This window comes from Telopea speciosissima, chromosome 2, assembly GCF_018873765.1.
Source record: "Telopea speciosissima isolate NSW1024214 ecotype Mountain lineage chromosome 2, Tspe_v1, whole genome shotgun sequence".
In the NCBI taxonomy this organism is placed as follows: Eukaryota; Viridiplantae; Streptophyta; class Magnoliopsida; order Proteales; family Proteaceae; genus Telopea; species Telopea speciosissima.
In genome coordinates, this window is record NC_057917.1 from 74,618,727 (window position 1) to 74,761,745 (window position 143,019).

Below are 143,019 nucleotides of genomic sequence, written 5' to 3' on the forward strand. Positions count from 1 at the left end.
AATCCTATAGACCAAAGTATAAAACCCAACAGTACCAGAAGAGAGTTGGATCTCATAATGGTGTATGAGAGGGTTCCCTCACGTGATTTGAGAAAAGACAACACACAAGTGGTTGAACTGAATGAAACGCCAATATCAGACACCTCAGTTGAACAAATTTATTATCTCTCTCTTTATTTCTGCTCTTCTCAATGGATTCATCCTTATTAGATACTTTAGCTAGTGCCTAGTGGGTCAAAAAGTAAGAGGGTTGTGCCCTTGTTTGTCTAAAGACTCCAAAGTGATGGGTTGTGAAGCTGAACCTGGATTTAAATCATGTAAGGGGAAATCTAGTATTTGATTACTAGGACCTACAAGTAAAGATTTCAATTCTTTGTGATCTTTAGAGGGTTAGAGTGTGAATTTCATGGGTCCCATTCAGGTGTCCATTTGAGCCTGAATCGATCAAGAACAAAAACAAAAAAGATTACTGATATGTACAAACACTAGAATTTGAAGTTCAAGTTGGATTGGGCAGGCTAGCCCAAGGGTACATAGCTTTATGTCTTCAACCCTAACCTTGCTTCAGCCCAACAAACCAAAATTCCAAAATTGGGTCAGATTGGCTTGGGTTAAACAGAATCATATTATGCTTCCGAAAGGGGTTGTCAAAAAATGAGACCGGAACCGACCGAATTCAGTAATGGTTATGATTTTTAGAAACCGTTTAAAGACCAAACCGATTGGACCAATTGTTTGGAACAAAACCCAGAAGACCGATAAAATTCAATATGGTTTTTACACTTTGTTCTTTTTTCATTTTTTTTCTTTCTCCGAGTGAGGAGACACTGAGTCTATGGTTACTTTACATGTGAAAAGGAAAAAAAAGGGCTAACATTGAAGACAACGAATAAAATTTCTAGAGTTTTGTTTAATTGTAGACAAACTTATGGTCTATGAATAATGTAAAAACTCAGGCAAAAACACAAAGTCAATGAAAACTTAGATTGATTCGGATCTGGTCTGGTCATATTTCTTAAATGTGAGTGAGTCTTCATTACTGCTAAGTCCTAACCAAGCTTCATATTTTTTTATTCGACTCAGGTGAATCACCCGAGTCATTACCTGTTTTTCCAACAATGCTATCAACTATTATGAACTTTATTTTTCATAGATTATATATTTGCACTAGATTATATTGATATTATACGTTGCCTATATGAAGACTCGTTATTTAATGTTAAATTTGGGACTGGATAGGCTGAACATGATCCAGCCCAAGTTGAGATGTTGGGCCTTATAGCTCTTTGGTCCTTTCAAATCCAAAATCTTTCACGCTTTAGGTTACTTATATCTAAGGTAAACAAGCCCAACCCAAGCACAGAACAGCTGGGCTGAGCCCCAACTCTAGCACAGCCTTGGAATCCAATTTCCAAAAGTTGGGCTTGGCTGGGTAAGGATAACCCAAATGCAATTCAAATAATTCATTTTCTCCTTTGCCTTCTTCATCCTTTTTTTTCTTTTTTTTTGGTTAGAGCCTTCTTCATCCTTGAGGCTCCCTTTGTTTTAACATAATATATGTTACAGGAATTGCTACAAAACAAAAGGAAGTTGTATTGGTGTAGAAATAATTTTACTTAAATAATGTAATAAATATCGGTCGGGAAAGAATCTTCGCAAAGTGTGGGTAAGGCTGCATAAATTATGACCCTTCTTTAGTCTCTGTTGTAGCGGGAGCCTCGTGCACTGGATACACCCTTATTACAGTAACAAAACTTAGAGGGGTTTTCTATTTTAAATTTGGGAAAAAGAACGCTAACTGGTCGCGTAGTTCCTACGCCCAAACATAGGATTGTGTGAATTTACCACTTAACCCCCAATGAAAAAAAAATATGTCACTCAGACAAATCCCCCTATGCGGCTATGCATGCTCTCATTGACTCCCACACTAGTGCAGTGCTACACGACTAGATAGCAATTCTCTTGCCCTTTAAAATTTGTGGATGGAATTTTCTAGTGCCAAAAGCCCATTGTACACCTATGATGCAATTTAAATAATTAATTTTCTCCTTTGCCTTCTTCATCCTTGAGGCTCCCTGTTTTTTAACATAATATATGTTACAAGAATCGCTACAAAACAAAAGGAAGTTGTTTGTTTTTTTTTTTTTTGAAAACAAAAGGAAATAATTTTACTTAAATAATGTAACAAATATTGGTCGGGAAAGAATCTTCACGAGTTGTGGGTAAAGCTGCATAAATTATGATCCTTCTTAGTCCCTGCTGTGGCGGGAGCATTGGGCATTGGAGACACCCTTATTATAGTAACAAATCTTGAAGGGGTTTTCTATTTTAAATTTGGGAAGAAGAATACTAATTGGTCATGTGGTTTTTGCGCCCAAACACATGGCCACGTGAATTTACCGCTCAGCCCTGAATGAAATTTGATTTTATAAATTAAATTGATTCCCAATATGACAATTAGGAACTCGACAATCAGGCAATTTCTCCACACCCACATTGAATAGAGAATCGCTTGCCTAAGGGTTTCTATGTCCTAAGATGAGTATCGGGGAAACAATGATAAAAAATATTTTATAATTTCAAATAGTTGGAGGCAAAGTAATAATGACCTTGGGTGGGTGAACCCTACTCCACAAGTTGGGATTCTTTCCCACACACTCTCTCTCTCTCCTTATGACCTTGTGGGCCTCCAATTAACGAAACTGATTCCCACATGTTGATAATTGGTGTGGCCAATGTCGGAAATCAACCCTTGCTCCCTTTAAGAAATAAATTAAGGGAGAATGTTCTCTGTGCCACAGTGCAGGCTACGCCTAGGCATATGGGCCTGCCATTCAGGGGGCAGGATGGTCATTGCGCCCACCCCCATGTGTCTAGGCATAGCCTGTGTTGTGGCATAGAGAACAGCACCCCATGAATTAATTACATCATAGCCAATAAGCAAGGAACAGGGCTTTGAACTTTGAAATGCAAGGTTTGTATTTCTATGAATACAGTAAAAATAGTATGGATGGGTGGGCAATCCCACGTTGGGATCACTATTTCTCACTTCGTTAGGGGCACGTCACATTTTGATTCTCTCTAGTGTTACATAAATAGAATTACAAATGATAGTTATTAATTTATTTATGAGTTTGTGGTTGTGGAGCTCTACTATGTTTAATGAAAGAATAAATTTAAAAAAGCATTCTTCATGATTGACCTGTAAATAAGTGACCACTAATGCTATTTAAATTCTTAGTTCTGAATCATGCATGGGCTTCACAAGTTTTATACAAGGTAGTGAAATTTGGGTTTCTCAAATATAATTATGGGAGAGGGTTCTTTACAATGTCAATGTGGGGAATCTCCAATGTCACACCAATGGCTGCACAGAAATTAGTATTATCGATATGGATCTACATGATCGAAGTAGAAGGAAAAAAAACCTCATATGTGAGAGAGCGAAAATACATTGGTATAATGGGAAGAAAAAAAAAGAATTAACGTAAAAGATATGAACAAAATAGGTTGGCTATAAAAATAGCGAAGAAACAATATCAAACAGATACCACCAAATTTGACACATGGCTAATCTAAATTGACCCCGACCTATCCATATGGTTGTCACTTTCTATATCATGTCCCACATGGCTCCAATTAGGTGGATCAATGTTGCATAGTACAACATGTATGCCACTTAATAAGAAATTTTTTTTTTGGTAAAAATTATGACTTAACATTATGAAACTAAATGATACCAGCCATGGTGTTCTTGGATTTCCCACCTATCCAAACTTTCCTTATCACACGGCATGTTAGTAGGTGTGTCACGGGTGGCTTTTCATCCCCCCCTTCCCCCCAAAAAAATAAAACGTGTGGATCAATTTTTTTGGTTTTGGTGTGAGTTTTAGGGAAAACGAAACCAAATCAATAATGACTTTTTAGTTTTGGTTCTGGCTGGACTCAGGTTTGATTCAGTTTGTGCTATTGATTTCAATTTGGTTTGTTTCGATTTGAAAACTGCGTATAAAATATTATTGGTAGGAATTGGATAGGATTTCTTAAACGAAATGGTGCTCTAACTTATAAACCGAAGTTGAACCTATAAGACACCGATTTAGGTCGGGCCGATTTGACCGGTTTGTTTTAGATTTTTGATACCCTTACATGTTAGATGGACCCAAATTTTCAAATATGACTAACAGATGGATAAGTAGAAATCAAAGAAAGATATATTGCGGTTATAATTAGATTGTGTTCGAAAATTTGATTCATTGCAAACTAGACCAAACTTAATCTATCCAAAGGTTGGAATTGATACATCAATTCAGTATCTTATAGCCAACCAACAACTGCCTAGCTCAATTGGTGAGTTGTTGTGCGTTTCATGCCCATGCTCACCAGGAGGTCTCGAGTTCGAGTCTCCTGGCTGGTACCTTAACCCCTCCCCGGTTCGATCTCACCCTCTATACAATATATATATATAAAGCTCCCAATTGGTAAAACGACCAAAATGACCTTATTTGAGAAAAAAAAAAAAAAAAAAAAAACCTGCAACTCATCTTTGAGTTCTTGAATCTGAAATGGAACAATTTCCTGCAAACAAATAGAAGATAATGGAGGGGGGCTAAAAAAAATTAAAAATTTGGGACTATTAGAACTCAGATTTGAAGCAATCAAACGGCATGAGAGTGTTGCAAGTGCAAGATATATTTTATAAATTCAAAATTCAAAATTCAAGCCATACATGTTTCCTCTAATCTGATCATCATCTAGGAATGGTGATTGCTTGAATCAGGTCGTTCTTTCCCCCCCTTGATGATGTTGATTAGAACCACTTGCCTGAGGGTCAGAAGTACCACCGCCGCCGCCGGACAAAGGGCGATACGCATTGCATGAAGCAAGCATTTCCAAGTGGCCGGCCCTCCGACGTGCCACCACTCCCACCAATGCTTGAACCAAACTGCTGGCTAGGCAAGAGAGCCATAGGGGTTGGGAAATTCATGAAATATAGTCCACTGGACATAGATCCTCTATACGTATTAGTGTTACTCATAGAAGGGAATGTCCATATGGGATCACCAGCATTCATTCCTTGGTTGTTAGGGTTAGTAACCATCCAAGTTGTTTCTGTAGATTGAAAAGGCCTCCAGATGCTGCAAATCCCCAAACCCAGAAGGGAGTTCTCCTGTGAAATAGTTTTCATATAATTGGAAGACCACCAAATTCTTCAGATTACCGATCTCAGCAGGAATTTCTCCAGACATCTGGTTCTTAGAAATGTCAAATTCACGCAAAAGTGTGAGCTTTGCAAGCTCAGGTGGGATATCTCCAGTGAAATTGTTCATAAAGAGTTCGATCTTATTGAGACGCTGCAAATTTGAAATCACTGTTGGGATCTCACTGAGAGACTGTTGGTAGACAAATCTAACGTTTCAAGGGCTTTAAGTCCAAAAATGGACAGTGGAATCACCCCCCTCAAATTAACCCCAGCCAAATAAAGCCATGTCAAGTGCTTCAAATTTCCCAAACTTCTACGAATTTCACCCTCATCGAAGTCATTCTGACCAAGGCCCAGCGAAACCAAGTTGGTTAATTTCCCAACCCAATTTGGGAATCCACCAGAAAAATAGTTAAAAGACAAATCAAGAATCTCCAAGCTTCTCAATGCTGAAAGATCTGGTGGGGTACCCTTCAGATTATTTCCTGTGAGATTGAGAACTCGAAGATTGGTGCAGTTAATCAACTCAAAAGGAAGTTCGCCAGAAATCGAATTTGATGGAAGAACAAGGGAATTCAGACTTTGGATGGAGGAGCCATTCGATGGTTTCACCGTCGGATTTGTGACCGAGCTCTCGAGTGAGTTGAAAAACACGAGCGGCGCAAGTTGCCGGCATGCGAATGCGACGTCCTCGGCCGTCGACCTTAGTGTGTCGATCCTTGATTTCTGATTCAAGAACTCATCTTCCCCAAACCCTAAACGATTTGGGGAAGATCAGTTGCAGGTTTTTTTTTTTTTTTTTTTTTTCAAGGTAAGGTCATATTGGTCGTTTTACCTTATCTAGGGGCAGAATAGTCCATCGAAGTTCAAAAACTAGGATCCGTTATCTTATAACGTCTCTGTCTAACGGCAGGGACTATAGTGGTACTTACTTTGGAAAGCAGAGGTGTACGTGGAATTAGTGAAAGTTCAGGGGGACAACTGTAAGTTTGGCTATTTTCAGGGGGCAATTTGGAAATAACCAAAAAAAAAAGAGTATCTCATACCCATTCCTAATTCCTAAATCCTTGCTCAGAGTCTAGAGACTCTAGACCACTTTATAGTGATGGATTTAAAACGAACCAACCACATGCTAGACTTTAGAATATCCGAATCGAATGATGGAGGGCACACATCCACTTGGTCAATGGGAGTATATACACAAGCATCGCAGTGAGCGGAATTTTAATTTTTTCGTAGGGATAGTGTGATAATTTCGTCCACTTCTATGTCTAGGCACAGAAGTCACCCGGACCACGCGACCAGATAGCGGAGATGATTGGACTCATTGGATTTCGGATCCCTAATCTAAACGGTTGCTTGGGAAATGGAATGTGGAGCTTCTTCGTTTGTCCGTTTGTACCTCTCCAGACCATAATGGTCTCTCCTCTCCGTGACACGTCACAAATAAAATCTTCTTTATGTAATATCATATAAACTGTTTTTCCTAAAACACCCTTTTACTCAACACGTGTCACATACGTGAGCCAGCATATTTCCACTCCTTAAAACGCCCTCTCTTTTCTCTCCTCTCATTTCTGATTTGCAAAATTCATCTTTTGGCTTAGCAGGCGCACGGAACCAACTTGCAAGCGATAGGGTTTTCTTTCTTCTCTGCCATCTAAACCCTAAAAGTAAGCCCTCTTTCTCTACCCTGCAGAGATCGATCTTACTCATTATTTCATTTCCTCTTATTTGTGGTTGTTATAGCAATTATCTCTGGTTGGGATTTCAATTTTAAGCTGCTTCTTTCTCTTTCTCTTTCTCTGTAAGTAGGTTCATCAATGGCGGAAGAGGCGATTGGCAATGGCATCGCATCGGACGTCGATTATCAGACGGGAGAAGAAGATTTGATTTCGAGGCGAGATACTGATCTTGGTAAGGATACCAAGATTTCGGAGTTGAACCGAAAGATCGCAGCGCTGGAACAGGACAATTCAGAATTGATACGTGAGAAGGGAAAGAGAGACGCAGCAATCAAGGAATTGAAGGAAGTGATCGAAGGATTAAGGACTGATGGTGCTACGATGAAGAAGGAGATCGAACAGTCCTCTGAAGACAAGAAGGCTGTGCAAGTTATCTCGGCCCGTGCTTTGGAGTTGGAAACGGAGGTCTCTCGCCTACAGCACGATCTCGTGTCCTCGATGACGGAGAGCGATGAAGCGAAGGAGGAGCTACGGAAGTTGAAAGATGCTTTACAAGAGCTTACACGGAGCAATCTGAATAAGCAGGCGAAGATCGAAGATCTTGAGAAGGAGAAAGCTTCTCTGCAGGAACGAATCGAACGTGAGGTTGCAGAGATGAAGAAATCCAAGTCGGAGAGTGAAATTCGACTCCGTGATTTGGAGGAGACAAAAGCCAAAATCATGGAAAAAGATGGAAAAATTCTTCACCTCCAGAAAGGTTTAGAAGGATTGGAATCGAAGATCGTTGAGAGTACTTCGGCCTTGCAGAAGTTGAAGAAGGAGTGGGACGAAATGGAGAAGCTGAAATCTTCTCTGGAAGAAGCTCTGAAACAATCCCAAGAGAAATTGAAGGAGACGGAGGCTAAGGCTAACCGTTTGCAGAATGAACTTGTAGAATCGGAGAAATCGGTTAGTAAATTGAAGGAGACGGAAGCGAAGGCTAACCGTTTGCAGAATGAACTAGAAGAATCGGAGAAATCGGTTAGGAAATTGAAGGAACTGAACTCCAATTGCACTGCGACGGCCAGGGAGTTAGACGCTGCGGATGCGGAGAAGGGGTCGAACGGTCTGAAGCTTCAGTGGCAAACGGCAGTGGCTTCCACCGGAACTGTTGCCGCAGCGGCGGCTATTTTGTATCTCAACTATGCCAGGCGAAGGTAGGGAGGAAAAGAGGGTAGAGACCGACATCTAATCAAAAATAAAAAAAAAAGGTGAGGGTTTCATGTTTTGACTACGATTTCGTATTGTTCTTCTGTTAAATTCTCTGATTTTTTACCTGGATTTATACCTGAGTCTAATCACAGAAGAACCGTATAGATGGAATACACTAGAAAGACGAATGAGATCATTCTTCATTTTGGTTTATTTTGACCTTTTTCCACCTTTTTTGGCAAGTTGAAAAATGAGTAGAGAGACTACCTTAGAATCTAGAGATAAAAAAGTGATATAATTGATTGATCATGTGAACCTATTCGTTATGTTTTTGACTTCTATAGCTTCAATTGGTCGTAATTTCATCATGGTTGTATGGGTTGTGAATTGTGATTCTTCTTTCCCATTCTCATCTTTTGATTGTTATTTTTTCTGTTTTCTTTTTCCTTTTTGGGTGAAAGTTCTTTTTTCCGAAGGAATCACGTAATAAGCAATTTTGTTTTGAAAATTCCAAGTTTTGGTTCTCCTTGAGTGGCAATGCAATTTGGTCCGTCTTAGAAGGTCTAAAAGGAGTTGTAGTTTCTAACCTCTGCAGTGATTATTAATCAAATAATTTTATTGGGAAAAGCGTAGTTGAGTTGGGTTGGATTAAGTTGTTGCTTATTGCCTTTGACAATGGAAAACTCTGTGATATAGTTCAACATCTCATAAGAAACTGCAGGACCCTAATCCTGTAATGTATCCGTTGTTTATTAAGTACAAATAGTAGGTTAGAAGAAGAAACCAGTAAGCTTTTAGAACAGTGATTGAAACAATAGTCAGACATTTTAGATTTGACCAAAACATCCATCTAAATTTATCATTTATCAAAAATGGTGGGCACCAAAATCAACTCTGAAAGGAAAATGCTTAAAACAAAAAAACCTAACGTCACAAGAATCTTGATGGAGGAACATTACAACATTCAATCAACTGTTCATTACCAGCTCCACTATTTAACCGGAGACATGATGCTCAGAGGAATGTTGGTTGGTATTGGAATTGTAATGCTGCTCCATGAAGATTCTTACTATTCTTTCGAAACTTGTATCCTTAAAACTATATCTTCGAAAGATTTGGTACACTGAAATTACAAGGTGTGCTACTGACTGAAGTAAGGCCTCAAATTTGACGTGTGAGTGTTACATGGACATGCTATTCTCATCCTCTCTAACTATCTTGATTGGCCTATGTGATGTGCCGCGCAGCAGAAATTCGTTGCTTATTTACCTTCTATATTTTTTCACATCCATTGCTTCCTTTTTGCAATAGAAGCAGGTTTCCTCTGTTTTTGGTGGGCAAAACCATTCCTCCATGGCTAGCTAGCTAGCTATACACCCCATGCTTTGAAGGGACTAATACTTTGTTCCCCTCCTGTTTTAAACCCTTAAAAATAAAAGGGGAAGGATTGGATACCAGCTTCTTGTTTGATTACCTATCTTTGTACGTGGCTTAACTAAGTTTCCAGCATCACAAAAAAGCCGCCCTTCAAGGAAAGTTTTTGCCCAATATCAATGGAGGAAACTTTTTCCTTTTTTGAACTTCTTTTCAACAAGTGGGTGACATAAAGGGGAAAATAGATCATGATACGGATAATGGTGGTGCCCCCTGGACAAAGGTTGAGGGATGATAGCCTCTTAGTCTGGTCTTTCCCCAGTGAAGAAAGAAAAAGAGTGGGATCTGGGAAGTGCCTGCTGGCCCGCTTTCCTTGCGTTGAGAATAGCATAATAGAAGACAGTTATCTTTCTTTACTTATAGCCGCCCACTGGTGAAGTGGCGTGAAGTTGGTCGTCTCTAGGGAGCAGGGAACGTTCAGGCTGTCAGCCCTTGGGCTGTGCAGCACACATTCCTAGGCATGCATCGAGATGTGTGCGGCATAGCTCAACTGTAGAATGCCCCCTCACCCCGGGCGAATGTCTCCCTGGAGGCACGAGCTAAATTCTGAAAGCGTTGGTGGGCGGTGGCACCACCACTTTCCCTAACGATTCTCAGGGATTTTGCTCTCTGTAATCCAACTTTTTCTTTTAGTAAAAGATAACAGTATCTTCGTAATAAGCATAGTAGGAACAAATAATACATCATCTACAAGATTTGAGCCACAATGAAACTCTTAAATTTGATTGATAAAGATAAGCTTGTCGTTATAAAATTGGTCGATTCTGCACGATTGCTCGAGTGGCTTGAGTACTTCTAGTTTCGAGTTCTCTCAGTTTTGCCAGGGATGAGATGAACACCTCTGCTTGTACTGAAACCAAGGACCAAAACATTTCTTTTTTAACCCATTCTTAATAAACCCTTTCCATCAAAGTGGTTAAGGAAGGCTATGTAATTCAACTCCCACTTGTATTCCCAGTTACTGTTGATGTGGTAACTTACATCTCACACGCCAAGCAAACGCTCTCAGTTCTTGATTTGATACCTCAAAAAGAAACTCTATGTGGTGAGTTTAAACTCTATAGAATCAATCCATGATTAATGCTACATCTAACTTCATTGCCCTAAGGAAATGACTGAGAAATCAAAATTTGGTAGAAAACTAAATTCGGAATCATCTCTTATGACCCATATGTTCTATAGACACTTTAGGTACATGCTTTTTAGTTAAAAATGGCCAGCTATCATTTCTTCAGTGTTGATATGTTTGATCAACACTCGATGACACCGTACATCCTGTTTAACAACAAAGTGCTTATGCAACAACTTACTGATCATGTGTTGTTGGAAAACCAGATTATCTCAGTATTTTTCGCATAAGAGTCGAATTGAATTCTCAATCGAAAGTATATAATCTTGAGATCTGTAATGAACCGTCATAACTAAGATGCATGAGAGACAGTCTAATAACATGTCACCATTTATGCTTTCATAGTGGAAGAGGTGGTCTTCAGTTCTTCATGCTTTCCAAGAAATGCTCCTCTAGTGAGCGGAAAAATATAACCCAAAGTAGATATCCTTGTATCTCTACATCCAGCATAGTTTGAGTAATTCATTCAACTCCAAATGTTTAACACCTTTGTATGTGAGCATGTGATCTTTTGTGCCCTTAAGGTATCTTAGTTTTTTTGTTTTCATCGCTATTCAATGTGGCGTTATTGGATTCATCGTCTGTATGTGAGCATGTGATCAACACTCAATGACACAGGCTAAACTATCTATTGTTGATGCATATGGGATACTCTGCATCTCTTATTGCTTCAACTCAGTCATCGAATATTATTTTTAGACTAGGTCTCTCACCTTTTATAGATGGTGCTATACGGACCATTATCACGTTCAATTCTGACACCCTTCAATTCCCCTCCAATCCCTCACATGGGAGCTGAAATGACCACTTACCCATTGCTTGGACACATTTCCCAAGGCAGTGGATAAGTGGTCATTTCACTCCCATGTGAGGGATTGGAGGGAATTGGAGGGTGTCAGAATTGGAGGAGATAAAAATTCGTGCTACACTTGGTTTAGAATCGTTCATTCTGAAATGTTCCAAAACTTTATCAATATAATTTCTTGGGAACAATCCTAAAGGCCTATTTGACTTGTTCTTGTGAGACTCTATACCTAAAACATAATTTCAGTCATGTCCTTCATATCGAAGTTATGTGTAAAAAATTCTTTGGTCTCATGTAGAAAATCGAAATCACTGTTCACCAAGGTAATATCATCAACATATAGAATTAAAATAATGAAACAACCACCCTTCGTCTTGATGTAGATACATTGATTTACACAATTCTCCATGAAATTAAAAGAAGTAATCGTGTAATCAATCTTTAAGTACCACTATCGATAAGCTTATTTCAATTCATATATGGATCACTTAAGCTTGCAAACTAGATGATCTCCTTTGTCCGATGAAAAACCTAAGGTTTGCCCATATATACTTCCTCCATCCGATCATCGTTTAAGAATGTCGTTTGATATCTATTTGATGCAGTTCAAGGTCAAAATGATCCGCCAATGCCATGATAATACGCATAATATCCTTTCTTGTTATTGGAGAAAATATTTCTTTATAATCTATATCTTTTTTTTTTATTATACCCTTCTGCCACTAGATAGACTTTGTATCATTTTATATTGCCTTTGAAATCTTTCTTGGTTTTGAAAACCCACCTACAACCAATGGTTATGGCTCCCTCCAGCAACTCAACAAGTTCACATATTGATTCTTTCACATCAACTCTATCTCATCCTTCATGGAATTAAGCCACAAGTTGGAGTTATGACTGTCCATGGCCTGTAAAAATGATATCGGATATTCTTCTATTTAAATATCAAAATCGCATTGTTGGAGGTATATGTAATAATTTGAAGGTATTTTCGACCATCTGATTCTAGAGAATCGTCTTAAACTCAATCGTTCGGTATCAATACCCTCATGTTGAGCAATCGATTCAACAAAAATTAATCTTCTTATGACAACTATTCATGACGAAGTTCCTTATGAGTCACAGGAAATGGATCAAATGTCATAGGTAAAGGAAACACACTTGATCTTTCACTCCCAGACGTGGAAGCAATAAATGTGGTAGCACTATCTAGAGCAGTTAATCCATTAAACTCTGTATTTTGTGTGTGCGTACTCCCATTATTATAGTCATCCTTTATAAACTTAGCGTTTCTTCACTCTATAATTTCAAGTGTATGTACGATCAATAGAATTTGTAACACTTGGACCTCTTTAGATATCTAATGAAATTTCCTTTCTTGTGAATTATACACCTCAATTTAGTTGAGCATCCCCATACACATGTTTGTTTTAAACTAGGTTTTCATTTGGTGTCTTTGGAACTGATTTCGATGGAAACCTATTCAAAATATACATGGTTGTCTTTAGAACTTCACTCCATAAAAATAAATGAATGTTAGAATTACTAATCATACTTCTAATTGTATCCATAATTGTTTGATTTCTTCTTTTAGCAACATTATTTTGATTTTGTAATCTAGGCATGGTATATTGTGCTATATACCTTGCTCGTGTAGGAATTGATCAAATGGACCAAGTCTTTGACCATACTTTGTGTACCTTTCGTAATACCCACCACCTCTATCTAACCTAGCAATTTTGATCACTTTCGTAGTTTGTTTCTCTACTTCTAATATCTCTTACCATTCGGATAAAGTGTGGGAAAATAAGGTCTACAAATACTTGTGTATGATTTCAAGTGTTTTAGTACTCTCCCTAAAACAGTTTTTGTCTTGTTGTTCTGTTTTCCCTTATTACAATCAACACAAGTATCAAAATCTACAAAATCAAGAATTCCAAGTACTCCATCATTTTTTAACCTTTAAATTCTTTCTATAGAGATATGATCTAATCTCTTCTGTCATAATTTAGAGAATTTCACATTTACAATGTTCTTTTCAGTGCCAATATTAATATATGATGACAACAAATTACTTTCAAATGCATAATCAAAATGCATTAAATACAATTCATCCACCAAAGTTCCAGAAGCAACAAATAATATTGTTCTTTAACAACTTAATAATTGTTCTAAAACATATCCATATGGTGCCAATCTAGACACCGATAATAAGTTCTTAGAAAATGACAGAATATCAAACATTTGTCTAAATCCAAAATGTAACTAGACTGTAAAATTAATCTGTAGGCACCAATCGCCTCGACTTGAGATCGCTTCCGATTTCTTGAGTAGTTATAATTCTCATTTTTCATCTTAGGCCTTGTCTCCAGAAAGCCCTGCAAAGTATTGATAATGTGAATTGTCGTTCCAGAATCAATCTGCCTGTAATAAGAATTAACTAAATTTAATTCAAAACAGACGCAAGTCTGAAACATAGTTTTCTTCTCCAACCACTTCTTGTACTTAATGCAATCTTGTTGTTGATGTGTATTGTAAGAAATTTTGTTGGGACCAAATTCTTTCGGAAGTGAGTTAGGATGAAGTACACTAGAAAAGACTATAAGATGTTTGTATATGGAGTCTTCAATTGAGCCAAAATATCACTCATTTGCATAATATATGCCCAACACCTTTAATACCATTGTATTTGATGGAGCTAGTTTTCTCAATTAGGGTCATGGCTATGGTTTTATCTAAGCTTACGAATTGGTTGTCAATTGCTTTCATGTAGGCTAATGCAGTTAGATATCTCCCATCTCTGAAAAAGAAAATGTCAGATTGAGATCCATGAGATCCATGTATTTATTCATCATCACTGTACACGCCCCCAGGATGACAAAATGAGATGTGTATAGTATTACAAACCAACAAATATATGGGAGCAATAATTATTCTAGAATAATATATACCCCATACAACCCATCCAAAGACCTAGTTTGTCAGTCCAAAATGCTTATTATGGACCAATCCAAGCCAACCAATTGCTTCTCTCTCTCTCTCGCTCTCTCTCTCTATTGGTCAATCCTCATTGTAAGTATCCCTGTAAAGCTGAACAAAAAATGTTAGACAATGAGGAGCAAGTTGTGGAAGCAAGGGACAATTCCTTTCCCTGCCTCCAGTCTTTAGCCACATCATGACCAAACACACCCAAAGATCTACCGAAACCAGAAAGAGCTAGCTTGACCCACAAACACAAAGCCTAACCCAACCTTGTTTTGGGTCTTAGAGCATCCAAATTGATTCAGATACAAGGGAAGGGGGGGTTTTTGATGATTGTAATAGCCCACATAGGATAGTTGATTTGGGTTCCCTCTAGCTATCAATTGGTGGGCCCATATTCACAATGATATAAATAGAAAAGATTGTTCAAACAGTTTGCCGCTTTAGAGGCAGAGTTAAAAATCCTGCAGCTTGGCTTGTCCCAAAGGCCCTCTTCCAATCCCATAGTTCTGGAGAGACCCTCAAGTTGTTAAGTAGATCACAAGATCTAATGGTTGAGAAATTCCAATCAAGATGATGTTGGGCCCACTATCAACTCATAAGAAATATGGTAAACCATCTTTTAGCAGTTGGGTTCAAAGTTAAGAGTTAAAACCATAGGAATTACATATCCCAGGAATCAAACTTGTGCAAAGTTTTCCGTTTTAAAGATTGATTTCTAGAGGATTGCTTTTATCTTTTTCTTTACAGAGAGAAGGAAGAACAAGAGCTGAGCAAAGAAGCAAAGCAAAGGCAGTATATGAAGTATACTACTACATAGAAGAGATTAAAAATGAGAGCTCCTTGCCTTGATTTCCAAGTTACCTACTTTACAACTGCAAGAAAACCCTTTGAGATCCACAATCACCTTTGGAAGAAAAGAACAAAGGCATTCTTACATGTCCTCTCTATAAGGCTCCATACCTGGAACCCTTCATTCTGTGCCCTCCTGAGTTCTCTTCTTCACATTCCATCTATAAGGTCCTAAAGCCCCTACTTCCCCTTTGAACACCTTCTCAGTGCACACATAGTACTAATGGCAGGCCTAAAGCCCGTTGCAACCGGACTCTTGTTCCTCAATCTCTGCATGTACATTGTTGTGGCAGCAATTGGAGGTTGGGCCCTCAATAGAGCAATCGACCACGGCTTCATCATCGGTAAATTATCATCCTAGCTTTTTGTTACTGGGTTGATGCCTAACAAGTTTGCTAGTCTCAGCCATCTTTTCGAACATGTCATGGTATGCAGATGTCAATAAATTTTACCTACAGAGGTTTAAATTAGTGGACTGGTACTCCATCCATATGGAAGACAAAGACACAAGGTAGCAGTTCAGCTCCCTTTTGCCCATATGGTTGGGACTGGCTGGTCTAATGGTCTAAGTCCTGACCTGAGCTTGGATAGCCCCTAACTCAGCCCAAAACCCAGCCTATTTATAGTTCTAGTCATCATGCTCATGCAGGTTGAAGGGCTCAGCACCCATGAGATCTCATTAACTCAAATATCCAAATCTTTTATAGTTTTTCTCTTGTCTCTGCTTCGAAAAGAGCATAATTTGATCTATGAAAGTTGATTTGAAACTCATTGAATGCTGACTTTACATAAAAGTGATAATTTCAAAATCAATCTATTTACTTTCATATAAGTTCATCTACTCTTCTCCCCCTATGTTACATGTTGCTCATATGTTTAATCCATGGGAAATGCAGGACCTGACCTTGTCCTTCCAGCTCATTTTGCTCCCATTTACTTTCCAATGGGAAACGCTGCCACCGGCTTCTTTGTGGTGTTTGCCTTGATTGCCTCTGTTGTAGGTGGTGCATCAGCCATAGCTGGTGTTCACCACATTCGGACATGGGATGCTGAGAGCTTACCTTCTGCAGCATCAGTTGCTATTGTTGCTTGGACTCTTACTCTTCTTGCCATGGGGTATGTTTTCTTCTTTCAATTATGGTTTTGGCAGATGTACTTGCACAGTATAGCTTACAAGCAATTATTTCCAAGACTAGTTCCAATATAGTTGTCATGAAAGAATTTCAATCAGGTTTAGAATTTTTTCCTACTGTTCAAAGGTTTACTTTACCCTGTTATATGTGTAGCTTGGCTTGTAAAGAAATTGAGAAACACATCAGGAATGCACGCTTGGTACGTGTTCCACCAGCATTCTTCTCCCTTATTTTTTTCTTCAATTAATTTAGAAGATGAAAGGTTTCCTTTGTATGTGGATCAATGAGAATAGTACTTTGTTTTGTTGATTCTTGCAGAGAACAATGGAAGCATTCTTAATTATCCTTTCGGCAACACAGCTGTTCTATATTTTGGCTATTCATGAAGCCTCAAATATCAGGAGGAGGAACTGAGAGTTGATTTGTGTGGAAAATGTGTTGTTTGCGGACATTTATTTTTCTTTTTTTGTTGTGCAGATTGTTGTGCGGTTGTGTTTGATTGGATATGTTGTAACCAATAAAGGAAATTAATGTAAAGGAGGCCTTTTATGAGTGATTTCTCAGTTATTTAAGGAAGTTCAGATGGTGTACATCCATATCAACATAGTGTTTTTTATGGATCAATGGTTCAGAATCTTAATTTGTCTTAAAGCTTTTAATTGACTTGAGAAAGTAGTGGTGCCTTTTAACAGTAGTTTCATTTTTATTCCTCTTTTCCTTTGCCTATGCTTATATTTCAACCAAAAAAAATTTGGATGAATTATCATAAAAGCGAAAGAAAATTGTATTAATATAATTTTACTGAAGCACAATATAAATGATACTCATTCTAATTTCTAGATGTTTTACAATTAACTTTTAAAAAAAAAAAAAGGAAAAAGATGATGGTATCTTTCTTAATGATACAATTGCCATTACCAGGGACTAATATAAGATTAACAAGTAATAAATTTTACAATTTAACCAATTTATTACATTTTACAAGCCTCAGACAACCAATTTCTTGATTGCCATGCCAAGGGCAGCTACCAGAACCATTACAGAGGTTCATTCTCTGCTCCTTCTAGCTCTTCTCCATGACCAACAAAATCCAAACAATCTACAAGTTCCAAATGTATCCTTTATTATTTTGGGGAAACAAAAAAATATTCAATTTCATAGGCCCCCCCCCCCCATCTCTTCCCAAACAAGAAAACAAAATTAGAAAACAAAATTTACATGGTACTACTATGCAATGTGAAATTACCTTCTGTAGTAAATTGTTTCCGCAACAAATACTTAATGAGCCTGCCATTGTAAGCAGGCAGTTAACCATGTATTCTAAATCAGACATAAGCCACAGTGTCCAGTAAATGGATGAACCAACATAATAATACGCATGCATCAAACATATTTAGCAACTCATCATTGAGCCATACCAATAACAGAAATGAATTTCATTACTAGTCTCATCAAAAAGGAGCAAACACTTTACAGAAGCACACTAATGAACATTGAGTGTCTGTCTTAAAAAAATAAAATGAATATTGGTCCAAGAAAACAAAGCCCATCATAAAGCACAGGCACTTTGCCAAGGTAGCAAGTTCAAGCTGCCAATTAACCATGAAACTACCTTACTAACAGTGTTCAATTAATTAGCTCACTTGTCTATTATTACTCCAAAGAAAAGTTGAAGGCAACATTATCACAAGGAACAAATTTTATTTAAAATCATCTTCAAGCAGTGACATCCCTTCCCAGACTTGCTCCATAAACTTCATCAATAAATTCCATTATGAAGCCCCCAGCGTCCCTCTCTGTTGGCATCAAAGAAAACCAGTGGAAATCAAACATAAATTAAATCAATAGTAAATTACTGAAACAATCGCATGTTGTAGGATGCATAAGAAAATGAACCAAGTTTATGGAATCTTTTTCACATTTTCGACCTGAAGACTAAGAGGTTTAAAGGAGAACATTCACACCAGTTCCAATGCAAAAATGTCCTATATGGGATTTATTCCTTCCAAGTCTAAATTAGTTACATTAAGCACTTCAAATCTTAGAGTTCAAAGAGAGTAGCAGAGAAAATTTTAAACCACTTGTAAATAATAAAGAGGAGGTATAACAGTTTCAAAACTCAAAACTTAAGACATGAACTTATGTAAATGGGAATATTAATTAATTTTTCATTTTAAAACATAAAGATACACTTATTTTTTTTATTTTTGAGAATTGAGATACTTAAACACATGATTTTTTGTCTTTGCACTCGAAATAACCATGATTTGCACCAAACTAATTATATATAATTGAAGTGCCACCATCTATTTATCATTCAGATGTGTTTCTTGGGCTTAATCTAATCCTTCTTGATGGGATAAAATATTGCTAAATGAAGCACATGCTGATCATGGCAATGTCTATTGAAGATAAGAACTAGGTGAAAGTAAGGAATTTTCATTCTGAACTTCCTTCAAAACATTCATTGTATCCAAGCATATCTGCAGTTGGCAGTTTAGATCCCAAAAACAATTCAGTATCACAGGCCCAAGAATGCCGAATAATATTTCCTGCATTGTAAATAAGATTCTGATGTATACTTTGGTAAACCTCTCAATCAGGAAAGGGACCCAACCACCCAAAAAAAAACCCAGAAACACATGAGATGGGGTCCAAGGCTTGACAGGCTTCGGAACTGCCAGCAGTGGCTCTACCCACCATCCTTCAAGGTCACCTCCCACAGAACGATAATATGAGGGACTCTTCTCATCACTACTTTGGCAAAAACCCCTATAACCCTGCAGATGTTGTTCCTAATATTTCAGACTGCCTTGCAAATGTCCTTGTATAAAAAGCCAAAATCCCTCTCCTTTAAATATTCCTCTTCCCAACACCCCCTTGGAGGGGAAGCTAAAAATCAATCCTTAAAATGTTGAAGTAAATTCTTATCCCCGATGCCCTTTATAATGTGTCACACACCAGTGAAACCTGTGCTGAATAGGCAAATCTATATGAACCAAGTCCCTCCATGTCCTGATATAATCAAATGGATCTGACTCCTATACTCACACCTGTACCTGAACAACATCTCATAGACTCCCAGTCCCTCCATGTCCTGATATAATCAAATGGATCTGACTCCTATACTCACACCTGTACCTGAACAACATCTCACAGACTCCCAAGGAACTCACAATGAAGAAGTAGGTTGTTAGCAGATCCACTCCATTTGCAAAAAGAACCATCTAATATGTGCCAGGGAGAAGGCATTGAGTGAGAGATTGCACAGCAGATAGAGAATATTTATTTTAGAATCCAAGGATTAAAATCAAGGCCCTCTAATGTCGTTGGCTGTTTGTAGGAAAAATAGCAATCTTCTCAACGCCTACAAGAACTTGAACTCGCCTCAATAATTCAGTTAGCATCTTATGATATTCTAAACTCAAATTTTGAAGAAAAGAAAAAAGGGCGGCAGACGGGAGAACCCGTTTTCTTCCTGAAAAGTTTAGAGAAGATTGTATTATACTGCACTTTTGACTTCTAAACCAGTAGCTGACAAGTAGGTCTACTTCATGAAAAGCTGATGCACCCTAGGAAGTCGGTATTAGAAATTAAACAACATATTTATTTTTTTCCATTTTGAATGGATAACAGAATTTACAGAAATATTTTACTGGCCAGATGGCCAAAAAATAAAACTTTACAGAAGACAGACAAAAAATACACTGCCCACAAAAACATCAGCAACGGTGCAGCACCAACTTTCACATAAGTGATCTAACAACAGTCCACTGGATAAGGCCATGTGCTCTACATGTTCTTTAAGGCTCCAAAATTTCCCATAGGAGTGAGGTTGCAGTCTAATGATTAAACTATATGCAGGAGAATTGGGGTTCTAGTATATCTTATTTAAAGACGAGTCATGATTTATGAAGTATGATGCTGGGCAATCATGAGAAAACCGAAAAACAGAAAAAATCGAGAGAATTAGAGCACAAATGATATGGGGATGTCGAGATTGATGAATGGAAAGTTTAGGAGTTGTAAAATTACAAATTCTTTCATTTAAAGGAGAATTGATAGAGATTGTTTGTTCATCTTATAAAAAAATTTCCCCACCAATGTTAAAAAATTATTCTCATGAGGTTAGAAGCTTTAAAAGGAGGTAATGAAGGCTAAAAGAAAATTAAATGAGGTATCAGAAAGTTTTGCAGATGTAAAATTTTTTTTGAAAAAAAACATAGTTCTAGATTGAGTAGAATATACAACATACAGGCACCTACTATATAGCTGGAATAAGAATTGAGTAACATGGGTAATTCTTACAAAGGGCATCAGGGATGTACTCATAAAGTAATAATAAAAAAATAGTGAAACTATGAGTGATTTTTTTTTAAAGAAAACTATAATGATGTGAATTCACATAGTTCATGATGTTAAAAACAATGGAAAGAGTTGATATTCTGCCCCTTCGAGAGAATTTAGTGGCTACTCCTTCAAGAAAATATCCTCACCCAAGATAGTTTCTCTGCCACAGAGCAGTAAGACAATGTTACCAATACTTCAATATGTGTAAGGAGGGAATAAAACCATCTGAACTATTATTTAAAAATCTAGTTCTAGCTATTCTTTTTCTATAATGTCATAGACACTGTTACCAGTACTTCAGTATGTGATAAACTTTATAGCTTACACACAACGGAAATAAATGTCATATATCTATAATGTAAATATATTCTGTTACTTCATCACCACTCCCACCCACCCCACCCCACCCCAACCCCGGAAAAAGAAAAAAAAAACTATGATATTTATAGTTCGATGTGCAATTACATAACAACAAACATCTTAATTCCTCCAGCTTAATTGAATTCTATTAGCATTTAGGTAGGAATTTCTTCTCTTTTTCCCCCTATTGTTTGCTCTCAATATTTATGTATGAAAATTGTTTGATCTTGAAAGTAGAATCACATTTTGCATATAATTCCGAACTCATTCCAATCACATATAGAACTAACTAATAACCATTTGAATTTGAATCCATCATACCAGTTGTCTAGTAATCAGATGGACAAGCAAGCAATATAAAAATGTAATATCATGAGGAGTGCATCTACAACACCAATAAAAAGTAGTCTATCAGTGCAGATAACCTTCAGCAATCCCAAGCAAGAATTTCCAAGACAGAGCATAGAGAGTTCATCAAGTTAAAAAAATGATTAGGGAGATCTTAATTATAAGAAGGAACATGTTCCTTAAATAGTTCTTATTCACCTGGTCTTATCTGTCTGTGCCTCTCAGAACATCAAATATGCCACAGCAACTATTCCAAGAAGTCCTCTCTACTGGTGGAGGAGGAATCGCACCCAACAGTGGCTGCAGAAATTTTGGAAATAGGAAAATACAACAGTTAGTTTCATTCTTGATAAATATAAATGAAGATATCAAAGGGTTAAAAACAAATCCAAATCCAACCACAACTATAAAACTGCCCTTTTTTCATTATTAAAAGTTGCTGACCTGGTTTTCTGAGCTTTCTGGAATCGCAGGCTCTTTGGGTAGTTCAGCACTTCCAGAACCACTAGTTTCAATAATTGGAGCATCAGAATATTGCAACATTCTATCCTCATTTTTTGTTGCCGTCGAATCAATCAAATCTGATGCCTCAGCAGCTTCGTTTGACAGTGGCAATGATATCTCTTCCTTATCCTTCGATTCCAAACCAATCTTATTAGAAACCCCAGCATCCACAACCGTAGTGGATACAGAAGCCTGAATCACCTCCTCAATCAAGGACACGACTGGCTCACAAGAGTCAACAGCAGGTGCAGCTTCCATAACTGAACCATCACTCTTCTTTTCTGCCTCTTCCAACTTTTCTGCCAAATCAACATTGGGCACAGTGTCCATAACTGAATTAGCACTCTTCTCCTCCACCAATTCCTCTGCCGAATAAACAACAGGCACAGTTTCCTTGACTGAACCACCACTCTTCTCCTCTTCTTCCATCTTCTCTGATTCCATTACCCCTGAATTCTTATCCTCCAATCGAGATTCCTCATTGGAACTGCTACTACTACTACTACTACTAGAGCTACCAGCATCTGGCCCAACAGACTCCTCAATATTGACATCCTTGTCAGGCCTCAACTCCCTCGCAACCTGAATGTCCTCAATAACCTCACTGTCCTCCGGCTTCAACTCCCCAGCAATCTCAATATCCTGAACAACCTCCGCCTCCTCCTGCAGCTTCTGCTTTCTTTTCGCTTCGCCATTGCTGGCGCCATTTTCGAAAGAAACTTCCATGCCTTTAAATGTGAGGACGAAAACCGATGCAGAAGTAACAGAATCCTTACCCTTCCTATCGACTTCGCTCTGTACTTCTTTCCCCGTTAATTGCCGAATGTCTAGGTCTGATTTAGGTGGGCTGATTTCACCTCCATCACTGTCTTTCCCATCATTCTTTTTCCCATCCCTAATCCTTAACGCTAATCGGATAAACGAACAAAGCAAAAAATCAATCGAAAAGGCTAAAAATTTGAGCAACAGAAAGAAACCCACAAAGCAAAAATAAAGAAAAAACGAAAAGCGATAGAAAGAGAGAATGTGGATTCGATTTAGATAGAGAGGAAACTACTGGCAAGAACATACCCTGTGGAGAGTTAGGTGTTGAATGGCCGTTGGCGGGCTTTCCCTTCTTTTTCTTCTTTCCCTTTCGCTTCTTTGAATGATTTGATGGCATGATTGATTACTGTGGGGTCTTGTGTGTTTCTCAAGTGTGAAACTGATGGTGGTGAATTCCTCTTCTTGACACTCTGTAAATGGGCCCTGCAAGCTATCTCTGTTTCTCTAGTATTTCTTTATTGCGTTTGCTTTGAAATCAAGAAGAAGAGTCTTTAATCCTTTATCTACAGATCTAGAACAGTAGAAGAGGGAAAGGCAAAGAAGGGAATTCTTTGGGTTTTCCAAAGTATGAAGTTGAAGTGACGGGTCGTATTTATGAATATTGAATCTCTGAGGGCGGGAGTTTAGGAAGTGAAACGGCTGAGAGAGAGTAGTTAGCCACTTACCCATTTATAATGTGTGTGTGTGAGAGAGAGAGAGAGAGAGAGAAAGAGAGTTAGCCAACCCAGGTCTTCTCAGTTTTCTCTATCTGGGTAAATGTGATACGTGATAAGGCAATCTGGTTGTTCATTGAAACAAATTTTTATGATTTTAAGGCCGTTGCTTCAACTACCTCTCCATTCAACTGTGATTCTTTGCTGATGATTCAAGATGGATAAAGATAGATTTTTTGGTTTCTAAACCCCCTAAAATATAGAGGAAAATGAAGGCTGGATTGCTGGAATTAGTGTTTCTGATGGAGACTTTTTCTCAACAAATACTATCTAGCTTTGCCCCTCCATGGGAGTGAGTTGGTTGTAGGAGAGTCAGACACCCCCTTGGTATTACAAATACCAATGACAAGGACTAGATAATGATGGTTAACCTTTTGGGATTGGTGTGTGGTTTGTGTGATTACACTTTCATCAAAAAAAAAAACGACTTGATAATGATGATACGTAGAAATTCCTTGGTCCCCTAAACTAAACTTAGATTAGGGTATAAAAGGATTTTCAAAAATAATTTGAAAATAACATTGTTATGTCATTATCAAAAGGTGTAATTCATATGCATATTTTTTGTATACATATGTGAAATGATATTGGTACCTTCATTAGGAAAAAATTGTGTATCGTATTAAAATGATAAAGAAAATAATATTATAAATTATTTAACACATTGAGAAGTGTTATTAAGAAAATATCTTTTTTTAAATACCTAAATTACTACCAATGACACATCTATTAATCTATAGGTGTATTTAGAAATTGACACCTTATTTTGATTGCTCTTTGTGGTATTCCCAAAAGTTTTTTTTTTTTTTTTTTTTTTTTTTTGTGGAAAAAATAGAACTTTTATAAAATAGATAGGGGGAGACTTACACCCTATAGTACATCTTCCAATTAGCATCGTCCTATATTAAGGCGGAAAGAGCTTATGGGAGGTTTTCGTTACACAATTGTACCTCCTGACAGGATTTTATCATCCCTGCCAAGTAGTCTGCACTAGAATTTATTTCCCTTACATGATGCGTGAACCCACAATGCTGAAACTCATAGTTTTTCGAATATGCATAAGAAATGACAAGACTATTGACAGGGATTAATATGAAATTGGTTTTTTTATGAGGGTATGAAAATGATTTGATGAGGAGAAAAACAAGCATCATATAAAATTGATAATTCTTTTTATTTTTCTTTATTGTGGATTGCACACACCTAATTGTATCATGTGGGTGGATGATGTGGTAATTTAACTCATTAGATATCTAAGGAAGGAGTTGGATTGACAACATCTCAAAATTTTGGAATCAATTCATTCATATACCTTCCCACCATCTAATATGCACCATCTTAGTTGTATAGGCATTGGATTGTATTTTTGGTATTCATAGATTCTTCGATGTTTTGTTTTGCCACTTGATCAATTCCGTTTGCATTGGAACTTAACATGTGAACAAAAAACTTTTGGGTTTATTGTCAATAAAATTTCAACCCCATCCAACATGTCATATGGCACAATTAAGTGTATAGCACTATAGCCTATGGATTCCATGTTTGTGCATTTGGGTTGGGTTAGTTGAGTCTGGCAAAGCCAATCCAAAAAGGTAAAACTAAAGGGAGAATCTATCTTTTATGAGTTTTTTGTATAATATTAGATTATTTATAAAGAATCAGATCATGATAAACTTTTTTCTTAGTTAAAAAAAAAAAAAAACATTTTTTAAGGTTAAATTTTCTTGTTTCGTTGTCCTAAAACCCTTTTTTTTTTTTGTAAACACAACCAAAATTCATTAATTAGTGGTTAAGAAAAAAGAAATTGATGAAGCGTAATATGACCAAATCCACATTGAACTAAAACCCAATTGTAACTTTGTAATAGCACCAAATGTACAATCAATCAATAGGAGTAGAATATGCGGGCATTTATTTTATTTTTTTCTACGCAAAATGGGTCTGTAAGGAGGCAAATTTTATTGAGCCTCATTGGGCAAGAGGACATGATTTGGAGGCACTATATAGTATTCGTAGTTTTTAATTTTTTGGCCATACAGATAAAAAAGAATGTATTTAAAAAAAAAAAACGAAGGTACAAGGTTAACATCTAAGTATACCTAGATGAGTACAACAAACAAAGAAGATAAGAGGGGTCCTACCTTCGGCATAGATATCAATAGGCAATCCCTCCCTCGTCCTTCCAAAAAATTAAATTACCTAGAAAAACGAAATCTAGGCAAACACTGAATATCTATCTGTTTTTAGATCCTCCCTTATATGTGAAGGAAAATCTGGAAGTAATAAAGCAGCGGCTTTGAGATCTACATCCTTGGCCAGAAAAATTGCAATGGGATTTGCCTCATGGAAGTAATGACTAATTTTTCAATCATTAGACGATAGAAAATTTTTTAAGTGATTCCAATCTTGCTTAATACACCACGCAATGGAATTATTCTAGACTGAAACAACTAATGATGCAGAATTGCATTCAATCATCTATCAAAAAATAAATATAAATAAATAAATAAATAAAAAATCCATGAATTTTCAAAAATCAGAATACTTAATGTACCTAAAATTTTTTGTTTGAATTTTTTTTCATTTTTATTATTGACAAACAAAATTCCCTTTTGTTCTACCTTTTTTCTCCAAATTAGTGGTGGGGCTATAGAAAGCAACAAGTTAGGTTTCATCAATGCCGTAACCAAACCGTAAGATTTAAATAAAAGATACTGTAAAATATTCCATCCCAAGTAATATCCTTCTTAAAAGAATTTGCTTCACAATTCAAAATGCATCTTATTAAAATCTTGAAAGACTAATTATTAGGTGTAGAATAGTAGGAAGGGGGCAAGAGACCTTTGGTGACTTTGACTGAAATCACAAAACAGAGTGAAATGTGAATCATGTAGGACTAGGGGTGTCAACGGGCCGGGCTGGGTTGGGCTTGCCCTAAACCCTAGCCCAACCCTAGAAGCCTTAAACTAAACCTTTGGCCAAACCTAACCTATGAAACATATATCATTAACAATGGAGTTAGGTTTCCATCCTTAAAAAAGGCAAAAACTTGGCTGGTCCATCAAATTGGACGTACAGCTTATTCAAGGAACCTACCACATGAAACATATATCATTAACAATGAAGTCAAATTTCCATATAGAAAATTAAAAAGCAAAAACAAATGGCTGGAAATTCAAGGAATTCTCTTGTCTATGTAATTGTTAGAATGTTTGAATCATCATGCCAAAGTGGTAGAAATGTATAAAAAAGAATCTCTATTTTCGAACTAGTATGTAAGTTCTCTTTGTGTTTAACTTTTCCATCAGCCAAGCTCAAAGGAAAATCCCTTAATTGAGGTGTTCGGGACGGTGTTTAGAGGGTATCATGAAACATTATAAGGGTACACTAGGGGGTAAGCATTTATGACCTTAGATTGGGTATACTTTTCTTCGACCCATGGTGCATGAAAACTTTCTCATTACTTGTTAAGTCTACAAAGGCATCCTAATGTTTTTTAGGGTAGAATATTTTGCCTTTTTTTTTAATTATTCACATTGATCAATTTGCACAAAAACCAAAAATGCGTAAGTTTGCACTAAAAGAAGGGGGAGAGTAGTTTTCCTTCACTCGCAGTCAAGGGACTAAGGGGCTCGAATGTTGTGTACTGTGTAAAGGATATCAGAGAACAATCAAAAGGTATTATCAACTTCATACTACAGGATACAATAATTTATGACCTTATATGGGTGTACTTTTCCTTCATTTACTGTCCAATAAAACCTTTGCCTAGATGGGAAGTGCATTTTCTACATCATAGTTATTGTCACATTGGCATATGCCAATATATCATATCTAAACAATTAAAAATGAAGAAGACACCTTGTATTCATCAAATGTCAAAATTATAGCCTTAATTCAATCATATGTCCCAATTTTATTCTACATTTTCCCTTCTTTTTTTACCATTTGGAATTCTAAGATATTTATTTTTTTGCCTATTTTTCATCTTTAAGTTGCACAAAAAAACAATTGGCATATAAATAGGGGAAGTTAAGGTTGACTATTGAGTAAGATCTGAGCTCACCTAATTTGCCACATGGCAAATATGACTGACAGTCCATGCATGTGCATCCTCACTACCTTTATCAGAGGAATACATTAGAGATTTACCACGAGATAATAGAGTAGTTAAGTTGTTCCTAATTTTTTCTCAAACTAGTGGCCAAGTAAATAAAGTTAGGAAAAGGGTTATTCGAGCCATTGTTGTAGGGTACACTAGTATCTTTGTGTCTATCTCCCTCTTCCTCATATGAAATATCCTTGTTACCCTCCAATATATGATATCATTTTATTGTACCTCATAGGTGGGCTTTTTTATACCGCTTGCTCAGAGAACCCTCTCCAATAAAGTTGTTATCGATTTCTTCCTATGCACGACCGTACATATAACCTTTCACCTTATTAGAATAAAAGAAAATAATTCAAAATGATGAAACTTCAATGACAAGACTAATCTAATTATAATTTTTTTTCTTTAAATTGCAAAAATCATATTTTACTTGTAATCTTATTAGGTTTTATGCATTATCAAACACGTTTTCTTGTCTAGAAATTTGGCTTAGTAACAAGAATACAAAAAAATTATTTATAAAATAGAAACATGACTTAGAAACAAAAGTGCTATCATGTAGGTCCAAAAGTGTTGAAGGTGTATTGCCATCACTTCCATCGGACTTGGCACTCATTTTTGCCTCCCCTTCCCTCTTTAGTAGGGGTGTTGAAAATCAACACAAACTAGTTGGATTGATCTAAATCGATAAAAAAAAACAAACTGAAATGGATTGAATGACTTAATGGTTGTGTTTGATTTTTGTTTTTAGGAATAGGCATAAATCTAAGACAAAAAAATAATAATAATAAAAAAACCAAAAAAACGAAAGAATTGATAAAAACACCATATTTTTTGTAATTGTTTAAAAAAATTTAAATATAAAAAACTAAAACCGAACCGATAACAAACTAATAAAAGGCCAATAAGAAAAATTGGTAAGATCGAAACTAAACCGAACAACACCTTAATGGTTTTGGTTTTGAAAAAAGAAATTTCATTTGGCTCGATTTCAATGTTAGACTGCAAATTGTCTACTGGAATGAAGTTGAATGAAGTTGAACCAGATAATATTAATATGTATAAACTGAACCAACTAACCTAAACTAAACCATACATAACCCATCAATCATGCCTTTTTGTTGAGTTGTGTGAAATTACTCACTATGCGTTTATTTGTTGAGTTGTACAAGAAGGGTTGAAAGATATTAGATTTGACATTGTGGGATTGTATCCTCATGAAGTTGTAATTTTTCCCAACTTTATTTGTTTTAACAGGTTATTTCCACTTTAACCAAATTTGAACTGAATTATTGAGATTGTATATGAATCAAACAAAACTAAATAGGAACCGAACAAAACCGAACCAAATAGATTTCAATTTTGAGGTCATAATTTTTTGTTAGTTTTGGTTCATAACAAAAATTGAACCCAAAAAAAAAAAAAACCAAACCAATTACATAAAACCAATTAAACCGACTAAAATCAAACTGGACCGACGGTTTGACATGTACTGGGTATCAGTCTATCAGAAATGACTTGGGATGCCACATAAGACTCAGGGAGGAATCTCAAATTATCATAAGCTGCAAGGGTCAAAGTATAATTTAGTACTTCACTACTCCAGGTAATTGGGTTGGGAAATTAATTAAACCAGGGGAAGCGAGTTTGTTTAGAACTGATATCGGAGGTCAGAAGCTCTGAACCTGAAGTCAAAGGCGAAAGCTTTACAGAGTAGTAGTGAGATCTCTGAGGTCCGTGAGTAGCAACGATGTATGCACTGAGGAAACAAGCAAGCAAGCTCAAAGAGCAAGTTGCCAAACAGCAGCAGGTGCCTCTACTTTACCCTAAATTTCATCCTTTATTACATTCTCTGCATCTCGCAAAACGTCTCTCTCCAAACCCTGGAATGAACCCAAGTGAGCGAAATCCCAATTGTTCTTAGACAACATCCTCACAGGGAGATTATCAAAAGAAAGCAGAATCGGTGTTTTATTTTAATATTTATTAGTAAATCTGCGATATCTGTATTTTAATACGATCTGATAATTATTGAGATAAATAATGAGGAGTAAACTTACATTTAAGTTGGATGTGATTTTTAAACAAGTTGCTAAATCTGGCTTACCCATAAACAGAACAGAACTACATAAAATCAATTTAATCCAAGCAGGGCCTTTTGTGATGTTTTTGGTGGAGAAACCAATGCGTTTAGATAGTTGTAAAGCCTTTATTTTCCCCATTAGTATGAGTAGACATCCCTATTTCTTCTTGGGCTGCCATTACTAGGTACTTTGTTGCTTATTGAGTCTCCATTGGATTTATCATCACGCCACTGGTCAAATTCGAAGATTAATTTGGCCTGACATTCTGAAAGATCTTCCTCCGTGGGATCTTTTCACTCCAACACAGAGCATTGCTATTAGATCTGATTCCAAGTTAGATATTGACATTTTAAGGAGAAGAGTGCAAGGTCCTTGGCCAGTGCAGCATCTGAGAAGTGCCATTTTACATTTGGTGGACAGATTGCCAGAGTTTTCTTCAGCATGTTAGGTGAGAGACAAATCAACTGGCTCACTTCATAGCTTCTATGGATTTGGAAAATGAATGAAGATGCTTTATCAGTGGACCTGAGGAACTGTGTACTATTGTAAAAGAAGATGCTTTATCAGTGTAGTTTCTATTTTTTCAATAAATTATTTTTACATATCAAAAAAAAAGAAAAGAAGGGTAACTGTTCCTCAATCATTCTTTTTTTCCCTATTGGTTGGTTAGAGCCAATTAGCTATATCGCTGTGATCTAACTGATTGACATAATTCAGAATGGTTGGAGATAAATTGAGAATGATATAGAACATTTCATGCAGTTGCCTTAGCCAGGCTGGACCGACATGACCCACTTTGGAGGCCCAAACGAAGAATTAGTCCTAAACTGGTTTTCTGGTCTGGCAAGGGATGGTAGTTTAGTTTACTCAGGATGCAATCTTTTAATTTATTTTATTTGAATGGGTAGATTACACAAGTTTTTCGTTGGTAGTTTCTTTTTCTTAGATGTGCTTAGTTTCATCTTTGAGTTGTTTCCATTTTAGTTAGGTTACTATATCTATGCAAGAGTCTCCTCTATATATGCCTTGTAATACGATAGAAGAGTAGCGAATTGACTATTGAAAATGATAGTTTGTTCAAGAAAGTGATTGTGCGTGTGTGTCCCCTCTTCTCTCTCCTTCTGCAGCCTTGGTTCTTCCTAGTTCCCCCTCTTCTCCTACCTGGTCTCGGAGCCAAAGTTCCCATATCCCTCCCTGTCAATCTCTCTCGTCCCATGTTTTCTGTCCCCTCTCTTTTGTTACTGTTCTGCACTTCTGCTATACAAAAAATAAAAAATAAAAAAAACCCTTTGAATCCAGCGACTACCCCTCCCCTTCGATTCCACCCTCTTAGCAAAACCCAACCCACCTTCCCTTTCCATTCTTCCTTGCTGTAACAGCAAACCAAAAAAAAAGGAAGTCTGTCGGAAAAAACAGAGAAGTCGAATACCCTACAGAGAGAGTTGTCCCCTTCCATTGAACTCGCAGATCCCTTCTTTGATTGACGTCGCAGACCCTTGTTGAAGTCCAAGTGCGAGTTGAGCTCCCCAACCGCTTGAATGACTCGAACTCTTGTCACAGCCTGTGACTTCCGCCATTGTCTTCGCCGATTGTTCCGTTAGTAGAAGACCAAGCTCCTCACGTCTTCCATCTCTCTTCTGTCGTGAGTTTTCCATCATCGGAGGACTTTTACTATAGTCCTAGGTTTGAAAAGTCAAACTAGGAGCTAGTAAACCAGGATCTGCTATGAACACTAAATCGGCTAGGCTAAAATAGGCGTTTTTGGTGAAATTAGGGTTAGGGTTAAGGTTTGATGTGTGGGTTATGTCAATTTGATGTAGGGGAGTCTATCAGTGAAGGTCTTGAGATGTTTTGATGGAGGGAGGTATGTAAACTTGAATGGGCAGCAGGTTAGGGTTAGGTTTCCTGGGTTTTTGGGAAGAGAATATTGATGGAATCTAGGATTTATGATGGGGATCTTGGGCAGAGGTTTGGATCGAGTATTCCTAGGGCTGAGAGGGAAATTCAAGCCAAGTTTGAGAGATTTCTGATGGCTGGTTTGGTCTATGGAGATTTTAGGGTTTGGGAATGATGTTAAGAGATGGAGGGATGCTAGGGTTTGGATAGTTTAGAAGATTAGAAGTAGAAGGGGTATGCTTCAATTCCAAGTTGTAGAAAATCCTTGACAGCATCTTGAATACTTGAAGAACTTGAATAAAAATCAGATCTTGAACTTGAACTTAAAGGAGATCTTCAAAGAACTTGAAGGAGAGCTTCAAACGAACCACCCGGGCTCACCGCAAAGTATTGATTGGATCAAACACCATTCCCACCAACGAACCACCCGGGTTTCCCACCGCAAGGTGTCAATTGGATCAAACACCGATCCCACCAGCCTTGATCAAACATAAGACAAAAATCTTCAATGGAGAAGAAGAGCAGCAAAAGCTTTTCATTAATATCAAAATTCGTTTTCAATACTTGTCCCCCTTACAACCTTATACAAAGATTCAAAAATAGACTCCTACACTAAAAAAGAAAGGCCTAACTCAATCCTTAACCTATTAGGTAACTTAAATTGACTAGGAAACTGAAATAGACTCAAACAGAGTCCTAATTCAGCCTCACTAAACACTTAAAAGAAAACTACTAAAATCACTTAAAGTAAACCATTGGTTGAACCGGTTCAATTTATGAACAAAAACACCAAAATAAAACTAAATATGGAACTAAAACAACTAATCCCTTATGCTATCCAATTACCCATATTTTAGGCCCATAAAAGTGTCCTATTACATAGAAAACCCATGGGATCAAAGGCCCAACATGTATATAACCCAACCCTAGACTTATTCTTAATAAACAAGCTTATTTTGGTGATAAATCTGCATCATTTACTGACACACATACCAGAGGTGATAGCTTCTGCCTACAACAGTCTTCTTCTCAGGAGAAGTCAGTTTCGGTTAACGAACCACAAACTAGTGGTTCTTCTATTGCACCTACATGACAGGTTTGTCCTTATTCCCCGCCTGACGAGGTTCAGACAGACCTTATTCTCCACCTTGACGTGGATATGACAGAAATTCGGTGATGCCGAAAGCAGCTATTCAATGCTTCACGTGCAAGGGTACAAACATGACTACTCAGTGCCCTAACCGATTGGTAGCTTACATTGTGATGTAGCCTAGGTGAAATGACTTCCACTTAGGACCAGTTCTGTCTAAGGGTTGGCCGAATGGGCAGACTAGGGTTTTTAGGGCAAAATTTAGGGTTAGGGCTGAGTAATGACAAGGGGGTTTATAGGGTTTTAAAAGGCAGGTTTCAGAGGTCTTAATGGTATAAAGATATTAGGGTTAGGAGATGTTTTGAATTTCTGCAATTTTGGGCAGAATCGGGTCACAGGCTTTAGGGTTTAATGGAGTGAAGAGATGAAGGGGTTAGAGGGGGAATTATAGGCTAGGGCTAAGGTCGAGTGGGGGGAATGATGTAGGGAAGGTGGGCTGAGAATAGGGTTTGAAGGTGATGGCTAGATCTGGAATTATAATGGAATCCTAGTTGAAGTAGGAGTTGCAGGTTTAATGGGGTTGAGGGTGGAATGGATAAGTTGCACGATTAAGGTGCAGGAGCAGCAACAGCTTGAAGATAGAAGAAGACCTCCTGACCTTCACAGTGCAAGGAGTCGTAGGAGAACCCACCCTTTAACCACCTTGAGTCCACAAGGATGCAGCTCGCAGGGGAGCAGGAGCAGCAGCTCGAAGGCAGCAACTCAGATCTGAAATCAGAAGTGGGGGAGCCTGCCCACGATTTCTTCTATTTATAATAAAAGGGGGGGGGGCCAAAAGGCCTTACAAAGATATGTAGATTTGAACTAGGAGTCCTAGTTCTAAATCTTAAAACCAATCCTAATCAGATTAGGAGTAGTGACTTCCCTTAACCTGAATCCTAATAAAAACAATATAAAAACAGTAGACTCATACTCTAACTAGGAGTACAAGTGTAACAAACAAATAAACAAAAACATCATCCCTCTAAAATCGTGGAGGGGAATAAAAGACTGTTTTAACCCTAATAAAAACTAAATATATAAAATAAGGCTCCAACGAAAATCAAAGGCTGCTCTTCTTCTTCCTGCGTGAACTTGGATCTGCATCGGCTCTCCCCGGCTTAGAAACATTCATCTCCGATGAATGGGTGAATGCCATATAGCGATCATACAACTCCGGATCGAGCCTCTTGAAATCATCAGCATGTATCCACGTGCTGTCGTGGCGTGGGCGACCTTTCCACTTGACAAGGAAAGAGTGATAACCGGCGCCTTGACGAGTCGTCTTGTGCATATCATCCAGAACTTCCTCAATCACATCTTCCGGAGGCGGCTTCAGTTGGGGCAGCCGCAACATGTGCTCGGAGTCGCCATCATCGGAATGATGCCCCGTGTACAAATATAGATCAGCCACATTGAAAATATTGCTTATGCCCATATCATCAGGCAACTCTAGAACATAAGCATTAGGGCCAATACGTTTCAACACCTTGTATGGACCCATCTTCTTTGGATGGAGCTTAGTGTTGACACCCAGTTGGTGTCTCTCTGGATTCACCCGTACCATGACCATGTCGCCTGGCTTGAACTCAACGAACCGGCGATGCTTGTCGGCAGTGGACTTGTAGTGATCATAACTGAGTGCAATTTTGCGCCGAACATCTGCATGCACTTCGGTGATATGACGAATAAACTCATCGGCTTCAACACTTACCCGAGCTTGAGGGGGTAAGGGAATGAGATCAATCGGGCGGCGGGGTTGTATCCCACGAAGAATCTTGAAGGGAGTACGACCGGTGGTCCTGTTCACAGAGCTGTTGTATGCAAACTCAGCAATGTCAAGGATAGAGGGCCATGTCTTCTCATAATCTCGGACCAAACACCGCAAAGAAATTACCAAGGCTTCGTTGACTACCTCCGTCATCGTCCGTACCTGGGGGTGGAATGCGTGAGAGAACAAGAGCTTGGTGTTTGTCTTCAGCCATAGAGTCTTCCAGAAATAACTCATAAACTTCACATCACGATCGGATACAATGGTACTGGGTAACCCATGGATGCGAACAATCTCCTTGAAGAATAGCTTGGCAATGTGGGATGCATCAAATGTTCTTCGACAAGGAATGAAGTGAGCCATCTTGGTGAATCTGTCAACAACCACCATGATGGAGTCAAATCTCTCTCTGGTAGGGGGTAGACCAAGTACGAAATCCATACTGAGATCAACCCATGGCTGGTGAGGAATCGACAGTGGTGAGTAGAGGCCTGTGTTTTGCTTGGTACCTTTAGCTAGCTGGCAAACTCGGCACTGCTTGATTACATGCTCTACATCCTTGGCCAAGTGAGGCCAATAGTACCGATCAGTTACCTGTAAGATGGTTTTATCTTTCCCGAAGTGTCCTCCTAAACCTCCTCCATGTAACTCCCTGATAATGTGGTGTCGTAAGGACGAATCGGGAATGCACAGCCGGGTTCCGAAGAACAAGTAACCATCGTGCAAGGAGTACTTAGGGTGCTATCCACCCTGCTTCAAATCAGCATATAGGACTTGTAAGTCCTTGTCACTAGCATACTCGTCTCTGATCTGCTCGATGCTAAGTGCATGGGCTGAGAAAGTGTTCAAGGTCAGGACTTTTCTACTCAGTGCATCAGCCACTGTATTTTCCTTTCCTGACTTGTATTTGAGGGCAAAGTTGAAATCCTGTAAATATGCAACCCATTTAGCATGCCTGGTGCTAATGGACTTTTGTGAGTGGAGGTGCTTGAGTGCCTCATGATCAGTGTACAGGACAAACTCTTTGCCAATAAGGTAGTGTCTCCAATGCCGCAAGACCTGAACAACAGCATAAAGCTCTATATCATAAGTAGAGTACCGAGTCTTGGCATCATTAAGTTTCTCACTGTAGAATGCAATAGGATGCCCACTCGCATAAGAACTCCGCCTAAACCAACATGGGAAGCATCTCGTAGCAACTTCAAAATATGGTCAAAGTGGGGCAGGCGAGTAATCGGAGCTTCGATCATCTTCTTCTTGATCATCCGGAAGGCCTTTTGAGCGGCTGCTGTCCATGCGAACGGACCCTTGTTCTGTTTGGTGCATTCGGTTATGGGTGCCATGATGGCACTGAAATTGCGAATGAATCGCCTGTAAAAAGAAGCCAAACCGTGGAAGCTTCGTACTTCAGTAAATGTCTTCGGAGTAGGCCATTCAACCACGCTTCGAACCTTTTCCGGATCAGCTTCAACCCCCTTTGAAGAAATTATAAAACCAAGGAAAACAACCTTGGGCAGCATGAAGGAACATTTCTTTAAATTGATAAACAACTTCTCTTGCCGGAGTACTCGGAGAACTTGTTTCAGGTGGTCTATGTGCTCATCGGGGTCTTTACTATACACCAAAATATCATCAAAATAGACAACAAGAAATTTACCGATGAAAGGACGAAGTACCTGGGTCATGACTCTCATGAAGGTGCTAGGTGCATTCGTCAGGCCAAAGGGCATGACCTTCCACTCGAATAATCCATCTTTGGTCTTGAAGGCTGTCTTCCATTCGTCTCCAGGCCGTATGCGGATCTGATGGTATCCACTGCGGAGGTCAATCTTGGAGAAGATCTTAGAACCGGACAGCATGTCTAGCATGTCATCAAGCCTAGGAATTGGGAACCTATACTTGATGGTGATCTTGTTGATAGCTCGGCTGTCCACACACATGCGCCATGAACCATCCTTCTTCGGTGTCAACAAGGCTGGAACAGCACAAGGGCTTATGCTTTCTTCAATAAATCCCTTCTTGAGAAGCTCTCCAACTTGTTTATTAAGCTCTTCATGCTCCGAGGGGCTCATCCTGTAGGCGGGCAGATTTGGTAACATAGCACCAGGTACCAAATCGGTGGCATGTTGAATATCTCTGAGTGGTGGCAACTCATCAGGCAGTTCTTCGGGTACTACATCTGAAAAGTCCTGCAATAGATCCTTGATGGGTTGTGCAAACTTCTGTTCGGTTGGGGCAGCAACCTCTTGAGTCACCAAGGCAAGAACCAGTCCCGTATCATGGCTGATCTGTTCAAATTCCCTTTGTGGAACAGCTAGCAATTTATTTTCAGATTCTGTCCCCTTTTGATTAGTGCGCATGACACGACGTTTCCGTATTTCTGCAGGCAAATTAAGTGGGTACCACTTGATCTCTTCTCCTTTATGTTGAAACACACAGAGGTTTTTTCTTCCTAGGAGAGCAACATCATTGTCATAAAGCCACGGTCTCCCTAGTAGGACATCAGTCATTCTCATCGGAATGATATCACACCAAATTTCCTCTGAATATTTTTGGGCTTGTAAGGGAACATAGCATCGCTTGTTCACATCAAGCTTATTCCCATTCAATAAGGAGACTTTGTAGGGCATCGGGTGCTTCTCAAATTTCAGACTCGCCTTCTTCACAAGATCTTGAGCACAACATTAACGCAGCTACCACTATCAACAATTATCCGGCGAGTGCGCTCACCGCCATAGCGGGTATAGAAGATGCAACTACGTCGCCAATCTTCACCTTTGGATTCAGCACTCAATATACGTGCTACTACGTGAACACCTCGGGTATCTTCAAATTCATCACCCAAGTCGTCAAAATAAGCAGTCCCATCATCACCATCTTCGGGGGGTAATGCATAAATACCCTGTTCATCAAATTCATCAGAGCTTTCTTCCTCCTTTTCAGCTACATGAATCTGCCGTTGTCGTTGTGGGCAGTCCTTAGCATAGTGTCCCTTCTCATTGCAGCGATAACAAGTGTTGGACTCACTGGTAGTCATTGGGGCTTTACCCTTGTCCATACGTGAAGAGCTGCCAGTGTAAGGGGCTGTCCGTGTAGAACCAGCAGTGGTGTTATTACCTCTATTGTAACCATTAGTTGGTTTGGATCTTGGAAAAGATTTTTTCGTGTCGCGGGTGGAACCAAACCTTCTAGTAGTGTTCAATAGGTCTTCGCCTTCAATGCCTTCTCAAAGCAATCCTTGACGTCCAGAACATCCACAACGCCAATAGCTCTAAGGATGTCAGATCTCAATCCCAATCGGAATCGGGACAACATTTGAGTAGCACTTTCTATTGTGTCGGTGCGAGATGAGAGAGAATCAAACTTCTGCATGTACTCGGATACAGTCATATTCCCTTGACGAAGGGAGTTGAATTGGTCTTGCATCTGAGCTGTATAGTGTCTTGGTAAATACTTCTCTTTCAAATCATCCTTCATATCCTCCCGTTGGTAGGTGCTTTACCTTCACGTTTCATATCCCTCTCTGTCTTGCGCCATCGGTCTCGAGCAGCACCAATTAATTTAGTGCGTGCAGTCTCATCTTTCGATCCCTCAGCAAATCATACCAATCAAAGTAGTCATCTAGGGCAGCAAGCCGGTCGTAGAATTTCGTGGATCACCGGTCCCATCATACTCTTTCGGTTCAAGCTTGACCTTCGTGTATCAAATCTTACTGCCGGGCTTCATCTCCGTGAAGCAGGATCTCAAATATTCCTCAAAATTAGGTCTTCGAGGTGCTTCAGTAGTTCTGTCCCTATCTTCTTTGTAGTCATCCCTATCACATCTTCTTCGATCCCTGTAGCCTCGGTCATGTCTAGACTGATCTCTGTGGTCCCTGTGACGTCTGGAATGATCTCTGTAGTGCTCATTCCTTCCCAGAGTGCCATGAACTTCAGAATGGACTTGTAGCCGATCTTCCTCTACGTATAGAGGGTTGTTTATAATAGGCGCAGCTTGCTTTTGTTCCATGGCTGTCATTCGATCACCAAGAACTTGCTGGTCTGTTGAGATCTTCTGCAGCATAGCCATGATTGCAGCAAGGGAATCAGGTTGGGGTGGTAGTGTTGGATCAACAATAGGGTTGCCATGTTTGTCCATGGCTTTGATACCAATTTGATGTAGCCTAGGTGAAATAACTTCCACTTAGGACCAGTTCTGTCTAAGGGTTGGCCGAATGGGCAGACTAGGGTTTTTAGGGCAAAATTTAGGGTTAGGGCTGAGTAATGACAAGGGGGTTTATAGGGTTTTAAAAGGCAGGTTTCAGAGGTCTTAATGGTATAAAGATATTAGGGTTAGGAGATGTTTTGAATTTCTGCAATTTTGGGCAGAATCGGGTCACAGGCTTTAGGGTTTAATGGAGTGAAGAGATGAAGGGGTTAGAGGGGGAATTATAGGCTAGGGCTGAGGTCGAGTGGGGGGAATGATGTAGGGAAGGTGGGCTGAGAATAGGGTTTGAAGGTGATGGCTAGATCTGGAATTATAATGGAATCCTAGTTGAAGTAGGAGTTGCAGGTTTAATGGGGTTGAGGGTGGAATGGATAAGTTGCAGGATTAAGGTGCAGGAGCAGCAACAGCTTGAAGATAGAAGAAGACCTCCTGACCTTCACAGTGCAAGGAGTCGTAGGAGAACCCACCCTTTAACCACCTTGAGTCCACAAGGATGCAGCTCGCAGGGGAGCAGGAGCAGCAGCTCGAAGGCAGCAACTCAGATCTGAAATCAGAAGTTTTTTTTTTTAATCAGAAGTGGGGGAGCCTGCCCACGATTTCTTCTATTTATAATAAAAGGGGGGGGGGCCAAAAGGCCTTACAAAGATATGTAGATTTGAACTAGGAGTCCTAGTTCTAAATCCTAAAACCAATCCTAATCAGATTAGGAGTAGTGACTTCCCTTAACCTGAATCCTAATAAAAACAATATAAAAACAGTAGACTCATACTCTAACTAGGAGTACAAGTGTAACAAACAAATAAACAAAAACATCATCCCTCTAAAATCGTGGAGGGGAATAAAAGACTGTTTTAACCCTAATAAAAACTAAATATATAAAATAAGGCTCCAACGAAAATCAAAGGCTGCTCTTCTTCTTCCTGCGTGAACTTGGATCTGCATCACATTGATAAGGACAACTTCATACCATTTGTACCGGAAGAGCAACGAACAACAAGGATAGTCAATCTGGAGGCTGAGCATGAGCATGAGCGTGAGCCTAGTGAGGTCAATGATGATAATAGTGACGACAAGTGTTAGCATTGCTTTGTTATTCGCTCCCACTTGGCTACACAAAAGGTTCCGTTGAGGAAGATAAAGATTGGCATCGTGACAGTATCTTTTAGACCAGTGTACGATGCAATGACAACTTGTGTCCGATAGTGATTGACCCAACTCACCAAGCAGTTGCACCAACGTTGAAGATGCGGTTCATAAGTTGGGTTTGAAGATGAAACCTCATTCGAATTCCTACAAAGTTGCATGCGTATAACAACAACAACAACAACAGCAACAACAACAACAACAACAACAACTCAGCCTTATCCCAACTAAATGGGGTCGGCTACATGGATCCTTTCAAAACGAAGTAGGGAAAACTGAGGTCCTCATAAAGGGAAAGGAAAGTAAGAGGAATGAAGAATAAAAATGAAGAAATGAGATAAGAAAAGTGAGAAATGGAAAATGAAAAATGATAGTAAGAGGAAAGAGGATAACCCAGGAAATCAGAAAAATCTCAGCTACATGGTGTCGACAACGTGGGTCTTTGCCCTCTAATAGGCTCTTTTTGAGGTCATACTTGGGACAAGTCCTAGACTATACATGTCATTCTTCACAAGCTCACCTATGGTCATTTTAGGCCTGCCGTAGCTCTTTTAGCTCCTTTAATCGGAATCAGATCACTCCTCCCTATTGGGGCGTCCCCAGGCCTCCGTTGCGTATACCCAAACCACCTCAGACGACATTCTCAGAGCTTGTCGCTGATCGGAGGAACTCCCACATCAGCTCTAATACGTTCATTCCTCACTTTATCCTTCCTAGTTTTGCTGTACATCCATCATAACATCCTCATCTCTGCAACACATACATTCGCTATCTGGCACTTCTTAATTGCCTAACATTCCGCCCATACATCGTAGCAGGTTGTGACAATAGTCTTGTAGAACTTTCCTTTAAGCTTTAAAGGAATGTGTCGATCACACAGTACTCTGATCGCACCTCTCCACTTCATCCATCCCACTTTAATTCTTTGTGAAACATCATTATCTATGTCACATTTGTGTATGATAGAACCCAAATATTTGAAATAGTCACTTGGCGGTATCTTTCTCCTCAATTTTCACCATGTCATCATCCATCATAGTGTGACTAAAGTTACACATCATATACTCTGTCTTTGATCTACTAATCTTAAAGCCTCTTGTTTCCAAGGTTGATCTCTACATCTTTAACTTAGCATTAATCCTTGCTTTTATCTCATCCACCAAAACGATATCATCGACAAAGAGCATACACCAGGGTACCTCGTATTGGATGTTCTTGGTTAATTCATCCATGATAAGCGCAAACAAACAAGGGCTTAGGGCTGATCCTTGATGTAACTCAATCGTAATTGGGAATTCCTTGCCCGGGCCTCCCATAGATCTCACACTAGTCACCACACCCTCATACATATCTTTAATTACGTCTATATATTTACTTGACACCCCTCTCTTCACAAGAACATGTCAGATTAAATATCTGGGGACTCTGTTATAGGTTTTCTCCAGGTCAATAAAGACCATATGGAGATCCTTCGTGCTGGCTCTACATCTTTCCATGAGCCTCCTCAGTAGGTAAGATAACTTCTATCATGGATCTACCTGGCATAAAACCAAATTGATTCTTTGGGATATGAGTCTCTCTTCTCAGACGGGCTTCAATAACCTTCTCCCAAAGTTTCATAGTATGACTCATTAGTTTTATGCTTCTGTAGTTATTGCAGCTTTGGACATCACCCTTATTTTTGTAGACAGGAACTGCAATGCTTCTCCTCCAATCATTTGGCATTTTCCTTGTGATCATAATCTTGTTAAATAACTTGGTTAACCAATATACCCCACATACTCCTAGGGCCTTCCACACTTCTATTGGGATCTCATCTGGGCCTGGTGTCTTGCCTACTTTCATCTTTCTTAAGGCTTCTTTAACTTCCACCACACCAACCTTTCGTGCATATCTATGATGTGTTGTGTCTTGATGACTAATGTAGTTAACTGGTTCGGTCATATTCAAACTATCTCCATTTAGAAGTTCACAAATATACTCATTCCATCTCCTCACAATGTCCTCATCCCTTACCATCACTCTTCCATCCTCCCCTTTTATACATCTCACGGTTCTCACCTGGTCAAAGTCTCTCCTCTTCCTTTTACTTATTTAGCTATTTTATAAACAACACAAATCTCAAGATTAATGAAAGCTGTTTGCTCACGTTTTCCATTGGTGGACTATTTGATCAAGTATGATGTCCTCCCTTTGAAAATCTGCCACATTCTTTTGGGACGCCCATAGTTGTATGACAAGAAAGCCAAGCATTGTGGTTATGAGAATACATTTTCCTTTCAGCATGGTGGACTTGAGATGAAATTCCTCCCAACGAAAGATCTTCCATTTATCAAACCCAAGAAGACAGCTGGTACATTTCTCCTATAGTGAGTTGACTCGGATAGCATTCTTGGACCTTTGTCGAGTTCTGAGGTGAGCTGATGCAGCTGCCTTAGCCTAGCTGGACCGACATGACCCACTTTGGAGGCCCAAACCAAGGATTAGTCCTAAACCGGTTTTCTGGTCTAGCAAGGGCTGGTAGTTTAGTTTACTTAAGATACAATCTTTTAATTTATTTTATTTGAATGGGTAGATTCCGAAAGTTTTGCTTTGGTAGTTTCTTTTTCTTAGATATGGTTAGTTTCCTCTTTTGAGTTGTTTCCATTTTGGTTAGGTTACTATTTCTATGCAAGAGTCTCCTCTATATATGCATTGTAATACGGTAGAAGAGCAGAGAATTGAATATTGAAATTGATAGTTTGTTCAAGAAAGTGATTGTGCGTGTGTGTCCCCTCTTCTCTCCCTCTACAACTCTGGTTCTTCTCAGTTTCCCCTCTTCTCCTACCCAGCCCTCCACCAATATTTGCATCAAGGAGAAAGGGGGAAAAGAAGACAGATTATATGTACATTCATGCTTCTTAGTGTTCTAATAAGGTAAAGTTTCTGATAATTAAGTATCATGATACATTCATGAACTCAAGATCTTCATATTGTCTTATTGACCTAGAAAAAGCTTATGGAGAGTCCTTAGAGAGTTAATCCCGCAAGTACTAGAAAAGAGAAGTGTTTCAAGTAAATATGTGGACATAATTAAAGATATGTATGATGGTGCGGTGACAAGTGTAAGAATTGTGGGGGGCCTAGGTAGTGAATTCCCAATTACAATTGGGTTACATCAAGGATCAACTTAAAGCCTTTATTTGTTTGTGCTTATCATGGATGATTTAACCAGAGACATTCAAGATGAGGTTCCTTGGTGTATGTTTGTTGCTGATGATATTGTTTTGGTGGATGAGACAAAAGCAAGGATTAACACCAAGTTGGAGTTATAAAGATCAACTTTGGAATCAAAAGGTTTTAAGATAAATAGAACGTAGATGGAGTATATGGTGTGTAACTTTGGTTACACTAGGACGGATAGTGAGGTGGTGAAAATTGATGAGAGGGAGATTCTGCAAATCGATTATTTTAGGTATCTGGGCTCAATCATAAATAAAGAAGGTGATATAGAGGATGATGTTTCGCAGAGAATTAAGATAGGATGGATGAAATGGAGAGGTGCATCCGGAGTGTTGTGTGATCGATGTATTCTTTTAAAACTTAAAGGAAAATTTTATAAGACATTCATACGATTGGCTATGATGTATGGTGTGGAATGTTGGGCAGTTATCAAGCATCATATAAATAAATTCAATATGGAGGAGATGAGGATGTTGAGATGGATGAGTGGAGAAACTAGGAAGGATAAAATTAGGAATGATCATATTAGAGCTGATTTTGGAGTAGAGCTGATACATGATAAGCTATGAGAAAGTCGTTTGAGATGGTATGGCTATGTTCAACGTAGTGCTACAGCGGAAGACTAAACATCTATACATAATGGCTTTGGTGGCCCTAACATCCACAAGATCAAAATGTTAAATAATTACAATCAAGCTCTTCGTCATATCATCATCATAATATCCATATCTCATTCAGTGTACCATCTACTAATCATACCCTGACACATTCATTTACTCAAAAGACTATCGAACATTGTATCTGTACTTCCACAAATAACCTTTAACTTCTGTATCATAGTATATCATTTCAAAATATCATAACAAAAGTTATATCTAAATTTCCTGCGTCATCCTCAACGTCACCCCTCAGAGGGATGGCTATCAGTCCCTCGATCTTCGAAAGTACAGGCTGTGCAACAGCATTGGACATTTTCAGGCTCTGTATAACATCATAAACAATGGGGTGAGCTTAACTAGCCCAGTGAGAAGAATAACATTACATCGATAAGTCAAACTACATCGATAAGTCAAACATGCAATTATGAGAAATCATACTGAAATCATGCTAAACTCATGAATAGATCAATCTGGACTACAATACATATCTCTGATCATACATAGCTATCATGTACGGCATTCAAAACTACTATTGAAAACATGTTTAGTAAAACATAGCTCACCTCTTACTTTTACTTTGATTTTTTTTCTTTACTTTTCTTTACTTACTCTTGAGCCTCTACGCCACTCCCGTTTCTTGCCCTGCTTTTGGGGCTCAACGGTTCCGGACGCCTACCTTCTCTGAATGCCTCGCCCATTTCTTGCCCAACCTGCGGAGCTCAACAGATCTGGGTCGTTTCTTGAGTGGGATGTCTGCCTAGTCTTAACGCGTCACTCGTTTCTTGCCCAATCTTTGGAGCTCAACTGATATGGGTCGTTTCTCGAGTAGGATATCTGTCTCCTCTCAACAGCTCGCCCATTTCTTACCCAACCTTCAGGGCTCAAAGGATCTGGGTCGTTTTTTGAGTATAATGTTGACTGGCCCGTCATTCTTTAATTCTCTTTTATTTCTTTTACTCTTGAGGTTCATTAGAATCATATCATATTACAATCATACTTATATGGTGTCACTGTGCTAAAGCATACAGTACATGCATTTCATTTTAAAACAAGCATAACTCAATGATACAATGAAGCATGTTGCAATGGGAAATACCATAAAACATGGGCATTGTGATAGAATTCCCCTCACCTTAATGTCTCTACTGTACTAAGCAATCATAGTCTCCCCTCCTCCATTTCACTCGATCAATGGTTCCCTACATTACATTTCATACATATTAGATCCTTCTATAAGTACTTAGAATAGTAGGTAAAATCCCCTATCATTCCCACTTAGCATCCCCCAAAAAATAGCCCTCTTTGGTCAACTGGACGATGTACCGGTTGACCCCTTTAGGCACAACCGGTCAACTGGTTCTTGGGAAATCCGTTCGGGAATGGCATTTCTGCCACTTTTCCCCCCAAAGCTCAATGGGATCCCTATCTCTTTCACTTTAAATCTTTAATAGATGATGAATGCTACTTGAGAATTTCCTAACCATACAAATCGTGCCAAAAACACCCAAAGAATCAAAAAAGGGCTTAGGGTTTACCTTTCCGAACTCAAAACTGTAACTCAGGCACTTTGCCTTGGTTCCCCTTGATCCGCTTTGACCCAAGGGCTCTTGATCCTTACTTGTTTCAATCCTTATTAACCTGATTCTTTTTTCACTAGGGAGGTAACTCAATTACCTTCCTTTCTCGTGTTTTGGACTCCCCCAAACTCTAACTAGAAGGTCTTCTAAAACTCGTTTGAAGTCGTTGCTTCACCCCAAATTGTGCAACTGACAGTTCTATTGCTTTACTGTGGACCAACAGTAGGGTCCATACAAGTCATAGGGTTGATCTTACTCATTTAACACTAAACCATCATACTCTAATTTATCTTAAATTAATAACTATGATCCATATTTACTTGAACTGACAATACTTCTCCGTTGGCCCAATACAGACCGGATTCCGTCAAATGGAACCCCTATCGTACCTGTCAGTCATAAACATCAATAAATTAATTCTTTTCCGGGTACGGGGTATAACAAGTTGGGATAAAGCTGAATTGTTGATACATTCATGAAGTCAAGCATCTCAATGTAGAGTTTGCTAGTAAAAAATCGAGCTTCCAGTATTCTTGATCTGAGCAACCTAGGGCAACATTGGATTTTTTAAAGGAGCCTCTCAATCTAAATGCAGCTCGATTCAATGGATGTCTAGGGCTGAGGTGGTGAGGTTTGGTCTTCCTAGAATTGCTTTTCATAGTTTGTAGGTCATAACTCATAAGAATGGAATTCTAGAATGGATGTTATTAGTTATTACCATGGAGGCATTATAATGGCTGTATTAGGGTACAAGGCCCATGACTTTGTGCCGTGCAGTTAAATGGTGCTGTAAGACAGGAAAAAAATGCTCTTATTTGTTATTGCCATTATAAGGGCTGTTTCCCGTGTTATTCTTTTACTTTCATAAATGCCTATTCTGTTATTTCTATACTATTTATTTACATATATTTTTATAAGATTCTAAATGTATATTTAAAGATAAAATATTGAAAAGCTCAAGTTAAAAACTCTTGTCTCTGCCTAGAGCACAAATACTTTTTCCTCTCTCTTTTTGCTTGGTGGAAAAGGAAGTTTATCAAATGAGAAGGGGTGACCCTGCATGCTTCCTGGCCTTTTCTTTATCTTTTTAGGGCCTTTAAAATTCAAAGCATCAATCTTGGATAAAAAAAGAGAAAAGGCAAAGCAGAGCATCAATCTTCGTGTTGGTGTCATCATTGATTGTCATTGCACATGAATAAAGCATCTCAGGCCATCCTTTTTACTGTCGAGGATGCCACAGAATTCTACTGCATCATAGTTGGCATGGCATATCGGTTATGTTGTGCTATTGCAACCTGTTGTGTGCGGGTTCAAAACTTGGAAACAGCCTCTACTGTGAAGCAGGGAGTAAGGCTGCGGACATTTGCCCCTTCCAGGCCCTGCAGTAGCGGGAGCCTCGTGCACTGGGACACTTTTTTTCCCCCATAGTTGCCATAGGGCCACCGTGAGCCATTGAGGCCAAAACTCCCAACAGGAACTCCTTATTTTGGAAAATATGACCCCATTCCTCATGCTGTTTCCAGTTCCTTTAAAATTAATTCTTCTTCGTCGTTTCTTCTTTCTTTTTTTTCCCTCTCCTTTCTCTCTCTCCTCTTATTGACTCCATTTTTGGACCAAAAATGGTCTTGGCATCTAGATGTATAAGGTAACCAGTCGCATTGGACTTGTCTAGGCTCATGGCCCCCTTGACGACAATGCGTTGGATAAATTCAACCTGATGTACCCATTCTAGACCTTCAACTAATGCTCTAAGCCTCTAACCATGCCTTAAAAGCTGGATTTTATGTTGTTATTCAATTTTCCTTGTGGTGAGAAGGGGGGAAGTGTTATATAGGAACACCCTTATGGAAATTCTTTGGAGTATATGTGAGGACAGAAATATCTGTGTTTTAACTTTTAAGAGATGAAAAAAGGACTACCAAAAGGAAGTGTTAAGTGGTTATGGTATGGGCTGCACATTAGGTCACTAATAAGCATATTTTCTGAGGTAGTCCTTTTGATTACATCATGAGAGAATGGGACAGGTAGTGTGATGCAGAACATGGCCAGCATAGGAGGAGAAAGAACCAAAAGCTTCAGCCCAATCAGGCCCCCTATTTAGGCCCAATGACAAGTTATAAGTTTATAAACAGCCCACATAGGCCACCAATTTATGTTATAGTCAGGTCCATACTTGGGCCCATATGTTGGTTGTACTTAAGCCCATCTTCAAGCCCTATTCTGTCCCATATGTAGGCACCAACCAGCAGCTTTGGAGGAGATATTGTGCTAAATTTTGTGGGCCCATGTTGCTGCCATATGTGCAAGATATTTAGTTAGTTACTATTTTTTCATAGTTATATTTCTTTGTGCTAGTTTTAGTTGCTAAGCCATTAGCGACATAGGATACTCAACTTTGATGTTATGGCAACTAGATCTTATAGGAAGTTTTTATTTTTAAGTTGTGAGCTATTTAGTAGCAACAGCTTTCAAATTTTGTAACCCATATTTCTTATTTTATAAATACAATAGGAGGGGTACTACAGCTCACCTTTTGGCAAACAAATTGAGTCTTCTTCAATGAGACAGCAGGTCCTATGGTGAAGTAGTAGCAACCAAGGTGGTGAATCCTGCCGCAGGCCAGTGGTGGTGAAGCCCTGGTCATTTCTTACCTTTTCTTTTTTTTTCCCCCTGCATATTCTCAGCTTGTGTAGGAGTGTTCCTGTTGCATCTTGGACTGCTATTTGAGGGTAGAAAATGGCTTTCAGTCTTCTCTATACTGTTGTGAAGGATTCTTTACCTAAGCAACATCTATTGTTAGTAGTTAATATAGTTGTCAAGGCGTCGCCTTGGACACCTAGTTGGTGTCGTCTTGCTTTTGGACCCTCTCCAACGCCTTGGGTCGCCTAGACGCCGTGACAACTATGAATTTGTTAGTTCTACTAAGGTACAGCAGTTTGCGGTTTTAGTTTCCCTTTTCAGTTGTGTCCCCTAGTTGTTGCTGCTGTAACTATAGTTTCAACCCTTTAATTGAGGTCAAATTTGGTGAGTTTACTCCTTACCCTATTGCTTTCAATTGATCTAAGTTGGAGTCCATTGATATTATGATTTGAAGTTATTCAAGTTTTCCTTCGTTACTAATTCTATGATCATCTTGTTTCTATTTTCTGTCCACCTCTTTCACTCCTAATCTAACCATTGGTTCTTGAATATATTTTAGAAACAAAGCCTTAGGCCAGCATTCATTCAAAATTTCAGTCCCATCGGTTGGGTGGATTGAGAGATATTATCCTGCCAATTTTCTGCCTAATGTTCTCAGTGTTGGTTCACTGTGGTTCTGGTTTTCTAATGGGTTTTCTAGTGTCTCTTCAGCCTAGCAAACCTCATCATTGTGAGGTCTAAACTGCATAAAAAGGTTAGTACATAAGTGGACAGCCCACCTATATCTTTGGTAAAATTGAACTTTGATGGAAGTAATATGGACAAAACGGGGTTAGTTGGGATTGGAGGACTATTTAGAGATTACATGGGATATGTGTGTTAGTGATTCTATCAACTATCAAGATCATCTGGGCATGGAGACTAACAGAAATGAAATCAAAGCAATTATCCAAGGTCTATCATTAAATGCTACTAGACCATGGAGGCGTGGACACATCTTGTGGTGGAGGGTGTCTCGCCATAGCTAATAAATTGCTTATTACACAACAGGCACACTCCTTGGAGGTTGGCACATCTGATTAGTAGAGCAAGGGCTCTGTGCAACTGAGTCATCTTATTCTCAAGGAAGCTAATAACTTCTAACTCCTTAGTAGATGTACTAGCCACAGCAGGGGTGGTTAGAGTTACTATTGGATATATTTCATGAACATGTCTATACTTTTTGTACTGCATTTTGTTTGCTTTTTGGCCAGTGGGTCAATAATTTGTTATTCATTGAAAGTAGATTATGACAAAAGTAGAAGCTGGTGGATTTAGTTACATGAGGAACGAGTTACTGTACAATTTATATACAATATAAGTGGTAAGATATCCCAAAAACATTCTCAATACGTTTCTTCAAGTTAAGGATTTACTAGACTTTTACTGCCCTGTAGGTATATTTCCTAGACAAAAGAAGTTTCTAGGTAAGGTAAAAGAGAAAATATTGCATATACAAAAGAAGAAAAAGAAAATCAATAAAATAGGAATGCTTTTAGGCAAAAGATTAATTTGCAATCCTTCTTTTCTTTTGAGGGATAATATATTTTATATATCCATCTGAGCTCCTCCCCCCCGCCCCCCCTGCTTTGAGTTGGATGTTGCTTTGCCAAAATTTTCCCCACTTTGATTCCAGGCTGTAATAAAGCAATTCAGTGGGACTGGTTATGAAAGTTCTGATGTAATGGTTATAGATGAGGTTGAGTTGCAGAGGCATCAACAACTAGAGAAACTGTACAGGTCTACTCGTGCAGGCAAGGTATGAAATATTTAGTTATGATAATGAATCCTGACTCAATTTCTGAATTTGATCTTGTCTGTATGTCTGGCCCTGCATGAATTATTGAAACTTGAAAAAATATCTGGATGAAATTTGATATTGGTAGATATCTGCGTGAATATTTTCTTCCATTGAGAATGAAATATTATTGTTAAATTTGGTACAGTGAGAGTATTCTAGTCAATTCGCAGCGGTACAATGTTATTTTTGTAGTTTACCATGATAGGGGGAGTGTCCCTATCGTGGTATATCTTTGTGGTAACATATCTTTTGTATTATCTTTCTTTCCTAGTTAGACTTTCTATTTCCTTATGGACTTCTATTTCTTTGAGGACTGGGGAAGCTTCTAGTTCTTTTTTTTTTTTTTGTTATTGCTGGTTATTATAAATAAACTATGGAGGGAGACAGCTAAGGCTATCGGCTGCTCTTCTCCTTAGCAGTCTCCTTTTCTCTTCTTTCTCTCATCCTTTGCTGTGATTAATGATTTTTAGTTTCTGGTATTGTTACAATTATAAATAAAAGTTTATCGAAAAAAAGAAAGATGATATAAGAACCACAAATATCTAATTTAACATATGTTGTGGGTTCAAATTCCTTAAAATGTTCAATGCGTAGCATTGCTTGAACAGAATAGGGTACTCCTGTTTATAAATCATAATGTTGGATTTCATCAAACATGCATTCCAGTCTTCCTACTGGAGTGATGCATCTTGGTTTAGTTTTTTTAATGTTTGTAGAGATAATTTTCAATATTTTAATACTTTTTAAGTTCCCAATGTTGTATGGACTCAGACTCGAGTGGAAGTGGAGAGTTGGAAATGGCAATGACCAAAATCCATGAACAGGGAAATGACCATGTAAATTTATCAGTTATGCTAGACATATATTTGAAACTCCAAAAAATGGGTCATCCTGAGTCCATTCCCAATAGTGAACTGCCTCCCCTTGGGAATTGTTTGATGATTAGATCATGAAACCGCACTCTTGATTCTGTAATAGAGGAAATTATATTTTATTGGTAGCAAGTAGACAGTAAGTTAAATCAAGGGTGAGATAGATGTGTTAGTGTGGTAGTAAAGCTAGTCAAAAGAAACAATCTACAAAATATTTTGAACAGAAGAAACATCAAATAACTACCATGTTATTAAAAAAGGAAAAAGAAAATGCACACATATATTGAGTGGATTATACACGAGATGCAAACTTGTGTCCAAACAGGTATCTAGCTGTTCCCACATGACTTGTCCCAACATATATTGTTGTTTTCTATTACATATGAATGGAGAACATAAAGGATAAGAAGAAAGGAAAAGAAGATAAAGAAGAGAAGAGGGGGTGGAGGGGTTGGGGAATGGCTCTCTCAGCCTGGGTCTCTCACCCAAAGCTATCCCAGCTGTTGAAACATGGAATTTCTTCCATAACCGATGGCAAGCTTGGCCCCAAATTCTACTCTTCAAATCTGATCCTTACAATAGGGGGCCTATTAATAGCTTAGGCAAGCTTACAAAATAGAAGGTAGAAAATAGAAACTCCCTAAAATAGAAACTAACTGAAAATAGAAAATAGGAAATAGAAACTACTAAACCTAACAACTAGTGACAATGGCAACTTATTGAAAATAGAAACCAACTAGAATTAGAAACTACCAAGGCTTTATATTTCAGCCTTCTAAAACAAAAGGAAGGACACTAAAATAGAAACTAAATAAATTAGAAAGTAAACAAAAATAAAAACTTAAGTAAATAGTAGCTAACTAAATCAGCAATAAAAATCTGCTTTGTCTTGCTATCTTCAGTGGGGCCCACAGAATCTCAAATATTTGCTTGGATTTCCTTCTCCATACAAGGCTTATGGACCCATAACACTGTTCACATGAACAATACCACGTAAACAGTAGTTCAGGTACTGTTCATGTGAACAGTAACTTTATAGGATATATATATTATATAAATACTATATAATATATGTTACATATATATATATATAATATAATATAATATATGTTAAGAGAAGGTGAGGGTGGGGGTGGGGGCTAGAGAGAGCATTTGTTGTAATTTTTGTTACTTTTACAATTTTACCCCCCACTTAAGTAGCAGTTCTGCACATATTCATTAATGGTACCCGCATAAACAAACATTAACAATTTTATGGTGATAAATCATAAATAACTCTTGAACTGTTTACGAATTTATGTTTATATTGATTTATTTTAATAAAAATAAGGGTCATAAATCATACCAAACACATCTATTTATGTTTATGTGTCAAATAAACATAAATTTAAACTATTCCAAAGAGACTTTAATAAATAGCATCTATCATACTATGAAATTATGGGAGAGGGTTATTGAAACCCACCTGAGACAAGAAACTACTATTACGGAGAAGTAATTTCAAGTTTTCTCATGACTGTCCAAATTGTAGTTGTCAATCCGTCAAGACGACCCAAGACGGTGGAGGGACGTCTAGGTGACAAGGCGGCCAAGGTGCCCAAGTGTTATCCCCCCCACCCCCATTGCTATATCCCAGGATCCATCATTTAGTATGCTATAAGTATAACAGGAGTAAGCACTAAGCAGATGCAAAAAACAGGCCCAAAAAGAATGCTAGTATGCAACAATAAGTGCTGTAAGAACAAGGAAGAATCCAATTAGGTATTTTCTATTGAATCATTATATAATTAGCATGATATTTGTGACAAAAATGGTACATAACGCACTCTGCCGACCTATATAGAAAGTATCTTCGGTCCAAAGCAACACTTAGCCATGAAATTCCATCTTTCCAAAGAAAGAATCAATTAACAGAAAAAAAAAAAAAGAAGAAGAAAGAAGCAGCAACACTAAGGGGGTAACAGAGAAGTGAAGAAATTAAGGGAGGGGGGGGGGAGAGAAAGAAGAAGAAGGCCGTCACTGGTGGGATATCGTCTCACAGAACATGGTAGGGAAGAGAGCTTCGAGGGTTCATGTAGCAGGGTGTATTCTAATTCTGTACACTTGCAAATGAAAAAGAGAGAGAAAGAGTCAAACTGTTGCATTTTATAAGGTAAAAGGAAAAAAACCCACACAAGTCAACCGCCCAGATCATAAGGCGTGACAAGGTGTCGCCTTGGAGGCCTAGGTGATACCCAGGGTGACCAAAGCAGTCACCTTGCATGAATTCAGTAAAGCGAGCCATCACCTAGCACCCCTATCAGCGCCTGGACGCCAAGGCGCCTAGGCGACACCTTGACAACTATGATCCATACATTCCATTTTCAACTGATTGTGGCAGGTGCTGGGTATCTAGTTGGTAAGAGTGAGCATGGGAAAATCCACGACCAATCCTTGATGGAGGAACTAATATATATGCATCTAGACATGTACTCTATGGAAGCCTTGTTTGCTGCACTAGTTAGCCAAGTCTTTTACTGTTGGTTATAAATAAATTACTTATCAAGAAGGGGGAAAAAGTCAGAAAATTTGGAGACAGAGGACTCCTCAAAACTTTATTGAAGGTCTTGGTTGATGCAGGAGCATGCTTCAATGGGTCGGCTTGAACACGTTTGAGAACCCAGATCAAGAACCGGGTCCAATTGATTTTTGGGTTTAGTAGGACATTTAGTTTATTTATTTATAGGGTATTTATTAGTTGGGATTTATCTTATAATCTTTTATTTTAATTTTAATAGGTTAATTAGTAATAGAGTTGCATTAGTATTTCATTTCAGTTTTAGATTTCAATTAGGAGTTTTTATTTTCTTTAAATACTAGCTTGTAACCAATGAAAGATTGATTGAAAGAATGAATTGAAAACCGAGTTGGTTGTGCGGTCTGCATGGCTTTGGCTTTGGTGTTTGTGCAATCCTTCCCCCCCCTCTCTTGGTTCTGTGTGAATCTTCTTCTGTCTCTCGTGTTCGTCTTCCTTCTCACCCCTTCTCCCTTCTTTGCTGTTTGCAGTGATTTTATTTGAAACGAGTTCTTTGGAACTCCACTTCTGCAACCATATCGATTTGATATTTCAGGGAATGGGTCTTCTCCCTAGGGCGACTCAGATCCTCGGTCCCTAACTCCAACTATCTCCTCTGTCATGGGATACTAATTTGAAACCAGACCTGTTATTCCTTCTTCCGCCAGACCCAGATTCATATCCGACCCTCTTATTGCAGGTTTTCTCGACTTGATTTGTAGCATTGCTAGGAGGATTGGTAGTTGCGATTCATCACCTGAAAACCCACATTGATTGAGTACCTGAAGAGGGAGTTCCCATCTCTTTAATTTGCATTAATGCCCCTCCTTTCTTCAATTATTCTAGTTAATCCTTTCTTTTTACTTGCTTCCAAGTTTGCCCTCCTTACCTTATATGTGCTTTACCTTTTGTTGCCTCTTCTTGAGATTTAACTTCCACAAATTATGACTCTACCATTGGTCCTATTATTTGAATTTAATTGGTTGGGTGGGCCCATACGACCCAATAAGGGTTATTCCGACCCGGGTCCGCATCATTGGGGTTGTTTACGAATTCTACAAGTGGGCCAGACAAGGTCAAAATACTCAAAACCATACCTCCTGATGTAGTCCTAGGTAGGAGAAATCCCACTAGGAGCCAGGAGAATAGGATCACCTAACAAGGCTGGCCGATTGGGACAGCTTAGGCTAATTAGGGCAGAAATTGGGGTTAGGGTTGAATAATGGTAATGGGGTTTATGGGGTTTTAATATGCAGGTCTAGGAGGCTTTAATGGCGTATAAATATTAGGGTTTGGGAAGGTTCTAAAATTCTGCAATCCTGGGTAGAATCGAGTTGCAGGTTTTAGGTTTAATGGAGTGGGGGAATGGAGGGGTTGTAGTGGAGACTAAGGGCTGGGTTTAAGGTCGAGTGTGGGGAGAGGTGTGGGAGATATAGGCTGGAAGTAGGGTTCGAAATTGATGGCTAAATCTAGAGTTACGAGGGAGTCCTAGTTGAGGTAGGAGTTGCAGGTTTAATGGAGATTAGGGCTTGATGGATGGAGGGGAAAGTGGATTAGGTCTAAGGGAAGATAAAGGCTGGTAGAAGAAGGTTTAAAATAAATAGCAGGTTCAAACTTATTGTATTGCAGGAACAATGGCAGCAGCTCGATGTCTTCAAGGAACCTCCTGATCTTCACGATGCAAGGAGTCGCAGGAGTCCACCTACCCTTTACCACCTTGAGATCCACAAGGATGTAAGAACTCATAGAGGAGCAGAGGCAGCAGCACGATGGCAGCAAACAAAGCTTGAAAGCAGGAAATTTTTAATGCAAAAAATAGTGGGGGAGCCTGCCCATGATTGCTTTATTTATAATCTAAAAAAGGGCCAAAGGCCTTGCACATATTCAGATCTGGATTAGGAATCCCAGATCTGATTCCTAATTAAAAAAAACTCCACCCTCTTAAAATCGTGGAGGGGGAAGAATAAAACATAGTTTAAACAAAAATTAAAAGATGCTCTAAGAGCCAATAGAAATAAAACAAAATCAGCCAATAAGAAAGAGTCACTTAAATTGGACCATTGGTTGGACCGGTTCAATCTAAGAGCTGAAAAAAAAAACTAAGTATAGAAAAAAAAGAAATGCTCCAACGAAAACACAAAGTCATGGCTTCTTCTTCTTCCTAGTGCTTGGACCTGCATCAACTCTCCCCGGCTTAGAAACATTCATCTCTGATGAATGGGTGAAGGCCATATAGCCATCATACAACTCCAGATCAAGCTTCTTGAAGTCATCGGCATGGATCCAAGTACTGTCCTGGCGTGGGCGACCTTTCCATTTGACAAGGAAAGAATGGTAACCGGCGCCTTGTCGTGTTGTTTTGTGCATGTCGTCTAGAACCTCCTCAATCACATCTTCAGTAGGTGGCTTCAGTTGGGGTAGCCGCAACATGTGTTCCAAATCACCATCATCTGAATGATGCCCCGTGTACAAATAAAGATCAGCCACGTTGAATACATTGCTGATGCCCATATCAACAAGCAACTCTAGAACATAAGCATTGGGTCCAATACGTTTCAGCACCTTGTATGGACCCATCTTCTTTGGATGGAGTTTGCTGTTGACACCCGGTTGGTGTCTCTCTGGGTTCACCCACACCATGACCATGTCTCCAGGCTTGAACTCGACGAACCGGCGATGCTTGTCAGCAGTGAACTTGTAGTGATCAGTATTGAGTGCTATCTTGCGTTGAACATCAGCGTGCACTTCGGTGATATGGCGGAGGAATTGATGCTTCCACACTTACCGAGCTAAGGGGTAGGGAATAAGATCAATAGGCTGGGGTTGTATCCCAGGAGAATAACGACCGGTGGTCCTATTCACGAACAATGCGAACCTCAATGTCAAGGATAGAGGGCCATGTCTTCTCATAATCTCGGACAAACAACGGAATAAGTTACAAGGCTCCTTACTACTTGCGTCGCGGGTGGAATGTAGAGAAGAGCTTGGTGTTTGTCTTCACCATAGAGTCTTCCAAAGTAACTCATAAACTTCACATCACCGATCGAGGATGGGTAACCCATGGATGCGAACAATCTCCTTGAAAAACAACTTGGCAATGTGGGAAGCATCAGTGTTCTTCGACAGGGGATAAAATGAGCCATCTTGGTGAACCTGTCAACCACCACCATGATGGAGTCAAACCTTTCTTTGGTAGGGGGTAGTCCAAGTACGAAATCCATACTGAGATCAACCCAGGGCTAGTGAGGGATCGGCAGTGTTGAATAGAGACCCATGTTTTGCTTGGTACCTTTAGCTAGCTGGCAAACTCGACATCTCTGGATTACATGCTCTACATCTTTGGCCAAGTAAGACCAATAGTACCGTTCAGTCACCTGCAAGATGGTTTTATCTTTCCCGAAGTGTCCTCCTAGGTCTCCTCTATGTAACTCCCTGATAATGTGGTGTCGTAAGGACGAGTCGGGAATGCAAAGCCGGGTTCCTAAGAACAGGTGACCATCATGTAATGAATACTTAGGGTGCTGTCCACCTTGCTTCAAATCAACATATAGGACTTGAAAGTCCTTGTCACTAGCATACTCTTCTCTGATTTGCTCGATGCTAAGTGCATGGGTTGAAAAAGTGTTCAGGGTCAAGATTTTTCTACTCAGTGCATCAGCCACTGTGTTTTCCTTTCCTGACTTGTATTTGAGGGCAAAATTGAAATCCTGTAGATACGCAACCCATTTAGCATACCTGGTGCTAATGGACTTCTGTGAGTGGAGGTGCTTGAGTGCCTCATGATCAGTGTACAGGACAAATTCTTTGCCAATAAAATAGTGTCTCCAATGTCGCAAGACCTGAACAACAGCATAAAGCTCTATGTCATAGGTAGAGTACCGAGTCTTGGCATCATTAAGTTTTTCACAGTAGAAGGCAATGGGATGCCCATTCTGCATAAGAACTCCGCCTAGACCAATATGGGAAGCATCAGTAGCAACTTCGAATATATGGTCAAAATTGGGCAGGCGTAGCACTGGAGCTTCAGTCATCTTCCTCTTAATCACCTGGAAAGCTTTGTGAGCTGCTGCTGTCAATTCGAATTTGCCCCTACTCTACTTGGTGCATTCGGTTATGGGTGCCATGATGGCACTAAAATTGCGAACAAATCGCCTGTAGAAGGATGCCAAACCGTGGAAGCTTCGTACTTCAGTGAATGACGTCGGAGTAGGCCATTCAACAATGCTTCGGACCTTTTCCGGATCAGCTTCAACACCCTTTGAAGAGATTATAAAACCAAGGAAAACAACCTTGGGCAGCATGAAGGAGCACTTCTTTAAGTTAATAAACAACTTCTTTTGCCGGAGTACTCTTAGAACTTGTTTCAGGTGGTCTATATGTTCATCTGGGTGCTTGCTGTACACCAAAATGTCATCAAAATAAACAACTAGAAATTTACCGATGAAAGGACGAAGTACCTGTGTCATGACTCTCATGAATGTGCTAGGTGCATTCGTCAGGCCAAAGGGCATGACCTTCCACTCGAACAGTCCATCTGTGGTCTTGAAGGCTGTCTTCCTTTTGTCTCCAGGCTGGATGCGAATCTGATGGTACCCACTTCGTAGATCGATCTTGGAGAAGATCCTAGAACCGGACAGCATGTCTAGCATATCATTAAGCCTAGGAATTGGGAACCTATACTTGATGGTAATCTTGTTGATAGCTCTGCTGTCCACGCACATGCGCCACGAACCATCTTTCTTTGATGTCAACAAGGCTAGAACATCACAAGGACTTAGGCTTTCTTCAATGAACCCCTTTTGGAGCAGTTCTCCAACTTGCTTATTAAGCTCTTCATGCTTTGTAGGACTCATCCTATAGGCGGGCAGATTTGGTAACATAGCACCAGGTACCAAATCGATGGCATGTTGAATGTCTCTCAGTGGGGGCAGCTCGTTGGGCAGTTCTTCTGGCACCACATCCGAGAAATCCTATAATAACTCCTTGATGGGCTGTGTAAGTTTCACTTCGGATTGGGCAGCAACCTCTTGAGTCACCACGGCAAGAACCAAGCCTGTATCATGTCTGGTTTGTTCAAACTCTCTCTGTGGGACAGCTAACAAGTGATTTCTAGATTCTGTCCCCTTCTGATTGGTGCGCATGACACGGCGTTTACGTACTTCTTCAGGCAGATTAAGGGGGTACCACGTGATCTGCTTTCCTTTATGTTGAAACACACACTGGTTTTTCCTTCCCAGGAGAGCAACATCGTTGTCGTATAGCCATGGTTTTCCCAATAGAACATTAGTCATTCTCATCGGGATGATGTCACACCAAATTTCCTCTGAATATTGTTGGGCCTGTAAGGGAACATTGCATCTCTTGTTCACATCTAGTTTATTCCCATTCAATAAGGAGACTTTGTATGGCATTGGATGCTTTTCAAACTTCAGATTTGCCTTCTTCACAAGGTCTTCAGAAACAACATTAACACTGCTGCCACTATTAACAATTATCTGGACAGTGCGTTCGCCTGCTCACCTGCGAGTATAGAAGATGCAACTACGTCGCCAATCTTCACCCTTAGTTTCAGCACTCAATATACGTGCTACCACATGAATACCTCGGGTATCTTCTAATTCATCACCCAGGTCATCAAAGTAAGCAGTCCCATCATCATCATCAGCAAGGGGTAATGCATAAATACCCTGTTCATCAATATCATCAGGGTTTTCTTCTTCCCTCTCAGCTACATGAATTGGCCTATGTTTTTGTGGGCAATCCTTAGCATACTGCCCCTTTTCATTGCAGTGATAGCATGTGTGTGGTTCACTGTTGGTCATTGGGGCTTTACCCTTGTCCACACGAGAAGAGCTGCCAGTAGAGTGGGCTGCCCGTGTAGAACCAGTAGTGATGTTGTTACCTCTATTGTAACCATTAGTTGGCCTGGATGCTGGAAAAGATTTCCTGATGTCGACAGCGGTGGAGCCAAACCTTCTATTGGTATTCAATAGGTCTTCAGCCTTCAGGGCTTTCTCAAAGCAACCCTTGATGCCCAGAACATCAGCAACTCCAATAGCCCTAATAATATCATATCTCAATCCCAGCCGAAATCGAGACAACATCTGAGTAGCACTTTCCCTGGTATTAGTACGAGAAGAAAGAGAATCGAACTTCTGCATATACTCGGATACAGTCATAGTCCCTTGCCGTAGGGAGTTGAATTGATCTTGCATCTGAGCTCTGTAATGTCTGGGCAAATATTTCTCCTTCAAGTCATACTTCATGTCCTCCCAGTTAGTAGGTGCATCACCTACGCGTTCCATGTCTCTCTCTGTCTTTCGCCACCATTCTCGGGCAGGGCCAATCAATTTGGTACGTGCCAATCTCATCTTTCGATCTTCAGGCAAGTCATACCAGTCAAAATAATCATCCCGGGCAGCAAGCCAGTCATAGAACACCTGGGGATTACCATGCCCATTATACTCCTTTAGCTCGAGTTTGACCTTCTGCGTATCGTACCTCCTATTAGTAGCTTCATCTCCAGTGAAGTAGGATTTCATATATTCCTCAAAGTTAGGTCTTCGAGGTGCTTCTCTAGTTCTGTCCCTATCTTCTCTGTAGTCATCTCTATTAGGTCTACGTCGATCGTTGTAATCTCTGTCGTGTCTGGAATGATTTTTGTGGTCCCTGTGACGTCTGGGATGATCTCTACGATGTTCATCCCTTCCCAGAGTTCCATGTACCTTAGAGTGAACTTGGAATTTGTCCTCCTCTACATATAGAGGGTTGCTTACAAGAGGCACATCTTGCCTTTGTTCCATTGCCAACATTCGATCACTAAGGCTTGCTGTTCTGTTGAAATCTTCTGTAGCATAGTCATAATGACAGCAAGGGAATCGGATGGGGGTGGTTGTGTGGGGTCCACAGCAGGGGTGCCATTTTCAGCCATGGCTCTGATACCACTTGATGTAGTCCTAGGTAGGAGAAGTCCCACTAGGAGCCAGGAGAATAGGATCACCTGACAAGGCTGGCCGATTGGGATAGCTTAGGCTAATTAGGGCAGAAATTAGGGTTAGGGTTGAATAATGGTAATGGGGTTTATGGGGTTTTAATATGCAGGTCTAGGAGGCTTTAATGGCATATAAATATTAGGGTTTGGGAAGGTTCTAAAATTCTGCAATCCTGGGCAGAATCGAGTTGCAGGTTTTAGGTTTAATGGAGTGGGGGAATGGAGGGGTTGTAGTGGAGACTAAGGGCTGGGTTTAAGGTTGAGTGTGGGGAGAGGTGTGGGAGATATAGGCTGGAAGTAGGGTTCGAAATTGATGGCTAAATCTGGAGTTATGAGGGAGTCCTAGTTGAGGCAAGAGTTGCAGGTTTAATGGAGATTAGGGCTTGATGGATGGAGGGGAAAGTGGATTAGGTCTAAGGGAAGATAAAGGCTGGTAGAAGAAGGTTGAAAATAAATAGCAGGTTCAAACTTCCTGTATTGCAGGAACAATGGCAGCAGCTTGATGTCTTGAAGGAACCTCCCAATCTTCACGATGCAAGGAGTCGCAGACCTTGAGATCCACAAGGATGGAAGAACTCACAGAGGAGCAGAGGCAGCAGCACGATGGCAGCAAACAAAGCTTGAAAGCAGGAAATTTTTAATGCAGAAAATAGTGGGGGAGCCTGCCCATGATTGCTTTATTTATAATCTAAAAAAGGGCCAAAGGCCTTGCACATATTCAGATCTGGATTAGGAATCCCAGATCTGATTCCTAATTAAAAAACAACTCCACCCTCTTAAAATCGTGGAGGGGGAAGAATAAAACATAGTTTAAACAAAAATTAAAAGATGCTCTAAGAGCCAATAGAAATAAAACAAAATCAGCAAATAAGAAAGAGTCATTTAAATTGGACCATTGGTTGGACCGGTTCAATCTAAGAGCTCAAAAAAAAAACTTAGTATAGAAAAAAAAGAAAGGTCCCAACGAAAACACAAAGTCATGGCTTCTTCTTCTTCCTAGTGCTTGGACCTGCATCACCTCCCTTGTTTCTGCATAAATAGAATTTTGCTTGATTTCAAGGCGAAAAGCAGAAACTGGCTGTGTTTGCTTGTGTATTAGCTCTCAACAAGGCCTTGACTTTGATATCCTACAGCAAAAGGCTTGTCATCTTGCAGACAGATGTTATTTCTGCTTATGATGAGAGAAATCTTCAGCTCATCTCTTTTTATCATGTAATTTGGCAGTTAAGGTGTGGACATTGTCTCAATTTGTTTGGAGTTCATATGACTTGGCATGCTAATGTGGTTATGCTAATTGCCTAATTGTTCAATGGCCTATGAGTATATTGGTTAGAAAAGAACTACATTATGGCACTTAAAACTGTGTACTGTACACAGTCATTTGGGGTTTATGTAATGGGAGAAATTGACGGGTGTTCCAAGACAATTCTAGCTTCTCTGAAGGATTTGTGCTGATATTGCCAAGTATATGACTGATTTGGTATTCGCTTGTAAAGAATTTGTGCGCAAAATAGGAATGGTTTTACTTCCAGCTGGGATGCTTTGCCGTATGATTGACAGCTTTTGGGTCTGTTTTTGTGGATAATCCTGTTCCTTTTTTGTATAAGATCATATAGATTTTTTGAAGGGGAGTTTTTGATATGCTAATTATCCTCTTCTTGTTTAATTAAATGAAATTTTGTTTCTCCTGATCCAACCCTTCCCCCACCCCGCCACCCAAAAAAAAAAAACTAAAACTAAAACAACCATAACCTTATCCCAACTAAATGGGGTCGGCTACATGGATCCGAAGAGGCCATGACAGTAATAGAAATAAGAGCAGTAGAAAGAAATAAAGAGGTAAAAAGAGGTCAAAAATAAATAAATAAGTAAATAAATAAAATAAAATAAAATTACTGAAGGAAAAAGTCTAAGCAGTTGTCAAAACAGCATCCCAGGAATATCCCCCTACGAGGGGTCGGCTACACGGGTCCTTGTCCTCCAAACAACTCCAACATTCCTGGCATTTATAAAACATGGGCGTGACAGGTGACCTGAACCCTGCTCTACTGGTGCTCTCCCCCGACCTGCTTCTAATGGACGGTACTATAATATTGTGGCTGAAGCTAAATTTCAATGGACAAAAGTCAGCGTCGAAGGTTTGTAGGAACAACCGGTTCTTAGTCAAGCAATGAAGAGTTCAAGATGCATAACTAACCCAGGAAGGATGAAAATTGAAAAGAAAAGAAAAAGATGCACTTCTCCTTGGATGGAGGAGTTATTTGACCAAGAACGAAAATGGGTGCTATTCAATTTCATGTGGAGATGTTTTTTTCAACATGACTTATTTGAGTTCTTAACCTTGCGAAGTTTTTAAGTTTTTGGATACTCTTAAAGTTGTCTTGAGTCTTCTATTTGGTAATTGGTTTTGACTATTGCAAATTTGGATTTTTTTTTTTAATATTTTCAACGCTTAACATATTCTTTTGTTTCAGGATTTTCAAAAGGACCTCGTGCGGGCAGCTGAAGCATTGAATGTAATAGGAAGCAAGAAAATTGAAATAGGTGAGGAACTTATTCTTATTTTTCTACATGTTTAGGCTCCGTACCTTTCAATATGAAGATTGTAGAACACTAGAATATCTAACACTGGTTTTGGGAGTGTCTTTCAAGTGAAATTTATATAAAGAATGGAAATAAGTACGCTGTAATCTGTTTCCATTTCGATAATTAATAACAAATGTGTGTGAAGAAATAATTCTTCCCATTTGTAAAAAAAAAGTACATGCTTTTAATCTTTTTCATCTTTACCTTAGATAGGGACCAAACTAGCTGAGGATTGTAGCAAATATGGAAGAGAACACATCAATGATGATGAGATTCTAGCCAAGGCTGCTTCTCTATATGGTGATGGTCTCAATCATGTGCAGAAGGAGCAAGAAGATTTGACTAATCAGCTCTCTTCCCAGGTACTCCCTCTGTTTTTTTTTTGTTTGTTTGTTTGGTGGTTATTTCATATTTTCCATCACAGTAGAAATACAGGCCTCATTTTTTGCATTTCCAGATTTTAGAACCCTTGAGCGCAATGATCACTGGTGCTCCATTGGAAGATGCTCGTCATCTTGCTCAGCGTTATAGTAAAATGAGGCAGGAGGCAGAGACACAGGTACTGAGATGGGTGGGATCACTGTACTATTAGAATTAATGTCTGGTTGGATGATCATTTTGTCCAATTTTTATCTTATAATCTTAATTGACCAAAAAAAGCAAACAGGCAACAGAAGTCTCCAGAAGGCAAGCACGAGCAAGGGAAGCTCCCAGTACTGAAAACTCTGCAAAGCTGCATGCTGCAGAATCTAAAATGCATGAACTTAAAGCAAACATGGCAGTTCTGGGTAAAGAAGCTGCTGCTGCATTGGCTGCTGTTGAAGCTCAACAGCAAAGACTAACTTTCCAGAGACTTGTAGCAATGGTATGCATCTATTGAACTTTTCCTGGTAGTCCATTTTATTTCTTCAATAATATAGAGATTTGAAGTTCTGATGTTGTTTTTTGATCACTTAAAGGTTGAGGGAGAAAAGACATATCATCAGAGAGTAGCTGCGATATTCAGTGAAGTTGAAGCCGAGGTGATTTTCTGCCTATTTTTGTTTCCTTGAAGAGTTAACCCCTATGTATTAAAGGATTTAAGTTCATATGATGACATGGAACCTTTTGTTAGATGGTCTCGGAGAAACAAAGGAAAGAGTCTGCTCCTCCTTCAATTCCATTCACTGGACGCCCAGAGAAGACAATGTATTTCTTGGCTGAAGTATGTTTTAAGCATCCAAAATATTCAAACTACTAATTCATAAGTTATTCAAGCATGAACTTGTCAAATGTTTGTATTGTTTGTCGCAGGCAATGCATGCATTTAATGCTGAATCAGAAAAGGAGCTGAGCTTGGCTGTTGGTGACTATGTCGTAGTTCGGAAGGTTTCTTTCCCCTTTTTTTTTCCTCTTACTTTTAGCTGCTGCTTCTGTTTGATTGGTCAGGGAAATTATTCATTCGTAAATCAATGGTCTAGAATCTAGTTTGCTTTTTTGGAATGCTTTAATCTTTGTACATTGATTCAGGTGACTCCATCGGGATGGTCAGAAGGGGAGTGCAGAGGTAAAGCAGGATGGTTTCCATCAGCATATGTTGAGAAACGCCAAGGGCTTCCCACAAACAAGGTGGATGCTGAAGTTTTTTAATTCTCATATTGTGCGAGTATTCTTTTTTTATTTATTTGGGCAAACAAGTGCACAAACTATTGCTAAATGGATAAGCTATTGGCCCCTATGATAGTTTCTAAAATGTGGTGCTTGTAATATTTGTATGTACATGTGTGGTTTTACTTTACATAGAAAGGTTTTTTGCCCCCTCTATGAATGGACAATTCTTTTATTAATTGGAAGATTGTATTTATTGGACCTAGGTCAAAAGGGCTACTTCAAGAAGAAAACAAAGCCTATGTCTAGTCTCTCTTCTTATTCTATTCTTCCCCACCCCCCTCTTTTACAAAACATCATACATGCCTTCTCATCAAGTCCAAACTGGCCAATTTATAGTTTTGTAAGTATGCAATACACTGGCTGTAAACTTTGCTTCGGTATTTATATTTTCCTCATTTAGATCTCATGTGGAGTGCTATAAGAGATGCATAGGCTCCATCAGTTATCTTCATTAGTGTCTCATGTGTTCCCTTCTCAGCAATCACACCATTCTTTACCACTGCAATGATATCAGCGCCTTTGATTGTCGAGAGGCGATGAGCAACAACCACCGTTGTCCTGTTCACTGTAACCTTGTCTAATGCCTCTTGAACTATACGCTCTGATTCTGTATCCAGAGCGCTTGTTGCCTCATCAAGTAGAAGGATCCTTGGGTCCTTCAATATCGCCCTTGCAATGGCTATCCGTTGTTTTTGCCCTCCAGACAACTGCACTCCCCTCTCCCCAGTGGAGGTATCATAACCTTGCGACAAGCCTGATATGAAGTTGTGTGCATTGGCCACTTTTGCAGCAGCAATGATCTCATCTTCAGATGCACCTCCATGTTTTCCGTAAGCAATGTTGTCTCGGATTGTCTCATTGAATAATATAGGTTCTTGGCTTACCAACCCCATTTGTTGCCTCAGCCAGCTTAGCCTGAACCTCTGAATTTCCACCCCATCCAGCAACAGTTGGCCAGCATCAGGATCATAAAACCTCTCCAGTAATGAAATTACTGTTGATTTTCCGCTACCACTCTCTCCCACAAGAGCAACAGTCTGTAGATGATAAAGAATGATGTTATCAGTTGATGCAGAATTTAAGCCATGCCAGCACAAAAAAAGAAGAAAACTGTTTTTACAACAACACAGCTGTCACAGCCAGTGTGGCAGCCACTTTGACAGTGTAACAGCCGCCATGACAGCTTATAGGCTGTCAAGACAGCCTGGGTTACTGTTCACATTTACTATTCATGTCCATTTCTTATATTTCTATTTTAGTTGTTATTTCCTGTTAATAATGAGGCTGGATTAGGCTACTATATATCCAGTCTGTATTTGTTTTTGTTTTCTATTATTTGTCAAGTTCCTAGTCCGTCTATGTTTTATTTATTCCCTTTTTGGGTCAGGTTTGACTTTAGCCTTTCCTTTTCTGAGTCAGAGTCCGTCTTAATGAAACTTGTAAGAATATGGAAGGGACTACAGCCTCAAAAATGAGTTTAGTAACGAAGAAGCTTTCAGGCTTCAGCTCAATTGGTTTGTGGATTTCAGGCTAGATCTGTGAATTTCAGAGTGTTTTTGCATCAGTGGGATTCAGGTGTGTTGACTCTTGTGGATTCAAGAGTGTTTAACTGCTGTGAGGTTCAGTAGTGAACCCTGGTGGGATTCTAGCCCTACAGATTAGGTGGATTCTTGATCATATCTTTCTTTTGTTTCATTTCTTTCTCAATTGAAATCTAATCAGATTCTTCTAAACTTCTCACCTGCTTTTTCTCTGACTGAATTTTCAGTTTCCTACTTCAAGTTGGATTCTTCAGTTACTTCAAATCTTACCATCAGATCAGCATCTTCTTGACAGTCTTGTTCTACCTATTAATTAGAGCATTTGACCTAAATTTCAGGTCGATCAGAATTGATTTGATTGAGTTATTAAGCTGATTAGAATTGGTTTGATTAAGTTGTGTTACCTTTTCTCCTAATCTGGTTCTTATTCCGTTTAACTACAATCTTGTTGCAAGTTGATCTCTCATTGGATCTCACTGGTTTGGAATTAGCATTGCATTATCTGTTCCCAGTGGGGTGGGGGTGGGGGGTGGGGGGTGGGAGAGGAAGGTAACAATATTGCATATTCTAGGTTTGCAAGAGTTGTAGTAGGAATATTTAAAAGTAGCTAGTCAGATGCTGGATACCTTTCCAGATGGGATGCTTAAACAGAAGTCTCTGAAGATCTGCACATCTGGACGAGTGGGGTATTTGAAGCTGACATGTTTGAATTCAATGTCACCTCTGATGCTAGGTAGAGTTCTACCTTCATCAGTACTTGAATCAATCTTGGGTTTTCTGTCAAGAATATCAAAAATAGATGCAGCTGAATCCTTAGCTTTGTTAGTATCTGGGGCCATTGCACTAGTCTGTGAAATTCCATATGCTGCAACGGTGAAAGCAAAGAAAACCTGTGGACAAATAGTTGTTTAGAGTCCAAAATAAAATACATCTTAGGATGATGATAGAAGAAATAACCAATTTCTTCTCTACCTTGAAAACTTCTTGAAATGTTGCTTTCCCATGTTCTATGAGAAGAGCTCCGACGTAGAAACAGAGGGCATTTGTGCAGTAGAGAGCAAAGAAAGAGAAGCCAAATCCTGCACCACTTACAATTCCTATCCGGACTCCTTGCTTCATTGGGGCCTCACACTTCTTCCTATAGAGATCAATGACCTTCTCTTCTGCACAGAAGGATGCAACAGTTCGGATGCCACCTACAGCATCATTTGCAACTTGACTTGCTTCTTCATACATGACCTGCAACAAATGTCACTTTTTTCTTAATGAAATTAGAGGTCCATACACTATTGGGGCTTTCTACGCTTGACACATGTTAGACTGGGCGAAAGGAGAGAAACACCAGAGTTTTGAAGTCGAATATAATAAATGGATGTGGTTGGGAGGAAGTTTACGTTGACATTCAACACCTTCAATTTTTTATGTTGTATCAATTTAAAGGTAAAAATCAATATCAGATATTTCAATCTGTACCTTTGCTTTCTTTTGTACTTATTTTTTTTGGGCTTTGGCCAGCGTTTTTGTTGTATTTCTAGCCTTGTATGTTAGATTTTTTTTGTCAACAAAATTAACCATTACTAATCCCCCCCCCAAAAAAAAAAGAAAAGAAAAAAGAAGGTTCTTTTATGTATTATGATCTAAATGATTTATATAGACACTATAAATCATTTAACTTTGGCCCTGTCTTCTTGTTATTGTTGTACTTCTAGCCTTGTAAGTTTGATAATTTTTTTAATAAACAAAATTTGCTGTTACCTATCAAAAAAGAAAAGCAAAAAGTTTTGTTTGTGTGTGTGTGTGTTTTTATGTAATACAATCTAAATGATCTATACAGACACACACACGCGCACACGCTATGGAAAGCATCTAGATGATCTTTATCAATAAAATTATTCTTAGAGGTAGGAGAGAAATTGTCTCATAAGTTTCCTTTACATGATAATAGAAGGTCCACTAAATGAGGGAATTATTGGTTGTGTAGTTCTGGTCCATTAGGGTTATCCAAAAGCAGTTTGCAGTGCGAACCTTTTTTCCCCCTTTCCCTGATACCACTGTGGGAACCTTGAGAGTGAGGAAAAGTGACTCAATCGAGTATGTATAATACCAGTTCTATGTTCCTTGGTATGGCCATTGTTAAAGTTTGTCCTTTTCATACAGGCATTCGCTAATAGTCTATTATCGCTCTCATCAGTCTTAAACTAAAATTTCTAATATGTAAAGATAAAGATGCTTATTGAGATACACACACACACACACCCACCCTCTCTCACTCTTTTCTGGTTGTGGGGTGTGATTGCTTTCAGATCTAACCTGACCTAGATAACAATGCAGTAGGCCATTGACAGTCTCTAGATGTAAGCTCTCAAATAGTAAATTTCTAAATGCTTGTCCGACTATTTGCTTTTAAAGTCATAACACTCAGAACATTTATTCTCTATGAAAGGAGATGCCACGACAAAGAAATACACCTTGCTAATTGCTATAACAGCTAGTAAAACTATTATAATGGTAAAATCAATCTACATTTCAATCCATTAGAGCCATAGACTGTTATATGTTTATTGTGTTGGGCTAGCCCAGTTCTTCAAATTGATGAAATTGCAAGTTAGGGTGCATGGAGGAACAAACCTTGGCATCTCCACTGAAACCCCGTAGAACCTTTGTCTGAGCATACCCTTGCAAACCCAACATAGGAAACAAAACTAGAATAATGGTTGCAAGTAGCCAATTAGCTGAAAGTGCTATCCCAAGCCCTGCCACCAGTGATGCTATATTCTGAACTATTAAAGCTAATGTGTCACCTACAAGACCCCGCACATTTGAAGCATCTACTGATAATCTTGCCCCAATTGCGCCACTGAAATAGACCAAAAATGTTGCCATTAGAAAGTAGATATTGTAGCATGGGGGAGGTGAAGAAGAAGGATCTAGGGGTTTTGAATTGTAACTAGTCACAATGGCAATTCCATGCCTGGTGTTTTGAGTGCCATGAACAAAACTAACCTTGAATGTGCAGGAATATCGAACCAACTGATTTCCTGGTGAGCCACCCTCTCAAATGACATGGATCGGATGCGTAGGATCAGTTTACCGCCTACAACTCCAAATAGGTAGTGTTGTGCTGGTATTGCAACCATGGTAATGCAACCCAGACTCACAAACATTAGGGCCCAAAACCTTGAATCTTTTCGAAGTTCGTTCGGGGGCTCGTAAAAGATTTTAATGGCAGTTGACATCAGGAGTCCAAAGATAGGGAAGGCCAAACCATGTATAGCTGCAGCAATGGATGCTAGCAGCATAACTGGCACCTCTGGCTTGTTCATATAAGCTAGTCGTTTGATAGAGACCTTTTCATGTATCCTCTCATCCTCACCTAGTTTACTGTGATCATCCCTTTCTATTTCAGTATCAGCCAAGGTCACAGAATGGGGGACACTAAATGAAGGTGAGGTGGTGTGCCTGCTGCTGCCATTTGAAGAATCTCTGCTTGTGGATCTTGCAGGTGACCTGTGGCTACCAGATTTGTTCAGGGTCCCCTCAACAATAGAGTTCTGGTCTACATTACATGGGTCTAAAGATGACCCTTCTTCAGCTTGATGGGTACCCTCTTGCATATGGACAAGCTGAGAGTATGCGCCATTTGAATCCGTAATCAACTCACTGTGAGTACCTAATGATAAGAGTCGGAAAATTTTCAAGACAGGACAAACATGTTGAGTAGATTGAACATTTAAAATGGAAGTTCTGTTATTACCTTGCTCCACAACTTTTCCCTTATGAACCACAGCTATGATATCTGCATTTCTAACAGTTGTCAACCGATGGGCGACAGCAATGGTCGTTCTGTTTGACATGATTCTTACTAATGCCTCTTGAACCACCAGTTCGGATTTAGCATCCAATGCACTTGTTGCTTCATCCAGAAGAAGGATCTTTGGGTTCTTTAAGATGGCTCTTGCAATTGCTATCCTCTGCTTCTGTCCACCAGACAGTTGTGTTCCTCGCTCACCTACCATTGTGTCAAGCCCCTGTTATCACACCAGGTTCAACTCTGTCATGTTCTTCTGCTTCCATTCTGGAAACATTGAAACCTTCAATTCAAAGTAGAAAGGTAAACTGATTGAAAGGAAGGCGGTGTACCTGGGGTAGCCTATCAATGAACTTTGCAGCATTAGCAAGCTCAATTGCCGTCCTGATCTCTTCTTCGGTTGGATTTTCCTTCCCATATGCTATATTCTCTTTTATAGTTGTTGTGAACAAGATGGGTTCTTGGCCAACGAGTCCTATCTTCTCCCTTATCCATTTGAGCTGCAACTTCTTTAGGTTGACACCATCTATGAGAACATCACCAGCTTCAGGATCATAAAATCTCTCGACCAGGCTGATTACTGTTGACTTCCCGCTTCCACTTTTTCCAACTAGAGCTGCAGTAGATCCACTTGGAACATGCAATGAGAAGTCGGAAAGTATTTGAACGTCGGGTCTTGATGGGTATTTGAAGTATACATCTTTTAGTTCCACTTCTCCCTTGAAGTCATCCAATGTGACCCCACTAGTGTCGTATATATCAATCAGTGGTTGCCGATTGATTGCCTGAAACATCTTATATGCTGCAGCCTGCCCTGCAGCAAAGGCATCCAAGCACGGAGATGCCTGACTCAAGGACCTAACAGAAAAGATGAGGAATTTAAGAGACATGGGGATTTATACATATACAACATTACTAAATGTTGGTAAACAAACTTAGTAAGCTATTGGTATACATATAGATTGTATTTTCTGCTTACCAACATATTTTTTTTAATAGAATCTGCTTGCCAACAGATTTGGTACTTACATTCCTGCATTCATTAGTGCAATTATGACGTTCATTACTTGTCCGCCATTATATCCTTTCTCGATGATCATTTTGGAACCATACCATATGGCCAGTCCATAACAGCTGAAGTTTAATCCATGCACTGAACCGATTCCCAGGCCAGAGATGAATCCCTGTTGAACAACAGATGCATATGCACTTTGTAGTGCTTCATTATATTTGTTAATGGCTTGACTCTCCCCAGTGAAGGATGCGACCTTGCAAAATCCACAAGCGTGGGTTACTCTCAACAGAATTCAGAAATATAGTTAGTTGAGCTACAAATAAAAGATTTTTAGTGAAGGTTTCTTGGCAATCCTGACCATTCTAATGGCTCCAATTGTTTGATCTACAACCATTCCAGCCTCGGCATATGCAGTTTGTACACGGCTTGACATTTTTGAAATGAGCATTGCCATGATACCGCCAATGATCACAAACAGAGGAATAAAAGCTAGCATTACCACTGCAAGATGCCAACCTCTTGCAAATGCTATTGCGAATGCACCAAAAAAAGTGGACACCAGTTGTATGGACTTTCCAACCTGGAAGAGCATTTAGAAAGAAAAAAATTGAATGAAGTCATGAACTTTAGCCAGCAATATCTCATTTACTGATTGATTTTTTTGCCATGAGTTTGTTTGAAAAGAGAAAGTTCATAGCTACCTTTTCTCCCATGGCCTCTTGAATGCGAATAGTGTCACCGGACATTCTCCCAATGACTTCTCCGGTGGTTGTTTCGGTATCAAAGAATGTGATGTCTTGTCGAAGAATAGTTTTCAGATACAAAGATCGAATTCGGTTGGCCTGTCTCTCTCCAGTCACCATCCAGCATGACACCTCTAGTATCACAAGTGGAATCTGATTCACTATTTACAGCTAAAAGCAAAGTATTCACAATCTGATTGCTATATCAGTTTGCTTTTATATAGAAATGACTGGTCATGTCCAATTTATCAGTACTAATTTTGAACAGAACCAACCGCATTATCATGTGACACAACTTAGTGACATAATCTTCATTAGTCTTTTAAGTAAATAAAGTGGGCCAATTATTAAAGCTATGAATTGTGATACCCCCATAAATTTCAATCTGAGTTATTGCAAAGAAAAAGCTCCTCATCATTTAGGTTCCATAATATCCAAGTAAAAACCAATGAAAGTGAAAATTTTCAAGTGCAGTCCAAACTTTTTTGAACTGGTTTTACCTGCAAATTTTCCTTTTACATGGATTTTACCTAGAAATAAACAAGTAAAGCTTTAACAGATTCTGATAACATGAGAGTTAAGCAAGCAATTGACCAGGTTTGAGCAACCCAGATGGCTTTTAGAAAGTAGGTGAAACTTACGAAGATATCCGGCGACTCCTATTCCGACAGCCAAGTACACGAACTTGACGACCACCTTCAAAAATCACAGTTAATACAAAATTACATGAAATAAGTAGGGAACTCGAGCTCAAACTTAATCAGTCTTTGGCAGGATTAAATCAGCATTAGTCCTTCAAATCATGAATTCCATTTGATTCAACTGTGAAGCTTATACATGGAAGAATGCACATCTAAACAACTTGATTGCATCTATGATATATAACAGTTCAGTAACAAGTACATGGTAAAGGTGCATGCATACCTTTGAAACAGCTTTCATAATGTGTGAACTATCAGATGAACCGTAAGCATCAATGAGCTGACCAAAGATTAGAGTCATGAACGGTGTTGCCAGCCCACTTCCGATTGCAGCAATCGTGCCGACGCTCATCAGTGCCATGTCAAACCTATCAGCAAAGGAGAAGAGCTTGTAGAATGAAACCTTCTGTTGCTCAACTCCTTTTTTTGATTGTTTTGCTCCATTCTCATGATGTGGTGGATTTGTTTGCTCTGAAGTTTCCTTCATATCCCTCATCTATCTATCGCGATCTCTTGCTCTCTTTTGCTTCTCAAGATCACAATAACCTGACAATATATATATATATATATATCAATACCATTAGCATTTATACAGAAAATCAAATACTGATTTCTTCATAAAAGCAAATATAATTCTCAAAAGATGGAAGAACCTTATCAGGGATTCTGATCAGAACACAGAAACGCGAACCTAAGCTGAAGAATAATAACAGAAACAAGAGTCCTTTAAAAAGGCTGGTGGGGACTGTAATGGATAGTAAAGGATAGATAATCACATGAGATTATTCTCTTTCATTGACTGAACAAATTCATTTTCTACTATAGATTTTTATGGAGTGAGATCATCAGTATGGAATGGATGCTTCTCAGTTACTGTTTAAAGCCATTTGGTGTAAAAGATTACATAGTATTAAAAGATGGTTCTTCATGATATCCTACGAATCCTTCTCTAATCTACATAAGTATGGGGTTTCAAGGTAGTAGATCGAGTTCATGAAGATCCTCTATATGTGGACTTCCATTTGTTAACAAGTTACTTTCAAGCACACCCAGAAAGCTTCAAAAGTGGTGGAGCATATTCATTGTTGACAACACCAAATTTTTTTTTTTTTTTTTTTGCTTTTTAACCAACAACCACATCTACATGCATGAGAATATAACAGATTATGATTTGTAGGAATTGTACTTTGATGCTTGTCAGCGATGCATGTGCATGAATGGCCTGTAATATGAAAAATTTTCAAAAAAGTTTTATGAAGTGACTTGGGTCCTCATCAACTACAATAACAACAATGTTAAAAGGGTTTGGTTAGGGTTTTTTCTAGCGTCCGCTGCCGACCTGACACATCAACCCTCCTTCATTATCTATGCTTGTTAAAAATTACAATTAAAATATTTATAATACAAAAAACACTCAATAGAATGTACATAGAAAATATTTAGAAAACTTATATATTGGGTTAGTTAAATTGAAATTGAAGTAGATTGATCAGAATATAATATCAGTTAAATGAAATATCTTATACCAAAAAAATAGACGAAATAGGTATCCAAAATTAGAATTATATAAAAATCTAAGTGAAAAATAGATTAGAAATCTAATTGCCAACAGAATTATTATATAGAAATATGTAAGTCATATATATATATAGAGAGAGAATTAAATATAATACTAGAAGTTATTGTATATTATATAGAACTTAGAGCATAAATTTAAAAAAAAAAAAAAAACAAAAAACACCTAAGTTTATATAAAAAAGCAACCTCAATTGAAACCTAATCCAAAAAATACAGAAAAATCAACATTAACAATATTACATGAAAGAGATCAATATTGGAAGTTGTTTAATTTATGTACCTACAAAGACAATTGTCAAAAACTTGGTCCTCTTCCTCGGGGCCACCCTTGATTACCATCCCAAACGTTCTAGAAATAACCCGGGAAAGTGGAAAAGAAAATAGACAGATTAAAATAATTTTCTTTTATAGGATGGCAATTCATATGTCAGTTCTTAAACGAAAATAAAAGTAAGTATTAATATAAATAAAAATCATATTTCTAAAATAAAAGATAAAATTGTATAACATTTTTAAAAAATAGATTATTTTTATAAGGACTTAAAAATTCATAACCTAAATATTAATTTAAATAGAATGTAATCCATAGATTAAACTAATCCAAAGTGTGAACAATGAAACCCCCCAAGATGAAAACCTCACGAAAGGACAACAATTTAAATAATTAATTAAGAAAAAAAAAAAAGAAAAGAAAATAGAGTAATGAATGACAAAACCTATAGAGTATTTGCAATGCTATGAGAGGTTTTTTTATTTGACAAAAGAATGATTATTTATTCTTCTTATGAGAGAGAGAGAGAGAGAGAGAGAGAGAGAGTACCAGTTGGGGGTGGTGGTGCAGTAAAAGGGAAAGAAGAGACTCAAGGAAACTTGAAGTGGAGAAATTTCAACAAAATGGGGGAATTGAAAGATTTTAGAGGGGTGAGGATGGCTCAGAATCACAACAGTTGGGGGTGGTGGTGCAATAAAAGGGAAAGAAGAGACTTTAAGGAAACATGAAGTGGAGAAATTTCAACAAAATTGGGGGGAACTGAAAGATTTTAGAGGGGTGAGGATGGTTCAGAATCTCCATTGTGATTGTTAGTGAAAAAAATGCAGGAGGGACATAAATAAATTAAATAGCTCCATCAATCATTCGCACATAGCATAAAATAAAACAAAAAATTATAAACCCAAAAGGGGACACAGGATTAGCCTCTATCTAATTTGATTCGAATCTAATTAAAATCCATAAAAAAAAATTTTAGAAAACAGAATCGAGAAGAAGCAAAGATTTTCACAAATCTTTTTTTTTTTAATGATTTTTTAATTCAAAAATCTTGTAGATAATGCTACAAGAGATAATTATTTTTTTCTATTTTATTGACTTCTTAAAAAAAATAAAACTTTAAGCACATTCATGATCGATTGATAAAAGAGATTTAAAAATTAGGCATAATCGGAATAGGTGTCGATTCCAATGCCAAGTCCAGATCATCTCCAATGACGTTTAACCACCTGAGTCGATCTCACACCATCCATGGACTGATGGACCACACCCCAGAGGTGGTCCCCACTCCCCACACCCCATGGATAACACAAAGAAGAGATGTACTTAGCTTGGGGAAAAAAAAAGGGTCAGTCTTTCTTGTGGGGTAGCATGGCCCTCTAAGGAGTAGTTCATAGGTGAGTTGGGAATCGATTAAGGGGGATGAAGGGGGACAAGATAAAGAAATTAAATAATCACCAACAAAATCTGTTATATTTAGCAGAAAATAAAGATGCAAAGATTGTTACATTGTTTAGGCTTTAAAGAACAAAATTGGATCTTTAGTGATTAGAGATATAGGAATACAAAGAGGAGAGATTTCATTGATCATATCTAAATCATATCTTTTGAGCTCTCAAGAGTTGGAAGAAAATAAGATAATGCTGGTTTTGAGACAATATGAGGAGTGGAGAAAAATATGGGGAGTAGGAATGGAAAGATTTTATGAGGTACACAATTAAATGTCTACTCTAAATATAGCCAATCAAATCTGTTGAAATAAATGATAGTTCTGAAATTAAATGGTTCTACAATTCTTAAAAATAAAATCTGTTTTTGGAATAAATGATACAGACATCTTTTTAAAAAAATGAAACAAGATACACTTTGCTCTGGAAAAAATAGAATCTTGACCTAAGGATTAGTTTCTAGTTTTAGAAACTAATCCTTCGGGGAAGAATCTATTTTTTTGAGCAAGTGGGAGTGGAGAGATTATTTGGGTTGAAGGGAGATGAGAGAGATAAATAAATTATATTGCTCCAAAACTTGGCATTAAGGAAGGTGCAATGAACATAGTTTTTGAGCTTTAAGAATACAAAGAACAGATCTACTGTTGCGTGTTCAAAAGAAGATGTGATAAGATAGGAAAAGAAAATAGAAAAGAAATAAAGAAGGGATAAAATAGGAATACTTGGGGTTTGATTTAGAGTCTACAATGATTGGGAGTGAGGACTGAGGAGAGTTGTTGACCAGAAAAAAAAAAGGACTGAGGAGGGTGGAGGGGAGATATTTTATGAGAGTGGGGGGGGGGGGGGGATTAGAGAGATTTTAAGGAATATGGAAGACATAAAGAAATTAGGAAGTTTTTTTTTTTTTTTTTTCCCTCTTTTCAAGGGTCGACCAAGCTATTAATCTCTCTTGGAATAAGAGTAAGGTGAAGAATGAATTCCCCACAGTAAAAAAGAGATTATGCTTTGATTATTCGATTCAATGGATATCCCGGCCATTATTATCTTGGAAGATATAAGAATGGGATATCCTCCAAGATTGACCTAACATTCAAAGGTGAAGAATGAATTCTCCATTGTAAATAAGAGATTATGCTTTGATTATCTGATTTTATCTAAACTCTTTCATAATCTTCAAAGATCATCTCAAACCAACTGAATTACCAAAGCTTCACCTTCAGTAAGTTGAGTAAATGTGGTTGAACTTGATATAGCAACTAGGGGATCACCATGTGAATCTCTACAGATAAAATCTAGTCCACCATTGGTTGTACTTGGCTGCAAACTTGCATCACAATTATCTGCTTCCAAATAAAATCAAGTATACTGCTCCATGATTGCATTCTAGATCTACAGGTTGTAGCGGATTCCTTTTCCGACAGTTGGTTAAATCAGAGATGAGAAGCACTTTTGACCGAATAGACACCATTTTTACTAATGTTCCACTCAAGTCTTCTTAGGAAAAAAGAGATAAGATTATCTTTATATCTTCATAATTTCCCCTACATCATAGGGGTTAAAGAGTTCCTCCATAATCTTAGACTTTTGACTGTGAGGTTGTAACTTTAAATCCCTATTAATACTATGGATCCAGATCTCCTAAGCCCCAGCTGTCCGTAGTAGCCTGTGCGATGTGACAGGGCCACGCACGCAATGACTGTCTTACCCCCGCTCGGTCAAGGCGCTGGGTAGGGAGTAAGGCGATCATTGCGCACGACCCAGTCTACGCTGCACAAGCTGCTACGGGCAGCTGGGCCGTAGATGATCTGGATCCTAATACTAGGAGCTCATTGATCACACCATATATCAACATTTGTACCTCCACCAATACGTCAACATAGACCAGATTGGATGACATTCTTGCCCTCTAGAATGCTTCTCCAACCCCAATTTGGTTGGTGTCCTGATTTGACCAATAGAAAAGAAGTATTCAGATAATAAATTTCTTCATAAACCGTGCAAAAAGACTACCTGAATCATTATATCTACTTCCAATGGAACAGTTTTTCTAATAATTTTTTTTTTTTTTTTTTTTACTTCTACATATTTTAGGCCAAAACAAATTTATATACTAAATTTTTATCAAAAAATAAAATAAAATTTATATACTAAATTATATGAATAGATAGATCTATAAATTCACTTATAAAGTTTCAGTTTGATCAGAATATGTCAAGTGGAATGTAGAGCTTTAAAATCCAAAACAATGGAATGGTGCAAAGTAGCAGTCAAAGCATCATAGGTTGATCCACATACTGTCCTATCTTTTGAGGGCAATTTTCCCTAGTTATAAATAATATATTTTCCACATGCATATCGTGATTGAAAAAAATTTAAACCGTCAGAAAGGCATTCATGGTCCACTCAATTATGCCACATGGAAGGGTGATATGGCAATTTGAACCATTGGATACATTGAGTTTGGTTTGAATTGAATATGTGTCGAGTTTAGAACATGGTCCACCCAATTATTTGTTGACATCTTCATTTTTTTTTATTTAAGGGTTTCACTGGTCGAAAGACAATGTGCTTTTAGGAGCAAATACAAATACGGGGAGAAAACAAAAAGCAAGGGGTATTATCGACCTTCATTAAATGGAAAAATATTCCATTTTCATCGTCTGATGCTCTAGACCACGGATTTCCTTATTCGATGGATTTTTTCTTTTCTTTGTTCCTCAATAGTTTCATTTTCTTTGTGAATTTTCAAAGCATTATTTTACCACATACCCCATTCCGTTTAACTAACACACGGTATGAGGCCTTGGTCCATAACATCTGTGACCCATTCAATCTGCCATGTGGCAAATATTAGGATTGATTAGGGAGATCTTGGAGAGTCTTTGGGAACAGCTGGGATTCACTGTTCCAGTGAGACCTACGCATGCATGGATGTGGGTCCTATTGGCCTGGTAAGATCTAGCACTTCTCATTTTTGGTAGAAATAGAAATTTTTTCTTTTGGTAAAAGTAGAAATAAAAATTTTATTAAATCAAAACAAAGAGTTATGGATCTAACGCTTCCTTTTCATTTTATGTACATTGGAGATAGCAGAGCTGCAAATCTTAAAAAAAATGTGATAAAAATTTTATTAAATCAAAACAAAGAGTTATGGATCCAACGCTTCCTTTTCATTTTATGTACATTGGAGATAGCAGAGCTGCAAAGCTAAAAAAAAATATGGTTAAGGAAACCGTTTAGCAGGGATAGTTCTTAGTATCCAGATCGTCTATGGCCTACCTGCCGTAGCGGCCATAGCAGCACCTAATGAGGCGAAGCACAATGATCGCCTTACCCCTGCCTGAGTGCCTTGCCCGAATAGGGGTAAGGGGGTCATTACGCCTCACCTCATTAGTGCGCTGCTATGACTGCTACGGGCAGCAGGCCGTAGACGATCACGATCGTAGTTCTTATTGGTTGCATTTTATTAAAAAATTAAATGGGTGAGAGAATGCTGCTTGGTCGGATGGCCCATGCATCAGCGTGGGCCAATGGGAGCCCGTGCTAGGTATGCAACAAGGGGGCGGGGTGGTCGTTTCACCACCCCCAATGTCTGGGGTAGGGACACGCGACCAAGCAGCGTTTTTTCCCCAAATTAATTTCAAAAGTTACCCTTAAAATTTTGGGCTGCATTTTCCCACATTGCATATTTATTCACAAAACAAAACCCAAAAATCTACACAGAAGGGATAAGGAGAACCCATTAATCTTCAAGATTAAGGAGATAAACTATAAGCATCTCATTGTCATTATCTACATTCCTCAAGTTTAATTTGAATCTAATTAATTGATTCCATGGGTTTTGATAGCTTTCTAATCTCCCTCCAAGATGCTTAACACTTCAGCCTCTTCAACTGCATTTCTACACAATTTTAATTCCTGCACAAAATGGGTTTATTATTAGGAGAGAAGATTATCAATTAATAAGACTTTTTCTCCACTAGAAAAGGAAGCATCAAGCATGAGTGTGTAGGTTACATACACTTTCATGGTGTATTAGGCTTTGTTAATTCATGATTAATTATACATTCCCATTTGGAACAATAATGTCGAAGTCACTAACAATCCACTCTGCAACTTCATCTGTCTTGCTTATATATATCTCAGTACCCAAATTGATGGATGGCCAAGTTCTCTCTACTGGCTTAGTTCCTGGGTCCTGCATGAGAGAGAGAGAGAGAGTGTCAAATTGAGATATGCATACAGAAATAATGGTAGAACATGTAAGTTAATTGACAATTAAGAGGTATTTAACAAAAGAAATTTATATCCAAGTTAAAGACAAAGCTTCCTAAATGAAGTGAAGCAAGCCCATCCAGCATGACCCAAAGGTTTTTATGTGATGAGTCTGAGCTATGATTGCTCAAAGACCAGATTTGATTCATATCTTGGGATACACAGATCAGGCCACCAACAACTTAACTACAGTTCATGGTCTCCCTCCCATTCCTGACCATGGAGTGGGTTTGGTCTCATTCCTAGCCATGGAGCATGTTTGCACAGTAGCCCGCTCTGATACCACTTAATACCGTTCAACTCAAAAGCCTGAGCTTTAGGGTGGAGAGACCCTTCTAAGGTCACAAGTTTCACTGCATCACAAACGATGCATATAAGAGTTGTGTGTGTGTGTGTGGGGGTGGGGGGTTGGATAGAAGGGATACAGACCTGGTAGAAATACAGTGACTGAGACAACCTCCCTACATCCAGCTGCCAAGTCCTGGAATCACCAATCCATCCCTCACCTTTCTTTGTTGGGTACCCATATTCTCCCCAGACTGGATGTGGTAATATTTGCAGTATCTCCTGGGGTTGAGGATTGCTATATGGATCACAATAGTTAAATGGTTCCTCTATATGTTCTGCATTCCCTGGAGAGCAATACACATGGTAAGCCTCATAAGGGAAGTTCTTCTTGTCTGCGCGATGGATTCTGGTGCCATTAGAAAATGTATGATAAGGTGGACAGAGTCTAAGGTCATCAGGGCGACACCATGCTTCGGCGCTGGGATTGATTATCATCTCACTGTATCTTGTTACATCAGTTGTTACATTGCCATCACAAGGACTTCCATCATTCTTCCAACAACTTCCAATGTCCATGAGATAGAATTGGCTACTTGGGCCTCCACCTTTCTTTATGTCTAGAGTGAACTTCACTTTGAAATTGGGTGACTTTGGAATCTGCAATTAGTTTATCCAATCTTTAGTAAGTACTGTAGAAAATCAACTAGAAGGAGAAGAAGTATAGAAGAACTTACAATTTTTGACATTCCCCTTGTTTGGTAATGATATCCACCAGAAAATCCTGTGGTTGCATCTGATCTTAAGTAGAGCATAAGCCATGGATACTTATGATTTGTCCTCAACACATTATGGAACTTCCAACTACCCTTCCCAGGCTTCTTCACCCAAGTCACTTTGAAGTAAGAGGTATTTGAAATTGGCCCATTCTTAACATTGGCATCTAAGTCCCAAGTCCCATAGAAACTACCTCTTAGGGTAGTAATCCCCTTTCTTCCTTGATGTAAGCTTGTGTAGTTGTGGTATATCAATGGCATGTTCATGCAACCTTTGCCAGAGCATGGGAACCTTGATTCAGGTGGAAAAGGTTTTGATTTCTTCCCATTCTCTGGGCACACCGCCGCAAGTGTATCCATGTTGCCACTCTTGAGCATGATCATCCAAAACTGCCATGGCCTTGGTACATCCCATACCTGGCATTTGTGACCCAAGTAGATCTCTTTCTTGGCTGCAAAATGGTCTACATTGTGTACTAATCTACCAAAAACAGAGTTATTCACACCTAACCTGTTGTCTATCTCATCCACCTTGTGTATTAACCTGACATCTAAAATAAGATGAAGAAGAAAAATATTAGCCAACTGAAGGAATTGTAAGTTGATTAAACCAAATCAATAGTTAGAAGAAGAAACAGAGCATGCCATGTGCAGGGGTGTTGATTCCAATTCTTAGAAATTTTAGTCTATTGTCTAACTCTATTTCAGAGCTCATTCATACATAATGATGCAAATTGGTCCGGTTCATAATCGGTTTTGATCCTAAGGGTCTAGAACCGGCTAATTTATTTAATCGATTCCAAACCTGAAATCTAGAACCATTTGTTAATAGGTGGGATGGTTCCAGTTCCTAATTTGCTTTAGGGTTACAGTACCAAAATCTAAATCACCAATACCAAATCAACATTCTAGATTATAACCCATCTTACATTAATATGATTATATGCAAGTTAATGGGTCCTGATGGTTCTGGTTACAGACTGGTCTTTCGGTTCTAGAACCATTAGAAGACCCATACCGTTTACTAATCAACCGGTTTTAGCTCTCGCCACGGCTGGAGTAGAGCCAAATTCCAGAAAATCATTCAATTGAAAAGAAAAGGATTCACATGGAGGTTCACAATAATCTCAATAATAGAGGAAGAGTTTTCTGTCAGAGTCAGCACAGGACCAATGGTAAGGCACATTAAAGCATCAATATGGGTGAGATTTCCACCTTTCATGGGGTGGGTGATCATTTCATCCCATTCTGTATCTAGGCATAGGAGCCACGCCCTCGAACAGAGTCTCTCCTTCTCTCTGTCTGTCTCTCTGTCTCTCCATTCTCATTGGCCCCATAGAAAATCATTCAATTCAAAAGAAAAGGAAATCATCTCGAGTTTCAATAATTGGAGAAAGTTTTCTATCCTGGAGTGTGGCTGCTGCGAAAGCATGGGACCAATGGGAATGCACACAGAAGCACCAACAGAGGCAGAATTTCCGTTTTTCATGGGGGTGGGTTTATTAATTCACCCTATGTCTGAGCACAGGAGCCACCCGCTCTCGAACAGAGTCCTTTTAGGAGAAAAGAGAGACAAAAAGAGGGGAAAAAAAACTCACCTGGGAATGTAGAATAGTCAATGTCGAAGCAATCAGCAGCTCTGGGGCTACCCATGAAGGGAGCTTCATGTCCAACCTCATTGCACTGATTCCAAGCCTCAATTGCAACCCTTAGATCATCTCTTCTCATTCCAGGATCACCAACTGCAGATACATAATCTTCTTCTTCTCTATTGGAGACTACAGCAAGTGATGATGATCCAGAAGAAGAACCAGAGAAAAAAGCAAGCAAAAGGAAGCAACTAATTATCCAGCCCTCCATTCTTACTGTCATTCCTAAACTTAGATCTCTTTTTTCTTTTTCTCTCTAATATAAAGAAAAGATGAGTCTTATAGATGTATCCAAGACTTAGGAGGGACACTGGGCCTTTGATTGATGATAATTCCTGTTTTCATCTTAGCTGTAAACGGCTATTAACTTTCCAAAAACATAGCAGTGATTCATGAACTTATTTAATTTTGATATACTCAAAAAGGAATTCTACAAAGATATAACTCATTTAGTTCTAGACTTCTAGTGTCTCTTTGTATCCAAAAATTAATTCTATCATGTCCTACACCTCCCAAAGAATTCTCTCCCCTCTCTCTAATATAAGCTTCCAATTAAAACACTCTCTAGTGTCTCTCCTTATCACCTTCTTACGTGGAGCTTTAAACCTATGAACTTAGTTTATCTCTTCCTTCCTCGCAGTTAATTAAGAAAGAGAACCCGCAATATTTTCTCGTATTCCTATAGAAAGTAAAGGTGTTAATCGGTGGGGTTTTGGTCTAAACGATTCGGCTTGGTTTAGAGCATAGTAGGTAGAAATCGAAACTGAACCATTTATTAAACGGTTTTGGTTTCTCGATTTTAAACGTCTTTGATCTCAGTTTTGTTTTTGGTTTGAGATAATAGGTTCATACACGGTTTGTTAACAGTTCTTAAACACCGTCAGGAACTTGAAGAGACGAGACGAAAGAAAGAGGTAATAAGTTCATAAATGGTTTATTAAGTGTTTGATTCAGTTTCGGTTTTATGGTTTTTACACGGTTTGAAATCATTAGTTTAACAATAAAAGATCGAAACAAACCATTTAATAAAACGGTTTCCTTTTTAAAAATCAGAACCGGCCATTATTAAACGGTTTATTGGTTCTACTTTAAATTGTTTGGCTCAATTTTGTTAAACGATTTCGATTTGCTTTGACACCCTTAAGAGTAAGTCTTACATTAGGATGCTCTCACGACTCTCACTAGTTGTTCAAGAGTCTGTCTCTATGATATATCATCGATGAAAGCCATCGTATCAAGGGTGTTACGGTAGAAACAATGTTCTGTTTCTGAAGTGAGCAACGTATGAAATTGTGTGCGACACACAAACCTGTATACGTCCATAGAATTGCGTTAGACACACAAAAACAAAAGTGCAGGATCAATGAGAATAGCAAAATAAAACAAGCACAAGAGGGAAGAGATTTACGTGGTTCATCAAAACGACATTTGTCCACGGAGTGAGATCTAACTTCCAATAAGAAGCAAAAGAATAGAAAAAATGTATAACCTTTACGATTTGACATCCAAACTGAAGGCCCCATTTACGCCCTTCCCTCATCTCCCATTCATTCTTCATTAGTTCCTCACTTAGTCCTTGTACACATGTTGTACCTCTTAGACTCTCATTTAGATCCTCGCATCTTGGCTATTCACTTGATTCATTTCTACTCTCTTTGGTGGACACATCTATTATTTTATAAGTCTTATTCTCAATCTTATTGTTTTCTCTTTTCTTTTTTTCGGTAAAGTATTGCTTTCTCTTTTCTTAGAGAAAACCCACAACCAACACACTTCTTCTAAAGTGTCTTTTGGAAAACTCTACTTCACTTAATTACTTTAACCCAAAACCTTGTTTTTTTTGGATAATTGGAAGATTAAATTTTGTTGAAGACCTCATTCTCCAAAAGGATTCTGTCCAGCAGCCTACCCGCATGTGCAACGCCATACACAGTGAGGCATGAAAAGACCACCACACCCCCGCTCGGGTGAGGCGGTCTTTTCACGCCTCACTAGGTCCGATGATGCACATGCAACCCGAGCAGGCTATTGGACAGGAGCCGAGTCCCCCCATTCTTAAAAAGGCTCCTGTCCTGCAGTGGCGGGAGTTAGAGCGTCCAACCCAGCAAAACCACAACAAAAATAAGGGTAGGGTGGTCATTTCACAGGTGGGGCCCAGGTTTGGGGGGTTTTGCTGGGGTGGATGCTCCAGCTCCCGCCACTACAAGACAGGAGCCAAATCCCCCCACTCTTGCCTCGGCTCACTTTCTTTTTTCTACTTATGATAGAGAAAAGTTACTACACACTTTTCCAAGTGATTCTTTGGTTTCCTTGCCACCTCATATGGTACTTGCACACATGGGCTTGGATCTAACATGACTTAATAGATTTTTATCCTCTCAAGTGCGATGCACCACACTTGAGAATCCCGTACACCCAACACTTGAGAGGATAAAAAAACATCACTGCCCATGTTTGTATGGTTGGATTCTCAAGTGTGGTTACTGGGCAGTGCTTCGCACTTGAAAAGATAAAAATCCGAGTCCAATGCACTCCTCCATTTCCAGAGAGCACCTGATTCGAAATGGGCTGGGCCCTGCTATGTAACCTCCTGCCCATACCTCAACCGGCCCGTTTGCCACACCTAAATGGATCCTTGTTCAGAGAGATGATGGATTCCAATCCAACTGCCTTCAGAATTTGAATCATGTGGTAGAAACTGAAGAAAGATTTTTTTTTCCAAACATACCCTTAAGTCTCCATTTCCCAAAGGCTAAACCTAAAGCCCAGAATTTGCTAGGGTTTTAGAGCGGGAGTCTCTTGTTGTTCTGTCTTTCTAGTAACCGTGTAATAATCCTCTTAGGGCTTTCATGGCTTCGAGCGAGTCCTCTGTTCCTGCACCTTCTTCGACATCATCTAGGGTTGGTTCAGGAACCGTTGGAAAGGCAGTTGATGCCCTTCTGAACTGGAATGAATCCAAGAAAAAGCAGCAGAAAGCCCAGCTAATAGAGGAAGATGACTTCCTCTACCTCATTCTAACCCTTAAGAAGATCCCTGCAAATGGCCGCACGAACCCTTACAAGATCCCTCTACCACACCCTCTTCACTCCCCAGAAGAGGAACTCTGTCTCATCATCGACGATCGCTCCAAAGCTCGTCTCACCTCTGAAGCCGCCAAAAAGAAAGTTCAGGCCGACGGAATCCCCATCACGAAGGTCCTCAAGCTTTCCAAGCTCAAAACAGATTACCGTCCATTCGAGGCCAAGCGCAAGCTCTGCAACTCCTATGATCTCTTTTTCGCTGATAAACGAGTCATTCCTCTCCTTCCAAAGCTATTGGGTAAGCAGTTCTTTAAGAAAAAGAAGATTCCCATACCAGTCGAATTGACCCACAAGAACTGGAAGGCGCAGATTGAGCACGCTTGTGGGTCTGCCCTTCTATACTTGAGGACCGGCACTTGTAGCGTTCTTAAGATCGCCAGGGTCTCTCTGGGTCGGGACGAGATTGTTGCCAATGTTGTTTCTGCCATTGATGGGATTGCGGAGATCATCCCAAAGAAGTGGGCAAATGTTCGGTCCTTTCATTTGAAGATGAGTGAGTCTCTAGCATTGCCGCTTTATCAGTCTGTTCCTGATATGGTTTTTAAAATCGAAGGGGTTAAGAAGAAAGAAGAGGAGAGTAAAGAAGAAATACCTGCTGGGTTGGAGTCAGGGAAGGAAGGTAAGCTGAAGGATGAGAAGAAGTCTGGAAAGAAGAAGGTTTCGAAGAAGGGGAGGATTCATGAAGTGCGGTACATGGATAACAATCTTGACGAGTTGCTGGGCAATGAAGAATTGGATGGTGATGAGGATTCTGACGATGGCGAGGATAATGATAATTATGATTTGGGCATCGCTGAGTTGCTGAGTAAAAAGAGGAAGAAAGTGCATAGGATGAAGGGGGACCCGGTTCTTAACGAGTTGAATGGTGAGAAACATCCAAAGAAACCAGAAAAGTTGAAGAAGGGGGATGCTGTGAAAAAGAAGAAGGGTCTAATTACTTCAGAAAGTGGGGTTAAAGAAGCCATGGCTATTGCTGATGGACCAAAGAAGAATAAAAAAAGTAAAATTGCTAAGTCAGAGGGTGTGGGAATGAAGACTAAGAATAAGAAGAGTAGCAGAAAACAAACACCAGAGTGATACCTCTGTAAGGCATTTATCCCTTGGTTATAACTAGCCTTATCTATCAGCTGGGGTCTTCACTGTTGGTTGGGCTCCCTGTAATCAAGTACGCTTGTGTTCTAGAAGTCCTTTTGCAGTTTTTATTTATGCAGTCAATTTTGGTATTTTGTTGTCATTCCTTTTTATTAGTCAGTGCAGTGCAAGCATTTGAGATTGGATGATCAGAGTTTTTCTGCAAATTAATGGAAATATAATCTCTTACTCCGTTAGTTTTTTTCCATGCTCAGTATAATTTGCTTCCTATGACAGTATGACATGATACAAATTCCTATTTATCCATTTAATTCTTGTTTTATTCTTTCTCTTAGAATTTTAATACAAGGATCTCACAATTTGCTGCAAAAAATAACAATGTGGATGATGATTTTAGTTAATTTTAATTGCTGGGAAGACAAAATCAAGCTTTTCCATTACAGTGAGAGTTGTTGCTTAATTGCTTGGTGGACTTTGATATATTATATAATTTATTTACATAGCCTGTTAAATTTCAAATCTTGGCTATTTTAGTGGAACATGGTTCGGTTTTATTTGCCCCTGGCTCTGTATAATGCGTGAATATGGTATGATATCAAACTAATAAGAAATGGGATGGAGCAGTGGCCAGTTAAATTACTTGTATAACTAATGAATTTGTCAGGGGAAGATAAAAGTATGAACAAGACGCCCGAAGACTTGTATTGACTGCTCAACCAACCATATACTGATTTTCTAAATTGGGTTGAAAGGTATCACCTTTTTTTTTTGGACTAGTGTCAGCGTGGACTTTCAGGTTACATTTTATGTTCTGCACCAAAAAGTCACATCTCTTTCATCTAAGGGAGCAGGCCTCTTTCGGTAAGTGTACATTGTTATCATACCTCAGAATGATCTTGCTTGCCAACCAGATTTTTATCCATGATTGAAACAACAATAAATTGGAAGGCAGATCACCTACATTTCATCAGAGTGTATTGTAGGACTGTTTAGCAGTCAGTTATCATCAGTAAATATTTGAGTAAGACAAAAAAGAGGTTATTAAATCATATGATCACTATGGTTGTGTCTTAGTCTTCAGTGGAGCACATACCCATAATGAAAATATTTATAATTGAGGTTGACCCTCTCCAAGAATGAAGGAATATTCGACTTGCAGGGACTTGAGGTTGACCCTCTCCAAGAATGAAGGAATATTCGACTTGCAGGGACTTTCTGATCCCTAAAAGACAGCCAAATGAGGGAGAAAGATGTGAAATAAGCCCCAAAATAGCGCACATACTGTAGAGCGGAGGTATTTGTGCTATCTGGGGCTTTTGAATGACAGGTGGGGAGGTTTAAAATTATCACATAAAGTGTCATCGGTGGTGGGAAGATTTCTATTAGTTTTTTGTTTTTCTGACTACTAATCTTCTCCTTTCTGTAATGATTTACAAGCAAGGATCCTACAAAAAGAAGGTTGGGGGGGCGGGGACTACAAAGTTTGCTATATCCAGGTCTTGCTCTAAGAACTTGACCATACTTTGAATTGGAATGACTTTTTCATTGTTTTTCACTATTCCTGCATGGGCTTCGTCTGTTTGGTTTTTCTATGTCTCATACTATATAGACATCCTTGAGTTGGCCTGTGTTTGAGGCTGGCTTTGGATTGTTCTGGGTCAAATCCATATCAGTTTGGAAATGTGCAACCTACCCAACTCTAATTTCAACGAATTTGTTATGTACCAAAATGCTACCCTAATGTGGAGGGGAGAAAAAAAGAGAGTTTAGCAGGGTTCTTTTGTTAAAAATGTGTTGGTTCTGTTCAGTTTTTTGGTCAATTTGAAAAACCTGAAGTTTGGCCTTAACCCATATTTAAATTGGGTTTGAATTGGCCAACTCAAGATGAGGAAAATTGAGTAGGTTAAGGAGTTTACAATTTGGAATTTTGCTGTCTTTAGTAGTTTTACCATTGTGCATATTTGAGGATTTCTCCCAAGGTTTTTTTTCCCCATCCAAAAAATTAGGAACAGATAAGTGGTGATGCCTCTGAATCATTGAAGAAAGGATCTGTTATGCATCACTATCTACACGATACTCTTGGTATAGCTTGGCTGGCTTGCACATGTTATTTGCTTGTTTGCTACCTTATGTATTGTTTTCTCTTTATCCTTCCACCTTGGGCTTTCTCCATTGTCAACCTTGTACATACTATTTTGTAATAAAATTTTATTATTCATGGAGACTTATTTAAATTATGGTCATAATGTTTTGTGGAAGGTTGGTCTTATAGTAGTTGATGGGGAGTTATGTAGTTCTGTTCCAATAGTGAATGATACACTTTTGTACATAGCCTGGATATCTTAATTCACATTCTTCCCACCCCTTTCCCAATTTAAAGTGGTAGGATGTTTTTTTTGTGTCATGTTTATAATGATAGGATTCCAATTAATTTATCTTTTTTTGTCCTCTTGGAGGGATGTACTACTACCTGTATTTTTTGTTTCTTCAATGAAAAGTTTGAAGTAAAGCAGTATATAAACCCTCATGTTGTTATCATAACAATGGAATGGAACATTATGATGATCCCAAGAGTCCTATTTGTTACTTCTGTCTTGCCTCATACCATGTGATGTTATGTTAGAGTCTCCTATAGGACTGACCTTGTTACCTTTCTCCTCAATGTATGAAGTATCCTTTAGCAAATTTATTTTTGCCACATCTCAGGATCTGCTGAGATGAGTCAATCATCTATAGTGGTAGAAAAGCAGGCACCAGTATAAATTTGTTGTATTTCACTTGCCATACCTGAATCTTTTATTTGTATTGAAATAATGAGATAAGAAGTATTTAAATGTTTGAATAAAATAAAAGTGAAAAAATAACTGTGAAGGGAGGTGTCACTTCTTCTCCATTTATGCTGGCATCCTCTATAGTGTCATACAATTCTTGATTATTGTGACATAGTGCATCAAAATTTAGAGATATCTCAACAAAATTCTGTAGATATGGAGTGTGGACCCCAAATGTTGTTAACCTATGGGAGGCCTTGTTCTCAATGCTGCAATTTGATTTACCGCCCATCCTGGCATAGTCGCATACACTCAAGGCAAACACTGGCCCTACGTATCTCTACCACAGTATGATGAACTAAGTATATGTTTATGATCTCTGCTTTTGGTTTCCTTAACGATTTCCTATATAAAACCACAGATGAAAACATAGCATTCAACAACTCCTTGTATCTCAATGATGCTTGGTGGTGTTTCTTGTATTCTTCTGACAACCATTCTCATCGTGATTTGGAGGAGGACAGTGAGTATCTGCTCTAATCGTAAGAGGCAAAGGTTGATTCCGGTATCTTTTACATTTTTACTCATGTTTGATGTTGGACGAATTAAAGTTTCCCTGTTTGAGTTGGTTTCATTGGCTGCTTTAGGAACTACTACACTAACAGCATGGAACAAAAATCCATTAGAGAGAGAGCCATACATTTGAGATTTTTCATTGAAGGTTTATCATTTTGAAAACCTCAGGTTTGCCTATTTCTGTGTCAGGAAAGGATAGAAATCATGTTAACTATCTTATCTTATGTTGATTGATAATCTAAGTTTTAAGACTATGGAACAAGGGTGAATTGCTAACAGTTGTTCTAGCCCTTCTTTGTAGTATCTGATTTGAAATTAGTGTGATGACTTTACAAAGGGGTGAAATCTTGTTAAAAGCACAAGAAAGGTCATTTGGGTTTACAAGAAATTTTCAAATGGTATTGACTTTCAGTTTTTTTTTGAAAAGTTGAACTTACGTGTGGAGTGCCAGAGTCATAAACTAAACTGTCCCCATCTGTTGAGTTGGCTTTGCTGTTTACCAGTTGTGGCATTTATCAGCGGAACAGGTGAATTCCCAGGTAGAATAAAGCAATAAATATCAAATAGAAAGTTAGGGCATGACCAAAGTAATTGGGATCATTAACAAGCGTTAAGGGTTGCTTGGTAGTTTTGGTTTAGGACATGAATCTTACAACATTCTAAACATTTTTCCTTGGGTGTCCTGCACCATTGAAAAAGAGACTTTTGTCAAGATGCATAATTTGTCCTGGAAGCTACTCTAGTTGACTAGTATGACATGTGATTCATTAAAGTTGGTTGTGTGCATGAACTTCTGTTACTTTTAGTTCAAGTCCTACTTAAATGACTTGATACATTTACAATTAAGGACATTTGAAGTTTCCAGGTAACATAATCTGTCATATTTGTATGATGAGTTTTGATGAATCTTGCATTATTTGCTTCAATGCAGGCTTTTCAACTTTGGATTGTTCATATAAATTCCAACCCCATAATGTTTATGGTTATTTTCTGTTCATATAGAGATAATTGTAATATGTAGATCATGATGCATGGATGTTATCAATTTAGCAAGGATCATGTGTGATTAATGGCTATATTTATGTGTGCATGGAATTTCAACCTTAAGTATGACCCAGTTTTTTTTTTTTTGGTATGATATGACCCAATGGTTTAGTATATCTTTATCTCTTATACTTTAATTTTAAGAATTAATTGGGGTGGACTCATATCTAAGCTCTTGATTAATTTCTAGGTTTATTTGTCTGAAAAGTTCAATGACAAATCTGAGCTTATTAACATATATAAAGTGGGTGGACTCAATAAGCCATCTCTTGAAAAATTTGTGCTTGTTATCATAAAGAACTAATTTAATGCTGTTAATCCTTCATACAATATCTGGATGATACAACATGTAATTGTGTGCCATGAAAATGTCTGTAGATTACTTGTTTTAAGGACTGAAACAGATTATTGGTTTTTTGTGGTGCGTGGTACTTCAGATGGATGTGCAGTACCTTCACCCACATGCTGCTATCAATTCTAGCAGTGGCTTGACTCTAACCCCCCTCTTTGGAGCTGGCAGCAACCATTGGGATGAAGGAGCTCAGTTTTTGGTGGTGAAGTTGGCTTTGATACTGTTTCTGCCTCATTGGTTAAGTATACTTTTGAAATTAGCTTGAGCAAGCCTGATGTCTCTGCTGCACTCATACATGAAGAGGCATTGCCATTCTTGCTTAAAATGTCATAAAGAGGTAGATGTTGAGGACGGTATTAGCCATAGAATTATTTGTAGAAGATGGGGATGTAATTCAATTTCTGGGTTATTATGAGACCCAATGACATACAAATTGAGCCTAAGAAAATATAATGCTGGCTTCCTGCTTTCTATCGCTTCTTTTGTTTCAATGCCTTAAGGTGATATTGTTATACCGGAACCCCGAGTAGTTTTACGTTCAGATAATTTGTTTCCTTTTGTTGCAGAATCGTAAAAGGAAGTTTCATTATGACAAATGTGGATTTTGCAGGTGGGCCAATCAGTTATCTTAGGTTTCTAGTTTTTCCTTATTGTTTTCCATGCTGAAGTTATATACCGATCTTTGTCTTTAATGTCTTGATCAGAATTGAGAATTTCTCTATGTTTTTCTAGCTTTGTTTGTTACTGTAAATGGCGAGAGAGAGAGAGAGAGCATGCTGGAAGGATTTCATATGTTTTTCCTTCAACTCTCATCACATTCTATTGATAATAAAGCATTCATAGCAGCAACACAAAACAACCCTTTCTCACGCTTTGTATTTTATAAATTTTACATTGTGGTGTACCAAAACTGTCTCCTCGAGTTTCATTGTTTGATTAAAGATTGCTGAAAGTCGATGAGACCGTATTTTGGTTGGGAGAACCGAAGCTCTCCAGAGCTTGGGATGATTTATTGACAAGTACTCGTAGATTGAGTGCTTTTGGTTGTGTTTCCTGTTGTGTCTTACAAATGGGGATTACATTTGTTGCGTCTCTGATGAAATTGCAACTAAATCCAGTTCTATTAGTTTGTTCACCCAACCTTTGTTTATCTGTTTAGAATAGGCCTAAATTATTTTTTCTCTCTCGCATTACTTGTGATATATCGTGAATTGGTAAGTGTATTTTAGTATTATTAGAAATTATTTTATCATATTTTTTAAATTATCAGACCTAAATAGATCAGGTAATATCCGATCTGAAGTTGAAATATTCGTATCTGCAAATAGCTTTTGGATAGATTCAGGTAGTTTTTGAAAACTGATTTTCGTAAATGGATATGAACATGAATTAAATACAAATAATTTTTTTATATAAATTTTTTAAGGAGAGGGTTCTTTGAAAGGTAGTGTGGCCCCGTCAATCCGAATGCCAATGGAAGCGTGCATGGAAGCATCAACATGGATGAGATTTCTGCCTTGTATAGGAGGGGGGGGGTTGGGATGTTCATTTTGCATCCTTCTCAGACTGACAAACACAGGGAATCCTCTTACAAAAAACGATATAAAAAATTGGATCGAAAGCAGGAATAAGTCAATTTAGACCATTTTGGATGATACGGGACATAATCAAAATCAATTCAGACCAGTAAACTATTGATGAAATTAATTAAACTATATAAGAGGTTGGACTAAGAAATTGGACATGTAGACAATTAGGGGTGTCAATCGATTGATTGATCAATTTGGGTGGGTTTCAGTGTGGGAATGTTGAATCTGAAATCAAATTAGTAAAGAAAGTTTGGTTTCAGTTCAATTCTGGTTCAATTTGTTTTGGATTCATATTGGCTTATTTATCGGGTCGGTTTTGGTTTCAACCTGATTTGGATTTGATTTAGCATACATATTTATACCAAGGTATGAAAAAAAATCTATTTACCAAAAACAAAAAGATCTGGTTTTTTAAATTAGTTTTGGACTGTTATGAGTTCCGCATTAGGTATTTTCGGTTTCTATTCGGTTTAGTTTTGAAATCATGTGGTAATTTGGGGTGGAGGTTTTGACACATGGCAGTTTGTACATCCAACGGTCCGAGTTCAACAACAAAAAAATGTAAGTCAATGAGCTTGGACCGTTGGATATCCAAACTGCTTGCAACGTATCGAAATCTCCACCCTGAACTGCTGCACTGCACAGTTTAAGGAATTGGAAAGGATCAAAATACCGGGTCGACATAGCCGGTTCAATCCCAATTTTAATACCCCTAAGAAAAACTATAAACAGTGAGGAATACTCTGTTCATTCAATGGTTGAGCTGATCCTTTAAATTTGACCACCTGAAGTCCTGAAGACTGAAGCAGAAGAAGAGTTGATAATAGAGTTAGAACAGTGGAACTGTATTCTGTAAGGAAGGAGAGCAATTAAAGAAGGAACAGTGAGTGGCAACATAAGAAGGAAGGGTACTTCCTGAATCCCTCCTGACCCCACCCAGTGTTAAGCCATTTACATCCGTCATTAGCTGTGAAAGTCTGAAAGGGAGGAGACAATAGAGGAGGTTCTCTTTTTTAAGACCTACCTGAGAAAACTCTGTTTGGTGTATGGTGTGTGGGGTCTACTGACGTAGGTGGCCGTTGCAATTTAAAACAGGAAAAAGAAGAACAAAAAGGGCGCGGCAAAAGGGCAAAAGGAAACCAAAGGGCGGGGACCATTTGAATTTTTAATTTTTTCTTTTTTAAAACCTCGAAACTGCAAAACAGAAGGACAAACCCTTTCTTCACCCACCTATGTTCTCCTGTTCTCTCTACCCTTAGTACGTACCCATTGCGCCTCTGGATTCGTGCAAAGCTTGCATCTTTCCGTTAAAAGTCTTTCTCTCTTTCTCTCTCTCTCTGCACGAAGACCACATTTTCACATACACACAGCAGACACCGAGACAAACATCCAACAGACAATGCTAGCGAGACGAAACTGTGTCTCTGCGTGTCCGTATGCGCGTGATCCTCCTGCTTTCTTACTCTTTCTGCAACTTTCTTTAAACTCCACTTTCCGTAATCTTCTCACATACACACAGAGGGAGGGAGAGAGAAGGAACTGAAAGATCGAATTAAATCCACAACTGCTTACTACGGCTACTAATGTTACTGCAGAAGAAAGCTCTGAAACACTCTTCTCTTCTCTTCTCTTCTCTTTTTAAAAGAGGAGTCATTAGGGTTGTTCAAACAAATAACAATGTCTCCTGCTGCGACTCGAACTGGATCTCTTGCTGACTATGGCGTCATCGTCTCCTTCTTCCACCCTTATGCTCTGCTGTTGCGGCTCTTTACATGGAAGGGCTTCTGCAGCACCTCCCTAAAAGATGTATCTCTTTGCAACGAAGGTAAACTAACGCCTTCTCTTCTCATTATTCTCTTCCTTACCCCTTTTCGTAAAGCTTTAAAAAATCTATAAATAAATAAAAAAAAACCCTTTGGTTTTGTCGTTTACTAGGGTTTTCATTTTTTTTTTTTGGTTTATAAAATGATAAAAATTTTGATCTTGATTTGTTGTGATGTTAAGGTTGCTGTAGACGTAAGCGGCGTTTTAATCTTATTTGCTAAGCTGAAGTATGGAATATGGATTGGGGATCCATTGCAAATTTTTGGGATTTTTTTGTTGAAATTGACTGCCTTTCTCTCAAATGCTTCATTGTGTGTCGAGTTTATGGTTGGATCTCTCTTCCTGTTTTGCGCTTTTCTAGTCCATTGGGGGGGGGGGGGGGTTTGGTTCTTATGCTTCGTTACATGAGTTGTGTGGGTGCCTTTCTAAGCGAACTTGATGGTTAGAATATGTCTTGGGGTGAACTTCTGCGGTTTTTCCGGAGGAGGTGTAGACTGCAGGAGTTTTTTTCGTCTTTTGGAATTGTTAAGACTCTTTCTATATTCAAGAGTGGTACAGTGGATGCGTTTATGAGTGTACATGTTTTATATGCTCATACCTGGTATCAACTGGAAGAGAAGATTCATCTGTTTCTTTTTCAGTGCTAATTGTTGATCTCAAAGTTGTTCCTTCTCTGGGATTGTGGTTAGCTCATATTTTTGGATGTCCACCTCCCTTTTTTTTAAGGACCAAATTTCAAATTTTAGATTTTATTAAGACCCTGTGTGCCTTCACAAATTCTTCCCAAAATTCGGACACGATGGATTCCATAAAACTACTTGTCTAACTGAAGCTTCCAAGTAGTGGGAGCATAGCCCACCTACTTTTCCTGTAAGAAAGATTCTTTGTCTATCTTGGATCAGCTTCCTCCAATTTTATGGTTAGAGGAGACAAGATGTCTGGTTTTGCCTTTTGCAGGGTTTCCTTGGCAAAGTCCCTTTCTCTGTAAATGCATAACCCTATTTTATGATATAGCCTTCAATATAAACCCTTCAGTCTCCTGTCTGTAAGAACTCTTTCTCTGTGAACCCTTCAGTTTACCGCCTATAGGAACTCAACCGATTCTATTGTTTCTACCCTTTGCTAGATCACTGGCAGATTCATGTGTAGAAATAGACTTTACTCTTGTTGTCTTTACCTTGTCTGAAGGCTTCTTCTTATGTGTGTATGGATTATGAACTTCAAAGGATATGAACTCTGACTTTCCAACTCCCAGGCTATAGCTCCTGTGTCATGCTTCAATGTACAGTTCTCACTCATCCTATTTTGAAACTTTACAAGCATTGTAAATAGTTGTAACAGCAACTAGATAATCCAAGGCGTTGGATGGGGCAGGATGCCTAGGTGACAGTGTAGTTTATGACTACATGTAATATAGAAATGATAATTTTATAAAATTAAGCTTATATGGAACATAGAAGGCATATCAATGCAATATGATATAATTATACTAGTAATGACCTAATATGAGAAAACCAACATGTAATAAACAAAACATAGTATAGAATATAAATATGTTCATTATTTAAAAAAAAAAAAAAATCAACCGTAAACTCGTGATGTGTCAACAAGGCGCGATGTTGCCTTGGACCCAAGAAAGAGCCTGGACACAGCCTAGGCAATGCCTCGACAACTATGGCATTATTATGTAGGCCATGATTGAGTTGTTGACATGGTCCTCAGACATTAATAGCGCTGCCCCCTCCCAATACTTGCATTTATTTCAGACTGCCTTAAGGTATTCCTGAAGCAGACACTCTTGACCAAGAAATGGGATATGGTTGCGTCATGGTATTTACCTATCCATTACACAACACCCTCTACATTTCATCCTTTTCAGTGTTATCTGCTTCCATGCAAAGCAGTAGATAATTTTCTGGAATGTTACCAGTCTCAGCTAGTACTGAAACCATGGAAAAAGGTTTTTTTGTGGTCTGCATTGCAATGGAAGATTGAAGCAGTATAATAATAAAAAAATCTAGGGAATCAAAAATAAATTTACGTAAGAAATTTGTAGAAGTTATTCATTCTCAGATTAGCTAAACCCTTAATTATTCCTTGGGTACCATATATGCGTCTTGATTATTTGGGAGAATATTAAACAAAAAACCCATTTTATTCCCTTTTTTCCAAGTAAAATATTTTACTTATTATACATCATCACAGAGTCCCAATTAAGAAAAGGTGAAAAATTGATTTCTTTTTCCACAAATTTCGAGAATAGAAACCATAGCTGCAAAATTTGTTTTCTTTACTTAAAAACAAATCCAATCATGAATTACCTTCTATACTTCCACAAAAGGACTTCAAATGTCTAGAATTATATTCTTATGTTCTGTTATATTACTCAAGTTATTGTTCTTCAAACAACAGCAAACTCGACTCTGTTGTATGAATGTGCCATGATGTAATAATTTTTTTTCCCTAAACCTATGTAAAAATTATTTAGCATATATTCATGAACTGCTACTCTAGATCTTTATACAAACAGCAGAGTCTCTGATTGGATCATCAAAGCAACAGTTTGACCACACTTGCATAACGAGTGCAATGAGTACAGATGATAATCATATTCTTTGTCAAGTGTATCTCACCACTGAGTTTCCCAATGCTTTTGTTTAGTGCTTGGATTAAAATACTTGTGTATCCTTATTTGTCTCTGCTTTGAAGAAATATTGATGGATCTGTTAGTATAACATTAGAGAGAGGGTTGGGCATCCTGCCAGCTTTCGGTAAGCTAGCAGCAATGCGGCATACACCAATCACAGGGCTGGACATAGGAAGGCAAGGGGGTCTTTTCCAAAGGGGGAGGAGAGAGGAAGACACATGCTGGGCACCCTGGCCATGTCCCCAGCTCTTTTCCATAACATTCATTGGTTGGCACATGTAATTTTAAATCTTTTGCACTGTGGATGTTTGCTCATCTTTCAATACCTTTTTTTTTTTTTTTACTGTATCTTATTCAAGTTCAGTGAATCTCTTTTAGGCATCTCTTGTTTACAATCTGAATATGGAGCTGTTCTCTTACTCCTCTTTTCCTTTTTCTCATTGCTAGGTTCAGAGATGATGGTGACACTTTCTTTAAGGATTATGCATTGTTCCAGCATCATAGATGAAAGAAATTTCTGTCCCTTTCAGTACTGTTTGGTATATATGAACGGGTAACTCATCATGCTTGAATTAGGGAATGAAGCCATTGGTCCGCGTAGCAGATACATTTTTGTACTATATTTGAATTCCTGTAATGGATTCAGCTATTTGAAATTTTTTACATCTTAAATGCAGTGCTGCATTTTCTTTGTTCTTTTCTCTGCCTAGTCTTTTTTTTTTTTTTTGTGGCAAATCTTCTCTTTTCCCTGCTTAGTTACAAGTATTTGATGTATCTGTTACTATTCTTAGAGGTCTCTGATATGAGTTCATCTGTAGAGAATTGTGCTTGTGCAATTACCCATCAATAGGAATTGAATATTTCCCTGAATTCCATTGAAATTTATGAGAAGTAATTAGGAGCAGCAGCAGGTACTATAGCCTATATGTAATTCATCAACTCGAAAATTTTGGCAATGTTTTTATCACCCAAATGCGTTTCCAAACCGAGTTAGGGACATTGCGGGCAATAGTAGAATGAGAAGTAGAGGCCGATGCTTCATATTCTGTCTACAATTGGTTAGATAGCACATTGTATGCAGATTTCACAGAGTAGATTCCATTGTTAGATCCACCTCAAATAAGGGCATCCTCTATGGGAAAAATACTCAATGGAATTTGTAAGATTGCTTCCTTGTCACAAAGAAGAAACTCATCAATCACATCTACTCTCCATCTTCTATTATCTTGATCGATTAGGTCTGAAACCAAAGTGATTGGGTAGTTGGTGGGTTTACCTTGGTGAACCTTAAAATTTGTTGAAGATGGTAGCCAGTTATCCTCTCAAATTTTGATGTGATCACCCGTGCCAACATGCCATATGAGACTTGTAGTCAACACCTTACGCCCTTCAGGAATACTCCGCCATGCATAGGAAGGGTGATTCCCTAACTTTGCATTTAAAAAATCAACATTAGGGAAATAGATGGATTTAATAAACTCCGTCCAATTTGAATCCAGTGTTGATTAGAGCCGCCAAGCAAGTTTAGATAGTAAGGCTTGATTTTCGAGTTTTGGGTCTTTGAAGCTCAAGCCACCTTTTTGTTTAGATCTGCATAAGCGAGACCCAGACACCCAATAGATCTTGTTCTTATTTGTTGAGTCTCCCCAATAGAAATTAGTGGTAACTTTCCTTATTTGTGAGTGAAAGGAGGATAACAACTTGAAATGAGAACTTGCAAAGTTGGACATATAGAAAGCTATAGACTTTAAGAGCACCTCTTTACCAGCATGTGAGAGCAAGTTTTGCTTCCAACCCTGCATTCGCTTCAAAGTTTTATCTTTCAAATCATTGAACAAGATAGCTTTTGAAGTTCCAAACTCCGTTGGGAGACCTAAGTGTTTGGAGGGTCCATCATCATATGGGATTTTGATAATCTTTGAGAACCATCTTTTGAAGCTACTGTGGGTGTTAGGACTAAAAGTTAAGGAAGACTTCACCTCCTGGCCTGAAGCTTTACAATACAATTCAAGGCAATCTTTAAGAGTAGTAACTTCCTGGAGATTTGCTTGACCAAAGAGAAGACAATCATCGGCAAAGAGTAAGTGCGTCATTTTTGGACCTCTATTTCTTACTCTAATACCCTGAATTGATCCATTAGCTTCTGCCGCAGTGATAACTGATGATAGAACTTGAGAACATAGAATAAACAAGGCCGATGACAGTGGGTCAGCCTGCCTAATGCCACATGAAGGATTGATTGTGACTTTTGTTGATCCATTAATAAGCAGACTATATGAAACCGATCTGATGCACTCCATCACAAGCTGAACCCATCGGTGATGAAAACCTAATCTTGATAGAATTGCTTCCACAAATCTCCAATCAAGTCGATTGTATGCCTTACGCATGTCTAGCTTGAGTGCAAACAGCTTTGTCCAATCCTTCTTCCTCTTCTTGATGTAATGGAAGACTTCGTGCACTATTAATATATTGTCAGAGATCAGCCTTCTATGGATGAATGCTGATTGAGCTGGAGAAATAATACTATCAAGAGCGCCTCGAAGTCTATCTGCAATAAGCTTAGTAGCAATCTTCAGAGTGACATTACATAGGCTAATAGATCGAAATTGGTCTGCCGATTCAAGGTGTCTTGTCTTTGGGATGAGACAAATGAGGGTTTTGTTCATATCTTTTGGCATATGACCAGTTGAGAAAAAATCCAACACAAAAGCATACAAATCAACTTTGACTAGATCCTAATATTTTTGGAAAAAAATGGGAGGGATACCATCCGGGCCTGGTGATTTTGAGGTGTCATAGCACACAAGGCTGATTTAACCTCTTCCATCATTGGGGCTTTACACAACTAATCATTAATATCAGCAGAAACAATAGGGTGTACACAATTAAGAACCTGGTTTAAAGCATCATCATCAATCGATTCTGCCGAGTAGATATTCTTAAAATGATCTTCAAAGGTCTCACCAATCTCACCAGTCGATTCTGTCCATCCACCATCATGCTTCTTCAACCTCAATATGCGATTGTGTTGAAGCCTTCGAAGGGTAGAGATATGAAAAGAATTTGGTATTGCTTTCCCCACATTGTAGCCAGTCCACCATAAACTTTTGCTTCCACATGTCTTCCTCTTTCTGCAGTTCAATCTCCAATAGCTTGAGGATATCATTTTCTTTCTGTTGGGAGAAGAGAGATGGCGGTCGACTTTGAATGTGCTGTAATTCTTGCTTGAGAGAATGGATATGGGATTGAATATTTCCAAAGACATCACAGCTCCATCTCTTGAAGATATACTTAGAGTGTTGGATCTTTTGCATAATCTTATTTGGTGGGGATTCAAAAGCAGATGTATTCCAACCTTTCTCAGGTGTGTTATGACAATCAGGGTGTCTTAACCACGTGACCTCAAAATGAAAGGGGCATGGGCTAGAGCATTTACCTCCCCCAGAATCAAGCACAAGAGGAGCATGGTCAGAACCAATAGCCACTTTGATGAAAACTGCAGCATCAGGGTAATCTTGGCGCCAACTGGCATTAGAAAAATCTCGATCAAGCCTGATTTGGATATTTGAGTCGTCAGTCCACTCATTATTCCAGGTATAGAAGGGACCATGAGATCCCAAATCCATGAGACTACATGAATTTAACATATCCCGGAATTGAGCAGAGTCACAATGGGTAGTTGGATTGCCTCCAGTCTTTTTGTGCCATGAAAGTAGGAGTTGAAGTCTCCCAAGCAAACCCAGCTAGAGTGTCGATTCACACCTAAGTTAGAGAGTTTTTCCCACACCAAGTGTCTTCTGCTCTTATTAGGATCACCATAAATACATGAAAAAAAGAAAGAGGGGATACCTGGAGTAGTAATTTCCACATCAACTGATATGATACGAACTTGGAAATTATCAGAACGGATCATTTGCACGTACCAACAGGTGAACGTACATGTGAGAGCCAATCACATTTTAATTTTGTTTCCATAAATACCCCTCCTCCCCTTGTAAATGGCAAAAATAGGACAGGTGTTTGGCTTTCACATGTACATTCATCTGTTGGTATGTCCAGAAGAATCGAACTCGGCAATTATCAAACCAAAAAGAGCAAGACCACCAGCAGTTTGTATTAGGTCCACAGTAAAACAATTCTGGAGAGAGAAATTTCATATAATCTTATCAACTTTCTACCTTGATGATTTTGTTTCCATAAGGAAGAACACATCAGGTTTGGTTGAAGCAATCATCTCAAACTGTTACATTAATATTTTCCTTTAAAAAAAAAAAAGGGAACCTCATGCTAGAATATTTTAAATATTCACATTTAAAATACAAGTGTTTAGGCATCTTTGGATTCGACATAGCAAACAGTTTTTTTACCAAAATTCAACAAACACCATCTCTAAACTTTATTTAATATTTTAACAAATGAAGGTTTACGATGACCCTATTTTTGTCTTTCAAGGAAGAAACAAGATCAAATATAAAATCAGTCTAACTTTGCTATTGGTGCTTTTGCTGTTTCTTCAATTCTCATGATGCTGCCACTAGATTGATCTATATATATGAGTCTCAACCCTGTAATGTACACTGATGTTCTGCCTGCACATTAGTACAATAGCATCGATCATAGACATGTGCTAAGTTTGTTAATCCGAACAATAACAAAAAAAAAAAAAAAAAGAAATCTGAAATTTCCTTATTATTGTGTAAAGCAAATTTGTGCCAAGGTGATTATGGATTTAGAAATAATACGACATGTGCTAAGTTTGAGATAGATTGCAAAATCAGTCTCAAATACTGAAATTGACTCTGCAATAAATTGATCTGGACGATGATGTTCAGATGCAAGAACATGTAACCTCGTAAAAGTTACTATCGGGTGTTCTTTATAGAGAGTTAAGCATGTCCAAAATGTAAAGATAAAGCATCACCAAATGTGCCCAAAACTTGTAAGGGAACAACAAAATGAAGACCTCCTTGTTAAATGAAATAATAATAAAGCATTATGGTATCCAAATTATCCACCTCGAATGGATTATAAAATCAATGCTACCCACTATATAAGAGGAAAAATCATAGTATACTCATTAAGGAGAGACAAACAAATCAGAACCTCTGCATTCTATAGAACCAAGAAGTAAGAACCCTTTGTTGACATTTAAGCAAGGATTACCATTAGAATTCCCTTTCCACGAATGATAGATATCAAAAACCACTTGAACCCTAGTGCAATCGGGGACCGACCAAAAACTTAGTTTTTATTTTTTTATTTTAAGAAAACCCATCAATTTTACTCCCTGCAACGCATTTTGTGTCCAAGGGAGTATGGGGCATCTAATGTACATAAAAATAATTGCTCAATGGATGAATGACATGTGGATGAAGACGTGATGAAGGAAGTCAAGGTATAGCTGAAAAGAATCGTCGGGAAATGGATTCTTGGGCATTGTGGCCCTAGCAGAACTTGAACTCCACGCAATAATCAACTCTTCACTACAAGGCACAATCCCCGAATCAAGGGAAAAACGACACCCACTTTGTCACGTACGAAGGAATATCCGAACGAGGGAAGGCACTAACCGCCGCACGGACTTTGCAACCACTTCGACAACCGGTCCAACAACTGCCTCTCCTTTATAGAGTAAAGCAAGGCCCCCCTAGGTACAATTCATTCACAATCTTTCAAACTTACTGCTCTCTCCTTACCCCCTCTACAAATATATCTATTGCGTGGGTTTGACTTAGGGATCAGAGATTCCCCCCTCGAAGTCTGCTTCGTGTCTCTTCAGTGCACTTTTTCATTTGCAGGTAGTTCACGGCATTCGAGAAAATTTCGATAGCAACAGATAGCATGATTTGTTTTAATGTATTATTGTTTTTCTCATACTTAACTCGCATATAAAAGGAAAAAAATATATATATTTATTTTCTCAACGTCTCTCTTTTCCCCTTGCCCTCTTTCACTCTTCCTTTCCCCCTCCTCATCTCCAATATCTCCACCCCCCCCCCCTCTCTCTCTCTGGCTCCTCCAACCCCTTCTTCTTCGTTTTTATTTTTCTTTGGAATCGTTTAGGTTTAGGGTTTCAGTTTTAAACTCTAAACTCTAAACGATTTGGGAAAGATGAGGGCAATTTTGTCACTTTATTCTTTAATTTTGGAGGGTTTTTATCATAAGGGCATTTTGGTCATTAGATTCCCTGAAACTAACGTCTAACGTCTCAGACTGGACTAAAGTGGTACAATGTTTTGAAAGTAGGGGGCATGTAAAAACGGTAAAGTTGTAGGGGTTGCATTTGTACAAATTGGTATTTTGAGGGAGGCATTTGGCAAAAACTCCCCCCCAAAAAAAAAAACCCAGGATGGCTAATATATTAACGGACACTAATTCGACTGTGAGGTTAAAGTTCCAGAGACTAAAGTTAGAGAGGGTTTGTTTGCGATTCGAATGTGGTCCGGTTATTGAGCTTTCGGCGACGAAAAACAAATATAGAGGAGGAGGAGGAGGGGGAGGAGGAGAAGAAGAAGAAGAAGAAAACTGAGAAGATGATGGAAGCATTAGAGAGCGTGAAAGCAGGACTAGGGTTTAAATCATCAGCAGCAGCAGCAGAAGAAGAAGTAGAGTCTGATGGGGTCGTCGTAGGCGGTGCTGGTGCCGAAGAACCCCCGGAAGAAGAGATCGTAGGGGACGATTCGGCTTCTGTTACGGCTTCGACGACTGTGAAACCTCAACCTCACCCTTTGGAGAATTCATGGACCTTCTGGTTCGACAATCCTTCCCCTAAATCCTGTAAAGACTTCCTCCGACCTTGCCAGAATCGGCTCCTCTCCAGCGCGGCGCTGCACACCGTGCGGCTGGGGAGCCCCGATGCAGACGCCATCTGGTATTTCACTGCTAAGAATTCTAACTCCTTCAAGGCGGCTGCAGGTGGTGAGTTTATCTCTGTTTCCTTAAAGTTTCTTTTTCATTTATTTAAATTTCTTACCCCTTCCATATCCATTCCCTTCTCCCCTGCTACACTGCTCCACCCTGCAAACCCGACATTAACACAAGATGAATTCATGTTTGGTAAGCCTCAGAAAATATTTCTATATGCTTTTATAGTTGAATTGGGGATGCAAGCCTTCCTAGGCCTAGCCCTTCCTATCTAGGAGACTAGGACCTACAGGTTCTCAACCATATCAAGATAAAAAGACATTGGATGAAGCTCATTAACCAGTAGACATATTAATGGACAACAAGACATAGGAGAGAATCACAGTTGTATGAAGAATAGAAGAACATGACAGAATATGAAGAATTCAAATAAATTGACAACCAGCACTTGGATGTGTCTGGAAATCAAATCGAGTAAGGTAGATATCTTGCTGAATATAAGCTCCACAAATGGGGTTGATACAATGGTTAGATCTATAAAAAAGTAACCATAGAAAACATAAATGAGAAAGTTAGGAGAGAAGCTGTAACTAAAGATCTGGAATTTGATGAACTTCAAATTCTTGTTGAAAGAAGCTCTAATAAGGGTGAAGAACTTATCAAAATATGGAGCCCAACCGATGGTTGGATTTGCTATAACAATATGGCAAAACAGCAGCCAAAAAAAAGGAAAACAGAAACCGTGGGGGGTAGAGAAAACTGAATGAAAACCTGCAGGAAAGTAATTAGTAAATGGACACTAAAAAGGCATAAGAATAAACCACAAAAGGAGTAAAGATTACCTAATGATAGTGACAATAGGAAGGTAAATGGCTGGCTGGAACTGATAGAATAGTGAAGTATAAGAAGGAGAAAAGAAGATGAGAGAAGGACGGGACGGATAAGACTTGGTATCACCACCAAGCCTATGTTAGCTTTACCACCAACTAGCCTAGGTTTCACCTCCTAGGATCCTGTAATTGATTCACCACAGTAGCCATTCTCACAAGAGAGAAATTTCTCAAGCATCAAAATCGTGTGCAGCTTGCCCCCTTTTCTTTATTTATAAAAATCAATCAACAATTACAAGAAACAGTAACCCTTTATTAGCTTGTTTACGTTATGCTGCAAAAGAAATGGGGAGGAAAGGAAAGCGGAATGTAGAAAGGAAAGGAAAGGCCCGGCATGAAGACCTAGCTCCTAGCGATAAACTTGTCAAATCATTAGTTGATTCCCAAGGGAGGGATGAAATGCCGGAGGCAGATATCCAGGTACCTTCTGAGGTAGCTGTACCTGATGATGACTTAGTAGCTGTACCTGATGATGATGAAGACACTGTAGTTGTATCTGCTGATGATGACACTGCAGCTGAAGAAGCTCTTCTTGACGATGTAGTACATGACTTTGTCATAACTACTGAAGATGTATTGGCATTTGCTGACGACACGTCATGTACTGCATCGTCAAGAAGATGCAGTACATCTTCAGTAGTTATGACAGAGTCATGTACTGCATCGTCAAGAAGAGCTTTTTCAACTGCGGTGTCATCATCAGTAGATGCAGCTACAGTGTCTTCATCATCTACAACTATGGCATCATCATCAGGTGCAACTACTAAGTCATCATCAGCTACAGGTACCTCAAAAGGTACCTGGATATCTGCCTCCGGCATTTCATCCCTCCCTTGGAAATCAACTAATGATTTGACAAGTTTATCGTTACGAGCTAGGTCTTCATGCCGGGCCTTTCCTTTCCTTTCTACATTCCGCTTTCCTTTCCACCCATTTCTTCTACAGCATAACGTAAACAAGCTAATAAAGTGTTATTGTATCTTGTAATTGTTGATTGATTTTTATAAATAAAGAAAAGGGGGCAAGCTGCACACGATTTTGATGCTTGAGAAATCTCTCTCTTGTGAGAATGGCTACTGTGGTGAATCGGTTGCAGGATCCTAGGAGGTGAAACCTAGGCTAGTTGTTGGTAAAGCTAACATAGGCTTGGTGGTGATACCAAGTCTTATCCGTCCCGTCCTTCTCTCATCTTTTTTTCTCCTTCTTATACTTCGCTATTCTATCCGTTCCAGCCAGCTATTTACCTTCCTATTGTCACTGTCATTAGGTAATCTTTACTCCTTTTTGTAGTTTATTGTTATACCTTTTTAGTGTCCATTTACTAATTACTTTCCTGCAGGTTTTCATTCAGTTTTCTCTTCCCCCACAGTTTTTGTTTTCTTTTTTTCTGGCTGCTGTTTTGTCATATTGTTATAGCAAATCCAACCATCGGCTGGGCTCCATATTTTGATAAGTTCTTCACCCTTATTAGGGCTTTTTTCGACAAGAATTTGAAGTTCATCAAATTCCAGATCTTTAGTTACAACTTCTCTTCTGACTTTCTCATTTATGTTTTCGATGGTTACTTTTTTATAGATCTAACCATTGTATCAACCCCATTTGTGGAGCTTATGTTCAGCAAGATATCTACCTTACTCGATTTGATTTCCAGACACATCCAAGTGCGGGTTGTCAATTTATTTGAATTCTTTATTTTCTGTCCTATTTCTTCTATTCTTCATACAACTGTGATTCTCTCCTATGTCTTGCTGTCCATTAATATGTCTACAGGTTAATGAGCTTCATCCAATGTCTTTTTATCTTGATATGGTTGAGAACCTGTAGGTCTTAGTCTCCTAGATGGGAAGGGCTAGGCCTAGGAAGGCTTGCACTCCCAATTCAACTACAAAAGCATATATGAATATTTTCTGAGGCTTGGACGTTTAGGTTACCAAACATGAATTCATCTTGTGTTAATGTCGGGTTTGCAGAATGGAGGGTGGAGCAGTGTAGCAGGGGAGGAGGGAATGGCTATGGAAGGAGTAAGATATTTAAATAAATGAAAAAGAAACTTTAAGGAAAAAGAGATAAACTCCCCTAGTGCACTTGAAATGCAGCCGCCTTGAAGGAGTTAGAATTCTTAGCAGTGAAATACTTTGCAGGCCTTTGACCGAAATGTTGCTGCGCTTGGTCGCTATTTGGTTGGTGCTCGGTTGAGATTTGAGCAACACAGGTTACTATCTGTACAACCCCTTGGTATCATTCTTATCTTAGAATCATCCTTTAGAGTCAGACTACCTCTGGCATCTGATGATATAGGATGGTTGCGTTGAGATATTGTACTATACACGTGATAATATATACATGTAATAATGACGAATTTTTATGTCTATTTTTGGTGTTTGCCAAATGGTTGCCTAATAGGGATGGATGTGTCAAAACTGTATTTTGAACTTTTAGCAAGTTATGGAAGAGAAATTAAACAAAAAGAAAAAAATAGAAGTCCAAGATGAATGTGGTATATATAATTTTAAAAAGGTGTAGATGGTGTTGTCTATGTGATTTTCACAAAATTGCATTATTTGCTTTGTGGCATTGTAGCTGCTTTTATTTTAGATGGTTATTGATAATTTTATGCATTGATGTGTTTGGGCTTTGTATATTTTATTTTCAAGATGAGTGTGGTATATAATCTTTAGCAAGTTGTATAGTTGAACTCAGTTACAGGAGTCCAAATTTCCTGAGGATGTATTTGTTGTTGTCTATTTGGTTTTTACAAAATTGCATTTTTTGCTTTTTTGGCATTGTAGCTGTTTTTTATTTTGGGTGGTTGTTGGCTATGGGTAATATTTAGCTTTGATATGTTTGGGCTTTGTATATATTTTTTACTTTTATGTTATACAGAGATATGTAATAGTAGGGGAAATATTATCCCTCTCCCCTCTAAGTATCCATAATATCAAACCCCTCCCCCAAGTTTTGAATAATGATAATGCCCTCCCCTACTTTTGAAAGATTCTATCAACTGTACCCTAATCGTTAAAAAATGCCATTAAGTGATGACGTGGGCATTTACAAATTTTCTAAAACCCCATAATGCCCTTAATGTAATTTTATTCCAATTTTGCCCTCTTCAACCCCAAAACCCCTTCTGCGTCTTCTTCCCCCCAAAACCCCTTTTGCGTTTCTTCATCATCTTCTTCTTTTTCATCGCACGCCCCACCCCTACAACATCGCCCCTCTCCTTTTTCTCTTTCGCAAAAGCGACGAACACCTCCGCCCCATTTCCTCTTCTTCCTCCCAACTTAGCCTACCTGATTGAAATAGCCACCCCTACTTCTTGCCTCAATCAGTTGTTGGCTGTATATGCTCAGGTCGCAGCCGCTTAAGAACATGTATGTGAATTAAACCAAGTAAAAGTAAAACATAAAAGCCCAGCCCAATAAAACCCTAACCCAATCAAAACCGACTCCATCTTCTTCCTTACGCTCTTTCTTCCCAAAGCTGCCGCCGCCCAAAATTGCAGGATAGTTATTTTTTTTATATGTTTCAGGTCACTGGAGGAAGGGCGGCTCCACCTTGCGACCTCTATAAGGCTAACTCAAGGGCTATCTTTCGGCCATAAGGGGGGAGAAACATCAAAAGTGGGCAAACAGCGGTCGCACCAAGCTTGCAGCCTGGGTCGCATGCTGCCTGCAAGTGCGGACAGCATGTGGCTTGGTCTGTGAATGTCTTGCGTGCGGTGCTGCTTCCTGTCGCCTTAACAAAACACTGGTTTTTCAGGTCCCTAGTGTGAACTGTTCACGGTAGCAGCCTTGGCTGCCCAAAACAGATTTTTTTTTTTAATTTGTATACATGTTCCTTAATTAAAAGCTCTGTTAGTTTTCCAAACACTCGGTTTTTTTTTTCTTCCGCCATATCTAATTCCAGGAATTTATCTCTCAAGTAAAGGTCTGGTGCTGGAATCTTTAAGGCGTGGAATCCATAGGGTTTGGAATTACCTATTTAATCCATAGAGATGGTCTTACAGATTTAGGGTATTAAAGAAGAAGAAAAAGAAAAGAAGCAGAGGGGAAGAAGAGGGTTTGGTTAGTGGCAGCCATGGAGTTTGGATTACCAGGTTTTAATCCATAGAGATGGTCTTACCAGGTTTTCATTGAATGTGTAGTTCTCATAAAATGTTTTGACAAGAGGATAATAATATCATAGTTTGAATACATGCTTCAATTTTTTGGATGTATATATTTGATATTTCACTTTCATTTTTGTTTTCTGCCCTCCCTCACTGCATATTTCTCTGTGCTTCTCCCCTTTTATCTTGGGGAAATGCCTAATTGCTTCCTGTAGCTACTTAATTTATTTACAAAAATTTGGAGTGTCATTTTGCTTTTTTAATCATCACTTTATTGGGGGAAGGTTATCACTGCTTACAGTTTAACATCCCAATCTAATTAAAACAAGCATAACTGGCGTAGTATGTTTCTGACGGCTAACTGGTTAGCTGCTCAAGGGCACTGTTAACCTGACTGAGTCAATATAGCTCTTTGCTTATCTGTAATGATTTCATTTATCCTGATTTTAGAACCTGCCTTTTTGTTTGCAGATTAGCATTGGGAGTCGGTGGAAGGAGTTTCTTAATTACAATGACAACATAGTGTTCATCTATCATGTAAGATCTCATAATTTTAATGCATTCATACATGCGTTGCTGTCGCCTTGTAAATTTATAGATGTATGATTTGTTATATGGGAAATTTCAGGATGATGCCAAGAAGCATGACAAGATGGCTTAAAGTCGCTTTTCTGTATGAGTTGAAACCATTCTACTCTTGACGAGCACCAAGCTGATACAGAAGATTACCTAAAGGATAACTGATATGCCTATATTTTGTAGATTGCCTTTTGAGGCTGGTTGTGTTTTGTTTCCTTCTGCAGGTTAGTAGCAGATTGGCGATTAAGTTTTTTTTTTTTTTAGAAAAAATTGTGAAGATGACATTTCCTACCTAATAGATAAAAGGATCATCACCTAGGGCTGTCCAGCCCATGCGAGGTCCTAGAAGGGTGAGTTTAGAGTTGGTCCTAAAATTTGACATTTTTTGTGCCATGTGGGTCGCCTTCAAGACTTTGGACCTGGGCATTTGGCCTGGCAGCGAAAACATTCATCCATTGCTTTGTCTACCCGTCTATTCGAAGTAATGGAAGTAATTGATGACAAAAGTATGTCCTCTATTGATGCCCCAACAATGTGTATGTATTTGAAGGGAAAAGGAACGCCACCCGGTCGTGCGTCTGGGCATGTATCTGCGTCCAGATACAACTGGGTGAAATGATCGACACGCCCTTGCCTTTCCATGGGGTTGGGGCTGCTCATTTCGTGCCAGGCTGTGTCTGGGAGTTTGTTCACGCCCAGACGCACGACCGGGTGGCGTTCTTTCTCCCTTATTTGAATGTCTAGGGAAATTACATGGGCCTTTTGCTTAAATTTCTCATCTTTGATCCTAACATCTTGGGTTAAACCACGGTTTGAAAAGTCAGAATCAGATCGGTCAAAATCAGACTGCTCCGTGACTGATTTTGATTCTGACCAATCCAGATAGGGGTTAGGTGGATTGTGCCAAGTGGAATGGTCTTATTGGGATCGGTTGATTTGGATAGTACAAAAGCACCTTTGACTGTATGGAACTGATGTAGATTGGGGATCTTCACTGTTCTTTTCAGAATCTATTTTAAATTTTACTGGTCCCTCATTGTTTGGTATGCATTCTTAGAATAGATTCTAGGTCTAGAATGTATTCTGAGAATGAGAAAATAGTCAAGAATCGAGAGTTTCATTATACGTTCTAGACCCAGAATCTCTTATGAGAATGCATACCAAACACTGCCTGAGTCTGGCAAAAAAAGTCTCCAGCAGATAAACCAAGCTGATTAATTATAAGCACTGGACCAATGGGTAGGGTGTATTTGGTTGCGTATATCTGTTGGAGTTTGTATTGATTCTGGATGGTTATTCACAGAGTTATCATTTATGGATTCGTTATTTTGGAAAATAAACTCTTTGGTTTTCATGATTCTGTGACGTGAATCTTCCTGAAAAGTTGTTTGGTTACCCTGAGTCTGTCAGTTGATAAAATATTAGTTTTTTAATTAAATATTAAATTTTTTTTTAAATGTTTAAAGCTCTAAAATTTTCCAAATGTACGAAAATTTCTCTATAAATTGAGACCACTTACACTTGTTGGATGAAAAAGCATCTATGCAAAAAGCCAGCAACAAAAAGAGTTTTTTCATCTTTTTGGATAAGACATGTCCTGCTAGGGCGTCTTTCATTCAACGCAACACATGCTTCTAGTGGGAAAAGCTCCCTTGTTTTACTAAGGAGCTCCAATCTTCAGACTACAAATTACAAGCTTGAGAGCTCCCTCTCCCTCATTTTTGCAAGTGTTGAACTTCTCTTAGCATTTTACTTGAAAGGTCCAAAAATCCTCAAAAATCAAGAAAATTGAAAGAAAAAATCAAGAAGCATACAAAGAGAGGGGGGGGGGGGGGCTTAGAACCCTTAGGAAAGCCTCAAAAACCTCAAAAATCACCGACCCCAGCTTTATATTGTAGAACTTCTTAAGAGATTTTTAATGTTTTTGAAAGCTAGGTAAGTAAATTTTCTTTTGATTTTTTATTTCTTTTAATTTAGTTTAGTATTGAGTGAATAATCGCCAAAGGATCGTGAATGGTCTATTTTGCCCTAATTTCGAGATGATGGATTTTCGTGATTTTACAGACTATGTTGGACTTTTTGAGCTTTTATTTGATGGTTTTAGTTACTTACTACTGATGTAACTTCAGTATATTTTCTTTAATTTTTTATTTATTGTTATTATTTATTTTCAAAATTTTGTTTTTGTGAACTCTTCTTCAATTTTCTTTTGTGCTATGTTCCTGTCATCTTTTGATTCAGTATATTTAGGATTATTTTATACCAAAATATTCAACATCATCATATCATTTTTTTCCATATTTTTAGGTGTCATATTTGTATTTATTTATCTTTTCATTTTCCTATATTTAATTGTTTTATAATTTGTGCATCAACAAAAGAAAATCTAAAAAATTGTTTTATTACTTCTTTTTTGGTTAATGTTGTTTAATTATTTATTTTATATAATCATGTTTTGTGAGTACATTTATATATGTAAAAAATAACGTTGATTGTTCGGATGGACCCTGCACACAAACATAGGAGCATGGAAAATTACTGCCCCTCCCCTGTGAAAAAAAAAATTCTATCCATGTTGATACCCTGTGCACTTTCTCATTGGCCCCCGCGATGGTGCAGGGACCAAGCGACCTAGTAACAATTTCTCACCCTATATAAATTTAGAGGTTTATTTTAGCCATATTTGTAGATTTAAGCACATAAAGGCATTTTGATCATTTTTCCTTTATTTTTTGTCCAAAATTTTCAGCGATGATTTTTATCTTGTTTCCATGATTTTGATACCTTTCATGCATTTTCATATTGCATAATGCATATGCATTTAGGTAATTTTCTATGCATTTTATCATGTTTATTACCTTATTTAATGTATAATGGAATTTTTATAAGGGTAAATTACATGACACCCGCTGAAACTCTACCCATTCTCAATTCACCCCCTCTTATTTGAAAATACACATCCGTCCCCCTCTAGAATAACGGTGTTAACTTAAAACAATCCAAAAACTGAAAAGACAAACTATATATGACTGGAACACAAGAAATGGATAAAAATGAAAAAGAAAAACATAATAAGACAAGAATCATGACAAAAGTAAAGATGAGAATATGAGATGTAATGAGATGTTAACAAACAATCATTGAACTATCAAGATACAAAAATTGTTGTAAAAGAAAACATGCATTACTTGAGAAACATAACATAAAAGCTGTTACATGATTTATATTTCAAACCCATTTGAGGTCCTTATTAGAAGAAGGTATGACAAAATTGGGTACAATCCAAGCACAATTTCTCCGAATTTTCATTCTAGATATGTCTGTGCTTGAATGGCAAGTGCCAAAAGAATGGTACATCCCGGTACCTAGAGAATAGAAGACAGAATAATTGAAGTGGACTTGATTCCAAATCATCGTTTGGGGATCCAGGCAGAAAACAGAGACATCCTTTCCCATGTGACCCTGAAACACTGAGAAAAGATTACCATTGCATTGGACCAAGAAACGGTTACCATCTAGAATAGTTTGAACAAAAGATGTGTATGGCGACGAGAGAGAACAGTCCAATTGCAGCAATCTTCCGATGATGATGAACTCTGCTGCTGCTGCTGTGGATCAAAAATTCCAAGATTTCCAGATTCACCAAGGCAGTAAAAAAGCTCATTATGGAATACTGGATTGGCATTAGATAGGATGAATGGTAGGTTATTGGGTACAAACTTGTGAATAGTCCAGTTTGCTTCCCCTGGACGAATAATGCAAATAGAAACTACATCAGTTTTTAGTGAAGTTGAAATGCCAAGACTATACAATTCGAAGAAGTTGGTGGGGATGAGAAGGCTACATCGCCATGTTCTACAAACACCACGAAAAGAGCAGTAGTCCTGCCCCAAGAGATGCAAACTAATTAAACCCACAAGCTCCTCTGGAAGATCATCAGACCGGCAAGGTAATTCTTCTTCTTGGAAGTAGTGGTAGAATGCAGCAGCAAGTACTGATAGAACCACCCCCATGAATTTCTTACTTGATTGCTGATTTCTGAGAATTAAGGTGACCACCGAACCGAAGTTGACAGACAAATCGATCAGAACACATATATAGGAGTTGGGATCTTCCCCAACTACCTTCTCCTTATAATGCCACTTGTACTGTCGGTTATTATTTTTTGGGTACAATCAAGAAAGAAAGAGAAAGGATCCATCCAAGAGTCCTGATGATAAAAGGAGGACAACCCGGGGGATCGATTAATGTATTTTTATTATATGAGTCGTCGATTACAAAAAGAGAGTTATATAACTAACTCTATATACGGTTGTTGAGTATTATCGATCTCTAAGATAGATAGATTTCTTTCCTAGTCTCTCTAGTATTTCTTTTCCTATTTGGATTATTATTACATGTACAAATAGTCTATTGAGAATCGTCTCTTTTTAGGGTTATAAACCCTCTCTTCCTCCTCTTGTATAAATATTTTAAGATCGTTAATGAAATATACAACTGAGATCGAATTCTCAGATCTGATATAGTAAGTCGGATTCAAAAACCAGATCGAAAGGCAACCATAGCCGAGATCCATCAACGAGACTCCTTCTAACTGCTGCAATATATATATTAAGGTTCCCATTTCAAATATCTATTGAGCTCTTGGAGTTTGTGCTTCTTATTTCCTTCTTTCTTGTCCCAGATGCATTCCAAACTTCACCATCTTCACCCTAGGTGATGATAGGAACCAACTCAAAGTTTAGCTTCTGCAAAATCATTAACTAGAATTAACGATTTCTTTCTTTGTGATTTTGTGTTTGAACAGTGTGAATGCGATTAATCTGAAGAAGACAATTATGATGATAACAAAGCAAGAGCAAGAGCAAGACCCAGACCCGTCAGTAGCTTCTGAAGCAGAACCTTGGCTTGTATTTTGCCATGAAAATCAGGAGGAGGACATAGGTGACCAAATTTTCTACAACATATCGAAGGATAGTTACTATGTTAAGAGCATACCTGACATGATTGGGAAAGATATTTGCACTTGTTCACATGGATGGATGGAAATATTGGATACTAAAAGAGGACAATGTTTCTTGTTGAAAGGATGTTGCAAAGGACTCATAGTCCGGTCCTAACCCTCGTAGGGTACTGAGAATAACATCAGAATCAGACACAGGATTGGCGGCTACAGCAAGGTTGTCAACCAGGTTTTTCACTCGTTGGAGATACTCCGCCATTGTAAGTGTGCCTTTCTTTAATTGAAGAAACTGATATTTGAGTTGCATCACACGTGCTAGCGACTACGATGCATAGGTTCTTTCAAGAATTTTCCATGCAGCGGCTGATGATGTTGCACCAATGATTTGGCCAAGTGCACTCTCGGTTAAGGAAGAAATGATCCAACTTAAGATGATCTGGTCCTGTCTTCGCCAAGTCAGATATGCTGGATTCGGAGTTGGATCAGTGGTTGACGAGGTTGGAGAGGTGGATAACGTCGGAGATGGACATGGATGAGTTCCATCGACAAACCCATAGAGATCATATGCATGGAGAAAGGGAATAAATTGGGGCTTCCACAGCAGGTATTTGGTGCGATCGAGCTTCACTGGGAGCAGGGAAACAATATTCGTGGGAGAAATAGTGGTGGGCTGAGTAGCAGTAGCTTGGGTGACGGTGGCGGAGTCATCTGAGTTTGTCATGGTGGTAGTGAGAGACGTGTCAAGGGCGATACCAAGATAGAACTGAGAATCCAATCAAGAATAGATCTGAGAAACCAATTTGGATTTGAACTGTGGTATTTCCCCTTGTCGTCTTTATCGACTTGGGGTTTTATTTATATTCATTCAAAGTGTACAACGTTACACAAAACTTGTTAGAGTTTGATTTCATGTAAACTCTCCTAACTTGTAGGGATAACTCTTATCCTCAACTTCTGGAACGGCTTCCTCTTCTCTTGACTCGTTCAGCTGGGAATTCAAATTTGGAACATTTGAATATTCCGTTATATGGAGAAAATCCATCTACCACCACACTAATGGAATTCATTAGAATATACTGAATGCTTGCTATCATCTCCCCCCGATGATCCCAACTGCATTGTCTTGTTCACAATCTGTGACGATTTAACACTTATGTTTTGTCGATCCGGCCACAATAACTGATGGACTAAGTATGATCTGGTGTATGTTCTGGAAGACGCAGTAATAAACTTATATAGTCCAGTCAGTTGCAATGGAGCCATATATGCATTAGCTCATAATCAGACACTCTTGAGGATTAAAATAGATCCTGGAGCTGCTGTTCGTATTCAATTTGAAAATTTATGACGATCCCACCTATGGATTCAGATTCAATAGGTGCAGATTTGGTAGCATTACCAGATTGGGAGCTGTTTGGGTGTGGCAATGACCTCTTCCTTCTTCACAAGTATTACTTGACCCGAAGAACAAGAAGTATGGTGTGGAGTTTTCAGATTTTCAAGATGGACTTTTCGAGCATGGAATGGAAAAGAGTGCGAAACCTTGGAAACAAGGCATTATTCATTGATCCTCATGAAAAAGGTGGTTTCTATCCTACTACTACGACAGGATCATCATCATCAAGGATTTTGGGCAACTCCATCTACTCTACTCAGGAGAATGACAGTTATTTGTATAGATTCGACATGAAAGAGAAAAGTATTTTGGCTACATTACCATGTCCAGACCTGAATCCTGATGATATCCAATCTATAAAGATATATCAGATCAGGCAGATGCAGGGACGAAACAGAGCTTGGCAGGGGAAAGAAAAAGATATCCTTGATCAGGACAACAAGAAGAAAAAGAAAGGAGATTATTTCCGTAGGTGGCCCATCTCAATATGTGATTAGGTAGGAATTTTATTTGATTCCAACATCAGTCATAACAGTTTTATCTTCATCAAGTGATAATGATTCTTCTATTTAAGCCCACTGCTTAAGATTTCTTATAATTAAACACAATGCATTTGTCAATTAATAAATGACTGATTTTTTTAATAGGGTAAAACTTTCCTGAATTGTCTACCAAAATTAGCTTATCAAAAAATTCGGATTTTAATCGTCTCCAATTCTCTAATGTGTGCAGTGCAGTAGTTCAAAGTGGAGATGTCGACACCTTGCAGTTCGGACATCCAATGGTCCGAACTCATTGACTTCCTTTTTATTTTAATCTCGAGCTCGCCACCGTTGGATGTCCGAGCTGCCACGTGTCGACATCTCCACCCCGAACTGCCGCACTACACACTTTTAGGGAATTGGAGAGAATTATTTTCCTTGAAAATTCAGGATTATAGGATAGTGCACAATAGTGGTTGAAATAACATACATAAATATATGGGATAGTATTTGATTGGAGGGAGAGGGTTCCCTACACTGCCGGAATGCAGTTTTGGGTGAATAAAAGAATCTTCATAGGAATCTGACAAAAGGGGCAGGGGCTTTTAAGACATATCACCCCCTTACATGAACAGTGATATGTGAAGGAGTGTGCAATTTCATTTTTGATTGTACCCAGACCATGTCTATAAAACAGACAGATAAATTGCCACAACATCATTCCAAGTGGCAAAAACTAAATGGCTTCTTTGATAAGCCTAGCAAAGTAAGATTGTTCAAATGAGATTTTTTCTTTTCAAATAAAATATTAATAAGTTACTGTGGTTTGGCGTGGCTTGCTTCTCCTCCTGGTTCTTCTCTACCATATTCTTATACCCCTTCTCTGTCCTAGCTGTGACAGTAGCCCACAAAGGTTGGTGTTTATCAAGATGATCAGGTAATTAAATTCCATTCCCTTCTTATAATTTGTTTCTATAATATTCACATTAGCTACTAATTTGTAACAACCATGGCTGAGGTTTCGAAGGTTGATCAGTTTCTCTAGCTAATCTACCAGCTAATGTGTTGTACATCTCTGATTCCAACAGAACAGACTAAGATGTTCATGCATGCAGTATGATATAACTGCTTCAATGAAATGTTCATGCATGCAATATGATAATAAGTGCTTTAATGAAATGATAAAAGCATCGTTTCACCATCCTCAACTGTCAATTTGACATAGATAAAATATCTACTAGGGGTCTTTCTTGTCGGAATATGAAATTCTACTCTTTTTTTGTTTCCCCTACACATACCTTACAACGTAGATGTGAAACCGTAATGGGTTTCCTAAATCCCTGAAGAAAGCAAAAAAAAAAGAAGGTTGACGGGTGATGAAAATATGTTCGACAATGGATCTATGTGCAATTTGAGATATTGGAGAAAACTAAAGAGGTAGAGCTAATCCCGCTCTCTCTCGGGTCCTATAGAAACATTTCATTTTTTTTATTCAACTGCCAATCTTGGCTTTTCTTGTATGACATTTAGCACTGGTTGATGAATTGTATTATCAATGAATGTTACACGCATTCGGTATTGTTGGTCTACTGACTTTTGATCTCTACCTACATTGATAAAATTAGGTTTGTATCTATGCTTTGAGTCTGATAAAGGATTCACCAAATTGAGCCTATCAATCTAACCATATAGAAAGATTCTAAAGAAATTAATCCCTACCAAACTTGCAAAGCAAGGACTCTCTAAAATATTTATTTTCTACTAAAACTTAATTCAAGAAGTTTCAAATTAAACAACTGGCAAAACTTCCTAATGATAACTAGAGAACAATCTTCTCAGATTTTAAAGAGGACCCAATAACCAAATCAAATCATATTCTGCATTTTTCTCCCAAACTACAATTAGATTTAACCGACATCTATGGGGGATCTATCATACTTGTATAGGACAGCTAGCTACTAGGCAAATGTGAGTGCCATAAAGCTTTATTGCCATCATTAAAAAAATATATTAACTATATTATTTCATTTTTGCCTTATTAATCTCTCAACTTTTCCCTACGGGTTCATAAAAAATCTGAATTAGAAAAATGCAGAAGTTCCCTTTTTTCTCATTTTCTTAATGGTGAAGTGTATGTACTTGCGAACTGAACTACTCCCTTGGGGTCTATTTTAAAAGATTAAAGAAGAGTTCGGAAAGAGAAGGTGTTTGAGTTTGAGTAGGAATGAGGAAAGAGATGGTGTGCAACGGGTCCTCTCCAAAGGTGGGGGAGAGATTTTTATCCTGTTTGCACCTTCGGTGAGCATCCAACCGTCCACCCAATACTTGAGAGGATCAAAATAAAAATTCCCACAGGGGAATGTTGGGATCTCCCAATTAGGAAGGAACAGATGTAACAGAATTGATTTTGCAGGTGATCGATACCCGATTTGTTGCAGGTGATCATACCGTGCACTAAAACCATGTTTTTCCGTATGTCATGTTGATTTACTGTTCATATGTTTTCTTTGATATAATTTAAGGATCGATTTTACCTCAAATGGGATCACATTCACTTACGGGCGGTGATTCACTGTTCATATGTTTTCTATGAGTAGAGGGAAACTGATATTACTACGAACCTCCTTAATCATCTAGACTCTCGGGTCCTTCCACTTTCTTTCGATTGTACCCGAGGAGTCCAAGGATTACCCAAATTCTTGACCCTACGCAGGAGGGAGAGGATTTGGAGTAATATGTGTTGCATTCATATATGATTCGTTTTTTATATTGGGTTTTCTTTTTCTCACAGCTGCTCTTTCAACAGATTTCCAGATATCTGGTCGGGTGTATGTTCTGATTTGTCGGTCAACTTGGGTGGTCACTTTTCAAAAGCAATCAAGTAATTCATGGCAAAAGCTGTGGAGGCAGCTGTCATCAGGACCAACAGGAAGCTAGATCAGGACCACCTTGGTGGTATCTATCAGTACTTGCTTCTAAAGATGCATTCTACCACCACTTAGACCAATATCTTAATTACAAGCAAAAGAAGAAGAATATTATTTACTTCTCTATTTTCCATCGACAATCAAGAAAAGAAACGACTAAGGATCATCAGCACCTTGATCTGATGATCTTTTAGAGGAGCTTTTGGGTTTGATAACATTGTGTCTCTTTTGCGAGGACTATTGCTCTTTCCATGCTGTTTGTAGAACATGGCGATCCAAGGGCATTAATCCAATCCATCGAATGCCTTCACCGTTTTAGTATTAGTACATGTTTCTTGTTTTAATTCAGGGTGTCTCTGTTTTCAGCCTGGATCCTCAGAGGATGATTTGGAATCAAGTCCATGATTTGGAAGATCACATGCTATTCCTTGCTAGTCAGACTTCGCTCTCGGCCAAAACGGTAAAGGCATTCGATGGAATGGATGACAAGATCTACTTTCCCATATTCCCCTTTTCTTGTGATAGTAGTAGTAATGGAGGAGGAGGAGAAGGAGGCTTCCATTCCTGTGTCTTCTATTCTCTAAGTAGTGAGATGTACCATTCTTTTGGCATTAGTCATTCAAGCTCAGACATATCTAGAGTGAAAATTCGGAGATATTGTGTTTGGATTGAACCCAATTTTGTCATACCTTCTACTAAGGACCTCAAATGGGTTTGAAATATAAATCAACTAACAGCTTATGTTTCTTGAAAGTTTTATCATACCTTCTAAATTTTTGTTACACCTGTAGTGTAGGTTCAGCAACCATTCTAGGGTCCTAAAACATCTTCCAATTGGATAGAGTCAATTATACCCTCCCGGCTCTTCCTATTGCACGATATCTTCCAATTGGATGGAGTCACTTGGATGAGCTTGTTTACTGCCTTGGTGAAGGACTCTAATTGTATCTAGATTAACTTAGTAGCTCTACCCTTGATAGCAAAACCAGGAAAAAACATTTCACCAAAAAAAACAGAAAAATAAAAAACCGCTCCCCTACACACTTTTTTACCCAAACCGATTAAGGTTATGTTTTTTTTTTGGGGTAAATGATTACAGTTATGTTTGAAATGCAAGAAATAAAAATAAAAAGTGAGAGACAAAACCATCATTACTTTCGTTATGATTTTTATCTTATTATGTTTTTCTTTTATTTTTTTGAAAAAATTACAAAAAACCTCTATAGTTTGAAAAAATTACACTGATCTCTTTCAAAATTACATTCACCTCCCCTTTGGAGGGGGGTAAGCATAATTTTGAGGGGATTAGTGTAAATTTTTTAAACTACAGGGATGGTAAACATAATTTTTCCTATATTTTTTTTATTGATTTTTGTGTTCCAAACATAGCATAAGTGTACTAAATTAAGGAAAAAAATAAAAATCTATCCAATTACCAGAACTTAAAATTAAAGGTAGATAGGCCCCCTCCATCTTTGACCGCTAAATCGAGGAAAAAAGGTTTCCATGCTAAAAACACATGCTTCAATGGATTCTACCATTGATATCCATTTCATAGTATTCTTATTTGATCAAATAATTGAATAATTTATTTCTCTTGGAATATCTTTTGTTTCTATTTTTACACACATCTTTTCTTGGGAGGTTTACATCCATATGTGGCATAGGGGTTATATCCCACCATGCAAACAAGTTTGGGTAGGGCAACTCAAGATTTGGTGGAACAATGAGAATAATAGACACCGGTTGTTACTCAAAGAATCCCTTGACTGAGGTATTACATGGGTGTTGAGAGGGTATCATGCAACCTAGGAGGTATTATTGACCATTCGTAAATACGGGTTAGTTCTTGTGAAGGAAAAATTTTCCCCTATATTTTTTATCCATTTCGTGTGTTTCTAAACATAGTCTTTTTTTATTTGGTACCAACTTTCTAAACATAGTCTAAGTGTACTAAAAATGAGAAGAAAATAAAAAACTAATGACCGAGACTCAAAATTAAAGATAGGACACTAGTGGGCAGTAACCGTGTGCCCTCCATATGAAAAAAGGAAATGTAAAATAAAAAATGAAGGTCACCAAATGCATTGTGCCAAGAACTAATCTTAGATTAATTATTAATATTTTATTTGAAAAGAAAAAAACCAACAATCTTACTTTGCTAGGCTTATCAAAGAAGTCATTTAGTTTTTGCCACTTGGAATGATGTTGTGGTAATTTATCTGTCTGTTTTATAGATTGTACATGGTCTGGGTTATTCACGTATCAAATTTCATATCCTAATTCAATCAAAGGACAAAGGTTTTGTATAATGCCAACTCAAAAATGAAATTGCACAGTCCCTTCACATATCATTGTTCATGTGAGGGGGTGATATGTCATAAAAGCTTCTGCCCCTTTTGTTAGATTCCTAAGAGGGTTCTTTTATTCACCCAAAACTGCACTAAGGCAGTGTAGGGAACCCTCTCCAATCAAATACTATCTCATATATTAGTATGCATACATATGTATGTTACTTCAACCACTATTGTGCACAATCCTATAATCCTGAATTTTCAAGGAAAATAATTCTCTCCAATTCCCTAAAAGTGTCCAGTGCGACAGTTCGGGGTGGAAATGTTGACACCTGGCAGCTCGGACATCCAACGGTGGCTAGCTTGAAATAAAAAAAAAAAAAAGGAAGTCAATGAGCTTGGACCGTTGGATCTCCAAGCTGCCAAGGGTCGACATCTCCACCTTGAATTATCGTACCGCACACATTAGAGAATTGGAGAGGATTAACATCCAAATTTTCAAACCTCAAATTTGCCAATTGGCATACTTTGTAGGCCTCATCTGATGTTCCATGTGATATATATATTTGGTCCTTGTTGATAAGCTAATTTTGGTAGGCTATTCAGGAAAGTTTTACCCTATTAGAAAAATCAGTCATTTATTAATTGAGAAATGCATTGTGTTTAATTATAAGAAATCTTAAGCAGTGGGCTTAAATAGAAGAATCATTATCACTTGATGAAGATAAAACTGTTATAATTGATGTCGGAATCAAATAAAATTCTTACCTAATCACATATGCCGTAACAAAAGTACAAGCAGTGGCAGTACTAGAGCTTCAGCAACTGTGCGTGCAAGATAAGAATACTTTGTGATCACCACCTTGAGTGAGATGGGCCGCCAAGGGAAATAATCTCCTTTCTTCTTGTTGCTGTTGTCCTGATCAAGGATACATTTTTCTTTCCCCTGCCAAGCTCTGTTTTGTCCCTGCATCTGCATGATCTGATATATCTTTATAGATTGGATATGATCAGGATTCAGGTCTGGACATGGCAATGTAGCCGAAATACTTTTCTCTTTCATGTCAAATCTATACAAATAACTGTCATTCTCCTGAGTAAAGTAGATGGAGTTGCTCAAAATCCTTGATGATGATGATCCTGTGGTAGTAGTAGGATAGAAACCACCTTTTTCATGAGGATCAATGAATAATGCCTTGTTTCCAAGGTTTCGCACTCTTTTCCATTCCATGCTCGAAAAGTCCATCTTGAAAATCTGAAAACTCCAAACCATACTTTCTGTTCTTCGGGTCAATTCATACTTGTGAAGAAGGAAGAGGTCATTGCCACACCCAATCAGCTCCCAAGCTGGTAATGCTACCAAATCTGCACCAATTGAATCTGAATCCATAGGTGGGATCGTCGATAAAACTTCAAATTCAATACGAACAGCAGCTGCAGGGTCTAATTTAATCCTCAAAAGTGTCTGATCGATTATGAGCTGCTACTGCATATATGGTTCCATTGCAACTGATTGGACTATATAAGTTTATTACTGCGTCTCCCAGATTATACACCAGATCATACTTCGTCCATCTGTTATTGTGGCCAGGCTGACAAAACATGAGTGTTAATTCGTCACGGATTGTGAACAAGACAATGCAGTTGGGATCATTTGGGGGGGGGGGGGGGGAGATGATAGCAAACATTCATCGTATTCGAATGATTTCCATTCGTGTGGTGGTAGATGGATTTTCTCCAAAGAGAAAGGATTCAACAAGATACATTGTCCTTGTTTAGTATCCAATATTACCATCCATCCATGAGAACAAGAGCAAATATCTTTCCCGATCATCTCAGTATGCTCTTAACATAGTAACTATCCTCCGATATGTTGTAGAAAATTTGGTCACCTATGTCCGCCTCCTCCTCCTCGTCATCCTCCTCCTCATCATCATCCTCCTCATCCTCCTCGTCCTCCTCCTGATTTCCACGGCAAAATACAAGCCAAGGTTCTGCTTCAGAACCTACTGACGGGTCTGGGTCTGGGTCTTGCTCTTGCTTTATTATCATCATAATTGTCTTCTTCGGATTAATCGAATTCACACTATTGAAACATAAAATCACAAAGCAAGAAGTCGTTAATCCTAGTTAATGATTTTGAAGAAACTAAACTTGGGAGTTGGTTCCCATCATGCACAGATATTGAAAAAAACGCTTTAAACCAAAAAAAGATTAAAATTTTCCTTTAATTACCTAGGGTGAAGATGGTGAAGTTTGGAATGAATCTGGGACAAGAAAGAAGGAATTGAAATACGAAGCACAAAGTATGAGTAACCAAGATTTTAACCTCCCATCCAAATCCAGCCACATGAAAAGGTAATTTTTAAAAAAAAAAAAAAAAAAAAGGTACTTAGAGATGTGTATGGTTTTATTAATTGTGCCTACAGCCAGTCTAATTAGTCTAATTACACTGTATATATGCATCTCGAATCCACCGTTACAAAGATGCTCTAATATTTCCTGTTATGGATATATTTATATATATAGAGAGAGAGAGAGAGACAAAGAGGTACCTGTTATGAAGAGAGAGAAACTCCAAGAGCTCAATAGATATTTAGAAGGAGTCTCGTCGATGGATCTCGGCTATATCAGATCTGAGAATTCGATCTCAGTTGTATATTTCAATATTAACGATCTTAAAATATTTATACAAGAGTAGGACAGGGTTTATAACCCTAAAAAAAGACGTAATCAAGAAGACCAGCCGCCGAAAGCTATTTCAGAACCACCTTGGTGGTATCTATCAGTATTATTTGCTGCATCTTGTAAAGATGCATTCTACCACTACTTATACAAGCAAAAGAAGAAAAAGAGTATTATTTCCTTCTTCTCTATTTTCCATCATCAATCAAGAAGAAACCAAGAAGAAGAAGAATCACCTTGCTGGTCTGATGATCTTCCAGAGAAGCTTCTGGGTTTTATTAATTTGTCTCTTGGGGCAGGACTACTGCTCTTTCCGTGGTGTTTGTAGAACATGGTGATCCAGTTGCAATCCATTCCCACTAAATATGCCTCCAATTACTCATCAACGTTTTTCATCCCTTATGCAAAGGCAGTAGTCGCATAGAAATTCCAGGACTAATATCTGCTGATTCAAGAATTTGCTCCTCCTCAACTGATGGTTGGTTACTCATGTGGCAGTATTCAAGGCGACTCTTCTTTCTCAATCCCTTTATCAGTAATAACAAGAAGACTATTGTGATTGAACTCCCAGATTTTCCACGCCGATTAGAATGGGATTTTCCTGCAGAATCTCCAAACGAAATATGGGACATGCACTTGCCAGCACTCTCCTTCTCATCCCCACCAACTTCTTCTGACTGTATAGTCTTCGGCATTTCAAGTTCACTATATAATGTAGTTTCTATTTGCATTATTCGTCCAGGGGATGCAAACTGGACTATTCACAAGTTTGTACCCAATAACCTACCATTCATCCTATCTAATGCCAATCCAGTATTCCATAATGGGCTTTTTTACTGCCTTGGTGAATCTGGAAATCTTGGAATTTTTTATCCACAGCAGCAGCAGAGTTCAACATCATCGGAAGATTGCTGCAATTGGACTGTTCTCTCTCGTCCCCATACACCATCTTTTGTTCTAACCATTCCAGTTGGTAACTGTTTCTTTGTCCAATGCAACGGTAATCTTTTCTCAGTGTTTCAGGGTCACATGGGAAAGGATGTCTCTGTTTTCCGCCTGGATCCCCAGACAATGATTTGGAATCAAGTCCAAGATTTGGAAGGTCACATGTTATTCCTTGGTAGTCAAAATTCGCTCTTGGCCAAAACAATGAACACATTGGATGCAATTGGTGACAAGATCTACTTTCCCATATTCCCCTTTTCTTATGATCATAGCAGTAGTAGTAATAGTAATAATATTGAAGGAGGAGGCTTCAATTATTCTGTCTTCTATTCTCTAAGTACTGGGATGTACCATTCTTTTGGCACTAGCCAATCAAGCACAGACATATCTAGAATGAAACTTCGGAGAAATTGTGCTTGGATTGTACCCAATTTTGTCATACCTTCTTCTAATAATCAAGGACCTCAAATGGGTTTGAAATATAAATCATGTAACAGCTTTTATGTTTCTGATCAAGTAATGCATGTTTTCTTTTACAACAATTTTTGTATGTTGTGAGTTCAATGATTGTTTGTTAACATCTCATCTTTACTTTCATCATGATTCTTGCCTTATTATGTTTTTCTTTTCATTTCTATCCATTTCTTGTGTTCCAAACATATATAGTTTGTGTACTAAAATGATCGAGAAGAAAATAAAAATCCAATTAAGACAGAGATGACACTCTTAGCCCCCCTCAAGTTGATATATATTCAATCTTAAAGAACTAATCGAAAAAAAAAAAGTTTCTATGCTAAACACATGTGCTTTGGTGGATTCTACCATTGATATCCATTTGGAGCTAGCCGAACCATAGTTAATCTTATTTGATCAGATCATTGAATAGTTTATTTCTCTTGAAATATCTTCAGTTCCTATATATTGTATTGGTGTGCATACTCATGTATGTCCATGCATACCTATGGTACTTCAACCTGTATTATATATGTACTATCCTATAGTCCTGAACTTTCAAACCTCAAATATGCCAATTGTCATACTTTGTAGGCCTCATCTGATATTCCAAGTGACAAATATTTGGGCCTTGGTAGGCAATTTAGGATAGTTTTACCCTATTATAAAAAGCATAGATTCATTAATTGATAAATGCGCATTGTGGACATGGCAATAATATAGCCGAAATGCTTTTCTCTTTTCATGTCGAATCTATATAAGTATAACTGTCCTCCTCCTCCTCCTGAGTAAAGTAGATGGGAGTTGCACAAAATCTCTGATGATGATCCTCTCGTATTAGAATACAAACCAACTTTTCCATATGGATCAATGAATTATATATGCCTTGTATCCAAGGTTTCTCATCACTCTTTTCCATTACATTTTGAAAAATTCCATCTTGAAAATATGAAAACTCACCATACAACTTCTTGTTCTTCGGGTCAAGTAATGCCTGTGAAAAAGAAAGAACTCACTGCCATTCCTTACAAGCTCCCAATTGAAGAAACCTACCAAATCATGCCAATTATTATACATGAGAAGAGTCATTTTAATCCTTATGCCACTTTAGTGTTTTAGCTTTGTGATAAAGTTTACTGAAAAGGTTCTCTCAGCTACCGGTACATGGTACACTAGTACCTCTGTGTCTATCTCTCTCCTCCTCATATGAACTTACCTCACTACCCTCCTATGTATGATATATCATTTTGTCACACCTCATTGGTTAACTCTTTATGTTGCTTGCTAAGAGAATAATCTATTGTCTACTCAAAAGATGAGTCTTGACTCCGGATCCTCTCCCCGTAGATGGAGAGAAATTACTCTTCATGCATGCTCTCGATCTACCAATCAAGGGTCTCACCCGAAATAGAGGATTTCTCCCCAATGAAATAATGAAATTTTGTCACTTGGATATACATGATTCAGTTGTCCAGTAATTTGAGTTAGTGCTAGCCCGTGACATCATCTCATGAATTTCCCTTAAACCTGAGATTTGACTTAATTGATTCTATGTTGTAGGATGAGATGTGATGCCATGTGAGAATTATTGCTATTAACTCCCCTGGTTTTCAGTTTTAATTTGTTGGCTAGTTGATTTAAAATTAGGAGGAATACAGTTACAGAATTGAACTTCTAAACGTGATATTTGCCATTCTCTGCTTTTAAGTGGCTTCTGTTCTGTGATTGAAGCATATAGTTGTAAGCACATAACCTACAACACAGCGTGTTAGGAAACATCATAACCAATCTTAACTACAAAATTGTTTCACTTAATTGTCTTCTTAGCTACGTATGCAGTTCATAGGAATGTTGTCTTTGCGTTCGCGTTTTAAATCCATCCTCGTGACATCGAGGTATGATAGATTTTCCCTGAAGTTCTTGAGCAAAAAGGCCCTTGAAGCATAGTATCCATTGGAATCTGAACCATAGTAATCTTATTTGATCAGATCAGATCATTGAATAGTTTATTTCTCTTGAAATATCTTCAGTTCCTATTTTTACACACATCTTTTCTTAAGAGGTCTACTACACCCATATGTGGCATAGGGGTTATGTCCTGCTAGGCAAACAAGTTTGGGTAGGGCAACTCATGGTCTGGTGAACAGCAGACATCGGCTGTTACTCACCAAAATTGCAAAGGTTTTTGGACTGAGTTGTTCTTCAGCCATGGTCAAATGAGAATCCCTTCACCAAGGCGTTCCATGGGTGTTGAGAGGGTATCGTGCAACCTAGAGGGTATTATCGACATTCGTAAATAGGGGGCAGAGAATGACAGCCATTGATTGCTGTCCTTGTGAAGGGAAATTTTTTTCTTTTTCTATTTTATCCATTTCTAGTGTTCCAAACATAGTCTAAATGTACTAAAATGGGAAGAAAATAAAATCCAATTACCAAGACTCAAAATTAAAAAGAGGTCACTAGTGAGCAGTGATTGTGTGCCTGTGATATGAGAAAAGGAAAAAAAAAATTAAAAATAAAAGTGAAGGTTACCAAATGCATTATGCCAAAAACTAATCCTAGATTAATTATTAATATTTTATTTGAAAAGAAAAACCCTCATTTGAACAACTTTACTTTGCTAGGCTTATCAAAGAAGCAATATTTTGTGCCACTTGGAATAATGTTGTGGCAATTCTGACGTTGGATGGATAGTACCTGGTCTGGATTATCCACGTATCAAATTTCAAATCCTAGTTCAAGCAAATGTTATCGTATATATATTGGTACGCATATCCATGTATGTCCATGCATGCCTATGGTCCTTTAACCACTACTGTGCATTATCCCATAGTTCTAAATTTTGAAACCCCAAATTTGTCAATTGTCATACTTTGTAGGCTTCATCTCATGCTATTCCAAGTAACTAATACTTGGGCCTTGGTGGTGGGCTACTTAGGATAGTTTTACCCTATTAGAAAAATCATAGAATCTATAATTGATAAATGCAGTTCTGTTTATAAGGAATCCAAAGCAGTGTGCTTAAATAGAAGAATCTTTTTTTTTTTTTTCCTGGTAAATGCTTAAATAGAAATAATTAAAGAAGTTGTAATTGGGGTTGAAATCAATTAAATAAAATTCTTACCTAATAACATGTGCCATCCCTAATGATGCACTTATGCTTGTCTCTGCAATCACCACTCCTAGTTTCATCTTATACTTGTTTACAAAAAGTGCAGGTAGTAGCAGCAGAGCTCCAACTATAAGTGAAATAAGATAAGAGTACTTTGTCACCACCACCTTGGATGAGATGGACAAATAATAATCATCTTTCTTGATGTCCTGATCAAGGATATCATCTTTTTCTTTCCCCTGCGAATTAGCTTTATTTTATCCCTGCATCTGCAACTGCATGATCTGAGATATCTTTACAGATTGGACATCAACAGGCATTACCCACACTGAATTAGCCATGTTGTCAATTAATAGGTGTGGTGGACATGGCAATAATATAGCCGAAACGCTTTTCTCTTTCATGTCGAATCTATACAAGTAACTGTCCTCCTCCTCCTGAGTGAAGTAGATGGGGTTGCTCAAAATCCTTGATGATGATGATGATGCTGATCCTGTCATAGTCGTCGTAGAATACAAACCCTCTTTTCCATAAGGATCAATGAATAATGCCTTGTTTCCAAGGTTTCTCACTCTTGTCCATTCCATTCTCGAAAAGTCCATCTTGAAAATCTGAAAACTCCAAACCATACCACTTCTAGTTCTTCGGGTCAAGTAATGCTTGTGAAAAAGGAAGAGCTCATATCCTTTGATATGTGGTAAAAAATTTGGCCAGCTATGTCCTTGCCATGGCAACAAACAAGCCAAGGTTCTGCTTCAAAAAATACCGGATCTTCTTGCCTTGATATCATCATATATAATTGTCTGTCTCGGACTCCCTCTGATCACTGCTGAAACATCAAATCACAAAGAAAATACACTATGAAATTGACAAATCGTATGTTCTGCTTTTATCTAATATGTAAGAAATTAAAGCGATTCTTTCATAATATAAATCATGTGTTTCCACGGACGGATTTTGATAAATATATATATGAGGTATTGTCAAAGCTTTACTAACCCCTCTTTAATTCTAGTTAATAATCATGATTTTGAAGAAGCTAAACTTTGAGCTACTTCCCATTATGGACAGAGACACTCCAAGATCTTGCTTCAACCAGAAGAGGTCGTTACTGGCTTAGCTAGCTGGCACCTTCAATTTCTTTTTCATTCCTTGTTCTACTTAATTTTGTCAACATGAGAACAATTTCCCTAAGAGTAACTACTGTAACTGTCAAGCTACCAAAACCTCTTCTTTTATTAATTTGTTGGTCACAAACCCAACCAATGGTGGTGAGAAAAAACAAGTATATGAATTAAATTTAGTTATTAGCCATTTCCACCATGACCGTATCCAGTGCACAAGGCTCCCGCATTTAGCAGGGTCTGGGGAAGTAACCCTACATAACTTCTAACCAATAAACCTAGCCATTTGAGGACAGCTGCTAGTGCAGCTCGTAATGGGTTAGTACAGTTGTGACGAGCCCCCAGGAGGTCTCGGTTTCAAGACCCCTGTTCATCACCTAGTATCCTCCTTGTCCCCCACCCGTCTATCCACTTTGCAACATTAAAAAAAAAAAAACACTGCCTCCTATCCAAATCCAGTGCACGAGGCTCCTGCCACTGTGGGTCTGGGGAGGGTCATAAGTACGTAGCCTTACCACCGCTTCACGAAGAGGCTGTTTCCAAACTCGAACCCTCGACCACTAGGTTGCAATGGAGCAACCTTACCGTGTTACGTCGAGGTCAGCCCTCTATCTAGCACTGTTAGTGCGTTTCTTATTTTAATTTCAGTCCACCATAACCGGAATACCAAACACACCAAGCAATGTTAGAGTTTGTTTCAAACGAGCATCTAAGGATCCTCAAAATGCATCGACTTCCCTTAAGATGAGGCTTTAACCAAATTAAATAATGATCGTCCAACTTGAGTAACAAGTCGATCAACGATTGTTGTGTTAGTGTTCACTTCACTTAAATCAATTTATCGCTCAATACTTTAAAGTCATAAATTGCAGCAGCCAAGCACAAAGAGATACCTGTTATGGACAGAGTCAAACTCCAAGAACTCAAGATATTCCAGAAAAAATGCTGCAGACCACAAAAACAACCCAAATTAATCTCTTTTTTTTTTATTTTTTATGTACTACTACTATCTGTGTGTTTCTCAGAGAGAGAGAGAGTTTTAGACAAACCTTTCGCTGCTTGCAGAGATTGTAGTCCTTAGACGACGAACAGAGAAGGGTTTGAACCTCAAGAGGAGGGATGCGAAGTAGGGGTATAAATGAATAGCCGAAATCTGTTTTCATATCCGTATCTATGTATTTGTTTAGCATTAGCCGAATCCGTCCGAAAGCTAATCGGATGCAGATGCGGATGCGGATATAACACTATCCTTGCCGAATCCCATCCGTTTGCATCCCTAATGGAATGGAAGGCGGAGAAGATACGAGGGTTTATCAAGGGTTTTCAGCAAAGGGTTAAGAAAAAAAATAGGAATGAAGATTGAAAGGTTGAAACGAAAAAAAAAAAAGGAAGATTGCAAGGAATCGCTTTTTTTGTGAATGGGGTGAGTAATTAAAAAGGAAAATGAAAAGGATCGAAGAGAAATTCGTTTCCTATTTGGTGGTAATTGGTTTCCATTTTCAGTCTCTCCTTCTCTCCCAAGCCTCAGCGCTTCCTTCCCAGTTTAGATTATTTATACGCTCTCAATTGCCCTCTCTGTTGTATAGTTATTAATCTCTTCAAAGAGAATAGAGAAGACTAGAAGAGAAACAGAGAGGGAGAAGAAAGACGGAACAGAACAGGCACCGGACCGGTTGCTCGCAGGAGAGGATCCGAATCCGAACACAATGTAACAGTCTGCCCTGTTCTTTTACACACTCCCTTTTATAAACAATTATTTTATCCATATCAATTATTTTTATCGTTTCATCTTCACAGAGAGCAAGTTCATGGCAAAAGCAACCAAGGAGAAAAAATGTGTGGAGTCAATCGATCAAGACCAGCCGAAAGCTAGATCAGGATCACTTTGGTAGTATCTATCAGCACTTGCTTGTAAAGATGCTGGCCACTTGTACCAATATCTTTACAAGCAAAAGAATAATATTTCCTTCTTTATTTTCCATTCTCTATCCAGGATAGTACTCCCGTCTCTAGCTCAAAAATATTTGGTCCAAGCCTAGCCCTGCTTTATGGTCTGCCCCACCTTAGTCCGACCCATAAATTGAGTATGTCTATATATATATATATATATATATATATATATATATATATGGATTATACTTTGGGAAATCTTTCAATCATTTATTCTTCTCTCACTGTGCTCTGTAGATAATGCTGAATTATTGTACGACTAGTCAATGTTGAGAAGAGTCATATTTCATTTCTTATGCCACTTTAATTTTTAGTTCGGTAATGAAAGCACTCTATGGAAAAGGTTCTCTGACCTGCGGGGCAGGATATGCTAGCACCTATGTGTAATGAACCTTCTCCTATCTAGGAAAACATGCACATTCTCTTCGTGTATGTTTGAGGAGTTCTCTCCACCTAATATGCCTTAAGTTTTTTAGATTAAATCCTCCAACACAATATTAAAACTTATGATTCCTTGGTTTTTTTTCCTTTCATGGTTTGGTTTTTCCCACATGTATGGCGACATCTCATCCGTCCACACGTGAGAGGAGTGTTAGGAGGTGGTTAAATTTGGAGATTGAGGAAACATGACAATACTACTACATTAACAATAAGTCATACAGCATAGTTTATTCACTGATGAATCTTCAAGTTCATAAATTATGTGCCATAAACTCAATTAGCACGTACTGCCTTCTCCATTTGGAATTCCTCATGAATTCAACGTAACTTTTCCCTTCAAGTTTCACTGTAAGGAAAGTCTTGGGGAACTCCTCAGTTCCTACTGTTCTAAACAAAGCTGGTCTATCTCTGGTGATCAAGCTTCGTGCAGGACCCACTTCTCCATCAAGTTTTGGACTGTAGAATGTTCCGATGGAGAGCCTTTCTTTAACAGAGTTCACTGTTGCCCTATGCTCAATACTGTGGTACGTCCCATTGCTTAAAATCTGTCAGAAACAAAAGCACCAACTCATAAGAATAGTTTCTACTTTCTACCCACAAAAACAAAAAAAAAAATTATAGGGATAAGGATTTCTTGTTGAGTTATAAAATATAAGGGGAATTGTCCAATGGAAGCACACAGGGGTCAATGGGGGCGGCATTTTTTATACTGTATCGTACGGACAAGGGGTAAAATAATCAAGAAAATTCATTTTTAAGGAAACCTGGCCAGGGGTAAATGTGTTCAATACGGATGATCCATGCCAATACTGTATCAATATCATATCGATTTTGAAGATGACCGTTACCCGATCTGATACCGTGCACTAAAATCATGGCACTGAGGGATATACTACAGATTTTCCAGTGAAGGGAACCATGCTTGAGTCTAGCCCATCTTGTAATCTGACTAGTAGGCCAAAACGCACGGAGTTTGGATCCTCTACCCACATGGGGTGTCATCCCACATTAGGAGGGCCAATGACATGGAATCTCTATCCATCTGACCCTTGTTAGATGGGGTTGAGATTATATTTCATTGGCCCTCACTACGTGAGGTGACACCCTACATGGATAGAGAATCCTGACTCAAATGCAAAGGGATTATAACCCATCTCTGTACGTGGTCTACCGGATCAGGACTTAGAGGCCCTTCCAAAGTCATAAGTCAAATTGACGCACACTACTCGACTGATGTGGGACTAAACTCTCTTCCCATTCCTAGCCATGGAGCGTATCCACTACATCAAAATCTAACAAGCTTCGAAACCGATTGAACTAGAAAGAAGCTGGTTCAACCACCGACTCGGTAATCACCATCTAATCTTTTAGTTATGCTACTTAATCTTTGGTAGTTTACCTCCACGGTGTCTCCAGTATTCAATACGAAAGCATGTGGAAGAGGCGTAATTGGAACCCAAATCCCGTCTTTTCTTATCTGAAGGCCTTCAATTTCATTAATTTGAAGGAGAATGGTTAAGCCTGCAATATCTGAGTGAGGTGAAATGCCAATTACTTTCTCAGGTTGAGGACATGGAGGATAGTAGTTCATACTCATACACTGCATCCCTTCTTCAAATAGCTCTCTCATCTCTGTAGCATCCATCTTCAAAGCCTTTGCCATCTCTTCTAGCAAAGTCATGGCAAGCTTTTTCACCTCTAACGAATAAGATTCCAATGTCTCTCTGCATGGAAAGATAGTTTTATGATCAAATTAAGATTGATGAGCTAGCCATGCATGTGGGTACTTAAGTCATTATAAGGCCTATGTCAACTTCATTACCATCTTTAGTATTTTATGTACTTTAGTAATCATACACATACATACACACACAAGCAAAAAGGAGCAGTTTGTGAGGTAGAGAGTGGTGTAGAGCTCGAGTTTTCAGGTTTAATAGAAAATCTCTAGTTCTCTCAAATGGATGTAGGCAATCTTGCCGAACCACAATAAATCATTTGTGTTGTATGTGATTGTTTGTGCATTCGCCCTCAACAAGTGGTATCAATGAAATTAAGAAAATCGTTGTACGGTGTGTACGGAGAACTGAGGAAAAGGATGGTGCATAAAGAGCGGGAGAAGGTGACATTCTTTTCTTCACATGAGTGTGCAGATCGATTTTCTCTTACAGTGTGTGTATCCGTGTAAGAGAAGAAGAAGGTGTACACAAAGAAAGAGAGAGAGAGAGAGACACTTGAGTGGGAGGGGAAGGTTGGGAAATAAGTGGGGTATCCTTGCGTATGTTTGGAGGTTCGCATGTAAAAAAAGTCTGCCCAATTAAGTTTCTGCTCCTCAGATATAACATATTGATTCCCAAAGCCCTCCACATCTCCTGGTAACTTCCAAAACTTCTTTTTCTCTTCAATTGGTAGCTTGAAGAACTCCTGAATCTCAATTTTTAATTTCTCCACCAGTGAAGAGCTGACTCCATGGTTTACAACCTGCAGTGCATTTAAATCAATATTGTTAATAATTGTGACAAACTATCTATCTATTGTCAAGACCCAATGGGTATTTCATAATAAGAGATCTAAAATCTTATCTAAGAACAAATTAAGGAAGCTGTAGACTAAAATCTGATCTGTAGTTGAGTCATGAATCAAATGATGAGAGAGAGAGAGAGAGAGAGAGAGAGAGAGAGAGAGAGAGATCATTTACTTAGAAAGTTTCTGGAGATCCCACATGAATTAATGTATAATCATAATATGGATGAACGTACTCATCAAACATTTAACTTACTTGGAAGAAACCCCATTCTTGGGATGCAGAATGAAGCTTTGCCAATTCTGCTGCGTCCATGGATTCTCCTGAGAGTTGTAGTTTCTGCAAGCCAATCACAGGAACTGCAGGGAGTAGTGAGGCAGCATCAGATGAGATGATTGAAGGTTCTTGATCAGAATGAATGAAGCGAGTTGAGATAGAGTTCATGGGCTCCTTCGCCAGCTCCTGAACATTGGGTTCGGGCAGCGAGCTTCCCAAAGTTGACAGTTTAGTCCCCATGAAGCTTCCCTAGCTAGTTGGTTTGTGATCAATTGTCCTAGCTTCCTCACAAGTACCCACAACCTTAATCACCCACCAAACAAATATAAATACAACAAAACAATGGAAATGGCTTAGGGGTGTCAAAAACCGATCGGTTTCAGTGTGGGAATGAGTGAGTCCAAAACATGATCCACTAAGGGTGAATCGGTTTTGGTTCAGTTCGGTTTTATCAATTTGGTTTCGATTGATCATATAATTACATTCAGAAGTATTTTAAAAAAAATTTGTGCTTTAGGCTGATATATATAGATTTCTTTTCAAGTTATATCGGTTTCGATTCGATTTTTTAAGTTCAGTTCGATGTCTTATTGGTTTCAATGTTACAAGACCCCAGTTCAAAACATAATCCAATAAACTCGATCATATCGGTTTGATTCGATTTCATTGGTTCAAGCTTGATTTTGATACCCCTAGGGGATACGTAGCAATATTAGTTGGACAAGAAAGAATTTAAAAAAAAAAAAAAGGAATCAATACGGAAAATAATTGAATGCGGATAAATTTATGTTATATACTGTTTTATTTAAAATTTGGGAACATAAATATACTGAAGTATTCAATATAGTGTTGGGTTTCTCTTCACGAGGGACCCATTTGCTTGACTAATTCACAGTTTCACACATAAAAAATGGCAACGGCTACAAGAAAAATAATAAGAAGAAAAGGAGGTGGAGTGAGGCACTTGATTAAAATCTTCACAAGTGTACCGGTGCTTGCCGTACTCAGATCTTCTATGGCGCAACTGCCTGTAGCGGCCTGTGCGGTGTAGACTGGGTCGCACGCGCATTGATCGTCTTACCCCCACTCGAGCAAGGCGTTTGGGCATGAGTAAGACGATCTTCGTGCGTGCGGCTCAATCTGCACCGCTCAAGTCGATACAAGCAATGCACCGTAGAGGATCTAGATTATGCATCGCTCTCTAGCTACCCCTATCCCTTGGGTCCACTAGCACCCCTCCCTCTCCGGGCCACCATAGTGGTGAACCCACTAGGCACCATAAAAAAGGAAGAGGATAAACCACACCAAACATGGACCACGAGTCCAGGACACAAGGAAGAGATGCCAAAAGATATCACACCGAATTATTTTTTGGTAATCTCACACCTAATTCAATTAACTATAATACTGGTTGTTGTTTGATGGGACCAACTTGATGTATTTTTGAAGGAAAGGTCCCATTCCATATTGTATGTGCTGGTTTAAATATGCTATAGATGGATTTCTTTAAAAAAATCTATCTAGGTAGGGATGTAAACAAATATTCGGAAATTTAAATTTGATTGGCATCCTTATTCATTTAATTAAGGGTAAGTATTCGTGTCAGTTTATGGGTATCTGGATTTGAATTTGAATAATAAAAAAAAAATGCATTTGATCTGAATAGATATCCAATTAATAATAAAATTTTGGGTTAATTTCATGGACACCCCCTGTAAGTATATGAAATATCACGGACATACCAAACTTTGGAAAAATATCAACCTTTCCCCTAATGTTAAGCACAGTTAGCAACCAAAGTTGAAATGTCCATTTGAACCCCCAAGTAGTTATTTAAATAAATAAATTAAAGAATGAAATTCCATCCTCCCATCTTCAACTTTCTTTTTTTTTTTTTAATTCTTAAAATATTCCCATTTACTGTAGAAAATCAGACAGTAACTCCGGCATTAGTTAACCCACCGGCGGTAAAGTCAAATACGTGAGATCGGTGGTTCTTAGCATTTGTTTGTAAAATATTCATGGGAAGAGAAAGAAATGAAAAAAACATGTTTATCGTGGGAAGCCCACATTAATATAATGTATGCATCTATTTGAATGGATCTGTCTGTACTCTAATCTTTGTGTGTGTACATGTACTTCTGACTTTCTGAGTGGTGGCGGTGGTGGTCGGATGGAGAGGATGAATGGTCAGTCGCGATGGGTCTCTCTCTAAGCTTTGATAAAAGTTTTTGTCTTCTAGTATTCATTTAATTTACAATAAACGTAGACTATATTATACACTAAATCAGCTTTTCAAAATAAATAAAGAGAGCAAAAGTGATGGGGAAAGAACTCTGTAATATTGCGAAGGGACCTTGAAGGGACGTTTGGAGTTAGGGAAGAAAGAGTCGGTGATGTGTTTGTGTTTATGTGTGAGAAAGAGGAGATCGGAGTTTTAAGGGTTTGACATCCGGCGACTGGGCGAAGGTCGAGGGTCGAGGGATGTGTTTGTGTTGTATTCATTAGAGAGAGAGAGAGAGAGAGAGAGAGAGAGAGAGAGAGAGAGGGGGGAGCCAGTGATCCTGAAGAGAAAAGGAAAGAATTCCAGATTCAGGGATCCTGGAAGCCAGTGACACCGGCGGAGCCCATTCTGATGAGGTTACAACTGATCTCGGCAGAGAGGCAAGGGAATCAGATAGGCAGGACGAATTGGCTGGAATCAATGGGATTCCTTGCTGGGTTTTGCTAAGAGACTCCCTCTGCAAATGGGGCAGCTGCATGCATTGATTCCATGGCGCCTCTCGGTCAAAATAGGAGGCTTAGTAATTAGGAATCAGCCATGATTTGAAGACTGATGAAGATAATAGTTTGTAATTTAGGGTTTTACCCTTAAGAGTATTATGGTAAGTTCACCCTGTGGTAAGGGTACTTTCGCCAGTATAAAAGAATTAACAACAACTTAACTACACAGACCTAACGGAGTGGATTAAGTTGAAATAAAAACATAAAATAAAGATAGTCTGTGATATTTTTTCCAAAGTTTGGTATGTCCGTGATATTTCATATACTTATAGGGGGTGTCCGTGAAATTAACCTTAAAATTTAAGTGGTTAATGATCTTGAGGGTTTTTGAAGATTCAAGGGGTTGTAAAGAATGGAAATGAGAATTATGAGATTAATACAACTGAATTGAATGTTTTTCATCCCTTACGCAATGGCAGTAGTCGTCTCATAAAATTTCCAGGACTATTCTCTGATTCAAGAATATGCTCCTCCTCAAGTGACGGTTGGTTAGTCATATGGCAATATTCAAGGCGAGTCTTCTTTCTCAATCCCTTCATCAGTAATAATAAGGGTACAAAGATTGAACTCCCGGAGTTTCCAACCAAAGAATGGATGTATGAAAATGGAAAATGTGACATGCCCTTGCCAGCACTCTCCTTCTCATCCCCACCAACTTCTTCGAATTGTATAGTTTTCGGCATTTCGAGTTCACTATATACTGATGTAGTTCCTATTTGCATTATCCGTCGACGGGAAGCAAACTGGACTATTCACAAGCGTGTAGCCAATAATCTACCCTTCATCCTATCTAATGCCAATCCAATATTCCATAATGGGCTTTTTACTGCCTTGGTGAATTTGGAAATCTTGGTATTTTTTATCCACAGCAGCAGCAGAGTTCATCATCGGAAGATTGCTGCAATTGGACTGTTCTCGCTCGTCCCCATACACCATCTTTTGTTTTTACCATTCCAAAGGGTATCCGTTTCTTGGTCCAATGTAATGGTAATCTTTTCTCAGTGTTTCAGGGTCACATGGGAAAGGGTGTCTCTGTTTTCAGCCTGGATCCCCAGAGGATGATTTGGAATCAAGTCCAAGATTTGGAAGATCACATGTTATTCCTTGGTAGTCAGACTTCGCTGCTCTCAGCCAAAACGATGAAGGCATTTGATGGAATGGGTGACAAGATCTACTTTCCCATATTCCCCTTTTCTTGCGATAAAAGTAGTAGTAATGGAAGAGGAGGCTTCAACTCCTGTGTCTTCTATTCTCTGAGTACTGGGATTTACCATTCTTTCGGCACTAGTCATTCAAGCACAGACATATCTAGAACGAAAATTCTGAGCAATTGTGCTTGGGTTGTACCCAATTTTGTCATACCTTCTTCTAATAATAAGGACCTCAAAAGGGTTTGAAATAGATCAAGTACGTAGTAGCTTATGTTATTAGTTTCTTGAAATGTAGGGACAAAGATCGAGGTAACTTATTCTTACTAGTGCAATAAAAGCTTTTATATATTTCTCAACTAATGTTTTATTCTACAAAAATTTTTGTATCTTCTGAATTCAATGGTTGTTTAACATGTCTTTACCATTCTCGATCTATAACAAAACCCTGCTTTAGCTTGTTCATCAAATTGAGCCTCATATAAAGGGACTGATGTCACTAAAAACTTGGGTTGGGCTATGCAGGATAGTACTCCTGTCTCTACATAGGCTCAAAAATATTTGGTCCAAGCCTAGCCCTGCTTTATGGTCTGCCCCAGCTTAGTCCGACCCATAAATTGAGTATGTCTACTATATATATATATATGGACAATACTTTGGGAAATCTTTCAATCATTTATTCTTCTCTCACTGTGCTCTGTAGATAATGCTGAATTATTGTATGACTAGTCAATGTTGAGAAGAGTCATATTTCATTTCTTATGCCACTTTAACTTTTACCTCTGTAATGAAAGTACTCTAGAGAAAAGGTTCTCTGGCAGGTATGCTAACACCTATGTTTCTATCTCTCTCCTCATGAAATTACCTTGCCATCCACCTATGTGTAATACCATTTTATCATACTTCATTGGTGTGCTCCCTTATGCCACTTGTTCAAAGAACCCTCTCTTGTCTAGGCAAACGTGAATCTAAATCGACCTCTCTTTGTATACTTGAGAAGTTCTCTCTACCTAATGCCATAAGTTTTTGGGTTGAACCCTCCAACACAGTATCGAAGCTTATGATTCCTTTCTTTTTTTTTTTTTTCCTTTCATGTTTTTGTGTTTTTTCACTGTGTATAGCGATGTCTCATCCATCCACACGTGAGAGGAGTGTTATGAGTTATATAGAATTATAGTTTTAAATCAGTTTGTTCAATTTCTTGGTGCCATTATATACCTGAGGAGGTCATTAAAATTGGAGGTTGAGTATGCACAGATTAAATTGTCATACCTAACTGAATTTCAGCTTTATTACCAAACATGACAATACTACATTAGCAAGTCATAAACTCAATTAACACTGCCTTCTCCATTTGGAATCCTCATGAACTCAACGTAGCTTTTCCCTTCAAGTTTCACTGTAAGGAACGACTTGGAGAACTCCTCAGCTCCTACTGTTCTAAACAAAGCTGGTCTATCTCTGGTGATCAAGCTTCGTACAGGACCCACTTCTCCATCAAGTTTTGGACTGTAGAATGTTCCGATGGAGAGCCTCTCTTTAACAGAATTCACTGTTGCCCTATGCTCAATACTGTGGTACGTCCCATTGCTTAAAATCTGTCAAAAACAAAAGCACCAACTCATAAGAATAGTTTCTACCAAAAAAAAAACTCATAGGGATCGATAAGGATTTTTGTTGAGTTATAAAATATAAGGGGAAGTGTCCAATGGAAGCACACACGGGGTCAATTGGGGCGACATTTTTGATATAGTATCGGTGGAACGGTACGAACAAAAGGTAAAATATTCAAAAAAATCCATTATTAAAGAAACTCAAGGGTAAATTTGTCTAATACGGCCTATCCATGCTGATATCGTATTAGTATCGTATCGATTTTGAAGATGACCGATACCCAATCCAATACCGTGCACTAAAACTATGGCAATGAGGGATATACTACAACATTTCCGGTCAAAGAACCATGCTTAAGTCTAGCCCATCTTGTAATCTGACTAGCAGGCCAAAATGCTGAGTTTGGATCCTCTACCCACGTGGGGTGTCATCCCACATGAGGAGGGCCAATGAAATAGAATTTCTATCCTTCTGATCCTTGTGTTTGATGGGATTGAATTTCTATTTCATTGGCCCTCACTACATGAGATGGCACTCCACATGGATAGAGAATCCTGACTCAAATGCAAAAGGATTATAACCCATCATGTACGTGGTCTACCAGATCAGGACTTCCCGCTCATAGTTTTTAAAATCAGAATGGGCACAAACCCCAAGTGGACCAGGCTACAGTTCGATTTGGGTTGAAATCTAATGGGATTAAATTCCCCTCCCATTCTTGACCATGGAACGCATTCACTGCATCAACTCCCCTCAACTTTGGACCATGAGTCCCCACATAGTTGGTGCAAGAACATCCTACTCTAATACCACTTAATGGTGTCCAACCCAAAAGCCTGAGCTTCAGAGTGGAGAGGCCTTTCCAAAGTCATAAATCAAACTGCCATACACTATCCGATCGATGTGGGACTAAACCTCCCTCCCATTCCTGGCCATGGAACGCATTCACTGCATCAAAATCTAACAAGCTTCGAAAACGATTGAACTAGAAAGAAACTGGTTCAACCGCCGACTCAGTAATCACCATCTAATCTTTTAGTTATGCTACTTAATCTTTGGTAGTTTACCTCCATGGTGTCTCCAATATTCACTACGAAAGCATGTGGAAGAGGCGTAACTGGAACCCAAATCCCGTCTTTTCTTATCTGAAGGCCTTCAATTTCATTAACTTGAAGGAGAATGGTTAAGCCCGAGATATCTGAGTGAGGTGAAATGCCAATTACTTTCTCAGGTTGAGGACATGGAGGATAGTAGTTCATCCTCATACACTGCATCCCTTCTTCAAATAACTCTCTCATCTCTATAGCATCCATCTTCAAAGCCTTTGCCATCTCTTCTAACAAAGTCATCGCAAGCTTTTTCATCTCTAACGCATAAGAGTCCAATGTCTCTCTGCATGGAAAGATAGTTTTATGACTAAATTAAGATTGATGAGCTAGCCATGCATGTGGGTACTTAAGTCATTATAAGGCCTATGTCAACTTCATTACCACCTTTAGTATTTTATATACTTTAGTAATCATACACATACATACACACACAAGCAAAAAAGGAGCAGTTTGTGAGGTAGAGAGTGGTGGAGAGCTCGAGTTTTCAGGTTTAATAGAAAATCTCTGGTTCTCTCAGATGGATGCAGGCAACCTTGCCGAACCACAATAAATTATTTATGTTGTGTGATTGTTTGTGCATTTGCCCTCCACAAGTGGTATCAGAATGAGTTAAGAAAATCGTAGGGTGTGTACCAAGAACTGAGGAAAAGGTGGTGCACAAAGAGCAGGAGAAGGTGATATTTCTTTCTTCACATGAGTGTGCAGATCTATTTTATCTTCCAGTGTGTGTATCAGTGTAAGAGAAGAAGAAGGTGTACACAAAGAAAGAGAGAGAGAGAGAGAGACCTGAGTGGGAGGGGAAGGTTGGGAAATAAGTGGGGCACCCTTGTGTATGTTGGGA

At 38.6% G+C, this 143,019-nt stretch overlaps 9 protein-coding genes, 3 long non-coding RNA genes and 1 pseudogene across 15 annotated transcripts in view; 6 read left to right on the plus strand and 7 right to left on the minus strand.

Moving 5' to 3' along the window:
- Window positions 1–6,860: 6,860 nt before the first annotated feature.
- LOC122652251 (peroxisomal and mitochondrial division factor 1-like) lies at window positions 6,861–8,292 on the plus strand. Its single transcript, XM_043845941.1, has 3 exons — window positions 6,861–6,876; window positions 7,019–7,567; window positions 7,694–8,292. Exons 2-3 carry the CDS (start codon window positions 7,027–7,029, stop codon window positions 8,086–8,088), a joined length of 936 nt encoding a protein of 311 aa, XP_043701876.1. The 5' UTR covers window positions 6,861–6,876; window positions 7,019–7,026; the 3' UTR covers window positions 8,089–8,292.
- A 7,091-nt stretch (window positions 8,293–15,383) lies between these two features.
- Window positions 15,384–17,038, plus strand: LOC122652231 (membrane protein PM19L-like). Its single transcript, XM_043845917.1, has 4 exons — window positions 15,384–15,625; window positions 16,178–16,397; window positions 16,568–16,613; window positions 16,733–17,038. Exons 1-4 carry the CDS (start codon window positions 15,505–15,507, stop codon window positions 16,826–16,828), a joined length of 483 nt encoding a protein of 160 aa, XP_043701852.1. The 5' UTR covers window positions 15,384–15,504; the 3' UTR covers window positions 16,829–17,038.
- Window positions 17,039–17,837: 799 nt separating this feature from the next.
- Window positions 17,838–22,759, minus strand: LOC122652807 (serrate RNA effector molecule homolog). 3 transcript variants are annotated; one of them, XM_043846671.1, is made up of 4 exons: window positions 21,917–22,759; window positions 21,671–21,772; window positions 19,158–19,163; window positions 18,154–18,206 (listed from the first exon to the last, which is right to left on the minus strand). In XM_043846671.1, the coding sequence occupies exons 1-2, from the start codon at window positions 22,700–22,702 to the stop codon at window positions 21,677–21,679; spliced, it is 882 nt and encodes a 293-aa protein (XP_043702606.1). In that variant the 5' UTR covers window positions 22,703–22,759; the 3' UTR covers window positions 18,154–18,206; window positions 19,158–19,163; window positions 21,671–21,676. The 3 variants fall into 3 exon arrangements, with proteins under 3 accessions (XP_043702604.1, XP_043702606.1, XP_043702605.1); XM_043846669.1 differs by lacking the exon at window positions 19,158–19,163 and having other exon boundaries at window positions 17,838–18,210; XM_043846670.1 differs by lacking the exons at window positions 18,154–18,206; window positions 19,158–19,163 and adding an exon at window positions 19,933–19,976.
- A 6,529-nt stretch (window positions 22,760–29,288) lies between these two features.
- On the plus strand, window positions 29,289–64,553 carry LOC122651405 (SH3 domain-containing protein 3). 2 transcript variants are annotated; one of them, XM_043844789.1, is made up of 11 exons: window positions 29,289–29,435; window positions 33,259–33,264; window positions 49,628–49,750; window positions 62,684–62,753; window positions 63,009–63,157; window positions 63,253–63,354; window positions 63,463–63,660; window positions 63,755–63,817; window positions 63,910–63,999; window positions 64,089–64,163; window positions 64,305–64,553. In XM_043844789.1, exons 1-11 carry the CDS (start codon window positions 29,376–29,378, stop codon window positions 64,422–64,424), a joined length of 1,056 nt encoding a protein of 351 aa, XP_043700724.1. In that variant the 5' UTR covers window positions 29,289–29,375; the 3' UTR covers window positions 64,425–64,553. The 2 variants fall into 2 exon arrangements, with proteins under 2 accessions (XP_043700724.1, XP_043700725.1); XM_043844790.1 differs by lacking the exon at window positions 33,259–33,264 and having other exon boundaries at window positions 29,290–29,435.
- LOC122651406 lies at window positions 35,961–39,627 on the plus strand. Its single transcript, XR_006331447.1, has 3 exons — window positions 35,961–36,094; window positions 36,838–36,842; window positions 39,616–39,627. It is a non-coding gene; the product is annotated as an uncharacterized LOC122651406 (long non-coding RNA).
- Window positions 64,554–64,751: 198 nt separating the features above from the next.
- On the minus strand, window positions 64,752–72,770 carry LOC122651404 (ABC transporter B family member 9-like). The gene is made up of 12 exons (XM_043844788.1): window positions 72,477–72,770; window positions 72,194–72,248; window positions 71,511–71,686; window positions 71,168–71,389; window positions 70,824–71,062; window positions 70,127–70,652; window positions 69,741–70,014; window positions 68,990–69,656; window positions 68,615–68,843; window positions 66,959–67,225; window positions 66,613–66,876; window positions 64,752–65,482 (listed from the first exon to the last, which is right to left on the minus strand). Exons 1-12 carry the CDS (start codon window positions 72,747–72,749, stop codon window positions 64,838–64,840), a joined length of 3,837 nt encoding a protein of 1,278 aa, XP_043700723.1. The 5' UTR covers window positions 72,750–72,770; the 3' UTR covers window positions 64,752–64,837.
- Window positions 72,771–79,574: 6,804 nt separating this feature from the next.
- LOC122652313 lies at window positions 79,575–82,770 on the minus strand. Its single transcript, XM_043846020.1, has 4 exons — window positions 82,482–82,770; window positions 80,845–81,434; window positions 80,252–80,767; window positions 79,575–79,745 (listed from the first exon to the last, which is right to left on the minus strand). Exons 1-4 carry the CDS (start codon window positions 82,753–82,755, stop codon window positions 79,608–79,610), a joined length of 1,518 nt encoding a protein of 505 aa, XP_043701955.1. The 5' UTR covers window positions 82,756–82,770; the 3' UTR covers window positions 79,575–79,607.
- A 2,552-nt stretch (window positions 82,771–85,322) lies between these two features.
- LOC122652823 (ribosomal L1 domain-containing protein 1-like) lies at window positions 85,323–86,936 on the plus strand. Its single transcript, XM_043846693.1, has one exon. The coding sequence runs from the start codon at window positions 85,382–85,384 to the stop codon at window positions 86,687–86,689; it is 1,308 nt and encodes a 435-aa protein (XP_043702628.1). The 5' UTR covers window positions 85,323–85,381; the 3' UTR covers window positions 86,690–86,936.
- A 7,313-nt stretch (window positions 86,937–94,249) lies between these two features.
- LOC122650054 lies at window positions 94,250–98,377 on the plus strand. Its single transcript, XR_006331369.1, has 3 exons — window positions 94,250–94,861; window positions 97,955–98,216; window positions 98,264–98,377. It is a non-coding gene; the product is annotated as an uncharacterized LOC122650054 (long non-coding RNA).
- Window positions 98,378–99,012: 635 nt separating this feature from the next.
- Window positions 99,013–100,176, minus strand: LOC122651103. The gene has a single exon (XM_043844434.1). It carries the CDS (start codon window positions 100,174–100,176, stop codon window positions 99,013–99,015), a length of 1,164 nt encoding a protein of 387 aa, XP_043700369.1.
- Window positions 100,177–102,927: 2,751 nt separating this feature from the next.
- LOC122651884 lies at window positions 102,928–113,912 on the minus strand. The gene is made up of 3 exons (XR_006331529.1): window positions 113,799–113,912; window positions 110,581–110,588; window positions 102,928–102,938 (listed from the first exon to the last, which is right to left on the minus strand). It is a non-coding gene; the product is annotated as an uncharacterized LOC122651884 (long non-coding RNA).
- A 19,065-nt stretch (window positions 113,913–132,977) lies between these two features.
- Window positions 132,978–135,763, minus strand: LOC122651104 (annotated as a pseudogene).
- Window positions 135,764–140,786: 5,023 nt separating this feature from the next.
- The window catches only part of LOC122651105 (protein SRG1-like), a 2,993-nt gene continuing 760 nt past the window's right edge, over window positions 140,787–143,019 (minus strand). The window contains exons 2-4 of the mRNA XM_043844435.1: window positions 142,965–143,019; window positions 142,137–142,461; window positions 140,787–141,053 (exon numbers count right to left, since the gene is read on the minus strand). The exon at window positions 142,965–143,019 is cut by the window's right edge and continues 193 nt beyond it. Of these exons, the coding sequence (XP_043700370.1) occupies window positions 140,787–141,053; window positions 142,137–142,461; window positions 142,965–143,019 (647 nt within the window). The remainder of the gene's footprint in view (window positions 141,054–142,136; window positions 142,462–142,964) is intronic.

What these genes read in the sequence shown, in the direction of transcription:
- LOC122652251 (XM_043845941.1), top strand. Translation starts at nt 7,027, where the DNA reads ATGGCGGAAGAGGCGATTGGCAATGGCATCGCATCGGACGTCGATTAT. An exon ending in GAAATCCAAGTCGGAGAGTG is followed by an intron (nt 7,568 to 7,693) that starts AAATTCGACTCC and finishes CTTCGGCCTTGC; the next exon opens with AGAAGTTGAAGAAGGAGTGG.
- LOC122652231 (XM_043845917.1), top strand. Translation starts at nt 15,505, where the DNA reads ATGGCAGGCCTAAAGCCCGTTGCAACCGGACTCTTGTTCCTCAATCTC. An exon ending in CGACCACGGCTTCATCATCG is followed by an intron (nt 15,626 to 16,177) that starts GTAAATTATCAT and finishes TGGGAAATGCAG; the next exon opens with GACCTGACCTTGTCCTTCCA. An exon ending in CTTACTCTTCTTGCCATGGG is followed by an intron (nt 16,398 to 16,567) that starts GTATGTTTTCTT and finishes TTATATGTGTAG; the next exon opens with CTTGGCTTGTAAAGAAATTG.
- LOC122652807 (XM_043846669.1), bottom strand. Translation starts at nt 22,702, where the DNA reads ATGGAAGTTTCTTTCGAAAATGGCGCCAGCAATGGCGAAGCGAAAAGA. An exon ending in CAGAAAGCTCAGAAAACCAG is followed by an intron (nt 21,773 to 21,916) that starts GTCAGCAACTTT and finishes AAATTTCTGCAG; the next exon opens with CCACTGTTGGGTGCGATTCC.
- LOC122651405 (XM_043844789.1), top strand. Translation starts at nt 29,376, where the DNA reads ATGTATGCACTGAGGAAACAAGCAAGCAAGCTCAAAGAGCAAGTTGCC. An exon ending in TCCAGAGACTTGTAGCAATG is followed by an intron (nt 63,661 to 63,754) that starts GTATGCATCTAT and finishes GATCACTTAAAG; the next exon opens with GTTGAGGGAGAAAAGACATA. An exon ending in CAATGTATTTCTTGGCTGAA is followed by an intron (nt 64,000 to 64,088) that starts GTATGTTTTAAG and finishes TGTTTGTCGCAG; the next exon opens with GCAATGCATGCATTTAATGC.
- LOC122651404 (XM_043844788.1), bottom strand. Translation starts at nt 72,749, where the DNA reads ATGAGGGATATGAAGGAAACTTCAGAGCAAACAAATCCACCACATCAT. An exon ending in AAGAGGCCATGGGAGAAAAG is followed by an intron (nt 71,390 to 71,510) that starts GTAGCTATGAAC and finishes ATGCTCTTCCAG; the next exon opens with GTTGGAAAGTCCATACAACT. An exon ending in CATTTCAAGAAGTTTTCAAG is followed by an intron (nt 66,877 to 66,958) that starts GTAGAGAAGAAA and finishes ATTTGTCCACAG; the next exon opens with GTTTTCTTTGCTTTCACCGT.
- LOC122652313 (XM_043846020.1), bottom strand. Translation starts at nt 82,755, where the DNA reads ATGACAGTAAGAATGGAGGGCTGGATAATTAGTTGCTTCCTTTTGCTT. An exon ending in TGACTATTCTACATTCCCAG is followed by an intron (nt 81,435 to 82,481) that starts GTGAGTTTTTTT and finishes ATCTTATTTTAG; the next exon opens with ATGTCAGGTTAATACACAAG. An exon ending in AGTCACTGTATTTCTACCAG is followed by an intron (nt 79,746 to 80,251) that starts GTCTGTATCCCT and finishes TCTCTCATGCAG; the next exon opens with GACCCAGGAACTAAGCCAGT.
- LOC122652823 (XM_043846693.1), top strand. Translation starts at nt 85,382, where the DNA reads ATGGCTTCGAGCGAGTCCTCTGTTCCTGCACCTTCTTCGACATCATCT.
- LOC122651103 (XM_043844434.1), bottom strand. Translation starts at nt 100,176, where the DNA reads ATGAACAAAACCCTCATTTGTCTCATCCCAAAGACAAGACACCTTGAA.